Source organism: Alligator mississippiensis, chromosome 7, assembly GCF_030867095.1.
Source record: "Alligator mississippiensis isolate rAllMis1 chromosome 7, rAllMis1, whole genome shotgun sequence".
In the NCBI taxonomy this organism is placed as follows: domain Eukaryota; kingdom Metazoa; phylum Chordata; order Crocodylia; family Alligatoridae; genus Alligator; species Alligator mississippiensis.
In genome coordinates, this window is record NC_081830.1 from 18073269 (window position 1) to 18212214 (window position 138946).

At 54.9% G+C, this 138946-nt stretch overlaps 1 protein-coding gene across 10 annotated transcripts; it reads left to right on the plus strand.

Annotated features, from left to right (window-relative positions):
* The first annotated feature begins 63174 nt into the window (after positions 1-63174).
* FGFR1 (fibroblast growth factor receptor 1) lies at positions 63175-118469 on the plus strand. Of its 10 annotated transcripts, none has more exons than XM_059730663.1 (18): positions 63175-63354; positions 73629-73843; positions 90180-90443; positions 92654-92737; positions 93126-93301; positions 98561-98684; positions 103836-104026; positions 105032-105182; positions 108667-108869; positions 110182-110327; positions 110426-110547; positions 110817-110942; positions 111072-111262; positions 111743-111865; positions 112316-112386; positions 113899-114036; positions 115290-115395; positions 115771-118469. In XM_059730663.1, the coding sequence occupies exons 2-18, from the start codon at positions 73753-73755 to the stop codon at positions 115945-115947; spliced, it is 2484 nt and encodes an 827-aa protein (XP_059586646.1). In that variant the 5' UTR covers positions 63175-63354; positions 73629-73752; the 3' UTR covers positions 115948-118469. The 10 variants fall into 10 exon arrangements, with proteins under 10 accessions (XP_059586646.1, XP_059586647.1, XP_019346983.1 ...); XM_059730664.1 differs by lacking the exon at positions 63175-63354 and adding an exon at positions 67697-67825; XM_019491438.2 differs by lacking the exon at positions 63175-63354 and having other exon boundaries at positions 110817-110927.
* The last annotated feature ends 20477 nt before the right edge of the window (positions 118470-138946 follow it).

Sequence of the window (138946 nt, forward strand, 5' to 3'; positions counted from 1 at the left end):
TGCTCTTCAGGTTCCCCTCATTTTGCATTTTTGGGGGACCAGAGTGCATTCACCTGAAGACTTTGCTGTTGCTTTGAACTGGCTCCTGCTTGACAGCCCCAGACCCTGGAAATCTGCATGTGTGTCTAGGGTGGGTAGGTCTAGGGTGGGCACAGGATAGGGACTGGCCGGGGCAGTTACACCACCAGCACTCAGCGATTCACATGCGAAGGGTTCGCTGTGATCCAGGCTGACCTCCTGCAGAGCACAAATCTGGGAATCCCACCCCCTACCTCCTCCTCGGAGCTGGCAGCAACCCCCATGCAGTGGCTGCTTCACACTTTGCAGTATAAAATACTGATGTAGTCTCTAATCAACAAGAATGATGAGAAGCCTGGGAAACAGCTTACGAGAAAAGGCTGGAAGAACGGGGATGATTAGCCAGGAGAAGAAAAGCCTGAGCGTGGGGTTTGGTGACAGCCTTCACATGCTTGAAGGGTGGTTATAAAGAGGATGGAGATGGGTTTTCCCCTGTGACTGCAGGGGATAGGACAAGGAGCAATGGCCTCACGCTTCAAGGAGGCAAATTTAGGTTGGATATGAGGAAGAAGTGTCGCACTAGGAGGGCGGTTAAGCGGAGGAACAGGCTGCCCAGAGAGGTCGGAGGAAGTTTCCTTGAAAGGTCCTGAGAGCAGGAGAGGGACACACTGGGAAAGGCTTGGTTTCATCGGTAATGGCCCTGCCTTATGCAGGGGGCTGCACTAGACATGGCTTCCCAAGGTCCCTTTCACAACGGCTGTGCTGTGATTCTTCTCTGCCGGAGTTGCAGGAAGATTACGTGCGTCGCCCACCGCCCCACTGTGATCCTAAAAGGAAGCCAGACTCCATCTCTAAGCCCCAGCCCATGCCTTAGCCAGCTGCAGCTGGTCTGTGCCCTGACAGCGAAGAGCTCCAATGCCACAAGCTCCCACCAGAGCTGTCTTGGCTCCTGAGAGCGCCCGTGCACCGTGGGAGCTTCTCTTCAAAACAGAGCAAAACAAAACAGAAAAAAAACCCAGCACTTACTCAGGCAAATCACTGCTGATGCGTCCCGATCCACCTCCACCCCCATCTTTGCAACAAGTAGGGAATTTCCTATGTTTTGCAGAAGCTGCTGGATCTGAATGGTAGGGGCTGGCACCAGACCCTAAACTACCCAGGTCCTCGGAGTTGTTTCCATCCCTCCTCCTGGCTCTGGCTTTCCAGTGCAGACTTTGAGCTTGCAAGAACTACTTTACATCTGCTTTTGGGGCTGGCTATAGGGAAAGGCATCCTAGAGACAGTAACTGTGCTGATCCTCAAGAGAGATTCAACACACCTCTCAACTGCCCCTAGCAACAGATGCAGGAGACTGTTCCAATCTCTGTTGTAGAAAAGGCCAAAATATTCCTTCTCTCTAATTGCTACAGCAAGAGTGCTAGCTACGGATGGTGCAGGAGACACTGCATGTTCAGAGAGTGTGAAATACACACCGGTCAATTAATCAATCCTGAACAAGCCATGAATCAGTCAATAAGCTGTGCAGACCGTATGGCATGAGCTGGAAACCCCCTCACTCTGCATAAAAGCATCCGGGAAGTGACTTGTCTTCTCCCGGATGGATCAAAATGATCAAGTTCTTTTCTCCACGGGTTTTAAGGATCGTGTTGAAACAAACAGGACTGAAAGGAATACATTTTCTCTTGGCTGAAACCTGAGCTCATTCTGTGCCCAAACCGTTGGCTTTTGGGAGGCGTTTTCCCATGAAAACCGCCCCAGAGTCACTAAACGCTGGCATGGGGCTGGGATGTCCCACGTGAACAGAAACACTGCTCTTCATTCGATACCAAACCATGGAATAAAACAGTCAAACCAGCTCCACACATGCACCTTGCACACCTGCACGCGGGAGCCAGACCATGCATCATGCAGATGAGAGGGCCAGGCCTGTGCCTTACATGGGAGCAGTTTTTCTTCCTCCTTGCACCTGTTGAGTTTTGATTCCTCTTCAGTCCCACTATGGTTTCAGTCCCTGTGTGTGGCCTGGGGGCACCAATCTCAGAAGACCATTTAGGCTAGGGACAGGCATTACACATAAACCGGTTTGAGTCTGTAACAGAACAGATGTTCAGTACACATAAACCAGGCTGAAAATGGCTGAAACCGGTTTGAGATAAACCTGGCTGAATGTAGTATCAGACTTAACTGATTTGGCTTAAACCAGTTTATGCAATGTTTGTCCCAGACCCCTTGCTGGTTTAAGATGAACCAGACTCCCCCAGCATCCCAGCATGCTCTCTGCTCCATGGCAGGGCTGGCCCCCCCCCCTCTGCTCCCTGGCTGCAGCTCTGGGAGAGACTTGTGGGCACAGCAGTCTGCCTGGGTTCCTCATGCCCTACCTGCCCCCCTCGCTGATCAAGCAGAAAATCCCACCCCCCCCTCCCTCCCATCTTCCAGAGCAGGGACCCCTAGGCATGTGGTATGCTTCCTAATGCAGGTGTGTGTGTGTCCAATTTCACTGGGACAGGCAGACAGAACAGTGACCGCTTAGGGCTGTTTGGAACTAATCAACTGGTCTGCTGGTAAGCTGTTTAAGAAGAATTTGAAGTAATGGAAAGAGGCTATTGTTTTGCTGATTGGGTGATAACCACTGTTATCAGTCCCCTGCTGGCTTGCTCCACTGTCAGTTTGCTGCAGACAGGATAAAGAAGCAGGGAGGGAGATTGACAAGCTCCATATCATCAACAGATGCATACACTGCACACCTCCACTTGCCTCAGAGTGCTAGCCTGGGGCTGGGGGCTGGCAACACTCCTGCCCCTTAAGCAGCGAGCAGGAAAAGCCTGGGATGGTGCAGGCAGGGTGGGGGTTTACACCCCACCCTAGTCAAAACATCCTGCCGGAGCCTGGCCAGACCCCTGCCCCCCCCAAGCTCAGCACCATACAAGGGAAGGGAGGGCTGCTCTAGTGCCCCCCGCCCTGCTTCTATCCTGAGCCACTGTAAGCATGTGCCTGAATTTCCGTAGCCCAGAGAGAATGTCTGTCCGGTTAGAAACCTGTTCAGACAAGTCAAGTTAGATTAACCTGCAAAGATTGAATCAATTCAGGCTCCAGCTTTTTGAATATGGACTGGGCTTCCAAGGGAGGTGGTGCTTTCCCCTACCCTGGAGGTGTTCAAGAAGAGATTAGACAGGCATCTGACTGGGGTTACTTAACCCCAGCGCTCTTTCCTGCCTGGAGCAGGGGGTCGGACCCAATGATCTACCAGGTCCCTTCCGACCCTAGAAATCCATGAAATCCATGAAATCTATGAATGTCTGTCCCTAGCCTTACATACTCAAAGAAACATGTCACTAAGTCAGCTGATCAGGCCACCATTGCACAGGGCAGCAGAGGGTTCAAGGCCATGCTGGAGCCTGAATTTGGCCACAAGGTAAGAGACTGGGGTTGTAGGGGGAAGCGCAGTTGCCCCTAAGAGGTAAGAAGCTGCAAGACAAGGCAGCACCACCCCCTGCTGCTCTCTGGGGACATTAGCCTGGGGAGCCCCTAGCACATGTAGCCAGGCTGCAAACAACATTGCAAACCATCGCAGGCACTATCGGTGGCATAAATTGGAAGCATCTCTTGGTTGCTTTATTGGCAGGGCTGGCACAGCCACAGCCCTAAGGTCAGGGAGCCCTCAGCAGCTCCTGCTCTGTATCTGGGCTGAGCTGGGCCCATGGCATCAGGGATGTATCGGCCTTGAATAGCCCCTGCTCACAGAGGGAAGGGGAGATGCCATCTTCTCATTCTTGAATGACTCAGCTTAGTTGAAGGTGAAGGCCTGTCCCTTGCATCGTGGGCAAGAAATTTACTAATGCCTCTAGATGCAAGGATCTCAACTACGCACTTTATGGGTAAGGGGGGATAGCTGTTGGGCTCTCCCTCTAGCTTGCTCCTTCAGCATTTTGGATCAGGGCAAGTGAGATTTGGGAGCATCTGAACCCCAAGGCCTCTGGGCTTGGGGCTTGTACATAGGATCCTGCCATGGATTTGGGAGTATCTGGCTGAAGAGCCTGGGAGGGAGGAGGAATGCTGGTGGCAGCGCCACACACGCTGAAATGATTGAGCTCTGCTCTGTCGAAATGTGGATCTTAATTAGGATCTGAGTTGGCCCCGGAAATGAAATTTGATTTAAAAAAAAAACCAAAACAACAAGCGGCTCCCTGCTGTCACGGCCAGCTGCCCCCACGCAGAGGAGTCATGCCATGCGGGGCCTCTCAGCTCTCCCACCGTGCGCGTGTAGCACAAAGTGCCTGTGCATCTCATCTTCTGCTTACCGTGCCCGAGAGCTCTTCTGCCTTGCTTAGGAGGAACGCGCGTCACCGGGCGCATGGTAACGCATCAGAGGAGGGAGCTGGGGGCTGTTAGGCACTGGGTAAATGAGCCTCATTAGACGCTGAGCGATTAGTTCCTTCTTCCCAGGAACACAGTGACTGCTGGAGGAGCTGGAACGACCTCCCAGGGGACACGTTCTCCACATGCCGTGAGGACAGGCAGCACACAGTGAGCTGCTGACATGCTGCCCTTGCCGGGGAGCCTCCACCCTGGCCTGGGAGCTGCTGAGCGAGCCCAGCCAGAGCAGCTTGTAGTTCGGTTCCTGGCTGCTTCGGCTCAGCACCCCATGCCCCCAGCAGCAAAGTGCAGTGGGAAGGAGAGGGAGTGTCTGCTCTGTGGCAGAAAGGGAAACTGAGGCACTGAGGGGCAATGCACCCTGTCTAACCTTTCCCAGGAGCTGAGCAGCCTCCTTACTCAGGGAGCTCTTGCCACAGCCTTCTGGTCACATCCATCATTGCAAAGACACCTGTGGGCGTGGACCCGGAAAGCCTCCCCCTCTGGCCACAGCAAGAAACCTGGGGTGAGTCGCCCCACGGGCTGCTGCAGGCTGGAGGCTGTTGGAGCGGCCTTGTGCAAAGGAAGAGCTTGGATCAATACCCCGGCAGGACCAGCCTGGTGGTGAGAGGGAGGCTCAGCTTCTCCCAGTCAGGACAGCTTGATGGTGCTGCTCGAAGGCTGCACAGAGCTGCGAGGCAACCTCGGGCCTGCTGCCCCGGCAGCTGCTGGGGTCTGGCACCAAATCGGTTGCTCGGTTGTGCCCTCCCAGAACTGGAGGGCTCTGCATTCGAATCTGAAGCTGGAACAGTCAGACGGCTCCTTTCCTGTGGGCGAGCCCTGCTCCCCCCGCCACCCACCCAAGCACCTGCGCAGCTGCTAACAAGCGCAACCCGCAAGGCGGAGGGTCGGGGCCGAGCTCCCAACAAGCAACACCGCAAAGTCAACGTTTAATTGGCATTCCTGCCCCAGATGAAAGCCTGCGGTGAGTGCCGAGAGGCCGCACTAGCCAGAGGGCCACCCACAGGACACAGCCACGGTAGGTCTGTCTGTGCTAGCGACCAGCCAGGAGCATGCCGGCGGGCTGGTCTGCACTGCGCAGCTCCCAGCGGCCTGATCAAAGGTCCCTTCCCTCCCCGCGTCGCATGTGCCGAGACACCTGACGCCCAGGCGCTGTTGTTTTAACAGTCTCTTTCCCCGGCTGTTCAGCAACACCGCGCCCTGCGCCCACCCGTCAGATGGTCGCCTGCCCTCTCGCAAACGTGCCCCCGCCTTCCGCAGCCTTTGATCACAGCATATGAAACAGTTCAAAGTGGCTCATGTTCCACAAGGCTGTCTGGAGAGCACAGGGCTAATCAAACCCGCCTTGCCTCTGGGGACTTCCTCAGAGAAGATTTATATCAAACAGCGTTTAAAAACTGTGAAATTTGCAATAAAGTCCCCTCGGAGACTGTTATGGATGAGCTTCGGACTCCAGCGTTTATTCTGGTTGGCAGCCAACGCCGCCTAATAACTATTGCCAATGATTCAAACCGTCGTGTTGTGGAAGGTGGACGGCAGGCTCCAGGGGGGAAGGGAGCACAAGCAAAGGCTATGGTTAGCAAATGTTTCCCCGGGGTTTGGGAGGAGACTGGCAGAGCCAGGACACGTGCGGTAGTTGCAGCTTCAAAGAGGAGCAAGATGAGCAGCCGGGGAGAAGATGGCACTGTCTGCTGCCTGGAGGAATGAACAAAGCCAAAAGCTAAACACAGCATGTTTCCCACATGCCCCTGCTTGCTCTGGGACGCGCTGCACTTATGTCACCTTGATGCTGCTGAAGGTTTTACCCCCAGGCCTGGTGCTGCCCCTTTGAATGGGCATGTGAGGCCCAGGGTGTGGGCCATCACCCCCACGTGGGCCCACTTCTTTCACCATACATGTGCAGTGGGGAGCCAGCCGCCCCCGGCATTTACCTGGTGTCCCCCCACCTCACTAGGCTGTGCATCCCCTCCCAAAACTGATTTCCAAAGGCTTCCAGCCTCTCCAGGGCTCTGCCATCTGCGTCCTAGCCCGGCTTTTGGAGCCCAGGCAGGTCCCTGCACGTCGCTGTGACAGCAGCATGCAGCGATGACAAGCCTCTGTGAGAGCCAAAGGCAAGCAGCTCCTGACGCACTGGCTCCACAGCTGCTCCTATTCCCTCCCAAGGAGAGCAAAACGCCAGTCTCATCAGGACCTGGGTGCCAATCTCCCCCACTTCCTGTCATCTGCAGTCAGGAACTCGTCCTTGAAAGCAGCATCCAGGAGGCTGTGTCCACGGCATGGCTTTCTCTCTGGCGCAGGTGCAGCTGCCAGCACAGTCAATGGGAGTCAGGACTGCTTCTCCCCGGGGTGACTGCAACTCCCAATGACTCTGCTGCCCACGGCTCAGTGATAGGAAAGGGCTACGGCTGACACTTGCCTGCACGCAAAGGGGTCACCCCAGGGCTGCCCACCCCCACCTGAGTGGGGTGTAAGGGTGCACAGGGCTCATGCCAGCTGTGGGAATAGAGCCTGCTACTAAGAAAAGGAGAATATTCCTGATTGGTTTTTAACCTGTAGCAACAGGAGAAATGGGAACAGTCCCTGCACCCATTGGTGTGCTGCGTGGGGTGACAGGGGGCGTTGATTTACTCTTGGCAAGGAAATGCAAAGTTAAGGGAGGCCAGTATGCATCACTGGCAGAGCGTGTTGCAGCCCCTGCCACTCCCGTCGTGGCTGGCACAAGGAGCGCTGGTCTTTCGGTCCATTAAGTGATGTAACCCTGCTCCTGAATCCAGACCCCAGCCGAGCACATCTCTTTGTTCCTGCCTAGGCCAGCACAGACTGGGATCCTGGCCAGTAATCCCCAGGCAGGTCTCTGCCGATTCGGGTGTGACGGTGCCTCTCCATGCCGGGGCAGGCGGTCTGGGAGGGCTCTCTCAGGCACGGCAGTCTGAGCTGCACAAGCGATCCAGGGCACTCAAGGAGGCTGCAGGGTGACTGCTGTACGGCTTACCCACTTCCCACCAGGAGCACAAGACAGGCGAGGATGGGGACCAGGGCAGGTATCAAGGACAGAGATGAGCACCTGCTGCTCCAGAGGAAGAGCAAGAAGCCCTGCGGCAGCAGTGCTGGGATCGCCCGCCTGCAGGAGGCACCATGGGCTCGCATGCGGTATCAGGCTGCACAACAGGCTTTGCAGAGATGTCCTGGCTGTGCTCCCGGCTTTGGATATCACGGGGCAGGTTCCAGACAGTGACTGTGCAGGTGACGTGTTAATGGCAGGACTGGTGGGGTCCTGGCTCAGGAGTGCCGAGTGATTGCTCCTCAGCTCCCGCGAGCCTATTTCCTCACCAGTGACAGTAATTGTGCATCCACCATGATTGCTGCCCCTAAATGACACAGCTGGTTAGTCTGGGCTTGGACGCCCTGCCCTTGGGTGACCCTGTCTGACCTCAGGCCTGCCTGCTCCTTTGAGGCTTGTCCTGCCACTGGTCAAGCCTCTGGACAAGGACTGACACTTGCTGCCAGTGCAATGAGCTGCAGACAGGCTGTGCCGCTGCTCCACTGCGCTGGAAATAGCCGGAGAGGAGAGAATTTTCCTGCAAAATCCCTATTCCCATCCCTGCCAAATGGGCACTTCCCCAGGAACCGTCCAAGCTGGGGCTGGCATATGAGAGTCTCTCACTTGCCGATAACCAGGATTTTTAGTGGGTGGGCGGAGGGGGAGTAGCAAACACCAAAAAAAACTTTTGAAGAAAAATGTCAACAAAAATTAACACTTTTTCTACCAGAAAATGCCCCCTGCTTTCCTGGTCCCCCACGCAGGAGTGGTATCACTGATCTCCTGCTTATTCCCTATCCAGTGTGCTGGGAGTGGGGGCTTCCCCGGGGATTTTGCCTTCTTGCAAGCACCTGGACCTTGAACCCTAGCCGCGTTTCCCTGCAGACCACGATGCCCGACTTCCCTCTCTGAATGGCCCGACACTCCTCCGGGAGCTGCGGGGCAGCTGGTGCCACTGGCCAGAACTGCTGCTGTTGGGTCCAGCACTGTGAGGGCAGCGCCGTCGCCTCTGGAAACCAGTAAGCCGAACAAAAAGCAACCAGTCCCGGTGCCCCAGTCCCAGCCTGTTGTAGGAAGGAGGTAATGGGCATGAATTAAAGCGAAGGGCCTATTTACTAGACTTTGCAGAGTGCCTGAAAACAATGATTAGGTTAAATGCAAGGTCTGGCACGCACAAAGCTGTCATTTCAGTGCTGAGGTAACGGGGTCTCGGGATTGTTGGCATTTCAGCTCAGACGAGCGGGTGCCAGCTACGTTTGAGGTACGTCTGCGCCCCTTTGTACCCTGCTCTTCTGCTTTGGGGGCTGAGCCCAGAGGAAGAGCCTCTGCAGCTTCAGACCAGATCCTGCTCCTGGCTCCGCCACTGGGTGACAGGAGAGGCTCCCTGCCTGCAATGGACTCAGAGGAGCATGCACTGGCGCCACCCGGACTCAGAGGAGCATGCGCCGGTGCCACTAGGACTCAGAGGAGCATGCGCCGGTGCCACCAGAACTCAGATGAGTGTGCGCTGGCACCACCAGGACTCAGACGAGCGTGCGCCAGCACCACCAGGACTCAGAGGAGCATGTGCTGGCACTACCGGGACTCAGAGGAGCATGTGCCAGCGCCACCGGGACTCAGAGGAGCGTGCACCAGCGCCACCAGGACTCAGAGGAACGTGCGCCGGTGCCACCGGGACTCAGAGGAGTGTGCACCGGTGCCACCGGGACTCAGAGGAGTGTGCGCCGGTGCCACCGGGACTCAGAGGAGCGTGCGCCGGTGCCACCGGGACTCAGAGGAGCGTGCGCCAGTGCCACCGGGACTCAGAGGAGCGTGCGCCGGCGCCACCGGGACTCAGAGGAGCATGCGCTGGCGCCACCGGGACCCAGAGGAGCATGTGCCGGCGCCACTAGGATTCAGAGGAGCATGCGCCGGTGCCACCAGAACTCAGACAAGTGTGCGCTGGCGCCACCAGGACTCAGACGAGCGTGTGCCGGCACCACCGGGACTCAGAGGAGCATGTGCCGGCGCCACCGGGACTCAGAAGAGTGTGTGCGCCGGCGCCACCGGGGCTCAGAAGAGCGTGCGCCAGTACCACCAGGACTCAGAGGAGCGTGCACCGGCGCCACCGGGACTCAGAGGAACGTGCGCCGGTGCCACCGGGACTCAGAGGATTGTGTGCCGGCACCACTGGGACTCAGAGGAGCGTGCACCAGTGCCACCGGGACTCAGAGGAGCATGCGCTGGTGCCACCGGGACTCAGAAGATTGTGCGCCGGCACCACCGGGACCCAGAGGAGCGTGCGCCGGTGCCACCGGGACTCAGAGGAGCGTGCGCTGGCACCACTGGGACTCAAAGGAGTGTGCACCAGCACCACCGGGACTCAGAGGAGCGTGCGCCAGCGCCACCGGGACTGAGAGGAGCGTGTGCTGGTGCCACCGGGACCCAGAGGAGCATGCACCAGCACCACTAGGACTCAGAGGAGCATGCGCCGGTGCCACCAGAACTCAGACGAGTGTGCTCTGGCGCCACCGGGACTCAGAGGAGCGTGCGCCAGCACCACTGGGACTCAAAGGAGCGTGCGCCGGCGCCACCGGGACTCAGAGGAGCGTGCACTGGTGCCACCAGAACTCAGACGAGTGTGTGCTGGCGCCACCAAGACTCAGACGAGCGTGCGCCGGCACCATCAGGACTCAGGAGCGTGCACCGGCACCGCTAGGACTCAGAGGAGCATGTGCCGGCACCACCGGGACTCAGAAGAGTGTATGTGCCGGTGCCACCGGGGCTCAGAAGAGCGTGTGCCGGCACCACCAGGACTCAGAGGAGCGTGCACCGGCACCACTGGGACTCAGAGGAACGTGCGCCGGTGCCACCGGGACTCAGAGGAGCGTGCGCCGGTGCTACTGGGACTCAAAGAAACGTGCGCTGGTGCCACCGGGACCCAGAGGAGCGTGCACCGGCGCCACTGGGACTCAGAGGAGCGTGCGCCGGCGCCACCGGGACTCAAAGGAGCGTGCGCCGGTGCCACCAGGACTCAGAGGAGCGTGCGCCGGCGCCACCGGTACTCAGAGAAGCGTGCGCTGGCACCACCGGGACCCAGAGGAGCATGTGCTGGCACCACTAGGACTCAGAGGAGCATGCGCCGGCGCCACCAGGACTCAGAGGAGCATGTGCCAGCGCCACTGGGACTCAGAGGAGCATGTACCGGCACCACCGGGACTCAGAAGAGTGTGTGCCGGCATCACCGGGACTCAGAAGAGCATGCGCTGGCACCACCAGGACCCAGAGGAGCGTGCACCGGTGCTACCGGGACTCAAAGGAGCATGTGCCGGTGCCACCGGGACTCAGAGGAGCGTGCGCCGGTGCCACTGGGACCCAGAGGAGTGTGCGCCGGCACCACCCACAGCAGACTGGTCCTTTATCTGCAGGGAGGAGCATGATCTTGGCCTCTGACTCACCGGTGCCGGAAAGACCCTTTTGAGTCCCTGAGTCAACATGCGCTGCACCCTGCCCGGTCCTTCCTCCCTTCTCCAAATGTGTTTTCTGACTCATTTTGGGAACATTTCTCCCGTCATTCTTTTTCAGATCTCAAGGTCCCCGGAGCCAACGCTGCCTCAGCTAAAACAATTCCTTTCCAATAGTGCGCAGCATTGAGAAGAAACAAGAGCCTTGGAGCTCTGTTGAATTTAATTAGGCCGTCTCTGAAATTGTCTCTTTGTGGCTTCTCCAAGCCTGCCTGGCACAATCGCGGGGAACGTTATTAATGTTCCTCATTAGTTCCAGAGCCCTTTGCTTTGCGGTGGAATCTTTCCCACTTTAAATGCTTCACTGAGAAAACAGAGTGAGTGTAAATTTAAATAAGGCTTCAGTCCCTTTTAACTCCTGCTCCGCAGGGGAACTCTGAGCCCCAAGGGAGCTGCTGCGACTTGTCTTGGGATTTCAAGACTCCTCCGAGAAAATCAAAGTAAATAAACCAACGTCCTTTCAATTACAACAATGCGCTTCTCAGGCGCTCCGTGGGGGCCGCCGCGCCGTGCTCAGCACTTACAACATGAGGGTGGAGGGGACCTCAGGAGGTCCCCTCTAGTCCAGCCCCCTGCTCCAAGCAGGACCAGCCCCAACTAGATCATCCCAGCCAAGGCTTTGATCAGCCGGGTCTTGAAAACCTCCAGATCCCACCACCCCTCTGGGTAACCTTGTTCCAGTGCTTCACCACCCTCCTAGTGAGAAAGTTTTTCCTAATATCCAACCTAAACCTCCCTTGCTGCAATGTGAGCCCCTTGCTCCTTGCTCTGTCACCTGCCACCACCGAGAACAGTCCAGCCCCATCCGCTTTGGAGCCCCGCTTCAGGGAGTTGAAGGCTGTTATTAAATCTCACCTCTGTCTTCTCTTCTACAGATTAAATAAACCCAGTTCCCTCAGACTTTCCTCACCAGTCATGTCCCACAGCCCCTGAACCATGTTTGTTGCCCTCCGCTGGACTCTCTCCAATTTATCCACATCCTTTCTGTGTGTGTGTTGGGGTGGGGGGGGCAGAATTGGACACAGTACTCCAGGTGTGGCCTCACCAGTACCAAATATGGGGGAATAATCACTTCCCTTGATCTGCTGGCAGTGCTCCTACCGATGCAGCCCAGTATGCTGTTAGCCTCCTTTGCAACAAGCTCATTTCCAGGTCCTTGTCCACTGTCAACCCCAGGTCCTTTTCCGCAGAGCTGCTGCCCAGCCAGTCAGCCCCCCCCGGCCTGAACTGGGGTGTGGGATGGCTCCGTCCTAGGTGCAGCACTTTGCACTTGTCCTTGTTGAACCTCATGAGATTTCTTTTGGCCCAATCCTCCAATTTGTCGAGGTCACTCTGAATCCTAGTGCTACCCTCCAGCGTATCTACTGCTGCCCCCAGCTTGGTATCGTCTGCAGACTTGCTGAGGGTGCAATCCATCCCATCTTCCCAGGTCGTTGATAAAGACATTGAACAAAACTGGCCCCAGGACTGACCCCTGGGGCACTCCATTGGATACCACCTGACAGCTAGATATGGAGCCATCGATTACTACCCACTGAGCCTGATAATCCAGCCAGCTTTCTATCCACCTTACAGTTCATTCATCCAACCTGTACTTCTTCAGTTTGCTTGCAAGAATGGTGTGGGAGGCAGTATCACTTGGGTCTGTTTGACTTAGATGGCATGGCTCACCTGACCTGCAAACCTCAAAGAAGTGGCAGAGCTCGGGACAGCAGGTCCTATTCCTGTTGCACCTTGCTGAGCTCATGAAAGACCTGCCTGCTTTACAACTGCCCCAGCTGCTGCAACAGTGCAGTTCCTGCCTTTCCCGGGTAAAACCCCAGTAGCCCGCAGTCCCGGAGGTCTTAACATGCAACTGTGCTGAGGAGAGGGAAATGGAGATGGACTTAACTCCCTGTTTCTCCCAGAGGCAATGGTGCTAGGGATTGTGTAAGTACCTAGATGACAGAGTGATAGATCAAGTGCCTGGCGCATTTTGAAAGCCCTCCATTTATTTGTAAAATAAAACACATCTCTGAATTGGACATGTCATGGTGCTGTGATGCAAAGTTGCAGGGCTCAGGTGGCAGGGAGGTCTCTGCCAGCATTTGTGTTAAGGAACAGCCATGTTCAGCCCTTGCTACAGACCCCCCTGCCTGCCAAATTCTTCCCTTGCACTATAAATCTCTTCCAGAGCTGTGACAGCCACAAATACAAGCTGGCTGCGGGGAGGTGCAGCAAGACTTGGGCTGCTCCTTCATACAGGCCTCTCCTCAAACAGTGGCTGGAACAGAAGCAAGTGTAAAGATGGGTTAGAAATCCCAGAGGAGCCAAAGCCATCAGAGAGTCATAGGAAGGAGGGTTTCGGAGGAGGTGAAGGTCGAACTGGGGGGGCTGTCATGCAGAGCTGGCCAGTGGCTGGCTCCCGTTCCCTCCCATCGGCTCTGCAGCAGGGGAGCAGCAATGGGGTTGAGCACCAGCGTCTTGACCCAGAAGCGCTCGATGCTCTCTTTGCACTGATGCCACTGACACAACCGAGAAGCCTGTCCCAGGTGCAAGGCAAGGAGTGGTGCTCTGCACATCTCAGCCCCCCGGGCAGCTGCTGGGCCTGCATGGCCAGGACAACTGCACGGCTCCCTGGGCCATTCTGCGCTCTTAGGGCACAGCTATGTCTACAGCATCCAGGTGCAGCCCTTAGATGCAGACAGCGCTCTGCTGTACAAGGCCTGGGTGACTGCTGCAGCCAGGGAGCCCAGCGAGACCCCCCGAATGCACCAGCTGGCCTATACCATGTCAGCATGCAAGAGGGCTGCAAGAAGGAAGTGGGGACTAGCATCAGGTTTCCCCCAGGTTGCTTGCTGCAATGGCTGCTGCCTCCTGCATTGCCTGCTCTGATTAATTGATTAACCCCCAGCTAATCAAGCCCAGCGCTCAGCACCAGGGCCCAGAAAGCCATAAGATGCAGCAGTCACAACATACAGGCTTCCAGCTCAGAGACTTGATAATAGAAGCCTCTGCTTCACACACACATCCATCCATCCCTCCTTCCCCCATGCAGCTCTCCTTTCCTCTCCTTCTCCCTCTGGCACCTGGGTCAGGGCAGTCCTTATAGCACTCACTAACAAATCTCACCTGTTGCATATTATTTCCTTCTCGGGCCTATCTCGAGGTAGAGATGGTGTTGGTCCAGGTGGTTTTACTGACCTGGCAGGGGAGATCCCCTTCTTCCCAGCCTCAAATGACTTAGTGTAGTTGAGGGTGGAGACCTGTCCATGGCACTGTGGGCAGGCTTTCCCCCTACTTTGCTCCTTTTTGTTCAGGGCAAGCAAGACTAGCGGGCATCTGAACCCCAAGGCCTCTGGACTGGGGGCTTGCACGTAGGATGCCTGCCATGGATCTGGGAGTATCTGAAGCCCCGAGCTGAAGAGCCTGGGAGGGAGGAGACTTGCCGGTGGTAGCACCGCATGGACTGGAATGACCAAGCTCTTCTCAGTTGCTAGAACTTGGGACTGATTCAGCCGATTTGGCCCCAGACACAAAATAAAAAAAAACAAAAAAACCCCTCAGGGTTTTGGAAAGCTGCCGTCTGTAAGGAAAGGCAGCTCTCAGCCCCCAAGGCAGCTCTCCCCACAGGCAGGGGGAGCAGAGCTGCCTGTGAGGGTCAGGGGGGACCATACTTTCCCCTCCAAAGCAAGCGCCCTGATTCTGCAATATGCAGCGCCTTAAAACTCATTGCCTGCTTTATTCAAGGTGCCGCTTTCCCAGGCAGTGCCTCCCAGCCAGCCGGTTAGCCCTCAGCAGCTCCCATTTCCTTTTCCACTAGAGCTAATTAGGCTGCTAAGCAGGTCTGGATTTGCTGGGGAGCGGGCACTTCCCTATGAGCTTCCTCGCGCGTGACATGCAGGGGCCATGGCAATGGCCCACAACGTCACAAGTACCTCAGCCAGTGATTTAATTTAAGGGTCAGGTGGACGAAGCAGATGGCTTGTGAAGGAGAAAGTTCCTGTTGGAGCAGAAATGTCTCTAATTACTTACAGTAATGATGGCAAAGGCTAAACAGATAAACGAGAGGGCAGGCATACTCTGTGGGGAAGGTTGCTGCGGGAGGGATCCGATTTGCAAGGATTAATCAAACCCGCTCTCAGCTCCACGAGTCCCAGGGAGGCCAGCACATAAACACCGTGTGCCAAAGGGAAGGCTCCCCTCCTGCATGCGGTACGGCAGCCTTGGGGCAGACATCAAGCCTCCTGGTCACAAGCTCTGGGTCCCTGCCATGCTGTGACTTACCTGGCAGGGGAAACACCATGTATCTGGGTCCAAGAAGGCAGTTTTCTTTAAGCCCTCTCCGGGATAACTGTTCTTCTGGCATGGTTTAGTACCCGCCGAGGTGTGGGAGCTGAGAGCCCACTTTATGGAAATGGGAGGCTCCTCCCTAGCTGGCTCCTGCAGCCATACTGCAGTAAAACTCGGGGGGCATCCGAACCCCAAGCCTCCGGGCTTGGGCCTGCACGTAGGATACCTGCCAAATGATTTGGAAACATCTGAAGCCCCAGGTGGGGGTGGGTTTGGAATTGATTTGGCTTGGAACGTGAAAAATTTTCATTAAAAAAAAAAATAATAATGCTGTGACAGCAGGCACAGGTGTGAGGCTAGCCCAGTGCGGGCCATAAACACCAGCCTGCCCACTCTAGTCCTGGTGATCCCGGCATTGTCCAGGGAGCTCCACGTGCCCTACAGAAACAGCAAATGGACCCATCTCCTCCAGAGCAAGCTGGGGGCACAGCTCCAAAACGCTCACGTTCATGAACATAACACCGCTGGAGGAGAACATCACCAAGTCACACGCGCTTCGCCAGAAAAGTGAAACGGGCCCTGTTTGGCTTGACGTCCAGCCCAGTTTTTCAACGGAAAACTGGAAAACAGGCCCAGATTTGCTACAGCGAAAGGGAAAATGCATGCCCCTTAGCAACATTTTCCATGAAAAAGGCCTGGCTTTGGAATCTGCAGCGGAAAGCGAAGCTCTTTGAAAGTGCATTTGTTCCTAACATCACCTGCACCTTGAGAGAGGATTGAACCCAAACCGCCACTATTCCCGTGACAGAGGCTGCGTGTGTGGCCTCTGTCCAGCAGTAACAGCGACAGGAGCGGCTGCCCCCGATCCCACGGCAAGAGGTGCCTAAGGAGCCTTGGCCAGATGAGCAGCCTTACATTCATTCTTATTCCTCACCTTTGCACGGCCTCAGTGGTCTGCTGAGCATTTTGCAAACAGACATGGAAAGAAACCCTGTGGCCCAGAGAGCTGATGGCTTAATTAGGCAATGGGTGAATCCGAGGGTGAAAGAAGTGGAGACGCTGGCTAGGGACAGATTTCATCAAGACCCAGCACCCACCAGTAACTCAAGGGATGGGCCCTTTTCAAATCTGCTCCCAGCTGACGGCACTGAGCTCTCTGCTGGACTCCAACGCTAGGGTCTTTGTCAGGACACGGCAGGGCTTGGAAGGAGCTGGTCTGCACTCCGCTGCACCCCTCCTAGAGACCAAGTTTGAAGCCAGTGCTCAGGGCATGGCCAGCAGTAAATCCTCCAGTAAAAGACAGCAGAGCAGCTGAATCAGGGAGAGTCCTGCAGCAGAGCAGAGGCTGTGGGGAAGGAGGCCAAAGAGTGGTAGGATGAAAGGCACGTGAGACAAATGGAAGGACCCTGCAAGCAAGAGCAGGAAGGAAAGGTCGGAATAGGAGAGCTGTGGTCTCAGGTCTTGGGCTGGGGCTTCCAGCGAGAGCGGGAGGACGAAGGTTGCCCCCTCTTCGTGTTTCTCAGCTCTGCAGCATGCGAAGGACAAAAGCAGGGCTCAGGACAGGCAGGAATACACCCTCATGGATGGGGATAGGCTTCAAAAGTGGTCCTCGGGCAGTAGCTGGGACTCTCGTGGAAGACCAGGTGCCAGTGAAGCAGCACAGGCTGGAGCGCCGACGAATGCTAGCACAGTCCCAGCAGAGGGTTGTCCTGACAGGGTACCCGCAAACCCTGAGTCCCAACAGAGCAATGCCCTTATCAGAGGAACTCCCCAGAAACCCTCCTCGCTCAGGGCAGTCTGTCCCTGACACACGCTGGGGAGAAGCGCGCGCATTATTCATTCTTGCAAATACACGTGAAGTCCAGCCATCATTTAGTGGCTCCCGACACAGTGAAAGGCTTCGCCGGGGAGTTACGGCCACATAAACTAGCTTGCATCTCTCTCATCTCTTCTGAATAAAGTACCCCATCATTCCACCCATCACGGGGTGGGGAGCTGTCAGCGGGCACGGCCTGCCAGCCCCAGCAGCCACGATATCGTTCTGATGTATGCGGCACTCACTGGGATTGAGCAGGGCACGTATTTCTCTTTTATTTATCAGCACGATACGCATCTCATGCAAATTGGAGGAGAACAAAAGTATAAGCAAGAAGAAAATGGCTTTGGTCATAAATTATCCAGCTCACAACAGCAGCTGTGAGCTCTCAGCCCCGTGCTGCCCCCCTCCCCTCAGCATGTCTCTGTATAGCAGCATGGGCACTAATCTGGGTGTCATATTCTGTTGCTTTTTGTGCACCGTTAAACCAGTGCAAGTCCCATGGATGACACCCCCATTTCAGTCCAGAGTGGCTTCACTTCACACACCCTCCCCTGTGCGGTGAGCTACCCATTGTGCAGGGGTCACAGGGAGGGTTGCACTGACACAATCAACCTGGTTTAACCTCCCGTTTAGCCAAGTGGCACCCTTGTCTTGAGGCCAGCCCGGAGCAAGGAGATGGACTCTCTAACTGCAGCATTCACATGGCTACAGCCTAATTCCCCAGAACTGGGATGCAATCCAAGGGAGCAAGAACAGGGGGCTGGGAACCCAAGTTGGACATGGGCAGACACAAGGGCACAGGATTGAGGAAGAGGAATGGAGCCCAGGTGGGGTAGGAGGTTCCTCCTTGGGTTTACCACGCACACCTCTGCTGCACTCCTGCTTAGCATCTTCTACATGTCTGGCAAGTAAACACCCCCTTGTTTGAGGCCCCTTGGCAGCAGAGGAGGCAGGGAGCACTCAGGGGCTTTTGCAGACTCATCTGCATAATAAGGATGGAGGATCCTTATCTGAAGTGATCTGTGTGTCAAAAACCGCAATCAAGCTGTAAATTACTGGCAGAAAGCACAGAGGGGAAGTGACACCTGCTGCCAGCAGTTCGGGAAGGGAAGGGTCTGACTGAAGACCTGCTTCATGCAGTGTTGTTTCTAACCAAATGCTTTCACGGGATTTGGGGCAAGGTGGGGGGGAGGAACTCAGGGAGCTGAGAAATTACCTTGCTTGTGGCATCTGGAGGGGGTGCAAAGCACAGGAACAGCATCCCTGGGTGCCCTGGGGCTCCCGTGGCCTAACCTGCCCTTCTAGATACACTTGACACATCCGAGGCCCCACCAAGTATGAAATGCTGCACCTGGGTGACAGCTCCTGCCTGGCCCCTTGGCTCCCAACCTGGAGCCTGCGGTTTGGTTAGCTTCAGTTTGCTGTGCTGTTACGGCGCTGCGATAGGTACAGCGCTGGCATTCAGGATGCTGCTAGCCAAAAACCCAGTCTGAAGCCCAGTGAAATCACTGCCAGCTGGGTGCTGACTTCTACAGACTTTGGATCCGGACTCCAACTCATACAAGGGGCCACCCCTGGCTTGTGTCCTCAGCTGTCAGATGCATCCAGAGGACTGCCTGCTGACGCAGGAGGAAATGGTGGCATTGCTCGGGGAAAGCTACCCCTGCCATCAGCCAGGGGAGGTGCATTGCCTAGACCCAGACTCTTTGCCCCAGAGATGAATTGGGCTGGCAGACATGCAGCACTAGCAGATGAAACAAGCCGGGAAGAAGTCCAGCCAGCTCCAGGTCCCGGAAGGAGGAGCTGCGAGAGCAAGAGTAGGGCCAGTTTCCCCACAGCGAGATGTGACCATGAATGAACAAGCCCACATTTGCTGAAAGATTTATGATGCGCTCACGGCTTCCTCCACAGGAAGCGCCGAGTTCAGCCCCCTGCACAACAGCCGTGTGTGGATGGAGCTGGCGTGGGACAAGGGTGGTTAACAGAATAAACAGCTCCAGGGAAGAGGGCTGCTCGGACCGGGCCCAGCCCAGCCGCGAGCACATTCCTGCGCTTGCAATTTGGCTGTGTCTAGGAGCCAAGCTACAGAGGAACGCTGGTAGCCTGGATCTGTGTCAGCTTTCCTCCGCACCCGGAACCATGAAGCAGCCACGTGTGCAGCGTGTGGGCAGCGTGAGGCCAAGCTGCATCTCGGCATTGAGCTCTTGCCTGGCAGAGTCAGTCCTTGAGCTCATTCGCTCATACCCTGTGGCTTGGCAGCAACCCTGGGCCTCAAGGAAGAGTACACCGAAAGCCTCAGAGGGGGCCAGAACGCCCCAGATGTGAACAGCTGTCCTCCCAGGACAAGCTGCCTGGGGTCAGGGATGTTTTCATCCCCGGAGGAAGGGAGGAGGGCATGTTCAAAGGGACCAGGAGGGACGGTCACAGAACACCTCAACTGGGGGGTAAGTCGTCACCTGGGCACGGCCCTGCCACGCCGTCAGCAGAGGGATAGGGAATGGGCCCAGGGCGAGGGTGGGTGAGGAGAGAACGCACAGGGAGGGCAGCTGCAGCCCGTGAGCCAGCGCCTGGTTCTGGGTGCTCTTTTTGGAGAGGATCCCAGAGACATGGGGTGCCTGGGAGGCCATCTGCATTACCCACGGACCAAGGAGGCAGAAAGGCTGGCTATAAACACTGGGGCTCCGGAGACACCCAGACCCACCTTCAGGACAGGGGTGGTCTGGACACACTCTGGAGAAACATGGCATGCTCCAAGCACACAGAGGGTTTGCTCTGGAGTGAAAAACCCAAGCCAAGTTTGCACCTGAAAACAGAGAGGTGAGGTGCCTGCACTGCCCCTGGAGCAGGGCACTCTGCTAACAACCCCAGCCTCACGGCTGTTGCTGCCAAATGCAAGTCACTCTCTCTTGCCCAGCAGCCCCAGTGCACCGAGCTTGGCACAGAGAGGCAGAACGATGGGCCCTGTGCCGAGGACCTTGCAGCCCAGGTAGAGAAGCAGAAACAGCCCTGACCCCTGGATCAAGAGGACCCGTCAGAGCTCCCTTGCCCTCTTGGCGCAGCTTGATCCCTCTGCCGTACGCGGTGGCCGTTCTGGTAATGCCTGATTTATGAACAGCCAAACCCACTAAGCCCACGGCTCCCCCGGGCCAGGGAGCTGTGCGTTTTCCTGGCGTGTTGGAAGAACAGGCTGTGCTTTGAGCTCCGACTCTTCCTGAGCCCGGGGCCCTCTGAGCGTGAGAGGCGGAGAGGCGATAACTTATGCAAACACGCATGCCATTACCGGCCCGCAGAAGTTGGCATCCATCAATCAAGGGTGCAAGTGCAAAGGACTCCGGCCCCCAAGAAAAACACAGAGGGGGAAGTGAGTCAGAGCAGAAGAAACAAGAGCCTTTTCCACTTTTAGATGCTAGTAAAGATATGGAGACATCCAAATGCAGCATCTCCTCCTGCCAAGCGACAGCGGCTTACAAACCCTCTGCCTGAGCTACAAGTGGGAAAGCTACTGGGCCTCTTCCCACACTGAAGGGGAGCAGCGCACCAGGGCGCTCGGGAGCCCTGGGTCGCCTGTCGGGATCTATATGCTGTGTTTCCCATGCATGAAGCCCCCGTGGTTTCCATCTCCTTAGGGAGAGTTCCCATATCAGGAGAAGGATGGGAAGCCCCCCGAGTTTGAACCCCCTGCCTGCACAACAGGGCTCATCAAGGAGCCTCTGCTCCTTCCTCAGAAAAAGAGCCTCCTTGCAACTTCAGGCTGGCAGCAAAAATGATCGTGCTGCTTTCTCTGCCATCCTGGTTTGCTAAAAATATTCCTCGCCCTTTCCAAGGACCCTCCCTGGAGTTTTTTGTGGAATTCTCTCTTCAGGATGATCCCATCGCGCTGAAAAGCCCAACAATGTTTGGATGGAAAATAACTGCATGGCTCCGGCTGGCAGGGTTCCTAAAGGGCTTTCTCTAAAGATGGGTCACAGTGAACTGCATTAGGATCAAACCCGAGCAGCCAGAGGCCTGAGTAAGCCTGGCTCCACAGGCACAGGTCCCAGCCACCGCGAGCACCAGCTGACTCCAGAGAGAGCTGAACTCTCCCGGTTTCTTGCCTCAGCTTTCCTTGCCCTGCAGGCACGTCGCCGGTGTCGGCACCGAGCATGCTCTTCCCTTCGGGGTTGCATTTTTATTCTGAGCATGCCATGCTCAGTGTTTGCTCCTGGATGGATTCCACTTTCTCCCATGGGATCTTGCTCTTGCAGGCTGCGGCCATGCCCTGCCCCTCTCTGCTTTGGCGTCAGATCTCCGTTGTTGTTTTTTAAGCTCCTCAAGCCCCCGTGAAGCCCATGTTCCCCCAGCCCTGCTGCCAGTGTGCTGGTTCCTCCGTTAAACCCCTCCGGCAGGGTCCATGCCACCAAGCAATCCTGGCGCAGGTGCCAGGAGGGCATGTCTCAGAAGCCGTGTCCGGGCACGTGCCAAACTTGGACTTGAAATGTGTGCACAAGGGTTTCTGGCGGGAGTACCCGCGCTCTTACTCAATCAGAAAACAACAATCGGCTCATGTGTTAGAGCTGACCAAATCACGACCAACAGACTCTGCGCCAACATTGAACCTGGCACGTGTGCAAGCAGTGTCGGGGCCTTTCCCTGCCACCCAGAGCTTGGCTGCTACTGCCCTGCCGGAGCCTGGAGAAGCAGACACCCCATCCTGCCCCATGGGGAGAGGATGGGCTCACCTGGGGCAGCTGAAGTGCTTGGAGCCCATGTCCTTGTGCATGTCCCATGCCTTGATCTGCGGGTATTTGCTGGCCTGTGGAGCTAAGGAGGGCTGGGGCAGAGCCGCTGCAGGCACACAATGCTACCACTCCACCCCACACCTGCCACATGTTGGGGGCAGAGACAGCCCATGCCAGGCACTGGCAAGAATGGCCTCAAAGGGTTAAGGTCCTCCCCTGCTAGCAGCAGGCCTGATGGCTTGTGCATTTCCAGCCTAATGTATTTAGTGATTAATATTTTAATATTGTTGAAAGCCAAGAAGAAAAGAACCTGTTACCAGTTCCCAGCAGGGCCCCCCCCTGCCGGGGGTCTATTCACTCACGGTTCCTCTAGGGGCCCAGGAGACCTGCCCGACCCCCGCCCTCCACTTGCTGCATCCCAGCAAATTCAATCAAAGCTTCAGCTAATTCCCCAAATGCAGCGCTCAGGCAGAGCAGTTAAATGCATTAACATTTGTCCCCTGGGGGTGGGGGGCAGGGCTCTCTGAGCCCTGTGGGAGAGGAGGGCGCTTAGTGCCACACAGGATGGGGCCCAAAGGAGCAGGCAGGGGGAAGGTGGGAGCAAACGGGACGGGTGAGGCTCTGCACTCCATCTTCCCAGAGGTTTGGAGCCCCGTCTTGGCACAACAAGGGCTGATCTCTTTTGCAGTGACAGAGCAGGCTGGAGGCTAACCAGCTCCATGTTCGCTCTGTTACCCAGTGGCCAGCCCTGTTCACATTAAACCCAGAATGGTAATGACCAATGCCTGGGTCCAGTTACCCAGTCCGCCGGCCCCCGTTGGGGTTGCAGTGCCAGGTTAACAAGTGATACCATGGCAAGTGGTGTAATAAAGTGCACTAGTAAAGCACTAGTGAAGAGCAGCTGTCCCTTGCTGAGCAGCCCGGGTTGCTAGTCTTCCCATCTCAGCCCATTTTGTCTTTGCACGCCAAACTCAGACACTGGATATTTTTTGCCCCCCTTAGCTAAATGCCTGGGGGCTTGGTACACCACAGTAGGCGAAGACTGGCCAGCACCCGGCACAGCGGGAGAAATGGGAACGTAGGACCAGACCGGCCCATCTCAAGCCAGATGCTCCAAGAGAAAGTGCAAGGATCCCATAGGAGGCATATGTGGGATATATAGCCCTCAGCCCAGCCCCACACAACCTGGGGACACAACCAGTCCCCAAGCAGGTTTCCCAGCCCTTCCAGCACTGGGGAGAGCTCTGGTTCTTGCTGCTATCCCCTTAACCGTCCAGTCTGTTATCAAATCCTGCTGCATTCTCGTCTCCTGGCAGCGCGCTCCACGGCTCAGCCGGCCTGGGGAGCACCGGCTCCCCCTGCAAGCTGAGCACAAGGAGCTGCTGGGGTTCAGAGGGAACAGGTGCAAGCCTGCCAGGGGAGGGTGGATGCATTGTGTGTAGGAGAGCAGGGGGTACCTCCTCTGGGGACCGTTTTGGAAGCAGTCATTGTGTGCCTGCCAAAGGCTGAGCTGTTCCTTCTGCGCAAGCCAGGAGCCAAGGGAAAGAGCTCCCCCAGAGGCTGGGAAAGCTGCCTTCACACTTACAGCCCCGACACCTGTTAGTCGCTGCTGGATTCATCAGGTCCTGGAAGGAAATGTATTTAGCTTCCAGGCTAGCAGCATAAATCTTACTTCAGCTCAATAGGTGCTGAGGGCTGGTGCCCACGGAGCCGAGCCCGGTAATGGATGGAGGTGCATCTGTCCATGCAAGTCACGTCATCTTCTGCGCCAGAAGGACCTAGTCCGGGAGTGGGACATGCCGCCTTCGGGGTGAACGATCGCTCCAAGCAGCAGAGCAGGCAGCAAAAGCCGGACAGAGAAGGGACTAAATGAAATTACATCAGGCTTCAGCCTTTAATGTGATGTGCTCCACGGAGTTCAGCTCTCACAATCCCAGAGCTCAGAAGTGGCCTACGTTTGGAGACATTTCTGCTTCAAATGCTGAAAGGCACAATGGCTCCAAGCACCCGGCTGGCTCTTGGCTCCTGTAACGCTCCGAGTGTTAACACGGTGACAGCCACCAGCAAAGCCAAGGGACTTAACACCTCGGAGAGGGAATGAGCACATCAAGGGCATGCCGACCCTCAGGGAAACAGGTGCTTTTCAAACCTGGCAGCTAGTATGTTTTAAAATCCTGACCTAGACAAGGCATGTTGTGAGCTTCCAGAAAAAGAGAGAAGAGCCTTGATCGGATAATACATCTTTAAATTGCAGCAAATCCTGTCTGTACTAGGCATTTAGAGCATGTTGGCTATCGGGGGTTAAACCCCACTCTTTTCTCCCCCAGTCCAGACAACGAAGCAGGTATATCCACCCCTTCATGCCCTTGACACGTCCATCTATTTGGGTAATATAGTGTGGAAAAGAGGGGCCAGCCACACCAAGCAGAGCTGGGTGTGCATTGTAACAGGAGCACATGCACTCTGGCAGTCCTAAGTGCTCTTACTCAAAGGAAGCAGGAGATGTGGTTGCAGTAAATCGTTACCTGAGCATATAGACAGCTTCATCTGAGATTTCCCAGATGTGGCAGGTCCCAGACGACCGCTCAGGTGCATTTCACAGTACACTTCTTTCTGCAAAATTCCTGCTGACCTCAATGGGAGGAGACCGAGTCCATTGCACCACCTGTGCACCCAGGCAAATGGTTACTGGGCACACTTGCTTAGCAGCTGGGCAGAAGGACATGTTAGCAGTCAGAGACAGGCTGGGAGTCGGGGCTCTGGGTTCTTCTTCCTGACTTTGGGAGCATTACAAGCATAAACTGTTATTGGTCCAACCCACAACACTGGAAAAACCCCTCCTGCATCCCACTATACACTTTAGGTATGAAGACTAACTGGATATTAAGGATAACAGCAGCAACCATGAACTGCAGCAGGCAATGCTTGCAAAGGAAATACCCCAGCTGTCTGTCAGGGAAAGTATCTCATCACCCAGCAGTTCATCCCTGCCTATTTCATGCCCCATTAATGAACCGCCACCATCAAGATGATGAACTGTACATCCACAGAGAAGAGCCTGAACTGCGCACGTCTGTGTCATGCAGAAGCCTTGGATTTGCCTTTCTTTCAGTAGAGGGTGACACGAGTCGTCTGTGCAATGGATCGTTGCTGGCTGTAAGATCCACAAGTGCTGCAGGACCCTCTGGGGCCTCTTAGAAATGCAAGATATTTTTGTGCCTCATGCCTTTCTGTCTAAAGGAAGGTACTCACTGCAGCCTGACTGTCCACAGAGCCCTGCTCGTCTGACCGGGTATGCATCAGGTGCCTGTGGCTACACTGAAACCCTTGGCAATGGCAATGCGTGGCTGCCTGGGGCTCTCCATGCCTGGCACCCTGGCTGGGCTGGAGGGAGTGGGGAAGGGAGGCAGCCATGCTCTTCTTAGTCTGCTTCTGCTGCTGGACCGGCGCTTGGCAGTTCCCCTTCCTTGGATGCCCATGATGGAGATTTTTGCATGCAAGACAGAGAAACTCATGGATGAAAGGTGAAGTCGCAGGGGCAAAGAGGAGCAGAGGTCCTGATGCCCAGCCCTTGCAGGCACCGCTGCTAGCTGGGCCCCTCACTTAACCGAATTATGTCCACGTGAAGCCTGGGGCAGAGGGACTGCAGGAGCTCCCACCGCCTCTTTCTGCGGTTGCATGCCACAGGGCCAGGCGGCGGTACCATGACTCAGGCTGAATCACACCTTACCCAGCAGCTGTCCTGCTGGACTCAGCAGGGGACTCTTTTTGCAATGAGGCTTACTCAGAGCAGGACTAACCAGTCCACCCTGTGCAGGTGTTCAACTGGACCCACAAGCTTCTAGCAGCGCAGGCACACCAGACGCGCCTGAACACCCAGGGACGATGCCTCCTTTGAGCTGCGGATAAGCATCCCTCTCTTTGGAGTCGGCCTCGCTGCCTGGCTGAGACAACAGCTGCACGCCAGCACCAGCCCCCGTGGGGAAGGCGTATGCTGGTGCTGAGCTCATCGCCTTTACAGATGGAACGGAGACACCTTTTGTTAAGTTCTCCCTGCTAAATATTTATCAGCCCCATTTGCATGGCTCCTTTGCATAAGCCATTGTGCCTGCCTCTGCAAAGTGTCTGTCTCTCGAGGACAATCTAAGGCAATCGTCTAAACAATTCTGCAGGCATTTTCCTTCCCAGGACATGACCTGTGTTTTATACTATTGCAGACAAATACCTAGCCACGTGGGGCCAGACTTCTAGCAAGAGAGCCGTCCACACGCAGCAGCTCCCATGAAAAACAGTGCAGACTTTCCCATTTCATCTCCCTGGGAACAAAGCTACGAGATTGGGTGCTGCTTACTGAAGGGGAGCTTGGCTCTGGCTACTGATTTATTAACAGGGTAGGCCCCCCATGGTCTGTGCCATGGAGCACTTTGCAGCCACGTTTCTGCTGAGAGTTTTGCACCATGTCCTTGCTGAGACGGTTTAACTAGAAGGCATCCTAAGTCCAGGCCCCTCCTCGCTTCTCAGCTCCATTGACTGAGAGGAAATAGGGTTGTTATGCTTTTGATTTCAACCCTAATTAGGCCTTGGGAGAGGAAATTGTGCTACTTAGGTTATGCACTCACTGCTCGCTGAAGGGTCCCAGCCATTGCTCAGAGTTTTGACAGTTTTCAGCCATGTAAACAGTCCCTACTCAGCTCTATTAAGCTGTGTGGTTAGGAAAGGAGAGGAAAAATTGGCCCTACAGACAATAGAGCTATTGAGAACTTTCAGCAGGAACACAGGAAAAGAACATTTCATTACAACCTGGTGCATGGATAGAATATAAATTGTAATAATGACTTTTAAATTAAAAACACTTAAGCTCGGCGGTCTGGCTTTACATTTCAGTCCAGGCTGAGTGGAGGCGAACTCCTTGCAGCCTGAAAGCTACAGATAAATCTAGGGTGGCCAAGCTAGTTTACTGAGGGTAGCGATGAATCAACGTGATTGATAATAGGAGCGTGGGTTCCATCCTGATAGCGGTGGACGGGAAAGGATGCACAAGCTGCTAACAAGCAGGCTTCCTTCCCACTACAGGCTGGTTAAGCCAAGGCCATCCAGTCTGACCACAATGATTCAAGGTCCATTTTTCATACGAGCAAGAAGAGAGCCAAGGATCTTCACCTTATGTGAGCCTGCTGGTAAAAACATTAGCCTGCCATAGTCTATTTTGGAAGAGGGTGAGCATCAGAGAGAGCTAAGGGAGGGCTTGGGGAATGGGATGGATTGGAAGGAACAGCCTGCCATGAGGGAAGGAGGATGGCCCTGAAGGTGAGAGAGCAGAGCAGAAGCCAAGCGCTGGGATCCAAGAGTCAAGCCTGTGAATCGGCTCCTGCACCCAGAGGGTACCTGCCTCCCCAAGCCCAAAATGGGAGCATGGGAAGTCTTGCTTGATCTTCCAGCAAGGAACAAAAATCACTCATATCCCCAGCCAATAGTTTACACCAGGGGCAGGCAATTATTTTGGTCGGAGGGCCGCTTACCAAGTTTTAGCAAACTGTTGAGGGCCGCATTTTGCTTTCCAGTGCAGAGAAAAAGGAACAGCCCCATGGTCCCAGGCCAGAAGCCTCTGCTAGGCAGGGGTTTCTGGTTGGGGGGCAAGGGCTGGGCAAACCTTGCTGCTGGGTCCTGCCACTAGCTTCCTTTGGGTCCTACTGGCCCTGACTCCTGTCATCTTTGACAGGCAGCTAGGAGCAAATAAATATTAATTTTCTAATTTTTTAGGGGCCCGCGGGCCAGATAGAATGGCCTGGCTGGCCGGATCTGGACCCCGGGCCGTATTTTGCCCACGCCAGTCTACACTAACTTGACTATCCTCATTCCCCGCACGATGCAACATAACTAGGTCAAGATAAGATGGCATGGTGCTGTGTGGTCACGTTGAGGCTAAAATATCCCTTCCTTTCTTGGCTGTGAAGGCCCAAGTTAGCCCCGGGAGTATGTGCAATTCATGTTGTATGCGTGCCCTATGGGAAAGGCTTTGCTGTCATTTGGCAGGGATCTGATCAAAGAAGGCTGCTGTGTAACACTCAGTCCTGCTATTTGCAATAACCACAGAGCAGCAGGGGAGCAGCAGGGTGTCTCCAGGAGAAGCTATTCTTGCTGATTGTGGTTTCCCTTTTTCCCACCCATGCAGAGGGACTGTCCTCCAGCAGGTGCACCATGCCCCCGGGACACTTGCAGACCCCCTCAAAATGAATGCCCAGCAAAAACAGTGGGAACCCCCCCAAGTAACCAAGCAAGAACACAGCACAGCCCGCACTACGAAAGAACAGCCTCTTCCTCTGCATCTCCCAAACACCAGGTGCTGTGAAACGCCAAACTATTCATTTTCCAGAAGGATGTTCTTCCATACGCTCAAATTTGAGCAAAGTTTAACAAGCCAATGAAAGCAAACCCTGCTGTCCCACAGCTGCCATTTGTCGTGCAGACTCGACTGCCTTTACAACCCCGTGCCCCCCAGGGCATTGGCTGATGTTAGAGACCAAAACCGAAATCCGGTGCGGGGCCCTGTCCAAACTGTGCTGGGGCAGACTCAGCAGCACATGAAGCACTTGTGTGCGACAGGCAATGTGTGCCAAGAGGAGCAGAGAGCAGGGGCTGAACAGAGTTGTGTACAGCCACAGCCTCGCCACAGTCTCTCAAGGCTTCGCTGGGGCCGAACAACAAAAGAGCTGGAATGCAAGCTTCCCAAATACCCCGGAGGGGCTGCAGGACATGCAGATGCTGGGAGCCCTAACTGGCTAGAGTATCGATGACCGCATGCTCCGAACAACAACAGCGCCCTGGCTTTCCACGTGTGTGCGTGCACTAGAGCGTGTGTTCCTAAGCACTGAAGTGCATCATGGAAATACTTTGTGCATCTCAGGCTGCAAGTGTCGAAAGGGCACGACACTTTTTTCAGAATGGATCATGTTTCAGGTCTGAATAGCTGCCCGAAAATGAGCCATCTGTCCCCTTGTTGTTACTTAAAACTCTCCATCAAGCAGGAAAAGCTCTTTACCGAGTGGCAGAAAGAGAGCCCAAATCTGACACAGCTCTCGTTGAGCGAGATTGGCATCATCCCTGCTCCCCCATCACTGGAAGAGCACAGGGCAGGGAGCAGGGGGGTGGTACGCTAGCTGTACAAGGCAAGCGTGTGAGTTAGAGAGCATCTGCCAACAGCGGCCCTACTAAGGGTTGCTTGAGAAAGCAAGGGCAGAAATCCACTCTCATCATCTGGCAATTCAGCTGTGCAATATTTGGGAAGACAACATCAGGGCAGCAGCCAGCACCAAAGAGCAGGGTGCAGGCCCCTTCTCCCCACCCGTGCACTGTGAAGTAGGGCTCATGGCATGGACTGGGCCAGGGGCCCATGGGACAAGGCCCCAGGAGTTGGCTCCAAGCAGCAGTAAGCCTAAACAAATTGACTTAATGACCCTGGCGTAGAATCAGTCTAATCAGATACTTCTGCGTATCCGTTAGAGCCCACTGGGACAGCTTGACCCCTCTCCGGCTTGTCAATAGGCGAGCAGCACAGTGCCACGTCTCTGCTCCCTGGGCCAGATCAATGTGGTCCCTGCTTTATTAACATACTAATTGCTGCTATGTATAGACAGCAGGTCCCTGCCGCACCTGGGGGCTTCCTACTTGAGACGTCACGACTTGACTGAGCTTAATAGCTGTGCTGTGAAGCAACATGGGGCCTGAGGCTGCTGCCAGCCCCTTGGGTACAGTTGGCTAGATTGGCAGCAGGCTAGTTGGGTTTCTGGGATGCCGGAGAGCTGAGTACTGCAGGGTTTGCCCCGAGTCCCTGGCTGCAGCCTGCTGCCCCAGGTCTGGAGAGCTGTATCACAACCACTGGCATAACAGCATCGCTGCCTGCTCCACAGCCCCCTGGGACAGCTAGCACACCACCCAAAACACATGCTTCTGCTGCCTGCTGCATCAGGGTCTCAGCACTGTGACAGCCCAGGGGTTTCAGTTGAAACCAGCCCTTTTTACCATCTGATTTCCATACTGTGGTTCCTGCCGTATCACACACACCAGCAGGAAAGGTCCAGCAGAGGCATCTGAGCACAGCCATTGGGGATGTGGGCTCAGGATTTCCCTAATCAGATGCCTGTGGGTAAGTGGGAGGTCTGTTGGGACAGATCTCTCTACATGCACCCTGTTTCTTGGACTTTATCTTTCAGCCCTTTGCAGAGAAAGATACCGGTGAGCTTGTGGTCTGACTCAGATAGGCAATTCAGCTGTTCCCTTCTGGGCCTGCTGATCAGATGCCAGTGGAGAGCGGAGCAAGGTTGTATCCAATGTGATATAGACGAGTGCCAGCCCCCACTGAACCTACCCCAGGGTCTTGCTGCGAGGCCATACCACTTCCTGAGCCCCCAAGCAGATATGGATGACCATTCCCAGCCCAGCCCCTCTTGGGATCCTGGCTGGATCTGAAGTCCAGGCTGCCGTGGCAGTCTCAAAGTCTATCCAAGGTTTCTACTTCTAATTAGCTTGCCTCTGCTTGGCAGCTGATTGCTCTTATGCCACTGCTGACACCCATAGCTGTGGATCAAAGGCTTAAGCCCAGCTATGCCAGGAGGCAGTAAAATCCTCTCCCAACCTGCACAAGTGTTTGCTTGTAACACAAGTACCCACACAGGGAATTTACAGTCCGAGAGAAGAGCCTGCCCGGTCTACCAAAGTTTGTTTGCAAAGAGAAGGATTTCTTCTTCCATGTAATTCATGAACTAACACATTCGGATATAATTTACAACCCTCTCTCTCCTATTCTGCCGCGCCAGCTGTTGAAGAGGGTGCTACTTTTAAAGGGCTGTATTTATTATCTTGTAACTCTACCTGCAAGAAATGCAGCTTTGATGACCCACCAGATCCAGGAGAAAACATCATGTTTCTCGTATCTGCTTTCACGGTGAAAATGGCATCGTATATCTCCCGGGCCATAAAACTGAAATATTGCTCTTTGAAAGAGTTTCACTGAGTTTCGCTTTGTCTTGGGATTCCAGGCGCTGACCTTGTAAGGCACAGGAGGGAAGATGAAGGCCAGCTCTGCATGTCATTACAGAAAAATGGAGCCATAAATCATCCCCTTGGAGCAGCGCTCGGGTGGCAGGGGCAGTATCCCAGCTGGCTCCCAGGCTCCCCGGCGTGCCCCTCCTCAGAGACGTGTGGGGCCCAGCTTTGAGGCAGTAAAAGAATCCCTGATCCCAGTTTATGACCAGGCTTGTTCTGGGAAGAGACAGCAAGGGCCTGTTCTGTACAGAGAGCTACAAAAGGGGTTCGATTCCTCCCGCATAGCAGGCTGGGGGTGGGAATGAGTGTGCACGAACTAAGGGGAAGGAGTGCAGAGGGGAGGTCTGTGAGCCCAGCTATGGGGCTATGCTTGGAAAATAATGAGGCCTCTGGTGCATTCATGGAGTCTGATGCTCTTTCTTCTCAAGCTATGGCTTTTTGATAGGGGCTGCAAAGGCTAGGCGTTGCAGTGGATGCTTGTCTGTTTTTGGGTGGAAGCGTGCTAGCAAAGAGAAAGGCTCTACATCCTGTCCTGAAGCGGCTGGGACGCTGGCCTCCTCTCCTCCTCTGCAAGTTCCCTGCGTGGCCACATTGCCCTGACCAGGGAAGCTTTGTCTCCAGACCTTGGGCAATTCATCCAGGGCTCTGTGATGCCTGCTCCATGCTTCAGTCTCTCTCCATGCTACTGTCTATAAGGCTAATAGCAGCACCAGCACTTTCCCAGCTGAGTCGGGAAAGGGGGGTGGGATTTTTTAACCATTTTGAAACCTTGTTTTACTTGGGATTTGATTCAGGCAAACTGAATTTTCATAAGGCAAAATGCTGAGTGATAAGGCAGCCGTGATTCCCACTCCCTTGCACTTGGCCACTCAGCAGCGTGATATATGTGTGCAGTTTGCACAGGAGAGACTGGATGCTGCAGACTGGGACAGCGGGAGGGAAGGCATTCACACAGTTAGTGGCTCAGTCTTTTTCTTGCATGTGGATGCCAAGCCTGTCAGTAGTGTTCTCCATCTTTCCCAGAGCAGCTCCGGGGAGTCGTTTAACTTCAGTTGGAAGTACAAAGGAGCAGCCAAGCGGTGGCCAGGATCCCTGGCCACATTTGCTCAGCCCCAGCCGTGTGCTCAGAGCTGTACAATACACAAAAACACACTCCCCAACTCTCAGACCCACCAAATAATTTACCTGTCCAGGGGGAGCTGCCACAACTCAGCTGCTCGGCCAATACAGCCTTCCCATTTAACGACTGCTACAAAGAAATGGGGGCTCACTGGGAAAGGCAGCAGAGAAGAGGCTTTCCGGGGTCACTTTAGCATGAGCAGATGCATTGGTCTTAAGTTTTCATCCATTTAAATAGTAAGATCTTGGAAGGGAGGGGGAGAGGGGGGTTGGATGAAGGAAGTGTCTTGGCAAGATGGAATAGGATGGCACATGGGCTGAATGGAAAGACCCCAGAGGCAAGCATGGGCATCCAGACTGGCAGAGCAGAGGCAATGCAGGAGCCATACTGGCCTTTCATCAGCCTGGAGAAATCTAGGAAATGATGTGGAAAAAGGGAGCAGGAACATGGGCACAGGGCTGAGCAGCATCCCTGCCCAGCACTGCCTGGGGGCTGGTATCAGAGGGGAAGGAGCCTGTGCTGAAGACACCAGGCACTGCATCCTGCCAGGCTGGCATGTGCTGCCTCTGATTAGCAGAGCACTGAGGCATGACCTTAACTCAGAAAGGCTTGAAGAGCTCAATCTGTTTAGCTTATCAGAAAGGTGAGGACTAAGTGGTGACTTGATTACAGTGCATAAATACCTTCCTGGGGAGAAAACACCAGGTCCTGAAGAGCTCTCCAATCTCTTCAGAAAAGGGTAAGGAAAACTAATGGCTGGGAGGTGAAGCCAGATGAATATAAATGGGAAACGAGGCTCTCATTTTTAACTGATTAACCGCTGGAACAAGCTACATAAGAGCACGGCGGAGTGGGGCCACAGGGCCCAGAACCCAGCAGGATGAAGTTTCAAGGAAATGGGGTCTGCTTTGCTCCTGAGAGGGACAGGCCAGGTGTCCTGCCAGCTGCATGAGCAGGTTTTCACTTGCAGAAAATGCTTTTCACCGAAGAAACAGCTGGGGCAGGAACAGCACTGCCACAAGTCACCTCTGGCTTGGCTGCAGTGGGTTACCAGCCTATATCTGCCCTCACCCATGCCCTCAGAAGCAGCTCCTCCGGGCAGGAAGCTTGGCTTGTTTGATTTGTGTGGCTTTTATCTTATCAGGGAGAAGCCTGGAGTCCTTAGCTGGTATCTATTTGCAATGCTATTAACAGTTAAGAAGGCATGCAGAGCGCTGCCTCTCAGTTGCCTGTCATCTAGTGCTTAGAGCAGTGTGCCAGCAAAGCTTGACTTCTCCTCTTTGCTCTCCCGCTTGTCTCTATGACTTCGGGCAAACCCCGGGGCTGCAGAGCACCCCCACTTTCTGCCCCGTGTCTGTCACATGGGGTTTAGGAAGTTTAAGTCTTGAAAGGCTCTCACGTGCGTTGAGGTTTGTGGATGAGAGGTGGCACAAAGAGGTGGCTCAGAGGGTCAGGATGCCTCTGACTGGCTGGCATCCATCTCAGCACTGACATCTGCGAGCCTGACAGCTGTATGTTCTCCAGTATAAAAGGGTCATGACTTATCCCACCCCCTCCCCGCTTTTGCCTGCAGTCAGCTCCAGCTTGCTGACAGACACGAGGTGAGCTGATGCCTGGCGCTATGTGGAGACCGATGTGGCTTTACAAAAAACAGCCTTGGATGATGCCTGGGTACAGGGGCACCTTGATCTGGGGAAGAGTCTGCCGCATGGATGGGATTGAGTGTGCTCTCATCATGGCCCTGCAGGGATACTGCAAGGTAAGGCAGGCCTCCTTGCTATGACAGCACCTGCTGGACCAGTATTCACCTTATCCAGAGCAGGGTTTGACCCCAAGGGTCTCCACCTCCCTGACCCACCCCTTCAAGTTCATGCCTTCCCTCCTCACCCACTCCAGGCAGGAATGCCAAGGTCTTCTCAGCAACGGAGAGCTGCCAAACTCTACCACCGTGGCAGCGATTGGCCTGTTTTTGCCCAGGAACATGGTGATTCATTCCAGCAACCAGTACAGTGGGCCCAAAATAGGCAGTTTAGCCACTCAGATGACCAGCTGCACTGTTAGCACTTGTCAAAAGTGGGTGCCGAGGGTCCCAGAGAGGCCTCCACGCCCGTTCTGACCGGGGGGCACACAGGAAGGGTCCCCTGCCCATTCAGTGCAAGCACACGTGATGAACGGGAAAGGCTGAGCTGCTGCATGAGGGATCGCTATGCTTAGTCGTGTCTCTGACGCAGGACACGGCCGAGTACTGGCATTAATGAGTCACCACAGTGCATCCGGAGGATCCTCCTTTGAACCTTCCTGGCCATTTCCTTGGAGAGGGAGCACCACCTGAGCTGCTATATCCCCTCTTGCAGCAGGGAAAGCAAAGCTTCACGGTGACTATACTGAGAATAGCACAGGGCCCGATTCTCCTTTTCCTGACTCGTGCCCAGGACGCTGTGCAGACTGGTGTAACGGCACTGGCTCCTAACCTGCCGTGGCGCAGGGAAGCAGGCACGTGGTCTAAATCCTTCCCAGTATTTCATTTCCCTGAGATCCCAATGCTGCTTTTCCGCAGAAGCAATCTCAGGTCCTTTTACCAGGCAGTAACATGATCCCCCTGCTCAGGCTATAATAGACCATGGAAACAAGGCTTGTGCCTCACCGGGTCCTCCCGGAGCACCACAGAAAAAAAACAAAATATGTAACATAATATGCCGTGGGATGGGCAGCCTGTACTTTTAAGACAGCAAAATCCAGGCCTGTGTTTTTGGGATCATTCAGCTTTGCCCTGCCTTGTCCCTGCCTGGGCCCCTGGGGGCAGGGGATGGATTCTATCTCTTTTTGCTAATCTTTGGTGATTTGCAGTCCTCTGCATTGATCCCCGCTGGCTTCCTGGGGAAAGTCGACTCCCCTTGGACATTTGCTTCCAAAATGCCTCCCCGATCCCAGCTCTTCCTTTGGGAGTTTGACCGGCTGCAAACACCCCGCTAACCACACCACCTTCTCCCTTGCTTCCCATGACACGGCGGGAACAACAACATCAAAGCCATTCCTCGGGGAACCGAGGGGTGGGGTGACGTGGAGGAGGAGAGGTTTGCTTATGCCTTGGAAATAATGCATGCGCTTGTGCTCAGATGTCTGAAAATGCCGCAAACTCGTTCATGTGAGGAGCAGGCTTGCCAAACCTGCTGCTGCTCTATTAACACCTCTTCCCAGAAGGCAGGCATGCCGCAGCCTCCCCTTCCCTGGGAATTGTCATTTTTCCTGTGGTTTAGGCTTCATTTCCTCTGCTCCCTGAGGACTTTTGCTCAACGCCTTGCTAAGCTTTGGGGACAGATCCAGCCAGGGAGACCCAACCTGGATCCTAGCAGCACAGGGGACCTCACAGGAGCCTGCGGGGGCATCTTCAGGGCCAACGCAGAAGCAGGGGCTCTGCCTGGGTCTCCCGTGTGGCCCAGCTCCAGCATTAGGTGTAAACAGGGGCAGCAGCATGGGCAGCCTGGCTGGCACGGCCTGTGAGAACAGGACCCGACGCCTGCCCAGGGGCCTGCTGGGCTGGCAGCGCAGCCTGGGAGCTGGGGCAGACCCAGCGGGAGAGCTGAGTGTTTAGAGAGAGAAGAGCAGCATGTGCTTCCCACTGGGAGAGCTGTCCAGACCAAATGGGTCACAGACATCTGTCCTGTCATGGTGCCACTTGCCCACGGGGAAGGGGAGCACATGGCCAGTCCCTGCAAACGGGAACACAGCCAGCATGCCCTACTGGGCAAAGGGAAGCTCTGGGCACAGTGATCCTGCAGAGGATGTGGCCCTGGGGGGGCCGGTGCCCCTTCTCAGGGGAGGGGAGGGATTGGGCTGGGGGGAAAGAGGGGCTTGCAGAGGCAAAACAGGGAGAGGAACAGCACCTACCATGCTGAGCAGGACATGCCAATGATTTATGGAGCATAGCCTCAGCCCCATTCCCTGTCCTCTCTCCCCACCCTTCTGCGCGCTCCTAAGCAGCTAACCTGCCTGCACAACCTGCCACAAAGCAGCCAGGCAAACAGCTGCACACTTGTGACAGACACCTGAGCTGCGAGAGAGAGATCCCTTCCCTCCATTCATTCGGCCTGTGATTTCCCCACAGCAGCCTGCGTGCGGCAGAGGTCTGGCACAGAGCTCCCTGGGATGGGAGGTTGCAGGGACATTGCCAAGCTGGGCAGCAGGAGGCAGCGCTGCCTGGGTTTTTCACTGCCCAGGTACCTGGGGCAACTAACAGTCCGTTCTCTGCCAGCTGCTTGCTCACCACCAATTTATTCCACGCTGGGAAAAAAGCAGAAGCAAGCAGCTGAGCTCCTGCTCTGAGCCCAGAATGGATTTCTGCTGCGTGGCTTGTTCTCTGTTGCCAGGGCTTGCAGATTAGCCTCTGCCAGTCCTCGCTGGATGCCAGTGTGGTTTCACCAAGGCCTGGCCCCTCTCTCAGACTGTGCCCATTCGTGGCTGTGGGTTTAATCTAGCTCCCTCTCCCACTGCCTGCTCATGCCAGCCGCTATCGCACTGCAACCAACTCATCCCTGCACCCAGACGCTGGAGACGACACGGGGGGCTTGGCTGGCAGGCTCCCAGCGCTCTCGACTTAAGTTAAATCCGTCTCACACCGCAAATTAAATGTGTCTGTTGAGTTCATCTTAAATTATAGTGCAGAACACTCCATATAATTAGGTGCCTTGCTCCAAATGTGTATCCTCCGGGGTGTGTGGGGGGTGGGGAACAATGCATTTCCTGCCCTTTGGCATAAATCACCTATACATGTCCTCCTCCCTTGGCATGCCCTGCCCCAGGAACCTGCTGGGGGAGGTCTCACCAGGCCAAGGGCACCTGCAAAAAGCACCTCCCCCTACCCCTCTGAGCAGCAGGTGGCTGCAGATCCATGCAGCCTAGCAGAGGGACACCCATATGCAGTAGCTCCTTTACCAACATGCCGGGGCCAGACTCTAGGCTCCTCTGTGGCTTGTTTCCTCGTGGTCAGCCATGCAGCAGGCACGTGCAGGGAATGCTACCACCAGCATCTAGCCATCCTTTCCCAAGCACCATCCATGCACAGTGCACACTAGATTGGGCAGGCGTGAGACAGCCCCTCCACTCCCCTGCATGCACTGAGGGCAGGGAAGCAGCAAATGCGGATGTGGCATTGCGTCCAGTGTATTTGTTAATACAGAAAATTAGCGTAAGCCTTTCTTCTAATGTGTATTAAAAACCTCATTTCTGTTTGCCAAAGATGGTTCCCTTTCACTGGACTTTTTTATTTTGAGGTAAGCTTTTCATTCTTAGGTGGGGGTAGGTTTTGCTCTGCCTGTTCCCCTTTTGTCCAGGCTATATTGATTTAATTTAGTTAGCCAACTTCCCCATTGAAGTCAGGGACAGTATTTTTCCATCTGCTCCTTTTCACCAGATGCAAGTCTCGACTACAATTCATGCTAAGCATGCAGCTTGAGCTAAGACAAAGATTAAACCCAAGCCTGAAGGCCTCTGTGCTCACTGCCCACAGAGGTGCCCATCCCTGGGGCAGCTCGCCTCTGAGCTCTTAGTCTAAGCCTGGTGCAGAGGCAGGGAGACGTCTCTGCCCTGGCGATTCTTAATCCTGATTTTCCGAGTTCTCTCCACAGCTGTAAGTGCGAAAGGCTCATTGTTATTCTCAGTGAAATCGGAGGTGCTGGGGGATATGATGTCAGTGCTCCCACTTCCCCCCGCCCAAAACCCAGCCTAGCAGGCTGCTGCCCTGATGTGATGCATGATGAGACCTGGTGCAAGCCTCTGCCTGGCCTCTGCTGTCAGCTCTGACAAGATCACCAAGCAAGGTGATGCCGCAGCAAAAGCTTTTTGGCCTTCTGCTGACACTGCCAGCTGATGTGCCGCCTCTCTGCCCTCCCAGGACACCAGTCACTCTCCTGCATTCGCTGTGTTTTGCAGAAATGATGACAAAGCCCTGGCAAAGGGCTGACAGGGGCTGACCAGGTAAGCAAGGCAGGTCCCTGCAGACTTCACCAGGAATCTGCTGCTCCACTTCAAAGAGCGCCGGTAGCTGGAGCAGGTTTTGGCTGGGTCTGGCCTGTTTCGTCATCCCAAACTGACTGCGTGAGCATGCCAGGAGTGGAGGGGCCATTTCTCATGGAAACCACAGGAATTGTTGTGTGAAACAGCTGGAGCGCTGGATTCTCTTGCTGGAAAAGAGCAAGGGTTGCAGCAGGAGGCATGGGGCACGTGGAGCTCGGCCCCTGGGGGATCATCAAGCCTGGGCATGCCCAGCTCCATTCCTAACATACCTGGTGCCAGAGAAGATGCCAGGCAGTGGGGCAGACCAAGATCTTAGACTTACGCAGAGATCAGGTAGAGAGGAGATGGCACCACCATGCCCGGCCAGCCAGCTGGGCCACACAGCATCCTTGCTTGGGATGGACAATCGGGAAGAGAGCGCCGCTGTCCCGGTTGAGACCCTGGCCTGCTCAGATGAAGGCATGGCAGTGCTGTTACTGCTCGTCCTATGCTACACTGCAGTCTTCCAGCCTTTTCTTCATGGTTCAGCTCTGCCTTGGGCACAGCAGGCTCCCAGCCTCTGTGCCAGGTCTGGCACAGGTCACAGTCACACCTGAGGCAACCGTGGCCCTGTAATTGTGCATGTCAAAATCCCGGTGGAAGCAAAGACGCCTGCAGCACCAGAGCAACGCTTGCTGCAGAGCCAAGGGCACTCGCTTTGGAGGCCCCAGGGCATCCCACCTCCTTCCAGTTGCCCGAGTGCAAAGGAGGGGCATTAAATTCAGTGGCCCTGCCTGGCTGCATGGGGCGAGGCCGTGGGGCAGCAGGCTCCTCCAAGGGAGCTGTATTGGGGAAAGCAGAACACAGCAGCTGGAAGTGGAGTCTAACAAAACATAAGATCCTGCACAGTGACTGTCCCCCATCAATCACCCCTCCTGCCTGCAGCCCCGGAGCGGAGCCGCATCTCCACGGCTGTGGGCAGAAGCCCCCGCCTGAGCGCGCGGGGTCCACCGAGACCCTTGCTGGAATGCCAGTGGCTTGCGCGTGACCTTCCATAAATCCCATTAATGGACGGCCTGTGAAATCCATTTCCAGCCGGGAGCACAGCAGAGCGGCCCTCAGGAAAAGTAGCAGGCTTCCTCCCAGCCTGCTGTCCGGCCACGGCCAACGCTCATGGCAGGGAGCGGAGACTCCAGTGCTGCAGCCCAGGGGGTAGGGGATACGAAGGTGCTAGGCTAGGGGCTTCTCCTCATGCCTGTCCTATTCAGGCCTCAAGGCGCTGGCACATGGGGGTCTGCCCGAAGGAGATGCCGTCCCTGCCCCATGTCAGATGGTCTGCAACCTGAAGGGAGGGTCCCTTTATGCCCTGTGGGAGCCATGAATGCTGCAGGGGACCTATGGCTGCTCTACCAGGGCCTCGGTCAACAGGGGCATAGGGGTGCTGGAGGAGATGGAAGTGCAACAGGGTCTCTGAAGGATTATTAGGCGAGGGGCACGCACAGATCCTGCCCTCCTCCCTTCACACAGCTCCCACACCCACGTGGCCTTGAGCCTCAGCTGGCCCCAGTCCCCTGGGGAGGGCAGCTGGCTCAGAGCAGTAAGCATCAGCTGGTGAATGAGTTCATTAGCTTGGCTGGAAGGATAATCATGTCCTGCCTGGTGGGGAGGGAGAGGCAGGTTCATGGGCAGGGCAGCCACATAAGGGAACGGGTCCCTGGGGTCACTGCTGGTGTCTGGAGCTGCCTTGCCCTTTGCTTAGTGGGGGGATGCCCCCCTGGCCCAGCACAGGACCCCAGAACCATGCCCTCTTGCCCTGCAGGGAACACATGGTGCTGGGCTCTGGCCAGGACCCTCTCCTCCGGCCAGGAGCGAACAGCGGCAATTGTTCCCAAATTCCCCTCGCACACTGGGCTCCTTTCTTCCCAACTCCAGACACGGTGGAAAGCTGCCAGCTTCCCCTCCATGAATCACAGACCCACTTCACTTGCTGCAGCCTGACACAGCCTCCCCAGGCTCCCGCTGCTGGGCTGGGGGCTATTTTTGCCGGCAGAGCTGCCTGTGGCCACTCCAGCATTATTATTCCTTTCAGGGCAAATGTTTGCTCAGAGCCACAGCAGCCAAAAGATAATTGTTTGCTGTGCAGAGGGAAATAATGACCCGTGCGGAGGGGCTCTGCCGGCGCTGTCCACACTCAGAAGGAAGGAGAGCTGCAGCCAAGCGAGCAGGACCCCCACCCCACTCCCCACGCACGCCGAGTGGGGCCGGAGCGCAGGCAGAGCGGCCAAATCCACGGGGCTCTGGACACACCAAGACACCGCTTGGCAGCAGCTTCTCAAGATGGGAGGAGAGGGAGGTCTTTTCTACGGTAGAGAGTGTCAATGAAAGCAAAAACATAAACCCTTTTCACCAAAGATTCCCTGCACCCCCAATCATTTTGATAGAAATACCACACTTCACTGTTTTGTAAGTGCTTTTTATCAAAACCCAGATTTTTGCATCAAAAATAACTGAAAAAAAATCCTTTCCCTCCAAACTGTGAGAAAAAATAAAACAACCACTCTGGGTTGGCAAAGAAAAGTTGGCACAATCTTTTTTTCAGGCATGCTGCTCCAGCCCATCATGTATTCTCAGCCTGCACTTTTTCCCCACACTCCCCCATCTCTCCCCTGGACAGAAGCTGAAGGCCAGTTGCTTGCCTTTGTCTTCATGCCAAGGCTGCACTTATTTTTTGTAGGGGTTTCAGCCCTGGTGTCTGGCCAAATGCCAGGTCAGGTAATTACCTCCTGCTACCCAACTTCCCTGGGCATTTCTTCCACTTCACTGTGCCCAGCATTGCTGGGCATTTCAGCACGAGTTGTGTGCATGCGCAGCAGCAGGCAGAAAGATCTCTGTGGACCCGGCATCCATTACCTGCACCAGAGGGGTGTGAAGCACAATCTGTTCATGCTTGTCAAGCTCTGACATTCCTGGATGGACGGGGAAGAAAAGGAGCCATGCTACTATTGGCGTCTGCTCGGATGCGTGCAACTTGCACAAGGCCAAAGACTGGGAGTCAGGCCACAGCAATAATAATTCAGTAGCAAACAGAGCAGGTCCCAGGGCCTTTCAGAGAACAGACTTTATATTGCATCCCAGCACTGATCCCCAAGGGAACCAGTTCCCACCCTGTCCCCTCTGCTGTGTTTCAGCTGCGGGACGTGGAAGGCTCCCACCCCTGCAATTTCACATGGGTGCTTCTCTAAGCCCGGGGAGCTGCCACGGGAGGCTCTGGTAGGCAGGGAGCTGCAGCTCCCAGACTGCATGGAGACAGGGACCTCTGTCCCACTCACTGTGGATGCATAGTGCCGTCTCCCCAGCTAGCCCTGTTGCAGCCTCAGTCCCTGCGCCAGATGCCCCTGCTTCTCACAGCTCTGATGACCTGCCCTTGTTGGCCCAGATCAAGTGTTTTCCCTGTGGCAGGGGAGATACCGTGATCGCCAGGCCTAGATCACTTTAAATGGCATTGTGTAGTCAAGGGTGGAGACTTGTCCAGGGCGCTGCAGGCAGGCCGCCCTATGAGAGTCTACTATAGCATCCCAATGGGAGGATCTCGGCTACACACTTTATGGAGATGGGGGATTTCTCCCTAGCTTGCTCCTTTGGCCTTTTGGCTAGGGTCAACTGAGACTGAGAGGGATTTGAGCTCCAAGACCTCTCGGACAAAATTTACAACAAAAAAACTGGGACCTGATCTTAGGGGCCAGACTGCCAAGGCACTCAGCAACCAGCATGCACCAAATGCTGAGACCTTGGCCTCATGCCTTGCAGGACCCTCTGGCGATTAGCACTGTCTAGTGCCATTGGATGCTGCTGTAACCCAAACAGCAGCACTCACTGCCCGGATAACTTAGACACAAGAGCTGCCTGCTGCCATCCTGTATGGGTTCAGCAGCACACTGGACGCAATGCCTGGTGCAGCACCAGCTGCTTCTGCGTGGTTATGTCAGGCATAAAAACTGTCCTGTTACCTTTTTGGTCTTTCAGTCACCTAAAAATACCCCCTGTGTTTTCCTGCCTGCTGCCGTGGCTTGTAATTGAGGTGCTGGGGCTTAGGGAAGAAAAGCAGCACTATATCCAGCCAACCCAGCTGGGGGTCCTGGCACTGGTCTGTGGCACAAAGTATAGTGTAGGGAAAGGTGCAGCCTGAGGACATATGGCCCCTGTCTGTTCTGGGTCATGACGCCACCGGGCCAGTAAAAATAGGAGCATAAATAGGGGCTGGAGGCGGCTTAAATAAACAGTGGAGGTGGCGCAGAGCGTGGCGGTCCCACTCGCTAGGCACTGCCCTGGGCCTGGCCCATGGAGGAAAGAGCCGTGGGGCCAGGGCCCAGGCTGAGCTTGGGAGAGCAGGAGGCGCCTTCCCCAGCTAGCATGGGAGCAGCTTCAACCCCACTTTCCATCTGCCCCTGTGGGGCTGGTCCCAAAGGTGGCAAGAGGTTTTCCCTGGACTCTCAGAGTCACTGATGACTGCACTTGGGGAGCAGCACACACCCTGGAGATGCAGAGCACAGCCCCTGCGGCAGCCTGCACAGGCTCAGACCCAAGCTGCCTCCTGCCAGCTGGGCTGCCACAGCTTTGCTGCCTCCCCTCTCCAACCTGCTGAGCCCACCCTTTCCCACACGGCACAGGAGCACAGCCTCTGAGTGTCTGCAACCCTGGCCTCGCCCCTGGGCTCCCCTAACCCCAGGCAGCTCTGGGGTTGCACCCATGTCTGACGCTGGCTGACTTGGTCCTGGCCTGACCTGTCGTCTCTCAAGACCTGTGCTCCTTGGCTATCAGCCTGGTCACAGAACAGTGCAGAAAATCAGCTGCCAGCACCAGCCCTCGGGGCACAGGGTCGTGCCCTACCGCCCCCTTGTCCATGGTCTTGCCCCCTGGCAGGAGGCAGAAGGAACAGATCTGAGCCCTTCCCCATGAGCTGAGCGCCGCATCAGCAGGGTCTCCTGGCTCAGAGGTGCCCTGCGCTGCCTGTGCACAGAGGAGGCTGCTGATGGTGGCCCGGAGCCAGACCCACAGGGTGATGTGCGGTCAGGAGACAAACAAGCTCTCTTATCTCCCCTTGCGGCAGCACGCTCCGTTAAACACAATTTTCCTGGATCCCAGCCAATGAAACATCTGGCCAAATTGGGACCAGTCCTAATGAGCAGCTCAACCCGGATCTGGACAACTGGCTGGCACATTGCAGGGTCCGGAGGTGGCTGCTTCTGGCTGTCCGGTTAGAGGTGCTGTGTGCCCCTGGCCGGGCAAGGAGCCATGGGCACACAGCGCAGATCAGACGGGCATGCTGCTCTGTATAACGAAGGCCTGCTGGAGGGGACCTGCAGCCACAGCCAAGCACTTTGCTTTGCCCTAGGCTTCAGCTCCCAGGCACCCGCAGGTAAAGCCAGCTGCAGTGAGACCGCGAGCACCTGCCGCCGGCTGAGACTGACGCAGAACTGGCAAGCTACACTGTCTGCAAAAAGCGGGGTACGCATGGAGGCTGCTGGCACGTCCACTGCTGCTCCGAGGAAGTGCATCCTCCTCCCACCGCTGTCTGCTCACCTCACTGCTAGCTCTGGCTCTCGCCTGGCCCAGGCTCCACCTGGCAGGCGATGACGGGAGGTTTTGTCCCTGCCTGTGATGTTGCCTGTGATTTACAGGTTCTTTTACAACAGCTGTAAAAGGGCTGTAAATTATAGGAGGAGCATAAATTAGCCATGGACTCCTTTACTGGCCATAAAGATCTAAGCCCCCACTCGGGGGCTTTCATAGCCTGCAGGCTGGGGCATTGTCCGGGAAGGCAAGGGGGGTCTTTACTGAGGCCACTGGGGCTACTCAGACTTATTTAGCAGGCTTTAAATAAATGGGCCCTTTTGTTTCAATGGGACTAGAGCATCAATGGATGACAGGTGCGGGAGGGGGTGGACAAGCCATGGGGAGTGTGGCTAGGGCCAGCCCCCGTGGGGAGGGGTGGTTGTGCTCCCAGATGCACCGTGCAGCTTTGGGCAAGTTGCTTCCTCCCTCCGAGAAGTGGGTGACCGCCCCGTCCCACGTTCTGCCATCACGATTCGCTGTGAGCTCCATGACCCCAGCTTTTGAAGACAATTTGAGCTCCCACCATCGCACTGCCTGTTAGCACAGCAAGGCCCCAGCAAGCAGCTTTCCTTCCCCACCACCCGCAGGCTGGTCTCCGAGTGGGTTCCTAGCTATCAGGTATTCCAGCCAGGCAGAAGCATCAGACCCAGGCATCGTGGTAGGTTTCCTATGTTCGGCTTACACAGGCCATGTGCCTATCTCGCCCATCCCTTCTGGGAGTTTACAGCCCTTCCCCTACAGGGACCTCAGGAAGCATCTTGCTGCTTCTCCCTCTGCAGCACATGGAAATCAGGAATTTGCTAGCAATTATCCCGAACCGGCCTCTTTCCCCTTTCCATGATGTGCATCTGAATGGGCTGTCAGGTGAGCCGTGTGGGTGCATGGGCTCTCACGTGTGCACGGCCCTGTCCGAGGCCCAAGGCCTGGGCAGCACCTAGTCCCCTCCTGGAGGGGGTTCAAGCAGCAATTGCTTGCTTGGGCAGTGTTGGATGCCAGCTGCGACTCCCAGGCCCATCTATTCCAAAACAGGAGGGTAAAGCAGGGTGGTGAGACCAACTTCCCTTGGGAAAGAGACAGGACTGAAAAGGCCTGGAGGTCTCAAACAATAAGTACATGGAGTGAGGACAAAATGCCCTGGCTCTGCCCAACACCACAAACCCTGTCCTTTAGGCAAAGCCGTTGGAGTAGATTGCTCGAAGCACAGCAGTGCATCGGTGGATCCTTTCGAGCCATAAAGCTGGACACGCTGTTCCACTGAGCGGGGAGATCAGTCACAGGGTTTCTGGCTGCAGCCTGAAGGAGCAGCAGCCACGCAGCCCTGTGAGCTCTTGCAGATCAGAAGACAAGACCTGCCCGCAGTTAGGAATTCACTGCAAACCCCGTGCCTAAGACACTCTTGGGTTTCCAGCTGCAGGAGCGGGGTCCTCAATGAGGAATGGGACTGGATTCAAACCTGTGCTCAGCCCAGCCCCCGCCAGGCCAAGCATTGACTCCTAGACACATGCTGCAGGCTGTGCCATGTGCATGGCACCACCTGGGCATGCTGGAGTCCTCCACTGGCCGCACAACCTGCCCAGCAGCCTCTGCAGTGCCAGAGACTTCCCACCTCCTTGCTGCTGCTTTCCCCTAAGATGGATGCTGGAAGCCTCCTCTTTCCCTCTCCCACTTGGACCTCACATCCTCTCTGCACTACAGCGGGGCAGGGCTTTGTTCCCTACTCTGGCCCCTGGCACTAGCTACTGCTGCTGTGCCCTCAGGACACATCCTTGCATACACGTACTCTTCTAGGTCAAATCCTGCCCGGACCCCTGTGCTGTCCTGCCTGCCTCAGCACTGGCTGGTGTCCTGGTGATCTCTGTGTGATGCTGGAGTGCACACAGCCTTTCCATTTCATCCCACTAATGACATTATGCCTAACGAGAAGGATCAGGCGGAAGGGATTAACCTGAGAAGCTGCTTCTGTGGCCCCGGCACACGGCAGGGAAAAGCCGCTTCATGTGTTCAACACAGGAGCTAGTTTGCACCTGCCCTGCAGGACCCGTGCTAAGCTCCGGTGCTTACACAGCTCGTTGCTGGTTGTGCAAGGCCCAGCTGGGCAGAACATGTGCCGTGCTGCATTGGGCCCACCAGAGCCATCAGCAGGGAAAGGAGAGCCCCTTCGGCTGCAGGCAGGAGCTGCCCCAAGCGCAGCCATAAACCCCAGCTACTAGCTTGCTCTGCACCCTGTTTGTCTGCTAGCGTGCTAGGCTTGGTGGTACCTGCGCCGCATCAGGGAGGCAGGACTGCTAAAAACACAGGCAGCGCCTTTCAGCCCCGAAGCCCTTGCTCCCATCAGGGCCACACGTGACCGCTGTGGTTCTGGGACGGGATGCGACTGCTGCCGCTGTAGCTCCCAGCATCTGTTCCACATTTTGGCTCCTTTGTAGCCCTGCCAGGACAACTTGGTGTATCAGCAGCTGCGAGAGCTGGGCAACAGTGCCGGCAGTGGTGGCTAAGTCCTCAGGGTGGAAATGAACTCCGGGCAGGGCAGCTCCCTGCAAATAGCTGTGGCAGGCAGGGGAGGAGGCTTCATGGAACAACTGTGGGTCTGGATTTAGGCCTTGCAGCTGTTGCCCTGGAGTGCCCTTCACTTTGGGATGAACACATGCTCTTGCAGACTGATGGCTCTCTGGCCCTGGAGGGTGAGCAGACCAGAAGGGCATCTGCTGTTGTTGCCCTGCGCATTGGCAGGTTATTACTTGATGGTCATAAAGACAGAGCAGCCAAGCTGGGCATTTCAAATCCGTCTAATATCTTGTCCCAGTGGGGAATACTGCCTGGTCTGGAATAGCCATGCCCATATTGGCTAGTCTGGGATAACACCCCTGTGTGCACACTGTTCTGAATGGAAAGCCATTTTACCCCAAAGGAAAGTTAATTTTACCCCAGAACAACCAGGTCTCTCGCCACCTGGACATGAGAGACAAGGAAGACGTTATATGCCTAGACTTCCAAAAGGCTTTTGATCTAGTATCCCATGATATCCTTGCCGGAAAACTGGAAGATAGTAGGCGCAGCTGCTCGACGGTTCAGTGGGTGGGGAACTGGATACGGGGTAGGACTCAGAGACTTCTCATGAACAGATCCGTGTTGTCTTGGCGCGAAGCGGCCAATAGCGTCCCTCAGGGGTCCGTGCTTGGACCAGTGCTTTTCAACATCTTTATCAGGGATTTGGATGGGGGAGTGAAAAGCTCACTGGCTAAGTTTGTGGATGACACCAAGTTATGGGGCAGTGTAGTCTTGTCAGAAGATCAGTTGCCAATACAGGTGGACCTGGACAGGCTGAAGAGTTGGGCAGACTGGAACCAGATGAAGTTTAACACTTCCAAGTGTACGGTGCTCCACCTGGGGGCAAATAACCCTCAACACACATACAGGCTCGGAGATGACAGCTTGACTTGCACTGCGGCTGAAAGGGACCTAGGGGTAGCAATCAACCATCACATGAACATAAGCCACCAATGTGATGCGGTGGCCAGCAGGGCAAACAACATGCTGGCATACATCAACCGATGCATCTCATGTAAAAGTAAGGAAGTGATACTCCCGCTGTACTCGGCACTGGTGAGACCACAGTTGGGAGTACTGCATCCAGTTCTGGGCACCGCATTTCAATAAGGACGTGGAAAAACTTGAGAGGGTCCAGAAAAGTGCCACCCGTATGATCAGGGACTTGCAAGGCAAGCCATACGAGGAAAGGCCAAGGGACCTGGGCCTCTTTAGCCTAAAGAAGAGGAGGTTGAGGGGGGACGTGGTAGCGGATTACTGCTATATCAGAGGAGTGCATCAGGAGCTCGGTGACCAGCTGTTCACTAGGGCACCCCCAGGGAAGACCAGCAGCAATGGGGCTGCTTCAGGATCAATACCAAGAAAAACTCCTTTCCAGTCAGGATGTCCAGACTGTGGAATAAACTCCCTCCAGAGGTGGTGCAGTCATGGACCCTGGAGGTTTTCAAGAGGAGACTGGACAGTCACCTTGCGGGGGTCACTTGACCCCAGTTGTCTATCTGCCTAGAGTGGGGGAGCTGGACCCGATGATCTGTGAGATCCCTTCCAGCCCCTAACAACCTATGAATCTGTGAAACTGCTGTGGCCAGGAAAAGAGGGTGTTACTGTTGGATGGTGGGGAACACAGTATTACAAGCCACGACCCCAGGGAGAGGAGAGCCACGGAAATTAGGTGTCAGCCCCCACTGCATAAGAAATACATCTCCTTCAGTCCAGTCTGGGACTCCCATTTATTTCTAATCCCATCAGGAGCAAAGCAGCACCAGTGTGGGTCCTGAGATCCAGCCCCTTTACTGTGGAAAGAGCAGAAAGCCTTTCTCCAGGCTACAGGCAGGCCTTAACATGCATGTTGCAGCACGTAGCCTGAACGTTTCAACTCTGCCTGGTCCAAACCCCTCGCCCACAGGCCACTGAGGACAAACAGGAAAGCCCTCTGGCCTGGGACGTGGGCAAAGGGCTGTCCGGTGCACAAAGAGGGCACTGTGCTGTCTCGTGGTGCCAAGAGGAAGTGGGAGGTTTGGAACCATGGCCTGGCAACAACTTCACAGCATTGCAGCGCCCCAGCATCACTAGGTAGCTCCCAAGCAGAACAGGCTGCTCCTCCCCACAGGCTCCCAACAAGTCCTGTCCTGCTGCAGCGCAGAGGGGTGCAGCAGAAGCGCTAGGGGAGAATTCGAACGCAGAACCCGCTCCCAGGTCGAGTAGCTCCACACTCGCCGGGAAACGCATGCAGAGGCCTCCGCCTCCTGGCCTTCGTGTGCAGCTGCCAGGCAGGGCTCCTTACGGCTGTGCGAGACAGCGGCAGTAAATCTGGGTCGGTTGCTGTCGACCCCAAGGAGAGAATCTGCAGATCATTTCACTGTGAACTCCTGTAAAAAGGACATTGGCTCCTATAAATCTGCCAGGGGAGGACTTCCTGGAAGCCACATTTGGCTTCTGTCCCACCCGCCGCTCCTGCACAGACCCCCTTCCCTAGCAGAAGCTACAAGGGGAGAAAAGTAATGGCTCCTCCTGCTAAGTAGTCTCTGCAGTTCCCCCATTCCAGGTCATTAGGCCAAATGGTTTCCTCCTAACGACTGCTTCTCCTAAGGACCCATGCTTCTTGTGCTCAGTTCATAAGCAGAGGCAGTAGCTTTTATCCTCTAGGCCTGTGGCTCCCAAGCACGGACGCTTGGCTGCTGATGTTGGGGAGACCTGGCAGATTCCACCTCCCTCTTCCCATCTGCTTCAGGGGCCTCCAGGTGCCCTAGAGTCCAGGAGATCCTAGAGGCCTGGAAAAGCAGCTGGGGACAAGGATCCTGGACCAGTTTAGGAGCTCCTCCAACTTGCTTATGCTCCAGAGCAGGAGATGCAGGTTGGCTATGCAGAGAGGCAGGGGTCACTCTGGACCCCCAAGTTGAGGGCTGTGCAGAGCAAGTGGACCCATTACAGTGAACTCCTGCTAGGAGCTTCCCCAGCTCCTGCAAGATTGCCCAGCAGTAAATACCCTGGTCAGGGCTTCCTGCCTGCTCCATTACTCCCCACACATGCCTGTGGATCAGCCCCCAGTCCCGAGTGTGCGAGTCCCATCAGAGGCAGCTGCTATCCTGGAACTGGGGGCTCTCATGTCTCTTTGGCTGTTCCCGAGAAGTGTCTGTGTGGCTCTAAGTGGAGCATTTAATTGCCAGGACGGCTACACGAGTGATCTCTACCAAACAACTCTGCCTCGGAGACCTTCCACTCAAGGCCCAGAACTAATCAAGTCAGAAACCTCCTGGGGGGCCCATTTTCTAAGCCCATGCTGGGAGGAAGCTGAGACACGTGGACAAGTATGTGCTGTGTTTCACCCACCCCGTTCAACTGCACCGAAGGATTAAGCGAGGTTCTTGGAAACAATTTGCCAGCCACAAATGGCATCATGAATATTTTAAAGACAGTCGGATATTGGAGGGTGCATGGAGCAGAGGTGTCTCGGGGCTGCGCAGAGTAAGCACAAAGGAATGAATCAATAGAGGCCAATGGAAGTAACTCTGATCTATCTCTCTGATTCATACCGTACCAAGCACATTACGAGTGCAACAGGAAATAAACTATTAATAGCATCAGTGCTAGCGCCACAGAGCTCACTCCTGACATATCCACAGATCCAGCCTGGCTGACACTCCAGCATCTGTACTGCTAAGAACCCCAGCTGTGCAGCCCCTCTGCTCCCTTCCCGCGTTCTGCCTCTTCTCGACTGGCCCGGAGAGCCCCCTTCATCCCAGGATGTGGTGTTATCCCTGCTGCTCTCAGGGCTGGCAAGTCCTGCGGGTGGGTGCTACTGGCAGGGCTTCTCCTAAAACCCCAGGGGCATTGCTCAGGGTCCTGACCTGGAGTGCAGGGGACTGTGGGGCAGCTTGCCAGCAGCCTGGGAACCAGCCCATCCACTCATCCCCCTGGAGCCAGGTGCAGTGGGCCAGTGGCATGCTCTTTGGTGCAGCATCTCCATGCTAAAGAGGGGGGCAGCCGCTGGCTACGCTGCCAAATTTGAGACAAGCCAGCCTTGCAGCCCCCCTCCACATTTGCACACAAGCTAAGAGCACTAGCTCTAAGCGATGCTTGGGGAGGCATCACATGGAGCAGCACAGCACAGGATACACCCCGAGTGACTGTCTCCCTGCTTCCCTGATGCACAGGACCCTTTTCTCACGCACACACTTACGGCAGCCACAAATTTTAAAGACAGTTGGATATTGGAGGGTGCGTGGGACAGGTGTCTTGGGGCTGCGCAGGGTAAGCACAAAGGAATGAATCAACAGAGGCCAATGGAAGTAACTCTGATCCATCTCTCTGATTTCTACCATACCAGGCACATTATGAGTGTGACAGGACCAGCTCCCCTGTTTCTGTTCCCTGCCAGGGGGTCGCAGCACGCAGGAGGCTCTGTCACTGCTTTCAGCCTCACCCCATGAGGGTAAGTCACTGCTTCTCCCAACAGGAAGGAGATGGGACACCTGGAGCAGGTCCCTTTTGTGCTGTGCAAGGGGACTGGCCTGCGGGATGCGCTGTCAGGCCGCTGTGGCCAGCTGTGCTACAATGCATGGGTTGTGAAAGCCAGTGGCAGGTCCACCCAGAGCCTGGCCAGCCCCTCTGATCAACAGCCCCAGGGAGCAAGGCAGCCTCCCTGCACCATCCACCAATTTACAGCTGAGAATCTGGGCTAGGGCCTATGGTGAACAGCAGCATTTCCAGTGCACGGGGCTGGCAGGGACAGGAGGCTCTTCCAATGGAGAGCAGGGCAAGATGTGGCAAGGCTTCCTCTGCTCTGTCTTTATAGGCTCCTCCAACAAGCATCCTTCTCAACCCTGCTCCCATCCCTTCCCCTCTCCAGGGGCCAGAGGCAGCAAGAAAAGCCCCTCTCCCTGCCAGAGCTGCTCAAAGCAGGCCCTCACAGTCCAGGAGCTGGTGTCCCCTTGTGACACTGCTCCCTACCCCACCAAGGGGTTAAATCCTGCTCCCCTGCAGCCACATTCCTGTGTCTGAGGGGGGAAATAGGATCTGGGTAGTGCTGGCCTGGCTCGTTACCCTCTGCCCGCTGGTCTTGCAGGGCTCGATGACAAGTGAGGGCTGCAGCCACCAAAGGGAATGCTTGGCATTCCTGCGCTGTCCGCCCTGGCTATCAGGTGACAGGCAGCAGCTCCTCAGTCATTCCTGGCACAGGCAGCCCCAGGGCCATTCCCAAGCTGCAGGACTTGGGGTAGAGCCCATGGGGGAACATAGAGCCTGGGAGGTGGGGGTCTTGGCTCTGAAATGCTCTGGCTCTGCTGGAGGGAGGAGGGGATGGACCCGGGGCAGAGGGTCCAGTTGCAGCAGGGAGCCCCGGAGCTGGCTGGGCATGCTTGGGCTGGTGGAAGGAGCAGGAGTCCATGGGGCAAACATCCCTCCCCATCTTGTTAGGAACAAAGCGGGGACATGCTAGAGTCGAGCCCCTCAGCTGTCACCATCAGGGTGGCTGGTCTGAGTGACCCCTTGTCTCCAGACCTGGAGGCGGGGGGGGGCCACGGCCATGCACTGTCCCCATGGCCCCGCTGCACCTCCTCAGTATGCCCCTGTGCCCCAGAACCAGGCCCTGGCACTTGCCTCTTCCTCAGGGCCAGCTGTGAAATGTACACCATGGGGTGCTCAGCACCCAGAAGCACGGACAGTTGCAAGCCAGGGGTGCTGGGCAAACTCATCTTTGCTACACCCTCGTGCAAGGCTCAGCTCCCTGCTCAGCCTCTGTTCAGTAGAGGCTCAGCACCATTCAGGATCCAGCCCTCAGGTTGGGCGGGGGAGGCCGTGGGGGCCGGGAAGCAGGGATCCAGGGCTAGGGGGGCGGAGTGGTTAGTCACTGGCTGCGGTTTGCATGCGTTTCCAGCACGTGGGAGGCAGCTCTGTTCCGGCCTCACCAGCAGCACCAGGACCGCGGGCATTTGGCAAAGCCAACGGGCAGAGCTGCGCACTCCAGTCTATAAATACAGCGGGCTCCCAGCTCTGTCTAGACAGGAAGCAAGGCTGCGAGCAGGAGAGCGCTCCCCGCTCGAGAGGGGACCGCGGCCGGCCGGAGGAAATCAGCTACCAACATCTGTGCAGATGTGCTCAAGGAGGAGCTCCCTCTTAAAGGGGAAGATGGGTAGCAGGAGCTTGCCCTTCTTCTGCACCCCTGCATTTCCAGAGCTCAGTTCCTGTCAGAGGCCTTGCCCTGCACTAGGGTGCTGGGTGCCGGGCAGATGCTCCTTTAGCACGGCTGCCCCAGTCCACTTCTGCCCCTTAGTGAAGTGCATAGAGATCTGCATTTCCTCCCAGTGGGGGAGAAGTGGGATGAATTGGCCCTTCTAGAGCAGGTCAAAGCTCTGGTGGATACAGCTGCCAAACTGAGCAGAAGTAGCCACAGGCTCAGAGAGAGGGATGAGCTGTAGGGAAGCCCCACAGATTCAGGTCCCTATGGTGCAACCTTCTTGCCTCGAATGCAAGGGCCTAGCTTGGCTTTGCAGCTCTGTTCCCTCGCCCAGGGGGTTTACCAGACTCCTGCCAAGGCCTCAGATGTGTTTCACAACTGCTGATAGGGAGGAAAGCCCCCTGACCCAGCTCTTCCTCCCAGCCCTGCCAAGTCCCCTAGCAGCTGAGCAAGGGTCTACCCTGAGGCCCGTTGGGGCAGCCAGAAACTTGGACACTGCACAGTGCAACGCCCTACCCAGGCCAGGACTGGATCCCCTGGGTTCCCATCTAACCAGGGCCTGAAAACCAATGCAAAGACCCAGCCCCAGGGAATCCAGTCCCTAGGTGGAAAAGATCCCCTTCCCTTCATGCCCGATGGCAGAGCTGATTGCTGTTTGCTTTGTATTGCTTTCATTTTATATCCTTGAAGGGGAAAGACCTCTTCCCAAGGGGGATGTTTCTTGGCTGTGGGTTTTTTTTACTATAAATATCTAAAGTGTTGCTTGAAAGAAAGAAAAAAACAAACCTGCTCTAGGTAGTGGGAGAGAAATCATAGCCCCTGGGTAATGACACATAATTATAGCCTTTCTCCTGATGAAAGGAGCAGCCTCCGAATGCCCAAATGACAGTGTGCAGAAAATGCTATTATCAGATTATCCAAGTGGCGGGATCCTTTCAGCGACAAGGAACCCAAATGCTTAGAGCATCTGGATCCCAGCGAGAAACAGCAGGTCTACACCCCTGCCCAGACCAGGCCAGCAGGCATCGGCCCAGCCCAGAGCTGCATTTCTGGCTCCAGAGAGGAAGCTGATGCCAGAGAGGGCAAAACTCTCGGTATTAAGTTCCTCAGGTGGAACAGGTCACTCTGATCAACCCACACTACTCTCTTCTCTTGGCAAGGCACAGGCACGAGAGAGTCCAAGGAGTTTGATTCAAATGTGAGCCCAATGAACGCAGCTCGGCAGATGTGCCGCCCCTGAGAAAAATGGTCAAACAGGGGCAGCTGCTCAAGGGCTCTGGGAAGATGCTTCCCCGAACTAGCTGAGAAAGCAGCAGGTACAACCAGCCTCTGGATGTCTCAGGAGGAGAAGCAGGTGTTTGGCTGAAACAAGGAGCCCTGCTGTTACTCTGTTGTGTTCTGGTCCCACCAAATGCAGGAGAGGCTGGGCTGGGCTGTGCAGAGCTTTGCATAGGGGAGAACTTTGCTCTGACCTTCCTGGGATGCCCAGCACTGTGCCAGAGAGGACAGCGGCAGGCTTGCTGCAGGATGTGGCCAGAGTCCTGCTGGGGTCACTGCATCCACTGCTGTTTGGGAAGTGCTCACAAGAGGCCCAAAGGGATTGCATGACCTCCGTCCCTCCCCTCACCCTGCAGTCCAAGGTCATGGTCAGACCTGCTCTTCTGCCCCACCCATGGGACCCAATGTGCTCTGGCTCCCTTAGCAAAGGCTCAGAGAGCCCCTGGTTCTCACTGCTTCTGGATGCAGGGGTGCTGGAACATTTCACACTTCATTAACCTTAATCTGGACCACCGGCTACAGGGCCCTGCCTTGTCTTAGCACTGTTGGCCACTTCCTGCAAACTTTGCTCCCGGCAAAGCCTCGAAGGCCTTCTATGCCAAGCTCCCACATCGCATGACCTGCAGGGTAGCTCATTAACAGAGGGTGACCTTCCCAGGCTGGATCTTCCACGGTGAAGCAGCCAAGGCAGTTCCCAGGGACCCAGAGCACATGCACTGCTTGTAGTGCCAGTTAAAGCCCAAACCACCAAGTGTCCTCCGCTGGGTGCAGCCAGCACACACGTCACTCCCACCTTCTTTGGCTGGACAGATCTACCATAAGATGGCCTCCATGAACACAGGGCTTGGCAGGCTGGGTGAGACCAGAGACCCCCAGGCCTGTACCCCATCTCTGGCTAGGGCTAACAACAGCTCCTCCAGGAAAGATGTGCAAACCCTGCAACAAGTCCGGGGGGAAGCTGCACGAACATGACTGTGAAGTTTGTTTCCCTGCTACCCAGCAGGCCCCAGCTGTTTTTTCTACCTGTAACATGGTCTGGGAGGAGGGTTTGCTTGGTCCAAAGGACACAGCATGGCATGACCCTTTCCATAAGAGTGCATTTCCCCAGAGCTCGAACAAGTGATCACCAGGCCCATGCACCAAGCTCTCCAGATCGTGCTCCAAAGCCCCACTGCTGCCCCAGCCCTTGCACTCCCCTCTGTGAGCAGGACCCCTGGGCAGCCTCCCAGGACTTGCTGCAGGAAGAGCATCTGTAAGGTTCTTCATGTGTTGGAAAGAGTTTCATCAGGTACCCTTTGGGGGAGGGCAGGGGAGAGGGAGGAGCTGCCCCAGTGATCCATCTTTCCCTAGCTGCCTATAGGCATTTGTTATCTGGGGTTTCCTCCTCCCTCTAGGCAAATAGCAGGCAGCTGCTGCTACTCCAATTAACTTGAGTGCCTTTATCTGTCCCAGAGATTTCCTTATGCCCTTGGAAGACCTGATCCCGAGCTGCTGGAGTTGACAGGAATCTTTCCAAATGGCCCATCATGTGAGGCCATGGATAGGAAATCAGCACAGATTTTTCTGCTCTCTCTTTCTCGGCTGCTAATACCTGCATCCATGCTAGTGAAGCTGCAAATGTGACCCAATACAGTGCTAATGCGCCTGTAGTAGTGATCGACCTTGGGGAAGCCACCGAGCCTACCCCATGCCCAGCTGCCCCATCTAGCAGGGGGCAAGGAACCTGCATCCTGGCCTCCAGTGCTGAGACAATAAACTTCATCCCTAACCAGACGTGCCCACCCTGTGCAACCTGCCCTGCACAAGGTGACTACCATAGGCACTAGCTCAGCTGACACCAGAATCTCCTTCTTGTTGAGGAAGCTGTAACTTGTGTGAGTGAGCTATTTCCAGGGGCCTGAAAAGGGCCAGAAGGATCAGGGAGCTGGTGCGGGGATGGGAAGGGCCGGGCATCTCCCCTGACCACTCAGCAGCCCCCGTATGAGAGGGGAAGCCTAACACGCATGCGCCCGGCTCAGCGTCAGTGTGAAGGGGGCTGTCAAACAACATCATTTATCTCCTCTGGCAGATCAATCAGAGGCCAGAAGTCAAATCTGCCTTATGCGGAAAATATACTGTGGTGCATAATTATACCCAAGAATGCGTTTCACAGAGCACAGCTCCTAGGGCGTGCACTTAACCTCGGAGCAAATTAAAGAGGCTGTCTCTGCAGCCTCAGGGACTAAGGGCCAGGGCGTGGAAACGAGCCTGGCCGCATGGGCCTGTAAAGTGCGTACAACTGCACCCCAGAGCTGCCTGGCCCGCAGCACCCTCCCCAGACATGCGCACAGGCTGCAGGACCCCAGCAGGTCTGAGGCTCCTGTCCATCCAAGACCCTGTGGTGCAAGGTCCCCTCAGGCTCAGGGGACAGGCATCTGATTTTAGGTCAATCTGCAACATGTGGTGTAACTCTGGGGAAAGACTGGGGAGTGGTGAGCCACGTCCAAACAGGGCCCTGCAGCCCACGACCCAAAGGGGAAGGATTTATAGAAGTGCATGGCAATGGGCAGCCCATAAAGAGCCAGGGTGCAATACCAGGGACCTGAGCGCTGCTCTGCACTGGGGGAAAACCTGGCTGTCAGACAGGTGCAGGGTACTGGGAAACTGGCCCTCCCCTCAGGGTGCACAAGGGGCTTCAAACTTGGCTCCCCAGAGAGCTGTAGCTGGTCTTCTGCATCACGCCAAGGGTGACTATTCCAGAGGCTGAAGCCCTCTGGGCATTAACCATCCCTTTCTCCCATGCAGCCTGACTCCTGCTGTGTCAGGCCTAGTCTACCGCAAACTTCGTGGCAGTGCTGAGCTGTGGGGAGAGTGCTGGTAGCAGAGCAAGCTGCACTCAGGGTGTGCTGGGAGAGCCCTGCAGGACAGACAAGGGCTGAGTCTTGCAAGGAAGTGGAGGGAGGACCATATCCAGTCCCCTCCAGGGCAGACTGAGATGCGTGGGCAAGGTCTGTGCATAGACGCACACACATGTACACGCACATTTACTCCATTACTGCTCTGGGGAGCCCACGCTTTGCCTGGCTGCTAGTTCCCCACACTGCTTTTCTGTGGACATTCACTTGAGCGGCAAAAGGAGGTAGCAGGCAGCGACTAGAGCCTGAGAGGAGCCGTATGTCAGGGTGACTTATGCTGACGCCTGTCCTCAAGGAGCTCCTGTGTTCAGGTAAGGGTTGCAACGTGAGCCATTTCCTTCTCCCTTCAACACAAGCCTCCCCCCGGGGGACTGAGCCCCTGACATGTCACACGGGTAACAGAACAGAGTTGTCATTGGAAAGCCTGGAGGGTGCTGCAGCTCTGCCCCTGTTACCTGAGCCCCCTTGCCATCGCACATGAGAGGGCCACTGTTGCTGCAGCCTGGCTCTTCCCTGCTAGCCAGCACTAAAGGCAGCAGCTGCAGCGTAACACTTCAAGTAGCAGGGAATAAAGCCTAAAGCTTCCTGTAGAGCTGCTGTATGGCTCCGAAATACTCAGGGGCATGTTTCTTCCTCTGGTTTCCCCCAATGCCAAAACCGCAATGAGAAGAGTAGCTTAGATAGGAGGGATTTGTATGAGCTTGTTGTCTGGCTGGGATAGCGAGGAACCCCCACCCCGAGTTAAGGGGCATGTTGACTCCGGCTGATCCCAGCCACCTCCCCCCTGGTCCTGTCAGCCCTGGCACCGGCTCTGAGCACTGCATTCCTGGGGGAGAGGGGTGGTTCTGCCCTGAAGGAGGTTTCACGGGGAAGGATCTCCGTGGAGAACAGTTCAGCGGGCCAGGCAGCCTCCGCACACCTCCACGCCAGACTCTCCACGCAGATCTGAGCATGGCGTTGCCTTGCCAGAATAGATCACGTACACCCAGGCCTAAGCCACATACAAAGTCTCTACAGGCCCGGCTAATACAGCGACATCTGTCTGCCACATACGTTAGGGTACATGGAGATTTAGGCAGCTCTTCTTGCCCTCCTTCCTCTCCCAAACAAGAGCCTCGGCCCCTGGCCACCGCCTGTGTGGATAACGGACAAGCCTTGCTACTGCTGGAGGTGAAAACAGTGCCATAATACGTGTCTCCCCTCTAGGGCCCGCAAGTCTGGGAGAAGGGCATTAACTGTTGCTCCGGCTGCAGACGCCCCACGTAACTGTCTGGTCCAATTGTTGTCTGCAGACAATAAAATCTCATGTGATGTCTTAATGAGCTCCTTGGTATTTGACAATTGCAGGGTACAAACCGCTCCCCTCCCGGCTGCAGGGTTTTGCGCCTGCTCTGCTCTTGGCACTTCTTTCATAGCCTCCTTAACAAGTTGCTTTGAAGAGGCTTTGGTGCACAGGAGGGGCTTCCTGCACCTACAGGACAGGGGGAACGCATCACCTGGCCACTATGGCCAAGCTGGGTGCCTTTCCTGCTCCTGTCCTACCTCCTGCCCTTTCAAACCTTGTCCAACCTGGTGTGACAGGCCGGGGCGCACAAACCGTGCCCTTCCTGCTCCTCAGAGAGTAGGAGCAGAGGGACAGAGTAGCTTACAATTATAGGCAACTACAGTGCAGAGAGGTTATTATAGCAAATGAGGGTTGGAAGGGACCTCAGGAGGTCACATCTAGTCCAACCCCCTGCTCCAAGCAGGACCAGCCCCAACTATAACATCCCAGCCAAGGCTTTGTTGAGCTGGGCCTTAAAAACCCCTGAGGATGCAGATTCCACCACCTCTTGGGTAACCTTTTCCAGTGCTTTACTACCCCGCTAGTAAGCAAGTTTATCCTAATATCTGACCTAAACTTCCCTTGCTGCAGTTTGAAGGGGCCTCATATCACAGTATCAGACCTGCAGAGCAACAAAAGACCCAGCTTTGAGAACAAGCATGGAGCGCTGAAGGCTTTTGCCCTCGGCACCTGGAAGGATAAGCAATGCCCCAGTGCTGGCTGAAGCTCTCCCTCCTGGCTGTTGAGATGCATGCTATGAGTCTTGCCAGCCTGCGGCATCTAATGGTGTCTCGTGGCACCACATCCCGATTCCCCACCCTGCTGGGGGTCCCCCCTTGGAGCACTCATTAACCTTTGATCTGCACTTCTCAGTCCCTCTTTTCCCATTTGCTGCACCTTTCTTCAATCGGCATGTATCCAAAGTTGTCATGTATCCAATGGCAACTTGTATCCAATGGCCTCCCTAATTGAGGGAGGCTAATATTTTTCTAAGGGGAAAAATCACAGCCCCCTTCTCAACCAGCCCAAGTTGGCGCCTTGCTTATGTACGTGACACGAGACAGGGACCCTGCTCTGGATTAGATGGGTGCTGGTCCAGAGCTTTGTGCCTGAGTGGAGTCACGGCAGCGTGGATGGGAGCAGGGTCCTACCCAGGGGTCCAAAGGCATTGCATGTTTGCACCCTCTAGCTGGTTTGTGGTGGGTGAGATGTTGACTCCTCTCTCCGGGAGGCATAACCCTTGCTCCCAGGCCTCGACTCTCCATGTTTTCCCACCCTTCTGATGCTTTGCCCCCACCCCTCTGCCTTGGCTTCCAGATTCCAGTTTTACTGATGGGATGCAGTACACCCGTTTGCTGCCTGCCCAATTGATCAAATGCCAAGTGCTCTCTGAATGCTGCATCTGGGGGTAAAACCCACAGGGAGTCAGTTGGGCTCTGGGTCTCTCCTCTCCTATGGGCAGCTGAAGGATGCCCTGCCTGCTCCCTGGAGACATCAGATGGATCACTTTCACTTAATTACCATCAGATAAACAGCCAAGTGGCAGCAGCTGGGGGATGTTGCTGTGCTTTTGAAATGCAGCCAAGGGAAAAAACAGGTTTGGGGCACTGCTAGCTGCAAAGGGAATGGTACTGCGAGGCTGCTGGGGATGGGCTCGGGAGCAGCAGAGGTGGGGGACTCCGGAGCCTGGGCTTTGCTGGCTCAAAGGGTTTGCACTGGCCCGCCTGCACAGGAGGCTAACGCTCCAGGGCAGCCAGGCTCCAAGCCACTGCGCCCCTGCTGCAGCACACACTGGGGCCTGGGGGTAAAGCGCAGGCAGGCTGTCACATCGGAGCCTGCAGTCTTCTCCTGGAGGCCCCACAGAGCACCCAACTAGCCAGCAGGCTCCCAGCAGCAACAGAAGTCTGGCTGAAGCTACGTGGCACACGTATGTACATATACACACACCTCGGACCCCCTGGGTATGAGATGTGCACTGGCACCCATACAGATGCCTGCAGTCCCTTTCATGGGTGCACACTAAACAATGCCTGTGCAACCATGCAGGGATGATCCCTCACGTGTTTGCACATGGATACTGTTGCACATACCTAGGGCGGTGGGGCTGCAGAGCACCTTGCCTGTCTCTGACTGCAGGGGTTTATTAGCCTGCAAGCTGGCCAGCTGCCTCGGGATGGCTCTGCACCCTCGTGTGCTCCAGCCTTTCAGGGAGAGATGAGGCTGACACAGTCTTTGTCAAGAACCTTTCAGGGGAAGCTCTTTGTCCTCCTGCCTCCCCCTCTCTGAACCTAAACACCATGCGCCTGCTTTTGTTTTCTAAACTCTGCCTTGGGACTGAAAAGGCACCCTTTGGGGGGCTGCAGATCTTTAACCAGGCAACTTTGGCCAGACAAAAACAGCCCTATTGTTTCATTCTTCCCAGTCTTTTATGGTGCTCCATTTTGGGAGCCAGCTTCTCCCAGCCAGGGTGCTGGGGACTTCGAAGAGCAGCACAGGGCTGGTCAACAGAGGCTGAGGGTGTAAATCTTTACAGGCTGCACAATCTCCCTTGGCGTCTTGCCGAGCACAGAGCCCACTGTCAGTGTAAGAATAATGATTGTTCAGTAATTAATTGACTGCTCACCATTAGTTAGTTAAATTTATAATGAGTGCTAGGCACTGTACATGCACGTCATAAAAGGATGCCCCCCTTCTTATGGTGTATGCAATCCATGCAATGGATTTCTGCACTTGCTTACCTGGCAGCCAGCTGGAAGAAGTGAAGAGAAGCCCTGGGCAACCTGCTGTGGGGAACAAGGATGGAGTCCCTGTCTACAGCCCATCCCCAGCAGCAAGCCAGTGTGGCTGGAGGGTTCCTGCCCAGCTTTATTGGTTCCTGAGCCATACACCAGTGCACCATAGGCATAGTACAGACAGCTTGCAATGCCCCATCAGGACTTGCCCCTGGGGCAGGGGTGGTTAGGTCTCCTTGGCATGTTTGCTCCACATCCCAGCAAGGGGCCTGGCACTGACTAGTACTGACTGGGTACCCAGGGCACCAGATGGTAACAACACCCAGCAGCTATGGGTCTGAAGCACTGGTGTATGGCACGGGGTTGCCAGCACGGGAGCAGGATGATGGGCAAAACCCATCCGCCTCCCAGGAGCTAGGATTCTTTCCCTCACTTCTGCAGGCTACAAATGCTTTAATCAGAGCCCCCAAATACCAGACCACTTCCATCAGGCTTCTGCCTTGTTAATCCAGCCAGGCAGGAAGCCATCTCTCAAGTAACAATAGGGGCAAAGGGGTGAGCCCTGCTCTCCTTATCACAGGGAGGTGCTGAGGTCCAAATTCTAGCAAAGCCATTTCAGGGCCCACATTATGCCTGGGACAAAAGCTCAGCAGGGTCCTGGGGACCTGCTGCAGAGACAGCAGTGAAAAGCAAGCAAGAAGCCCTTGTCCCCGAGTATCACGCTCCCTTGGCGTCCTTGCCCCCCTGCTGTGCTCCATGGGCAGCTCATGTCCCATGCTGCTGTCCAGGTCTTCACACTAGGGATGGGTCACCCTGCCTCCAGAGGCTGAGCTCTTTGACTGTGGGCATGGAGCCCTTCAGAAAACCCCAGCCTCTGTGACCCATCTGGCTAGGAGGGCACTTTGACACCGGTGCCATGCTGCAATGTGTGGGGCATTTTGCTCCCGGTGATCTGGGGAGCGAGGAAGGATGCTCGCTCTAATTTCATTCTGAAACTGGCAGTTGTGTTGTGCAAACTGACTTGTGAGAGGCTCTGGGTGTCCATCTTCTCCCTCACCCCACTGTCACGGCACGGGGGTCTGTGTTTTGGAAACCCTTCCCCTGTGACGGTGGTGACCTGCTCTGCATGGAGACAGTCCTGGGTGGTGCAGTTCCCTCCCTTCACTCCCTGCATCCACGGGTATTTATCAATCAAGCCCAGCAATAAAAAAAAGCCCATGCAATAACAGGCTTGGGCATCCATAGTTGAGCAGCTGCCCAAGCCGGGGACGGACTGCTCTGGTTCTAGAGATGGATGCCCAGTACTTGCTTCAAATCTGGTCACGGTGATTGACAGGGCTAATTCTGTCTGTCCTGGTCCATATTATCATGTAATCATTTGCACATTGCCTGGTACACATCTTCCTCTGCCTGCCAGGAGTTATCTTCAGTCTCACTCAGGCCTGCCTGGCTGCCCATTTTCCTGAGTCAGAACTGAACCTCCCTGTGCAGTCAGCACTAGCCCGGGCACCCCCGGCCTGGGGGAAGCTCCCTCCCTCTCAACCCTGCCCTGCCTGGGGGACGGCAGCCTGAGGATGCTGAAGCTGAGCAGAGTTGGGGGAGGGCCGTGGCATAGCAGCATGTGCAGCATGTTTCCCCCGCACGCAGCGTGTGGAAGGCAGGGTGCTGCCCACAAGCAGAGGGTTTCTTTGCACTGTGTTTCTCCAGAAGCCCCTGATGGAGCGGTGCATACCTCCAGGATCTAGTCAGCTCTGCACCAAGCCCTCAGGATGCAGCGGCCCCGCTCCAAAGCCAGGAGTAGGAGACCTGTGAGAGCTGCAGTCCATCCAGGGACAGCGGTGCTGACCAGGCCTGCTCTTCCGGCACGCTGCACATCTGCTGAGCAGTGATTTTTATCAGTGTGTGTGTGCCCGCATGTTCACAAGCAGGTGTGCCTGCATGTTCACAAGCAGGGTGTGTGTGTGTGTGTCCACAAGCAGGGGATATATGTGTGTCCCCACAAGCAGGTGTGCCCGCATGTGCACAAGCAGGGGGTGCGTGTCCGTGTCCCCACAAGCAGGTGTGCCCACATGTCCACACCGGGGTGGGGGGGGAGGGTTGCCACAAGCAGGTGTGCCTGCATGTCCACAAGCAGGGTGTGTGTATGTGTGTCCACAAGCAGGGTGTGTGTGTGCCCACAAGCAGGGGTGCCCACATGTCCACAAGCAGGGTATGTGTGTATGTGTGTGTCCAAAAGCAGGGGTGCCCACATGTCCACAAGCGGGGGGGATGTGCGTGTGTCCACAAGCAGGGGGTGCGTGTCCCCACAAGTAGGTGTGCCTGCATGTCCACAAGCAGGGTGTGTGTGTCCACAAGCAGGGGTGCCCGCATGCCCACAAGCAGGGTGTGTGTGTGTATCCCCAAAAGCAGGGGTGCCCACAAGTCCACAAGCAGGAGGTGCATGTCTGTGTCCCCACAAGCAGGTGTGCCCGCAGGGTGTGTGTGTGTGTGTGTGTGTGTGTGTCCACGAGCAGGGGTGCGTGTGTGTCCCCCCGCAGGTGTGCGAGCGGGTCGGTGCGGGGACTACAAGGCCCACGAGGCCGAGCCGGGCGGGCTGGCGGCGCGGGGGCGGCGGTGGGAGCGGGGCCGGGCGGGCCGGGCCGGGCCGGGCCGGGAGGGGCGCGGAGCCGGGAAGGCGGAGCCGGGAGGAGCGAGCGGGAGGCGGCGGAGGCAGCGCCGGGACTCGGGCACCGGCAGCGGCCGCGCATCGCCCAGCTCCCGCAGCACCTCCCGGCCCGGCCCGGCCCGGCCGCACCGCCCCCCGCATGGAGCCGGGGCTGTGACCGCGCGGCCGGGGGGCTGCGCCTCTGCCCTGCCTGCCGGGGCCGGATCGCGCCGGGACAGGGCCGGCCCGCACGGTGAGTAGCGGCGGCGCCGCGGGAAACTTTGCGCCAACTCGGAGCCCGCGGCGCCTTTGTGCGAGTGCGAGCGGGCGGCCACGTGCGCCGAGCCGCCGGATCGGGGCCGCGGGCTCCGGGCCGGCCCCGTCCGAGGTGCTGCTCCCCGGCCGCGCGGAGGCGGCTTGGCCCGGGTCGGGCTGGCAGAGGGAGCCGCGCTCCCGGCCCCGCTTTGTTCCCCACACCCGGCCTCGCTCGCTCCTGCTCTTGGGTGAGCAGATCCCTGCCTTGGGGCCCGTGCGGAGGTGCTCCCCCGCGGGCTGGTGAAGGGGCCTGCGGGTACCCGGCTGGGCGCGAGGTGCTTGGGGGGATCTGTCTGCTGTCAGAGGCACTTGGTTCCTTTCCGGGAACACGGGTGTCAGGCGGCGGGGAGGGGACGCGCCTGGGTTTGGGGGCCGTTCTCCTGCCCTCTCCACCTGGGCCACATCTGCATGGCATCCTCAAAAGAGCAAAACTGCTGGGAGCCCTTCCTGCCGGCACTTGGACCCAGCAAGAGACGTAGTGCGTGCCAGCAGCAGGATTTTTGCGCTGGTGAAGATGAACCGGTGCAAAGTGAGCTTTGGACTCTGAGCGCGGCGTGCGACCGCGGAGTAGCTGTGATGGTACCGGATTCCCGGCCTGGCCTGCGGAGACCGAGCCCAGCCGCCTCTGCGGCAAGGGCCTGGTGTGTTGGGCAGTTCTGAAAATCACTGTTGGGTGCCAAGTGGCCTTCTCAGGATTTTGTCACAGGTGTTAAGAGAACCAGGGTGTTTTTCTTCAAGTCCCAGGGCTCGGAGTCCTGGGATTATACTGGCTCCTCATTTTGTTTGTTTAAAGTACACTTCTGGCCCTTACATGGCAGAGGGAGGTAGCAAACACAAGCCCTACAGGCTCAAAAATCAGCAGCAAATAGGAACCTGATGTTTACCTCTCTTTAAAACAGTGTGATTTGGAGAGGGAGCTGACTTGCGCTTCTTGACTTCTCTCTTTACAACCAACTGGGACTGTTCCCTTCCCAAATGGCCCACCGCCAGATGGTGAGGGTCTGTCATTCCCTATTCAGAGCCGTTTGCAGTTTTCGTTGGAGAATCCCTCTTGTTCGGGAGTGGTGAATGCTCGCTCCGGGCTGGCAAGCCGTTCCCTTGGCTGGACGTGGTATAGGGATCTAACCCACCCAGTGCATCAGTCAGCTGCTATTTTCAGAGGCGAGATTTGCAATTCTCCTGTGCTGGTTCGTTGTGTGAACCACCCCAGTGGGGATGAGGAACCACTGTACCTCTTCCAACCAAACCTTGAGTCACGTAGTTGCTTTTAACCTATTCAGTTCCTGCTGTTAGCGATTGAGGGTGCCTGTTATTGCTCCTGTGCCGTGTTTGGAGGCGGTGAATAACTAACTGATGTGCTGTGAATGGACAGGGGGCAGGGGCAGCTGTTCTGGTTGAACATACCATTTCCTTTTGGTGAACGTTTGAACTTTAAGACGTGCTTTACCCCCGCCTTGGCTGATACAGTGTGTATGCTGCGAAGGGTTTCATTTCCCAGCGTCCCCAACATGGGGGAAGCCAAATTCGCTCTCAGACTTGAACAAACCTCGCTGCTCCAGCTCCCCTCAGCTCCCACCAAGGCAGTGTGCAAACAGAGGTGTGTGTGTGTGTGTGCTTGTGTGCAGGAGACGGGGTCCTGCCAAGTCTTGAGAGATCAGTGGAGAGGGCCCTTGCTTTTTGCTGGGGCTGACAGCCATTTTTCCCCACACAGAAGCACTTCCCCTCTTAATCTCCGGGGTGGCTGGCACGCACCGGTGCCTTTCCATTGTCTTGCTCGGAGAGGATTAAAATAAATCAAGACAGTCCCTGCCCTGGAACGGTCAAGGAAGCAGCAAGGCTCTCCTCCGGCTCCAGGCTAGCAGCCGTTTTCCTCGGGACCCACAAATCTGTCAGCATTGAACGCTGGCTGCCTGGTGACTTCCATTCCACTTTACCGGGAGGCGCGCGGGCTGGAAGGGAAGCCCGAGCTGCTTCCAGGATCTCAGGCAGGCAACTTTATTGTTCCCCCTAGCTGTGTGCTGAGTTGAAAAACGGGAACTCCAACTCGCTTTGCCTGCCGTGCTGGCCTGTTGCATTCGCAACGCACGTGCTGGCTGCTCTGGCGCCTCCAGCCCCCCTGGAAATGGCCGTTTGGTTTTGATCAGCTCACAGATGCACTAGTCCTTGGCAGCTGAGCTTCCTCCACCACAGCCAGGCCTCAGAGGTCTTTGCCCTCTCTTTGGTGCATGTTTGTCCCCGTCGCCGGTCAGCCACGCTTGCTGAAATGACGCGTGCCTGTCCTCTCCCCTTCTCTCGCACCTCTCAGCTCAGTGCAGGAAAAGCCAGCGAGTTCTTATCCAGCCGCCAAATAGGATTATGCCCATTTTGGGGACGTTACAGCCCATAGCTTCATCTCATCTCAGCTGGCGGTAGAACTGGGATCCGGGGCCCTCTGGGCACGATGAGGGGGCAGGACTGATCCTGTCCTCCCCCCTGTTCAGTAGGCTGCCCTCTGTTTGGAATAAATGCACACCTCGGGGGGACTTGTTAAGTGTTAGTGGCCTCCAGGACTGTGACCCTTTCCACACTTTCACATCCCTCCCCAGGCAGGGAAGGCTGTCAGCTATCAGATGTGGTGCACAGAGCAAGCTCCGGACGTCGAGAGGCCACTTAAGTGAGAGCTTTTAATTTCCTTCTCCAGAATACACAGCTTTCAATCTTCTCCAGGTCACTGAAGCTGCCGAGTCCTTGGGCCGCTCCTCCAGGCACAACACATCATGTTGCCTGGAAGGGTTAAATGGCTGCGCGTTGTGCGCTTGGATATTTATTTTTCCAAGTGTGGGTCTGCTTTGCACATTACTGTGTTTTTCCCTGCGATGCAATTAGAGGCGTGTTTGCTTTTTGTTTCAGCAAATACGCCGCTCCTGACCCGAGCTGGGGCTGGGGCACACAGGGCTTCACTCTTACAGAACCAGCTTGATTGTGCTTGGGGAGGATGTCCCGCAGGGACATTTGGATTGAGAGAGCGGTGCAAAACATGTCGTCTCCCCTCCAGCTGCGTGTGGATTTGGGGGCTGGGATGCTTAGCCACCTCCTTGCCCCCCGGGGATGTGGGAGCCCCTCCTACCCATTCCTCTAAAATCCAGTGCTCTATGCTCAGGTTGCCCTGCAGTGCTGTGCTCCCTTCTGGCAGGTAGCTCTCCTCCCCGTCACAGCCCAGGGGTGCTCCCGTGAACCCCTGCCACAATTTCTACCACTATGCTGCCGTCCTCCTCCCCAGTGCAAAGGGCCGGGAGGATTCCCTTTGAAGCGGGGTCCTCAGTGAAATGTAGGCACTCGTTATGAGAATGAAGCCAGTGCCTGGGCAGCATTGCCAGCCCCTTCCCAGGTGGCGGGTGAGGGAGGAGGTGTCTCCATTGTTCTCTGGAGGAGCTTCAGATCTCACCCTGGGGCTTTTCTTTTATATCCGCAAGACAGGCTGGGACCTGACTGGGGGCTGATTCCATTTCTGTATATCTGTGCAGGTATGTCCACCCTCCCTGCGGGATGAATGCACCATGGAGAGACACTCCTTGTCCTCCCTGGGAACCAGCCCGTGTTTTCTTAGCCTTGCCTCTTCCCGTGTCTTTTTTTAGGTGTCCTGTGGGCAGGTTCCACATTTATTCAGGCCAGACACCACCCTTCGGTGCTGCTATTTGAGGACTCGAGGATACAGAGACCGGAGCATAGAGCAAACATTTCCAAACTTGTTGAGCCCTGGAGCAGCTTCGTTGGCTTTTATCTTCTGCGTTAAATTGTGGTCACTGGATTCTTTGACCTGAGAGGCCCTGAGACCAGCGTGGCTCTTAGCACAGTGGCACACGGGGACTGTGGGCATTACGTAGGTACAAAACTTCTCGGCTAGCTGAGCATGAATGGTGTGGAGGGCATCTGTAAGCAGAGCGAGGGCTGGCTATTGTGGCACTCTGCTGGAGAAACTGGCTCCAGTACTGGGAGCTATCAGCACATTCACTGGGGATGAGCAAGCAGGACTGGGCAGAGGAAGACTCCCTTCAAACCTTCACCCCTCCCAGCTCTGAATCATTCTGAGCAAGCATGGGGTCACTGTGAGCTTCCAGCACAGAGTTGAAGTGTCCTACATGGGCTCAGCTTCTCGCAGGATTTTCATCTCAGCTCTGATAGCTCTTGGAGGTTGGAGAAGGCAGAAGGACAGACCTGGATGTTTGGCTGCTCGGTTGGGTACCAGGATGAGGGGCAGCTTTGGAGACCACAGGACACAGAGGTCTGCACCGAGCACCCTTTGATGCTTGCCTGTCCCTTGCATCTACATGAGGAAGTGGGGCTGGGATACAAGCGTGCCTAGAGAGGGCTGCTTGAAGAAGGGAAAAGGTGCCCGAGATCAGCGTGGGATCCTCAGTGGGCGTGTGACTGTGAGTGTGCACAGTGTGTGCGCCCTAGCGGGTGTGCAAGCCTGTCCAGCAGGTGGTTCTATCACAGCGGCCCCATGCGGGTGCAGGGAGTATGCGATTGTGTCTGCGGATGTGGGAGGGCACATGGAGACGCGCATGCATGATCCGGTCAGTTTTTAAATAGGTATCTGGGTGTAATTGGGCCAGTTATCATTGTGGCCGGGTCTCTCGGGGGTACTTACGAAGATTTCTCTCCTAGCATTGCCATTTCTAGTTGTTTAAAATCTTGCCCTAGAAAGTAAGCTCTGGGGTGAGCGAGGCCAGGAGCATTACATGAGGCTGACGGCTCCCAGCACTGAAGGAGGTGAAGGGCAGCCTTGTTCATGCTCCCTTTGGAGTGAATGATTTCCTGTTCAGATTCATATAAAAGCTGTATAAACAGTGGGAAGAGCCACATCTTTGTTTGTGCAGGTACTAGCGCTCGCTCTCCTGGCTTCCTCACACCTTGTGTTCCCAAGCCCCGGAGGCAAGGGAAAGCCATAGGATCTGGGACGTGCGGTGGGTGGAGGCAGAGCTTCCCTTGGGAGGACAATCAGGGTGACTGCCCCAGGCCCTGCACTTTGGGGGGCCCCGCGGACAGTGCTGTACAGTCCCCGTGGACAGCAGCATTGGCACGCATCAAGGGCGCCACCACGTACCGCCAGCTTCGCGCTCCGGCTGCTCACCACCCCTCCCTCCTCCCCCCCGCACAGGATGATATGCCCCGGGCCCCGCACACCCCTAGGGTCGGCTCTGGGTGGAGGTGGTGGGATGCATCCATGCAACAGAGACCTCTTCCCATCCAGGTCTCTTCTTATGGGTGATGGGAAGGGGGCAGACCCTTTCCATGGGCTGAGATCTGGCTTTCAGCAAGCAAAGGACTTGCGAGTCCCAGGCTTGCCTCCCTTCCTCTGCTTCCCTTGAATGTAAACTGCAGGGGCCTGGCTACATAGTCGCTGTCTTTGTGGATCTTAATTTGTCCCTGCAGGTCCTGTGTGGGGGCCTGACTGGCCTCCTGCGGACAGGGCGCCTTTCTTTGTACCGCCTTATCTCTCTGCCCCTGCTTCCCTCTGGGCTTTTCTGCCCAGTGGAAACTGAGCATCAGCCAGGCCATTCCATTTCCCTTCCAATTCTCTGCTTAGTGCGTCTCGTTTTTTCTCGGTGACTTTCTCTGGCATCAGTCAAGGGGACAGATCATCGCTGGTGACTGGCTTGGGTGAGTCTCCCTGGAAATATGCTGCCATTTAGCTTGGCAGGATGCTGTCCCCCTTGATTCAGCTGGAATGAGCCATCTCTGAGGTGTACAAGGAGGATCGTGTGGGGCTTTGTGCCAGCACTGACTCACGGTGCAGGAACTGCTGCTCCTCGCTGTGCTCCCCTCACCCTGGGAGGACCCTGGCAAAGCAGAGGCCTCAGCAGACATTCCTCACAGTGCCATGCTCTGGGGAGCGCGTGTGCTCAATAAACGAAACCACTTGGAGACGGAAAACAATTTCCAGAAATACCAGGGACTTTTCCACCAAGTATTCTGCCCCCACCCAACCCAGCATTCAGCCACCTCTGTGCAGCCTGGTGTCTGAGCACACTGCTGAGCAGAGATAAACCTGGCATCAGCCCATCGAGTGCCGGTATGTGCTCTTGGTCTGTGCCAATGGACTGTGTCCTGCACGCCAACTGCCCAGGAGAGCAAGGCTGCCTTTGAGAGAGATCCTCAGGGTTTGGGTGGCACAAAAACTGAGTGCCAGCTGAATTCTCCATTCCCTTCAGGCTCTTCAGAAAAGCACTGCTGTTGCTCTCATAATAATAGCAATGCTTAATGGTCAGTTGTGCGTCTACAGCACCTTCCATTCACAGGATGTTCATGGAGTCCCACGTTCCCGTCTGCCGTGGATCTTAAATGCCATTGCCCGTGATTCGGTGGCAACCGCCTCTGAGGATGGACTGCGGCAGCTCTGTAACCCAACCCAGTAAAGCAAGCCGGGAAGTGAAGGATCCCTCCCCGCCCCATCTCACTAAGACGTAGGGGGCATTCAGGGAGGCAACGTGCAATGAGCTGGGAAGAAATCTAACAGGCTGGTTGCTGTGCAAAGCCATCTGGGGTCATTCAGGACCGGGAGAGGTTGGGACGTTAATTTGTTGCTATGGCAGAGTCCACATTGCATCTCAGAAGAAGGACCGAGCAGTTTCCTCTGAAGCCCACTGCTCAAGCGGTTGGCTGGGGTCATGCGTTGGCTCCAGCCTCTCTCCCTTAAACAGGTGTTGGGAGTGCTAAGCGAGTCCATATGGCTCTGAGGAGCAGGCCAGGGCTCTGACCTGCCTGCGGGAAGGACTGGCACTAAAAGCAGGGCACCTGTGATGTGCTGCCTGGAGGGGCTGGCCCCAAGGGTGCTGTGACTAAGAGTCCCCATGCATTTGGGCGAGTGCTGCTAGGAACATGAAACAGGAAGGGGTCTCCAGGCCCAGCAACTCCAGAAAGCTGCGGAGAAGCCCCTGGCCCGCCTGCCTTTGGCTGCTGTCACTTGCCTAGAAAGCCCTTGAGAGGGTGACAGGACCAGAGGCAGGTTAGCAGGATCTGTATCCCTCTTAGCATCTGCTGAGAACAAATGGACCCAGTTATTCCCAGCACAGCCTGGCTCGCAGAGGAGCAGGGAGGCTGGAGCAGCGCAGGCTTGTGGGCCAGGCCTCCGCGGCAGCCGCACTCACGGCGGGACTGACTCTGTCCTTGGAGTGCAGCGCTGAGCCACACAGGTTTGCAGCTGCCCATGTGCAGCTGGGATGCTTTCGGCTTTTACTAAGTAAATCTCCACTTCCGATGGCGTCTCTGTTCTTGGCCCAGTCTGTTTGTTTTCAATTTGGTTGGTTTGCGTGCTTCACTTTTGGAATCAAATCTGCTTAAGAGGAAAAAAGCCCAACAACCAGGCGAGTCTTTTAACCCTTCTGTCTCCAGACCTCCCCATCTGTATACGTGCGTGCCGGTTGTGGCAGCTCGGGCCCGAGGGGCTGGGACTTGGGGCTGCAGGCACCTGAGTTAGGACTTTGTTCCATGTGCAGTCGAAGAGTCTCCGATGCACCATGACCTGAAGTCCCTGTCCCTGGTCTGCCCGAGCCATCTCCACTTAGACCAGTATCACTTTACGAATGGGGTGGCTTCTCTGGGCTTCTTTGCTAACTGCCCAGCTTGGGAACCAGGCACCTGCCTTTGGACACTGCTCAGCTCCAGGGATTGGCATTGGTGAGCAGAGTGCCGGGGTGCACTGGACTGGCACCGCTACTCCTTCCTGCATGGGGGTGCCTGCTGGATGGCCCTGCGCTGGGGGGCGGAGAAGGGTGGAGAGGCTACAAGGGGAGCAGAGCAGAATGCCAGAGCTGGCCCGGACAGGAGAAAATAGTTTCCCTTGCAATATGGGCTGTGGGGGCTGAGGGAATTCTCCTTGCACAGCCACTCAGAAAACAGCTGTTGGTTGAAAGAGATCTCCTGCACATGTTAACCTTGGGTTAGGAGCAAAAATGCTAATGTATGCAACTTAACCCATTGATGCCAGGAGTCTGGGCTTTCCAGCCCCAGCAAGATGGAAACTAAAGCACAGAAGCCAAGTCCCGAGGCTGCAGCTTTTTCATGTCGCTTCAGAGTGATAAATGTGCTGGAGAGGGACAAAGCACGTCTATCCCGGATGGGTTGGAGGGGTCCCAAAGGGTTGAGTCGGAAGTACCGCACGCCCTCCGGACTGAGGAGGCCTTGCTGTGTGTGCAACAGCATTTCGTCCCCCCTTGCAGAAGCAGAGATGAGGACTGTACCTACGGAAGGGTAGATGGGATTTGGCGAAGGCAAACAGACTTCAGAGGAGTGCAGATAATGTCTGTGTTTGCACGTGTGTTTACCTTGCTGTTATAAGACTGTTCAAGGACATTTAGGAGCAGATCCTTTTCCAGTTAACCCACAAGGGGGGTAGAGCTGCTGCCTTCTTGGTGCATGTGTGTGATTTGGTTAACGCAAAGATGACGGTGTTCACTTAGGCGCCTTCGCGGTGGAGCAGCACCTGGCCTTTACTGTCCTGTTGGGATACAGGGCCTCTCCTTGCATTTCTGTGGGGTAGCATTGTTGGTGTGATGCTGGTGTCGCTTGTGTTCCTTGCTATTCGTGGGTGAATATAGTTGTGCGCATGTTTCCTGAGGAGCAGAAGGTGCTTTGGGAGAGGCGGGATAGGAGCAAAGGGTCTTGTGAGAACAAGAAGGCAGAAAACAGTATTTTCAAACATGGGTGCCATGTTTAAGCACCAGGGAAGGACTGATCACGCTCTCAGGCGTGGCGATTTAGGCTGGGCAGGAAACAGCTTCCCAATCCCACGAACGTTTTCAGGATTTCACAACATTTCCTCATCCTAACAAAAAGCCCAAATCTCAGATATCTTTGTGACGTACCTAATCCTAAAGCAGTACTGGTTGGGGGCCAGCGAAATGCTTCGGTTTGATCCCTCTGAATCATTTTGCTTTTAACCGTTGCTGAGTATAACGGGCTGGAATGGGCTCCCAAGAGAGGTGGTGCTCTCTCCTACCTTGGGCGTCTTCAAGAGGAGACTGGACAGAGATTTGGTTGGGGTGATATGATCCCGGCACCCGTTCCTGCCTGGGGCAGGGGGTCGGACCTGGTGATCTGTTTAGGTCCTTTCCGACCCTGAGTACTATGATAAATGAAGTTGCGTGTCTGAGTGAAGAGTTGGGACAGTCACTTGAAACCTCGCGCCTCGATTTTTTTTTCCCCAAATTCTAAAACGTGTTTTTGACATTGATGGAGCCAGGTAATTTGTTCAGCCAGACCATTTCCTGCAAACTGTGGCAGTTTCACCGAATTGGCTATTTTTGTCCCCAAATTCCTATGCAACTTGTGTTGAGCACCTGCCAGCTTCAGGGCAGTCCAGGAGAGACACACCTGTGACTCCAGGGGCTGCTTTAAGGTGCCAAACCTTGCCTTTGATGCCTGGCTTTATGGCCAACAGTTGCCAACTTGGTTGCCTAGAACTTGAGTGAGCACAGCCTGAAATGTCACCGTTTATGGATTCACTGTGAAGGTCACACAGTCACTTTATTACTAAGCACTGGAGATGTTTTCTTGTACAGCATATGGCGTGCGTCACCCACTCACAAAAACGGCCGCAAATACTCGTATTTTAAATCAGGGGGAGGGGGCTTGTTGGGACCCAGAGGCCTTCAGACCTGGGTTTTGACCTTTGTGTTTAGCTTAAGCTGCATGCTTAGCTTGAATTGTGGTTGTGACTTGCATCCGGTGAAAGGAGCAGATGGAAAAATACAGTCCCTGACTTAAAACCAATTGGGAAGTTGGCTAACTAAATTGAATAAATATAGCCTGGGCAAAAGAACAACTGTCAGAGCAAAACGGATGACCAGTCTGTAAGGTCAGGAACCCCGGACAAGACCTCGTGGACTGGCCATCCAGTGATGGCGCATTCATTAAATCTTGGGGTGGCAAGCACGTTGTATGGCTTTTGACTGACTACAGTAATAGAATTGTAACTGCTATGGTCATTTTGGCTTTTTGATTTTGAATTGTAACTGTTAGGGTTTAATACATTTGCTTCCAGATGAGAACAACTGTGTCTTAATCTCCATACCTGGTACAAAACCCATAATAGTGTCACGGGACGTTGGCTAGAAATTGCAGCAACTTATTCCTAAAGGTGCGAGCAGTAGGTGAGCAAACAAGCTTGCTCTGCTTGCCTTAGTGCTCGTGCCTGGGCTGGCTGTGTTTTACCTCTGGTTTCTCTCACAGCTTGGAGGCCCTGGGAGTTTGGAAGAGAAGAGCGAGTGAGCCCCAGCTTGCGAGCGGGCCATCCCCAGCGGAGTCCCCATGGAGTTGTGGAGCCCAGTTGCCAACCAATAGCAGGAAAACTGGGATGTTTACCTGGAGGTCCCTCATCTTTTGGGCTGTGCTGGTCACAGCCACGCTGTCCACCGCACGGCCAGCACCGACTCTGCCAGACCAAGGTAAGAGGAACGGCACGATTCTCCTCCACTCTTCTCATGCCTGGGGCCTCTTGGGCCTTTATGAGCATCACGTGTGCCTGGGGCTAGGGAAGAGAAGCCTGGCAGACAAAGCCCTTTTAAGGGAGGATGCCTATGAAAGGAGGCAGGTCTGTGTCCCCCCCCGCCACCCCCCTTTCTCTGCAGTTCTCTCTGGAGTGGTGATAAGATACCGGGTGTCCTTACTTTCTGACAAAACAAGCACAGCCTGTTTTGAAGTCCTCCAGTGGGAACAAGATAGGCAAGCCTGTTGGCTATCACAGTGAACCGGCGGGGTATAAGAGCGTGAGAGTGCGCACATGCTCTTGTGTGATGCAAATGCACGTTCACCTGCAGAAGCGTCTTGGCTGGAGCTGGCCAGACAGGTTGGTATTCTCTGCAGAATGGGGCAAAGGGCTTGAAGAATTGAAACCAGCTTTCAAAGTGTTTGGGGGGTGGGAATCCAAGAGCAGGGAACATTTCATTCGTTCTGGATGAAAAGAATGAGCCCAATAAGAAATTTCAGCCAAACTCCTACCAGGCAAGGCCCTCCGGGGTGTCTCCAGACTGGTAAGGGAAAGACTCCCTGTTTTCTGGAGATGGATGATTCCAGCTGGATGAGCTGCAGGCAGAGACCAGCATGTGGCTCCTCTCCCCTGCAAAAGAGAGGCACCTTCCCTGCCTCCCGGGGCTGGTTGGGTTGGAGGCTCTGGGTGAGTGTGGTAGCCCTTCCCTGCCTGAGGGCTGGGTTAGAGGCTTGGTCTGGGCTCTAAGTGTGTGGACATGTGGGTCTGTAGCCTGGCCTGAGGGTGCACGTGGTGGTCCAGAAGGTGGCACAAGTCAGAGATATCCCGAGATGAGTGGATGAATTGACTCGCGTGTCCCATGGCTCGATTGTTTTGGCGCTGGATAGCCCCGTCACCTTCCTGATTTCTGCAGCAGCCCCCCACTCCATCCAGCGCTTTGGCCATGCCTGTTATCCACTGGCTCCGAATGGCTGCTCTGTAATCTCCAAGAATGAGCGCTGACTCGGCCAGTTCCTGCAGCAGTGGTTTCTCAGCCCCTGAATGGCGTTGGCCTGGGGCTGGAGACCACATCCTCCTACCCAGAGCTTGCCACTTGGTTTTAATCACCAGTGCACAGAGCTGGCTTGACTCTTAGGCTGTGCTGCATTTGCCACAACCCCTTCCAAGGGCCTGCCAGGAGCAGGGAACAAGGTCCCTGGGAGCCTGCTTCTCCCTGGCAAGGCCAGGAGGTGGTTGTTTCACCTCCATCCCAGTCATTTTCTGGATCCCAAGGGGATGCTGAGTTGTAATGGACATGTATGAATGGCCCACACAAAACCATGCCAGCCTGGGCCCTGCAGACAGACAGCCCCCAAACATCCAGTAATGTTATAGCATTTCAAAGCATCGGTCTTCCTCCCGGTGAGGCAGAGAATAAACAGACCAGTCACCACTGCACAGGATTTCTGACATTGTGCATTTTGGTTTTAATTACACAAGAATGTCTGTTTTGTGGGGTGTTTTTTCTAGTTAAGGCTTACTCTCCCCCCTCCTCTGCCTCCCACCCAAACCCCAGGGTACTGTGGGATTGGCATCTGCTGGACGCCAGACAAAACGGGCTCTGATTGTCCAGCGCAGGCCCCAGCGCTGACATGTCTCTGCGGTATGGACTGTGGATTAGTGATTGGCTTGTTTGTGGCTGATGGCTGGAGGTGGGGTACGGGGTGCAATGGGCAGTGGGGCTGGTGGCAACAGTGTTGTGCTGGAAAGGCGGTGCTCAGCTGTGCTGGAGCTTTCAGGCTGGTCTCCTTGCAAGCAAGCTGCATGCCAGTCCCAAGTGTGGGGATCATGAACGACTAGTGCCTCCTGAGACTGGGGGGGCACCTTGGTGGCGAGCGGGGGCTGCCCGCAGCCGCTGGCAGCAGTGTCAGCAGCAGGGGAAGGTGGCCAGTGGCGAGTGGGGACCGCCCACAGACACTGCCGGCTGTGTCAGTGGCAAGTGGGGGTGAGTGGCGACCGCCCATGGGCAATCTCAGGGGGGGCATGTGCCCCCCCCCCCGGTGCCCTCCCTATGCGTTGCCTATGGTGGGGATCCTCACACTGAGCTCCAGTGCCCCCTCCCCTTTGTCTCCTTCAAGGATCCCAGATGCGAGTGGGTTTTTGGCACTGGCACACAGACTGGTTTGGCTCTCGTCTGTCCCGGGGCAGGAGCTCTGGAGCACGGCAGAGTGAGACACTATTCCCGGGCTGCCTGCTGCATGCAGGAAGCTGGACCTGCAGCTGGAGGCCACCTTTGCCATCACACAGCAAGGCCCAGCAGTGTCGTGAACGGGGCTGTATGAGAAGCTGCTGTTCACACTTCTTAGAGCCTGTCCACTGGGCATTCTCAGACCCAGCCACGGGCCGGATGAGGCACGGGCACAGCGCATGTGCTGGGCTCAGGGTGACTGTCCTGTCTTTGCCCTTGGACCAGCCATTGCATATGGATGACCATGTTAATGTTCAGACCTGGCGGTTTATTTGTCACCCTCCTGGGCCCAGGCTAGTTGCAGTTTCCCTCCATGTGTCTGCAGTGAAGGGATGCCACACTAACAGCCTGCAGTGGGGGCAGGGCAAGGCGGGAGGCCACGGGGCTCTTGAGCCTTTGAAAGTTTAATGAGGATTCCAGGAAAGCTCCCTCCTCCTCCCCAGGCCCCCCTGCTCCCTGCACGGCTTTGGAAGAAACTGTTGAGCTGTGGGTTTGCTGTAGCCAGTGGCCCAGGGAGAGGAGCTGGGCTTACTCAAGGGCTGATAGCACTTTCAAAAGCCTTCTCAGCCCCAGGCTGCACCACGGTCGCCCTCTCACTGACACAGCCACGTACAAAGCCCTGGAGCCTGGCTTCTGCTAGGAGGCTGCGGAGATTGTCTCCATCCAACCTGGGTACAGCCAGCACCCTGGGAAGTAGAAGCAGCTGTGTCTAGCCAGGCCCAGCCGCTGCAACGGAAAGACCCTAAAATGCCCAGCTGGATGGGGGACAACAAAATCTGCATCTCGACATGTTTCACTTCCCGCTTGCAGATAAAATGTTGGTTCCTGTCTCTGCCAGGGTGAGCACAGGGAAAGCCAGCCCTTTTCAGGGTCACCTGCAGGGTCTTTGCTTTCATTGCTGGGGTCTGATCAGTGAAGCACATTCAGACAAAGGGACGCTGCGGGGTAGGATGTATGTCTGAGTGATGGGGATGAAGCACAGAGGTCGATGAGGCTATAGCAGGAGCTGCTTAGTCCCCTGGATAACCTGGCCATGCATTCAGATGCCAACAGAGGGACTTAGGCACCTGTTTAAAAGCCAAGCCCCAGGGACCCTGGGTTCTGCTCTCCGTTTGGGCCCTGGCTTGCTACACGGGGTGGAGCTGGGTTGAATCCTGCCTGCATCCCCGAGGAGCTGGGCTTACTCAAAAGCATTTGCCAAGTGCCTTCGGTTGGGCGTGTTCTCACCATCGCTGCTGCTCCACCCCAGCAGCGGTGGGACTGGAAAGGCTCCCAGCACCCCGGCAGGAAGAACTGCGGACCACACCATCCTCCCTTTTTGTGTGTTTTCCCTGAAATTGCTGCCCAAGCTACAGGAGGAGCCATGTGGGGCCAGGAGCTGCTTTTCCCATTTCCTTCCTGTGCCCACAGGTGCTTTGCAGGGCTGCCAACTCCCTAGCCTCTAGCCTGGGCAGCCGCAAGTGCAGCCCGCCCGGAGCCTGGGAGAGGCTGCAATTTGGCAAGTCTGCCGCAGCAGCTGGCGTGTGCTGGTTGCTAATGGAGATTGGGCAGTCGGCAGGCACCGTGGTGTTGCCCGTGTTTCAGCATGGCGGTGCAGTGTTTTACGGCCTCAGCCGCTGCAGTCTGGAGAGCGTGAGCAACCGCGCGTGGACCAGCAGTGGCTTCCCTGCACTGGGTTTTTGGCATGCTCCTGTTGTGGAGGCATCTCAGTTGCTTGTCCCCAGACTGAGCAGCCCTCAGTGCTCGCCTGGGAGTATATCCATCTCCTCTCCCTGCACAGGGCCAGGTGGGCAGAAATCGTGCCTTTGTCCTGGCTCTCTCCTCTCACTGGCAAATCTGCAGCAAATACAGCATTGATGGGCATTTACTGCACTTTAGAGCTGCCTGAGTTTGGAGGTGGTAAAGTGTCTTGTACACAGGGAGAGCCAAGACGGCTTGTCTCCCTCACAAAGCCATCCTTTGTTTGCAGTTCAATGGGAACCTGCACAACTCACAGAGGGGAGGGTTTCTCCTACGTGCCATTGTCCTCCCTGGTGTGTGCTCCCGCCTCAGCCATTTCCCTGGCCCCGTGGCCTGGCTGGTCTGTGTGTTTAAAGTCCATCTAAGACACCTACCGAAGTGCCCAGATTTCCGTGGCATTGGGCACCGCGTGATTCGGAAGCACCGGGCGTGAACATTCATTGTTCAGCCTAGTATGGACCTGTCCTTGCTCTGGAAAGCGGCGCAGGCAGAGAAAGGATTCCTGTCCCAGCTTTACAGGATGGAGGGGTGAGCGCCGAGACCTGAACCCCAGCCCCAAGTCCCAGCACAGGGCTGTAGCCATGAGCCACCCACTGCCTCTGGGGAGCTCCAGCACCCTGGCCTTGCCTTTGCCTGATGGTCTGGGGCTTCACTCCTCCGCCTCTCTCTCAGCCAGCTAGGGGTGGCAGGGTGCACAGGGAAGGCTGTAGGCAGGGGCTGAGCATGGCCAGGGGCCCTGTTTGCTTGCAACCCTGCATCACCCTGCATGCCTGCCCAGGGTGAGAGAGAGGTGAAGTCCTGGGCCTCAGCACCTCCCTCTGATGCTTGCCCAGAGGTGCTGGGGGCTTGTTCTCCCTCTGGGTCACCAATCTGACCATGCAGGGCTCCCGAGGCCATTGGCACCAGCTTCTGCAGCAGCTGGGTGCATTGCTGCCCCTCAGGGTGCCTTCAGGGACCAGCACCTTGCATGGAGATGCCCCAGACAAGAGCCAGGATGGAGACCAGCTGTCCCTCATGCAGTATCTTGGCTGGAGGAGCAGCACAGATTCCCCCAGGCCTGATGGTGCGGCCAGCAGAGCATGGCCTGAGGAGCTCCCGAGGCCATGCAGGCAGGATGCAGCGAGCTGCGGTTTGTGTCTGGGCCTGTGATTAATGGCTGAGCTCCAGGGGAAGGAGAGTGTGGGGGAGCCATTATCACACAGTCATGCCCAGGGGTCAGAGGTCAGACTTAGCAGCTGGGGCACTGTTTTTACAACTTGCAATTCCCCAGGTGGGGTCAGGGGGAGAGGGGCCGAGGGATCATGTTTAGAGCAACAGCAGTGAGGCTTCAGCAAGACCCCCGCACTGGGACTCGAGGCAGCGCAAACCAGGCTCTGCGAATGGGGCACTGTGCCCATCTCCCTTGGATGGGCACAAGGGAATTGCTGTCATGCAGGAGAGGGCTTGCAGGGAAGGGAGCAAGCAAGGGGCCTCTCAAGGAGCTGGGAACATGGAGCACAAGCTGTTTGGGTCTGGACCCCTTCCAGGGAGCTTGCCGGGCCCCAGCCCTCCCTTTCCAACTACAGCAGGGCGTCTGCGGCTGTGAGTCAGTACTCCAGCTCCTGGCTGCCCCAGAGCCAGTGAGCCATGAGTCAGAGGCAAGGGAGATCCCTGCTGTGTGGCATGGACCAAGCAGCACCTGCTCTCTGCAAGTCCGCTTTAAATCATTGCAATTGCAACAGCAAATGGCAGTGCGTCCCTCTGCTCCCAGGAGGGCGTCCTAACTCCCGGTTCTCCATGGTGCTGTCCTGTGGACCGAGCCACCTGTGTTAGGAAGGGAAGCAGAATGGCATGGAGGGCATCTGCTACTCCCTTCGCCCTGCAGCTCCCTCTTGGTCTGCTTCTCCTGGCTTCTGTCCTTGTTCAGCCAGGAGCGGGCCTCTGGTTTGCAGAGGCTTCACCTGGTTTTGAGGTTGCTTGGCATCTGCATAACCCCATGTCCCTGGCTCTCCTCCTCCTGCCACGGGCCTGAGTGACTGATTAGCTAGGGGCTGTGGAGGAAGGTGGGCAGCAGCTGCCTTCCCCCAGTGGAGCATGGATGGGCAGGATCTCCCCGGTGGTCTCTGGTGCAGCAGTGCCAGGAGCCTGGCTTTCTGTCCATGCAAGCGCACAGCCTCCTGGCAAGACTGGAGTGAAGCCATTGTTGCCAGTGGCCTGCAGGACACAAGACCCCTTTGGAGAGCAGCTGGGATGTCCCCTGAGCTGGGAGTGCAAAGGATGTCTGGATCCAGCTGGGTGAGGAGGCAGGGAGCAGCACCCTTGCCCCCTTGCGCCCTTGTGAAGGGTGTACACAGCAAACTTGCCCTGGGATACAACATGCCCACGGCACAGCCCTTTCATGCAGGAGGCAGCCTCCACCCGACAGAGCCAGGGGTTGGCAACCCCCGACACTTGTGCCAGAGTGTGGCACGTGAAGGCTTTTTGCTTCTCACCCGCATGGCAGGGAAGGGGCCCAGGCTGCACAGCCACAACAAGGCTCAACCAAGGTTGCGGGTGTTTTCGGCACTGCTGACCCCTGCTCCGGAGCATCCCCAAGCCTCTCCAGGTGTGCCGTGAGCCTCCTCGGGGCTGTTTGCTATGTAAAGTGCCCCTATTTGCAAGTGCCACATCCGTTTCCCTTGGGGCTGTGGCTTTTGCCTTTGTGGTCCTGAGCAGGACGGGTTTGTAAGGTCTCAGCAGGGCCTGGGCATCCCTCCCCGAGCTTCTTAGCCACGGGGGGCTCTGGATTTCTGAGGTGAACCTGAGCCTCCATGATCTCCCCCAGCTGTCTGGCCTGCTTGGGCACACAATAGCCCCCTGAAGCTGGGCTGGGACAGGGGGCAATGCCCACCAGGCTGAGCAACGCCCAGAGAGCGTGGAGGGGGGGATGATCGGGACCCCCTTCCCCTGCTGCAGCAGTGCAGCCAGTTCGCCATGTGCATCTATAGCGGGGAGGCGGGCAGGGGGGTGTTGTGAGCGGGGAGGGCCCCCCAGCCCAGCACGCAGAGGCAGGCTGAAGGGAAGAAAGGCCGGGAAGGGGGGGAAAGAAGGAGAGAGAGAAACTTTTTAAATAAGAAAGAAGCCAATCCCCACATGCCCGGTAAGCGCTTCCTGTTGGGATTAGCAGAGCTGTTGGGCATGTGTGCGCGCTTTTTCTTCAGGAAATACCTTTAGTTAAGCCCTGGTGGGGTTGCCACAGCAACGGGCGAGAGGACCTGCTGATCTAAGCCATTCAGCTCTTTATTGTTCCCTGCATCTCTTTGTTGGCTGCTTTATTGCAATCAGTCTGGCAAACACAGCAGTTTGCGGCGTTTTGTGGCCGGCTGAATGCAGGATTTCTCCATTCCGATGGCCGGGTCTGGCACCGGGCCCATTTGCATGCAAAACCCTTCCAAAAAAAAAGAGAGAGAGAGAGAAACCCCGAGGGCGCATGGAGAGCCGGGCTGAATGCTGGAGGGCCAAAGGTTAATCTGCGCTGCGCCTTTCCCTGCGCTCTCCTGCCATGTGTCTCCCACGGCTCCAGGTGCCGGGAGCTCACTCCTCTGTCTTTGAGGCTGGCTGGGCAGGGGTGGGAGAGCAGCTCTTCCCCTTGCCCATGGGCAGTGCTCGGCAAGCTGGTGGCAGTTATATGAACCGAGTGACGTTCACCATCTGGCTCCAACTCGCCGGGCGAAACTCCGGGGTTCGCTTCCATTTCAAAGCTGGGACTCGGGCCATAAACCGGCTGCGCAGGGCAGGGCCGCAACATCCCGCTTGGACTCTTGGGCTTGTTTCAAAGCACGTGCCCTTCCTCCGCCCGGGCCACAACTGCCCCTGCTCCAGCCTGGCTTGCAGGTTTCCCCCCTAGGCTGCAAACGCTCCCTAGCCCCAGCCTGGGCCCTGAGCTGGAGCTCTCCCCCACAGCCAACAGGCCGGGAAGCTCAAGTTACACCCTCAGACTTGGAGTTGTTTTTAAAATGAATTTTGCATTAAGGAGAGAGCACTGGAGCCCAGCACCCAGCTGCTTTGGGCCTTCTCTAGCTACAGTCCACTTGAGAGTATGCAGCCTTCCCTGAAAACTAGCTTTCAAGCCCTGGAATTAGGCTAACGGTGCCCCTGACCCTGGCGCGCATGGCACATGGAGGCTCGCTCACTCCTGAGCCTGTTGTCTGGGGTTTGCCTTGGGCACAACGCAGAGCTTTCTGCAGACAGCGGTTCAGGCGGTGCCGCCTGGGCGGACTTGCACAGCCAGGGCCCACGCGTGGGTTGGGGGGTAATGCTCTCAGACTCGGAGAGCCTCCCATCACTGTAGAAATCGCTCAAGCCCCGGAGCTGGGAGGATGACCCAAACCATCGCAGGACATAATACAGCAGCCACCTCTTGGGGCACGGTAACACTGCAGCACCCAAAGCGGGCACTGCCTCTGGTGCTTGGTAGGGGATTTAGGGAGGACGAATTTACTTACCTAGGGAGGTGGCCAGAAGAGACTCCCTGCTGTGGCAGAAAGCTCCCTCAGCCTTCAGGCGCCTGGCTTTGCGCCTCCTCTGAACACGGGTGCTACCAGGCACTTAGGAGCAGCATGGATTTTTCTGACCCACCTAGCGAGCTGCCCGTGCCTCCAGCTCCATAGCTGCTTCCCATCTGACCCTGAAGACCCAGACTATCCTTGCTGGGCGTGGGAGACTAGAAAGGGATGTGGTAACCCAAGCTGATGTTCTCGAGACTGTGTGTTTGGCTTCAAGGACATGTTTCTTTCCCCAAGGGGCATTAGCGCTCTGCAAGTGCCCCAGGGGAGGTCCCTAGACTCCAAGGACTCGGGGCTTGCTTGTAAATGAGTTGCTTCCAACAAATAAGCCCGGGCAGATAGGAGCACCTCTGAACATATGTGCTGGGCTGCCCAGCTGAGAGTGCCCTAGTGAATGGAAAGGGGCAGGGTGGGGGATCCTCCGACTGGCATTTCACAGCGGCACTGTTAATTCAGCTGCTCTGCCATGGCTCCAGGCCTCCCAGTATCTCATTTGGTCCCCACCCCTGGCCCTTTCCCCGAAAACAGCTGGGTCTGCACCCTGCAGCACCCTGTGCGTCTCCCTGCTCCTACGTCTCCCTAAAACCTGCAGGTTGCTTTTAGTGGCCTTCTCCCTGGGGCATTAGCATGTGAGTGCACAATTCCTCGAGAACCTTTCAGCCTTGCTGGGAAGGGCCCACATCACATTTTCAGCACCTCCTGCACAATAGGAGGAAAGACTAAGGTCTGGGGAGAGCAGCTGGGAGTTTATGAGGCTTGTTGCACCCTTGACAGAGGGGGCTGCTGGAAAACAACCTGAGCAGGCCGTGGCACTGGCTCGCAGCCCTCTGGCTCTACCCCCAGTGCCACGGGCCACACCTGTGGGCTTGTTAGGTTACAGAGCAGGAGTATTTCTGAAAGCCATTTCAGGAGCTCACCTTAATTAACATGCACCCAGGGCAAGCCAGCAGCACAGCTCATGTCACTGGCTGGTCCCCAGGGAAGGGACAGGGGGCTCGGATGGCTCTGGGGGAGGAACCAGCAAAGTACCTGGTCTGGGGAGCTGAGGGCACACGCAGTGTCTTTACAGGGTGGCTCCTAGTCAGAGCTCCAGGCATGTTGATGCTCACATAACCAGAGCTGATCTGGCAGCTGGCTGCAGGGGAGCCCCAGGAAATCTGCTTCCCCCTTTTTGCCCATCTGCCCCACGGAGTCCTGTCCAGGTCCTCTGACCTGCACTCCTTGAATCACGCTGGAGCGCGGCACAAGGGTTCTTGCATGTGACCTCCTCGCACAGCATGCCGGGTTCGAGGGGCTGCCCTCTGTGAGCCAGGGGCCTCCTTTCAGCTGGGACGTGCAGGCAGCTCAGCCTGGTGCTTTGCAAACCAGTCATTCCCCCCCACCCCTAGTTTAAAGGCAGATCTGCCCCTGCAGAGATCGGCGTGTGCAGTTGGCTGCGTGCCCAGGGCACATCCAAATGCCCTGCGCCCCTCTATTGGGGCTGTAATACTGTGTTTCCGGGGAGGAGGCTACCAGTGGGTGAGGGATGAGAATATGAAGCCGCTTTGGTGACAGAGTTCTCCTTCCTCCTATGCCTTCAATGGAGTGGCCTGACCTCAGGGGATTATATTGGTCCTGAGGCTCTGTCCCAGCTCCTCTGCTTCCCATGGGGTGAGTTAACCTGGACATGCTCATTAGCCTGTGAATTCATTTTCTGCGGGTTCCCACCATGCCTTGTTGTCAGCCTCCCTCCTAAGTGCTGGAGATGTGCTCTGGGTTAGCAAAGGGCAGCATCCTGCCCTGGCCTCTGACTCCCCTCCCTCATCATCCCTGGCTCAGAGAGAAGCCCTGTCCATCACGTCCTGCCTCTGCACCCACGCCTCTTCAGTAGTTAATGTAAAACAGCCTTTGACTTTAAGGTGATGGAGGAGGGGCTTTATTGACTTTGAAATAAGATCTGGCCAGGCTCCTCATGCAGCCCCCCTTCCCAGTTGCAGAGCTGCTCCGAGCAAGGGAAGACAAGAATGTATAAATCGAAAAGCAGCCTGTGAAATGCAAAGCCTCCATAGGAGCCCAGCCTAGCGAGAGGTGCTCTCACCAGCACCCTACTCACGTGTGTTCATACCGTGCCTGTGCTTGTGGGATGCTGCCCGCACAGCTCTGGAGTCAGGCGCAGCAGACCCACTGTCTCCAAGTTCTGCTCTCTCCAGAGACTTGTTTCTCCCCGCACAAAGCGTCTCGGTGCCGGTCCTGCAGGGCCAGCTGAGCAGTACCGAGGCACTGTGCTTGGAGACACGGTGCCTCGTGGAATTGCCGGCAGCTTTCCCCAGGCTAATGCCATGGCTGGTGAACTCTCTCCCTTCCCCGAGCCAGCAAAACCATGCAGTGACTTGGACCACTTATGTTCTCTTGGCCCGGAACACCTTCTTCCTAGCTAGAGGTCGACTCGTGCTGGCCCACTGCTTTCTTGAAGAGGACATCTCCGAAAGGAGCTGGGAACGTGAAGTGTCCAGCGATACCTGCTTTGAACCTCCCAGCAGACACACAACTAGATGACCGCACATAACTGCAGTTGGCAACGTTGGAAAAGTCTATGAGCTTCAAGAACTAACCCCAACTCCCTCTCATCTCTATGCAAATGGCAGGCACAGGGCTCAGTTGAATGGACATGCATAAAGCGACCCAAAACCTGACTCTATAAGGAGCAGCAGCAGCAAGGGGGTTACAAAAGCACAGCCGTCAGGGTTGGCTCCAGGAGGGCTGAGTACTCACAGCTCTTCCTTGGCACCGGAGAAGGAGGTGTGCTCTTGGCAGCTCTGAAAATCAGACCACAGGCCACTGCCAATTATTCTCCTGTCTAAGAGACAGTCTGCATGAGATGGGCAGGAGTGAAACTGCCCTGCTCAGTTCACCCTCGGGGAACAGATTATAACAATTTAGGAGTGAAGGAGATAACTAGACAGATGGGGGTCCTGTGGTAGCTTGGCATAGAGTATTGTTCCTTCAGTTTGCTCTGTTTCTTATATCAATCTTGCTCCATTTTGGAAAGGAGATCGGGGCAGAAATAAAAGAGCACAATGTTGCTGAGTCCTCTGGGGCCGGAGTATGGAGAGGTGTGGGAAATCCCAACTGTATTGTCTCTGTCCTGCAAGGTGCCTGTGACTAATCATTTGAAATACAAAGCTACGGAGAATGCATATTTTATGAGGCTGTAAGAGACCAAAGGAAGCAAAACTTGGAAAAACAAGACTGGTTTCCCTAATCACTTAGAGGGTTGCTGTCAGGCTAGAACTCCCATGTTAAAAAACCTTGTGTTAGGGATAAACGGATAAAGCACCAACACACCCTGTCCTTGAGTTTGGCATTTACAGCACTGCAGTAGAACGGGGAAATGTGCCCCAAATGCCACTTTTTGCTTAAGGATTTAAAAAAAAATAAAAATCGTGGAATCATTTGGGCTGTTCTTCAGTTGTTTTCCAAAACAGCCCGTGCAGGCCAGAAATAAAGGAATGCCTCAACAAAATCCCCCACGCAAACATTTTCTTAATAGCAAAATATTATTAGCATCTAGGGTTGCCAACTGCGTTTGCATCTATTCTGGGAGGTTTCTGGAACGCCACCGTGCCCGCGACACAACACGAACATGCCCGCGTGGTTGCGTATATCAGTTATGGATTACGTTGCATAGACTTTACATCAGGAAGGCAAACACATGTGACTATTTAAAAAAAACCACCGGACTGCTGTATAAATCAGATTCAACATTTAATATTTATTTTAATGACTGCCCTATCATTTCATCTCCCCGGTGACTCTCATCAGTCTCCTGCAGAGTTATATCCAATTCCTGGAGACTCCAGGGTGATCCTGGAGGGTTGGTAACCCTACAGAGCAGGGACGGGCAATTATTTTGGGCAGAGGGCCGCTTACTGAGTTTTGGCAAACCCATTGAGGGCCATGTGACAGGCAGCCAGGGGCAGATAAGTATTAATTTTCTAAATTTTTTAGGGGCCTCGTGGGCTGTGTAGAAAGGCCTGGCAGGCTATATTTGGCCCACGGGCCACATTTTGCCCACCCCTGCTATAAAGCATCACAGTGGAGCCAAAATGGCCCCAGCTGAGAAGATCGGGGCCTTACTGTTCAAAGTGCTGTACATGAATGTGGTGACAGGCTCTGCCCTAAAACAGACCAGATGAATTAGGGTCTGTACACACCAAATTGCTCTAGTTTAATTAAAGGTATCATTGTAAACCCATTCATCCAGACCAGCGCACATGTTCCTTGTCAATGTTCTTATCTAGGCCTAACCGAAGTTTACTAGGAGCCAGTTAAAGCTAAATCAAAATCATTGTCCAGAGAAAGAGTTGCACCAGTAAAGCTATATAGCACCAGAGGCTTAAGTTTGGTTAAACATGTGCAACTTCCTCATGCATATCATCTAGTTAATTAATTAGGCCTGGGTTCAGCTAGTGCAGCTTTCTGTATGGACCCTTAAACCAGCATAGCCAGTTCTGAGCAAATCTGCATGTATTGCTCTGGGGCGTGCATTGATTTAGCTAAGCTGGTTCGGGAGTGTGTGCAGGCAGGTTCAAACTGTGGCGGGAGAGCTGGGAGCAGGACAGAAGGCTTTGAGGTTGTAGCCATGTGGGCTGGTGTCAGGGCAGTGTAAGTGGGGCAGTTCAGGGCCCCGACTATAATGCAACGAGGTGAAACAGTCTGGAGCAGTCTCAAGGCTGCTGGGGCATGGATGTCCCCAAACGTTGACACAGGGCCCCCAAAAGGCAATTGTGCTCCAGGGGCCCTGCCAGAGCCACTAGGCCATGCTGCCTCTCCTATGATGAATCCTCCACCTATCAGAACATGGGAGTGGCCAGTGGGTGGCAAGCTCCACGCACCCCCGGGTGCAATCCGAGTCCTGGAAGCGGGTGTGGACGCCTGCAAGACCCCTCCCTGCCCTGTAACACTGGGCAGTTGTGGTATTTGAGTGGGCGTCTTCCTTTCCAATTCAGCTTCCACAGGACAGCAGTGGAGACGCACACATAGTGGAGATGCACATGTGTGCATGCGCATGCGTGTGCATGTACCGGCTCAGCTGATGCTTAAACGTTTCCAGATCCTCTCTGCTGGAGTCCTTGGCTTGAGTGGATTGTGATTTTCCATCCACCTCCCTTTTTGAACTCCTCTAGCACAGAGCACATGGTCAGTAGGAGTTAGGCTAGCGGCTGCTTTTTTACCTTGCACTCACATTGGGTTTGATCCTCTCCTCCTCAGGGTCTCTGTCCCTGGAAGGAAGCCTGCTTGTCCCCCAGGTGAAGCCTGTAGGTATGTGCTGTGACTGCTGTCACTCACCCTCTACCCAAAAGACTCTCCTGCCTCCGCCTGGACTACCGTCTCCTGGGGAGAGCAGGCAGACGGCCCTTTGTGCTGATCTGAGAAACCTGGAAGAGAGTGAAGCGGTCGCAACTGCTTGGATAGGAGTTGGCCAGGCTGGGCCACAGTGCTCGAACAAGGTAGCGGCAGGGTTGCAAGCTGGTGGCTGGTGGTAGTGGCAGGGTTGCAAGAGCCCCTGAGTAGTGATGTGGTGGGAACAAGGGTTGTGGGTTTCTCTGAGCTCTCTGTGGCAAGTGAACATTTTTCTTTGCTGTCCTGTGATTGCTGCACTGCCAGATTCAGATTTCCCAGGCTTTGGGTCTGATATCTGCAGCATTTGGCTTCCTTCCTGGGGGCTCCAGGGGCTTGGAGCTGATAAGTCACCTGTAGCATGCCGCTTGCCTACAGCATGGGCCAAGCCTGCCAGCTCTATGCATAGCTGGCTGTCGGGGAGCGCAGGGGAAGGCGGCTTGCTAAGTGTGGGACTGAGATGAGAGATGGGGCCCGCACCGATGCCCCTGCTGAACTGGTGCCGGGGGGAGTGAGGGCACGACTGTGCATTGCTAATAGTACAGCCAAACAGCTATTGCGTGTGTGATGGGTGCACACGCTGTTACAATATCTTCTTGGAAACTTGCGGGGGCTGCAGGGAGCCTGATACAGCCAGGTGGAGGTCTTGCTCGTAGGTTCAGTATTGCCCAGTGAAGGGACCTGAAGGCCCAGCAGGCAGGTGGCAGCAGGACCAATGCTGGGGTGTTGGCAGGGTCATCCTCAGCCATTCAGAGGCTGACTACAGGACTGCAACCAGCTTACTGGAGTCCCAGGCCGAGCTCCCCAGTGACAAAGGGTGCAGCTCTTCCTGACACGGCCAGGTTCTGCCCCTGCCTGCGTGGTCTCCCCTTGCAGCCTTTCCACTCCCATGTCCTGGAGCTACACCGCCTTAAACAAATATGCACGGAGTCTCGCCAGAGAGAAAGCTCTGCCTTTTGGGAGTCCAACGCAGAGCTGCAGCACCTGGGAGGAACGAGGCTCTAAAAGCGAAGTCTCCCCTGTCTGGTCTGCTCCTGGCTTCTGGTGCTCGGGGCCAGGGAGCAGGAGCTAGCAGGTCTCCACGCTGCCTCTGGTGCTTGGTAGCACTGCTCTCAAATGACGTTCAGGCAGCCTCAGGTGCTGCTTCTACACTGGATCCATCTTGAGCAGCATCGAAGCTTCCCTGGAGCTAGGAGGTGGCTGCTCCGAAGCTGGAGGTCCCCGTGGGCTCTCATGCCCGGGAATGCTGCACACGGACCTGGAGAGAGATCTCTGAGCCACGGCCTCGCTGGAAAGAGGGTGTGGGACACCGTCCTCAAGGCCCATCCTTTCGCCCCACGAGTGCTCAGATGGGAGCTCCTGTAGTGGGGAGCGGATAGATCAAATAGAGGAGGAGAGTCTGGGAACGAAGAGAAAGAACCTTTGTGCTGCTCCAGCAGATGCTGCGCTGGACGGCAGCTGCAGCCCTCCCGTCCTAATAGAGCTGGGCACGTGGAGTACCCTGACCGGCACCTGTTGCACTGGAGGCTCCCCTGAGCTGACCTTTCCCAGCCGTTCTACTGCAAAAGCATTCACCCCTCCAGCTTCTGTCTGTACGCAGCCCCCTTAACTGACACCCCCCTCCCCACGTGCTCTAACCAAAGTGATGATCAGGCGGCATGAGCCCTGGCCTGCTTCGCTGCCTGCCTGCTCCCAGCTTTGCAGGAATGCAAGCGAGGGGAGACCAGTCCCAGCGTAGCCTCTGCATGTGGCCTGTGAGGTGGGTGGGGGATTCTCAGCTGCTGGATAGCGGGACGGAGACATGCACAAGGCAAGGCTTTCAGGTGGCCTGTAATTCAGGGCACCCAGCTAGAGTCCCCTCAAGGAGGGCTGCTGTTCAGGACAGCTCCAGCCCCAACCATCTGACATGAGGTGCCTAAGCTTGGGCCTCCAAATGTCCTGCCTGCCTTTGAAAACACTGGCTGTCACCAATCTCCCCCGCAGCAGCAGCAGCAGCGCTGCGTGTGCTTGGGGACAGGTCAAAGGGCGCATGCCGAGCCTGGACTATTTGCAAATGTCTGGGTTATGAAATGGAAGTGAAATGCTCTAATCTTGGTGCCATTGCTTTTAACCTCTGCCTCTTCTTCCCTTCTGCGGCCCCCATCACCTTGCTCTGCGGGCTGCCTGCCCAGCCTGCCAGCTGTTGCGCTTGTCAAGCTAACAGGTAGGTGAGATTAGCAAAGAGGCTGAATGCTCCTCAGCACCCTGTCCTCTCCAGCTCAGGCCTGCCACAGCCCTCATGCAATGCCTGGCACCGCAGCTGGATTGACTGGCCGCAGCCCATTGCTGGCTGGGCACGGACCCTCGCTACCAACCCCCATAAAGGCCCCTGCGCAGCATGGTTCCCTTCTGTCTCTATTTCTCTCTCTCTCTCCTAACTCTTCCAGTTCTGCCCAAAGCGAAAATTGACGTGGAGTCGTATTCGGCTCACCCAGGCGACCTCCTCCAGTTGCGTTGCCGGCTGCGGGATGACGTCCAGAGCATCAACTGGGTGCGCAACGGAGTCCAGCTGTTGGAGAGCAACCGCACACGCATCACCGGGGAGGAGGTAGAGGTCAGGGACGCTGTGCCCGAGGACTCTGGGCTCTATGCCTGCATGACCAACAGCCCCTCGGGGAGTGAGACCACCTACTTCTCCGTTAATGTCTCAGGTTCGTAGCAGCCCTGGGGCTGGGCACCAAGGGAAGATGCAGCCCAGCTGTCTGGCTGTAGAGCAGGAAGCAGATAGCCTGTGTGTGGATGCGTTTGTGCAATGGACGTGCAGATCACCTTTGGGTGTGTGCACAAATGCATACGGAGCAGGTGTCTCCGCTCTGGTGGAGCGGAGCGAGTCTGGAAGCACAGGTCAAAGGGCCCTAAGGTTTTCAAAGTGAAGTACAGCCAACACCAGCCCCTGCTCACGACCAGCCCACGGCCCCAGCTGCCACGTGGCGTGCCAGCAAAAGCTAATGCGTTCTCTTTGCCGTGAGACTGCACAGCTGTCCATTAGCAGTGGGCTGGATCCCTTGCCGTGGTCACTCTAGGAGTTGGGCAGCCCCCTTCCCCCAGCAACCCATGGGCAGATCTGTTGCTTCAGCCTCTTCTCCCATGGGGCCAGCCCTCCTGTGGTGTGACGGGAGGAGCACAAGGGTAATGAAATCAGCTACCCGTGCGGATGCCTTTTCCTCCACTGTCCTCAGCACTGGCTGGGTTGTTTCTCAGGGCCAAAGGATGCTGGAAGGTGCATGTGAAAGAATTCAGAGCCATTGCTGGGCTGGCTGGATCCCGGAGGAAAGAGGGGTAGGTCAGCAGCACAGACACCTCCGCCTGCCTTGGGGTCTCTTCTGACTGGGCTCAGAACCTCTGGAGACCTGAGAACATGTTGCATGCCCATGCGCCTGTCTTAACTCTTGCCATCGCAGCCACGCAGGAGAAGGCAGCCCGGGGGCTGTCCTCCATGCAGGGAAAGCCAGCTGGGTCTCTCTGGGCCTGCAGTGCATTGCGTGGGCTGCTCTGCTCTATCTTCTGTGGTGCCTCAGGGGCCTGGGGTGCAGACCTCGTATGGCACAAGCCGTGCGGGAGGCGATCACAGGAGACCCAGCCTCCGCAGGAGAGCTGACCCTGAAACAATGGGGCGGTGTTGTGAGGAGGGGCGGCTGGCGCCTAAGCAGCTGTTGCCAAAGCAGAGTCAGCAAGTGGCGGGAGCAGGGGGAGCGAGCGGTCATTTTGGAAGCAAATGGTGGACATCTCAGATGTGCTGCCAGCTCAGCTCCCCGCCCCGCGCAGCAGCTGGGGGACTCGGCCTTCAGCTCGGCCCCTGTTCCTTTGTGACCCACCCTGCTCTCCCCTTCTGGCAGGCTTGGCCAGTACCACCGTGTGCGGGAGGACACAGGCAGTCACTTGTTTACCTAGCCAGGAAAGGGACAAGGTCATGACCTCCCAGTGGCCAGAGGTCTGGCTGACCCAGCCCAGGCCACCCTGTGATTAAAGCTCCCTGGGCTGGGACTGCATCCAGGCTAGCAATAGCCGTGGTTTGGCATGGCGTTTTGCTAACTGAAGTGATCTACGCCAGTAGTTCTCATACCCTGCAGGGTCACCGTGCCAGGGTGGAGGCACTGTCACGGCCCTTGTTGGAAAACAGGGCCTCAGACATGCCCAAGCGCAGGGAAGCTGGACCCGATGATCTGTAGGGTCCCTTCTAGCCCCTAACAGCTGTGAAGCATGCTGAGAAAGCCTAGCAGAGGCTGGGGGTGCCCAGAAACCCATGGCTGGTGAGCTGGGCGCTGTCAGCGTGGTGCATGACATGGAGGGGTGGGGTGGGGATGGGCTATGCAGTCCACGTGACCCCTTCCCCTGGGCCCAGAGGAGGCATGGCCCTGCTGATCAGTGGGGTTGCTGCGTGCCTGAAGGATCTCAGCTCTCGCTCCAGGAGTCTCCGCATCAGGTCTCACCCTTACCCAGCACTGCCCAGAGGGGAGGGGATGAGAAGCTGTATTATTCGGAGCTCTTAGCTGTCTGCCTTCCCGAGTTTGGCTCCTCTGGACCACTCTGGGCCCTGGAGGGGCTTGTCTTAGCAGGTACCTGCCTGCTTTGCTGTGCATGTGACGGGGAGGAATGGCTTCCCCAGACCGGCTGCCCCCTGGGCATCTCTTTGGTGGGTGGAACAGGCCCTGCAAAGACTCCCGGGATGGGCTTGTCCCAGCCTGTCCCTGCCTCATCTCAGTAAGGTGTCCTAGGGGAGCTGGCACAGGAGGCTCGCAGCTGAGCTCACCCCTGGGGCAGGCCAGGGCAGGAGGGTGAAGGGACACAGGCCGTCCCTGCTGTAGGAGATACACAGGGACAGGGGCTGGTCAAATTCAGGAGCCTGTGTCTTCCGTTCCAGATGCCCTTCCATCGGCGGAGGATGATGATGACGACGATGACTCCTCCTCCGAGGAGAAGGAGGCCGACAACACCAAGGAGAACCGTACGTGCCAGGCCCGGGGCAGCCCCTCTGCCTTGTAGGGGCAGGAGGGTGTTGGGAGACTCTCCAGCTAAGGGGTCCTGTGGGGAGAGATTATAGAGGAGCAGCCACAGCTCTTGCATGTCTGAGCTCCCACTTGGGCTGTCTTGGTCCCTCTTTCCCCCTTTCCTGGACATTTCAGTGTTCACCCTTTGGCAGCCACTGAGCTCCATTCTGCAGCTCGGCCCAGACCATGGGGTGGGGGTAGGGAGGCACCCCGCTCTCAATGTGCCCCTGCTGCCAAAGCCCTGCGCACGGCCTCTGCAGCTGAGTACCGAGTGCCCGTAGCCTACTGCGGTGTCCACGGGGTTCCCCCTTCCAGCCCCCACACTGAGTTCCCATCTCTATCTAGACGCTGTGGCTCCATACTGGACATACCCTGAGAAGATGGAGAAGAAACTTCATGCAGTCCCAGCTGCCAAGACGGTGAAGTTCAGGTGCCCGTCAGGTGGGACACCCAACCCCACGCTGCGCTGGCTGAAGAACGGCAAGGAGTTCAAGCCTGACCACCGCATCGGCGGATATAAGGTACTCATCTCTGTAGCTAGGCCCAGGGGCCGTGGCACAGCCAAGTGCTTTGGAGGGTACACGATGTGGGATGGGATCCCAGTGCTTGGAGCTAAATGGATTTGTAAAGCCGTCCTATCCATGCAACCCTTGGAGTTTGATGGTCGTAGGGTCAGGATGGCCAGGGAGCATTAGGGCATTGCATCCATTGGCTGACCTCTTACATTGGGCTTTAAATTAAGTACGACGGGGGACGGGGAGGCAGGAGATGGAGAGAGTCTAGAACCTACAAACTGCGAGACATACAGCAGTACACCCCAGGTAAATACCAAGGGGCCCTTTGGGTATCAGAAGGGGGAGCACAAAAGGCACCATTCGAAGGGCTCAAGTGCCTCTATACTAATGCTAGGAGCATGGGGAACAAGCAGGAAGAGCACACTTTGCTGCTTGCAGATAATAACTTGGTTTAGTGGGGCTAATGGAAACCTGGTGGGACCCTGCCCATGACTGGGCGGTACACATTGAGGGCTACAGGTTGTACAGAGGGGACAAAGTAGAGGGGAAAGGCGGCGGGTTTGCTCTCTATGTAAAGGAACATTATACATCTACCCCAATCAAAATGGGATCAGAGGAGGAGAAGGTTGAGGCATTGTGGATTAGGATACATGGAGGTCAAGGAGAAAGGGACTTGGTAGCATGGGTCTACTACAGACCACCACACCAAGAGGAAGAGCTAGACTTGGAATTGTTGAGGCAGCTCTCAGAGGCCGTATGGTCTAGAGACATGGTTGTCATGGGGGACCTAAACTACCCTGACAACTGCTGGGAGGAGCAGTCAGCCAAATCCAGCCATCCACATTGGTTCTTAACCTGCGTACAGGACCTTCACCTAATGCAGGAGGTATACGATCCCACTAGGGGCAATGCCTTACTGGATTTCGTGTTGGCTACAAGGGATGACCTGGTAGGGGAGCTGCAGATTCGTAGTCACCTTGGGGATAGTGGCCACCAATCATTCGACTTCACCATACGGCATAGGGTGGGTAAGATAACTAGTAGGGTGAAAGTGCTTGACTTTAGGAAGGCTAACTTCAGTGGGCTCAGGAGCTTAGTCAATGGTGCACTGCAGCATAGGAGTATTGGCGAGATGGGAGTCCAGGAAGGGTGGTCATTCCTAAAGGAAACAAACCTTCAGGCACAGAGGGAGACTATCCCTGTACGAGGGAAAAGAGGGAAAGGAGCCAAAAAACTTCCATGGCTAAACAGGGAAATCCAGGAGAGCCTAAGGACAAAAAAGAGGCATATAGGCAGTGGGAGCAGGGGGAAGCTACCAAGGAGGAGTATAGCTACTTGGCCCGCACTTGCAGGGAGGCAGTTAGAAAAGCCAAAGCAAGTACAGAGCTGAGGCTGGCAACACAAATTAAAAAGTCTTAATGGTATGTAGGGAGTAAAAGGAAGGCGCAGGGCAGCATAGAACCCCTACTGAACAAGCAGGAGCAATTAGTGACAGGCAGGGGGGGACATGGCTGAGCTATTCAATGAGTTTTTAGCCTCGGTGTTCCTGAACAGGGCTCAAGACAAGTCTCCTAATGGGTGCTTAGATTGGCATCAGAGGGACACCAGCCCACCAACCATCGACGCTGACTTGGTGCGGCGTCACTTGGACGGACTGGATGCGTTCGAGTCAGCAGGCCTGGATGAGCTGCATCCGAGGGTACTCAAGGAATTGGCCGGTGTCGTAGCAGAACCACTGGCACGGCTGTTCGAGCGCTTGTAACACTCAGGCCAGGTCCCGAAGGACTGGAAAAGGGCCAATGTGGTGCCTATTTTCAAGAAGGGGGGGAAGGAGGAGCCGAGTAATTATAGCCCAGTCAGTCTCACCTCCAACCTTGGAAAGGTCTTGAAAAAGATTATGAAGGATCATATTTGTGGGAGTCCAGCGGGACAAATAATGCAGCAGGAAAACCAGCCTGGAGTTGTAGCAGGTAGATCATGCCTGACCGATCTAGTTTCGTTTTATGACAGGGTCACAAAACGCTTAGACGCAGGAGTAGCAGTGGATGTTGTTTTCTTGGACTTTAGCAAGGCCTTCGATACGGTATCTCATCCTATTCTCATAAATAAATTTAAGAGGCTGTGACAGATGATTACACGGTCTGGCGGGTGGTAAATTGGCTTAGCAGTCGCACCCAGAGAGTGGTGGTGGACGTGTTGGTGTCAACCTGGAAGGATGTGGGCAGCGGGGTCCCTCAGGGTTTGATCCTTGGACTTGTACTTTTCAATATCTTCATTGGTGACTTGGATGTGGGTGCAAAGTGTACTCTGTCCAAGTTTGTGGATGATACTAAATTGTGGGGGGAAGTGCACACTCCGGAGGGTAGGGAACAATTGCAGGCAGACCTGGACAGATTAGAAAAGTGGGAAGTACACAACAGGATGCTGTACAAGGATGAGTGCAGAGTGCTGCACCTAGGGCACAAAAATATCCAGCCCACCTACTGGCTGGGAAGTGACCCTCTCAGCAGCACAGAAGTGGACTGCAGTATAGTGAACTCCAAGATGAACATGAGTCGTCAGCATGACAAAATCATCAGCAAAGCTAACCGCATGTTATCGTGCATCAGCAGATGCATGATAAATAGATCCAGGGAGGTGATACTTCCCCTCTATGCGGCATTGATCGGACCGCTGTTGGAGTACCGTGTCCAGTTTTGGGCACCATACTTCAAGAAGGATGTGGATAACCTCGAGAGGGTCCAGAGGAGGCCACTCGTGTGGTTAGGGGCTTACAGGCCGAGCCCTATGTGGAGAGACTGAGGGACCTGGACCTCTTCAGCCTCTGCAAGAGAAGGCCAAGAGGTGATCTTGTGGCCACCTACAAATTCATTAGAGGGACACAGCAAGGGATTGGAGATGCTCTGTTCACCGGGGCGCCTCTTGGGGTAACAAAGAACAATGGTCACAAACTGACAGAGAGCAGATTTAGGCTGGATATCAGGAAAAACTTCATGGTAAGGGTGGCCAAAATCTGGAACGGGCTTCCAAGGGAGGTGGTGCTCTCCCCTACCTGGGGGTCTTCAAGACAAGGCTGAACAGGCATCTGGCTGGGGGCAGTCTGACCCTAGCGCTCTTTCCTGCCCAGGGCAGGGGGTCAGACTCGATGATCCATTGAGTTCCCTTCCGACCTGAGCATCTATGAATCCATGAATCCAAAAGCAGAGAAAAATAGGCACGTGGAGCAAGTGCATAGGGAGCTGCGTGGGGGCAGATCTTGTTTGGGGGCTCTGATTCCTATGTGCCATTGCTGTGTGGCAAGAAGGGGAGCTGGGGTCAGCAGAGCAGCCTCCCAGGGCGGCCAGTCGCCAAAAGAGACTGTACCAGGCAGTCGCCCACCTAGCATGGAGCTGCCCTGACTGGCAGAGTCACCCTGTGCTTTCTGGGGCACCCTTTCTCCCTTGTTTTTGAGCTCTGAACAGGCAGGAAAATCACCTGGCTGCACCCATGACAGTGCCCAAGGCAACAGCAGTTGCTGCTGCTGCAGTGCTGTCCTTGGGTTTTGAACCACCTCTCCTGAGCTGCCAGGAGAACAAGAGGTGCTGAGAGATTCAGCAGGGCAGCACGGCCTTCTCTGCTCCGTGGCCCAGACCCCTGCATCAGCAGGACGCCTTTCAGAGCGCCTTCAGGGAAACTCTGTCCTTCTTCCTCCTCCTTCTCCGAAAGCTGAGCATCTGGCCAGAGTCTCTCAGGAGGAATCAATAGTGGTTTAATGAGGCTCAGTTCACGCATCAGATAATTACCCGAGTTTCAAACCAATCTGGAGGGGTTTCTGCACCATTTCCAGATAATTACCCCTTCCCGTTTACGTGTGACAGAGCTCCATGGAGACGCTGCGTCTCTCCGACAGCCTTTTGCAGCCACTAATTTTGACTTCCCCCTGCCTGAAGTGACCTGAATATTGGGCCTTGAGGGACTTTTGGAGCAGCTGGAGGGCTTAGCATGCCTGCTTTGTGATACAGCTGCCTGCTGATGCACCGCAAGTTCAGTGCAGACCAGCCCAACCACATGGGTGCTGCCATGGGTGGGGACGAGGAGTTCTTAACCGTAACTGGGTTTAACCTCCTGCATCTGAGTGACTGTGGGACCCCCTCCTATGTCAGCTTCTGGTAGCAGGAGGTCCCACTTGGTGACTCCACCAGTCAAACAGGAATCAGGGTCAGGTGCAGGGAGCACCATGTGGCTGGATCAGACCCAGGCCACAGCCACCACTGCCCTAGGTAGCGAGATTCCTCTGTCCGTGATTAAGAGCCACAGATCTCCAGGGAGACCCTGTCCCCATCCTGCTGGAGAGGCGGTCTGAGTCAGCTCTCTGCTCCACGCTCCGTCAGCGAGCAGGGCTGGATTATTCACCAGCATCTGACTCATGCATTTTATTGCACAAATGAGATCCAGCCATTGGCCTGTGTCCCGTCAAGGTCTAGTGAGTTGCCAGGGACAGACAGCAGGAGTTCAGCCACGTCACGACTCTCTGCTCCATTTATTACATCCTCGCATTCATTACAGCTCGGGGGGAACTCGCTGCTCGGAGTCACCTGTCTCAGGTGCGAGGGAGCAGCGGGCTTTTCGGAGTTGGAATGGCCAGGGCTAAAGGCCCAGGACAGCGTGGGAGCTGTTTGGTTTAGCCTCCTGTGGGTGGATGGTTCAGATTTCATCCCACAAGCCCTCTGGAATTGCACGGCATCCAATTCTGCTCCCTGGATATCCTGACTTCTGCCCTGGGACCGCTGGACTCCAATGTATGCAGTGCAGGAGCTGGGGGGCAGAGGCCTCCTGGCTAGTAGTGCTGGCTGGAACAGCCTGTTTGGGGGGTGCTGGATGCCTTAGAGCAGGGTAGCTCTGCTCCTGCCATGTTAGAAGAGAAAAGGGCCATGCTGGGCTGGTTGGGGGCAGGCTGCGCCCACCATACTCAACGGACGACATCTGTTTCCAGATGCAGCTGTCTCTGTGGCCAGCCCAGCCTGGGACAGCTGGGAACAATTACTGGCCTTTTGCAAGCAAAGGGAAAAGGTGACCTCAGAGTGATATTCATGCCCTGCCCATGACACAGGGCAAGGGGTCAGGGATGGGTTTGACATGCTGTAGAGGGAGAAGGCATGGGTTCTGTCCAGTGCAGCCCTGACCTGGCCAGTGCCCTGCCCTGCTCGACTGAGCTCTCAGGAGAAGCAGACGTGAGAACTGTTGGATAATAACCGCACCGCACTGGCTTTGTCTTGGCCTCCCTAGGTTCGGTATGCCACCTGGAGCATCATCATGGACTCAGTGGTGCCGTCCGATAAAGGCAACTACACCTGCATCGTGGAGAACAGATATGGCAGCATCAACCACACCTACCAGCTCGACGTAGTGGGTAAGGACAGTGGAGGCGGATTGGGCTAGGAAGGGGGAAAAGTGTATCCATGGGGGGTCAAAGAAAGGGGTCGGACACATGGCAGAAGCAGAGGCAGCCCCTGCCCAGTGCTCCTGTTCACACAGCAGAGGTACTGTGGCTTGCAGACTGTTGGCAGTATCAGAGGCTTCTTGGCCACAGGGATCCTGCTGTCACTGTGCACATATTTGGCAGTCACAGGGGCTCTCCCTGGGATGCTGGGGGCCAGGGGGAGGTGTTCATGTGGACTTGGAAGCTGAGGAAGCAGCAGCAACTGGGAACCCGAGCTCGTGCACCAATGATCCCATTTGGAAGGCAGGCTTTGCGCAATGAGGACCATTTCCCCCAAGGCACATCCCTCCAGCCAGCCCTGCGGGTGAGGATCTCTGAGCTTTGTGGCTCAAGCTGCAGTAGCCTGAGGGTGTTTAGTGACCCTTGTAGGAACTGGAAGCGGCTGCGTGGTGTAATCCTGGTCACTGAGCTCCATCTTCAAGGAGTTAGGTTTTCCCCTAGTGGAGGAGCTGTTTTGGAGCCTTGCCTTTTTGGGAGTTAGGAGCCATCTGATTTCCAGGCTGTGCTTTTTTTATTTATGCCAATTTGTTCTTGCACCAGCCTTGTCCTTCAGCTTCAAAACCTCTGCTCCCTCCTCCCTGTATTTATTGGGAGAAGTCCTGTTCCCTCCCAGCCTCTTTGTTCCTAGACTGAACAAGCCAGTCTCTTCCATCCTTCTCTCACAAGACAGGCTTGCCGTTCCCTGGATGATCATAGTTCCCCCTCCCTGCACCTGTTCCCACTGCGCTTCAGCTTTCTGGAGCACAGGTGACCCAGCTGTAGCCAGGATTGCAGATGAGATCGCATCCCTGCATTGTACCAAGGCACTAGCATTTTCCTCTCCCCCTGATAGTTCTAGCGAAGGCATTTTCCTTTTGCACAGCCACATCACACTGGTGCCTCATCATCCCAAGGGCAGGGGGGCTGGGCCTGATGATCTTGTGAGGTCCCTTCCAGCTCCTAACATCTATGCATCACCATGTGACCAGCCCGCCTGCTGAGGTCTTTTCCACCTCCATCATGTGCAGCTGGTGAGCTCCCAGCTTGCAATGGAAGTGCTGGTGGTTCAGCCCCTGCACATTCCCTGGTAGCGTGAGCTGCTGAACATCATCCTGTTTCTATTGCTGCAGCACCAGATGCCCACATTTTTCTGCATGATCTCCCAATCCATGTTCCCCGTCTGCGTGTCGTCAGCCATGTTCACCCACTCCCTCTTGTTTCTTGTGCCAAACTTCTACTGAGCAGGCTCGTTCCCACGGCTTATCCCTAGGAGCTCCTCCAGTGACCTCTTCTTACAGCTTGACACATCCTGTTTCGATGCTCTGCTGCCATCTCCCCTGTAGTCATTCTTCACCCACCTGGCAGTTCTTCCACTAATCCCATTTCCTCCAGTTTAACTAATAATTAACCATGTGGCAACATAGCAGGTACTTTTCAGGCCTCTGATAGATTAGATCTACTGCATTTCCTGTGTCTAGGAAATCATTTATCTTATCAAAGACAGGCATCACTTAGCCTGGCACGATCTGCTGTTGGCAATCCCCATTGCACGTTATTCCGTTTTCGGTTTACTTTTGTGTCTTTTACTGCTTTTTCGCCATCAGAATTCCCGCTGAAGCCTTGCAAGCTCATGAGGTCAGGCTATGGGCTCGTGGTTGCCTGGATTTCTTTTCTTCCCCCTTTCTGAACTGCAGATACTACATTTGCTCTTCTCCGTTCATTCGTGACCACCCCGGCTTGAGGTGGGGAAGAACCAGTCCCTCCAGGTGGTGTAAATTTCCAGGCCTTTCCAGTTTTGCTTGCAGTGGTTTCCATTTTCTTTGCCCTCACTCCCCTTAGCCCTCCAGCATCGCTGTCTTCGGGGAGAACTGGAGCAGAGGGCCTCTTTGGTTCCTGCGAGTAGGTCACAGTCCACTGCTCCGCTCAGGTGAGGCCTCAGCTGGTTACAAGGCCATGTCCGACCCTGGCGCTATTCTGCACCATTCTTCTTGTCTGATGCTGGTCTCTTCTGGCTGTCTCCGGCCCTGAGAAGCTGGATCTCATGGGAGCGTTGTAAAAAAGCACGGCAAGGAGCTATCTCTGAGCTCAGCACCAGCGCTGTGCATGGAGCCAGCCCCCAATGCCTCACTCAGCACCTGCTGTATTTCGGTTTCCTTCCCAGGCATATCGGGAACACTGCCTTGTCCTATTCAGGCCAGTGAACAATGGCCAGGAGCCTCCCTGTGCTCGAGCCCAATGCAAAGCCCTTTCCTTCACCCCGGCTTCCCTCCTCAAAGCTCCTTGTGTGCATGTGTGCAAATACACGCCCAGGGACACGGGGCAAAATGCAATCTCGTGCCTCCTCCATTTTCCCCGCCTGCAGGTGGGCAAGAGAGCTTGTTTGTGGAGCTGCGGTTAGCAGGGGGCACTCAGATACCACCGTGCTGTGAACAGCACGGGCACCTCAGCAGACGGTGGATGTTGTTTTCCCTCTTGCTCAGGCTCTAATTAGACCCGTCTTTTTTTTGGTCTCATCTCAGCTCAGTTTCCCCCCCAGAGAAGACAAACCTGAAAGGTTTGCATCAAAGCTGGCATTTGCTTTTTTCCTTCTTTTTTTTTTTCAATTTTATTTAGTCATTTTAGTTGGAATAATTTTGCGGGCCAGACAGAAACATTTATTTTTTTTTAATCACCTTATTAGCTGCCGTTCCCAGCTGGGAAGGCTGGCCTGAGCAGTTCCACATGTGGAGTTGTTCTAAATGCCAGTAAATGAACCATTAAAAATGTGATTTAATTTGATTACACTGAGCAAACTGAAGGGAATAGTCAGCCAGGGGAACAAAGGGGTTTGTTAATGCTCACTCACCACAGTGGCAGGCTCTTTGTTAACGGGCTAGGCCCTCATTAGGTTTGTTTGACCTTTGACCTCAGATGAATAGGTAGCCATGTTTAGCCCCCTCCCCTTAGTTTCGGGAGAAGAATTTCACCTGTCCGTGCCCCCTCCCCTGCTCCAGACACTCAGTTTGTTTGTGCCGAGGGGGCTGAGCTGGCCCCATCCGCCGGGGAGCGAACTGATGGCTATTCCAGCCGGAAACAGCCTTACTTGGCAGCAGCCGCGCTCCTCCCTCCCCGCTCCTGCTCCTGATGGGCCACGGGGCAAATGGGGAGGGGGGCTCCTGTTTTGGTCTGTCACTTAATCACTTGCTTGGCTTCAGGCCCAGGAATGCTTGGAGGGGGAAGGCTCTCCTGCAATGGAGGGGAGGTCTCTGCTGCAGGACTGTGAGCTGGCACACGGTCCCCTGGGGCAGGCTACCAAGGCAAGAAGGGGTCCCGGACGCCAGCGTGCTCGCTGCTCATCAGGGTCCACCTTGGTGCCACCACCCTGCAAGAGGGAGGGGAAGGATTGCCTTCTCCGAGGCCGCCTCGCAGATGTCCACGCGGGGCCGAGGTCTGCAGCGGGGAGAGCACAATTCGCACGTGAGAAGGTGTGCGGGTGCAAGGAGCAGGCCTCCGATGCAGCCACGCTTCTCGTTCATGCTCGTGGCATGTAGGAGCCGGGCCAGCAGCTTGCAGGGGCCGGAGGAAGAGCCCTGCGCCATCCCCTCTGTGAAGCTCCACTGCGCAGCACACTTTATGGCCCCTGTCTCCATCTGAGATGCTCCTCTGCGCCCGGGTAGCTTCACTCCACAGCACGGTGGGAAGCCCTGGCTCCATGGGACTGGGCAGAGCGGGTATCCTACCAGAGAGCGAGATGTCTGGGAAGGAGCGCCAGGCTTTTCTCCCTCTCTGGAAGGAACTCCAGGCTTTTTGCTGGCAGCCCCCTCTAGACCTGTCAGCTGCATGCTCCTTTTCTCTCCAGCCCAGTAAAAGCAGTTATTTGGGCTCTGGCTTCCCCCTCAGACCAGCCCTGGTTGTACCTCTCAGGGCAGGAAGCAGGAGCGGAGGGGCAGAAAGCCTGCTGTGTAATTCAAGGCGCAGGTGAGCATGAGGTGAGGGGAGCCCTTGGCAGGGGAAGCACCAGCCCTGTGACACCGGCTCCGGGAAATGAGTATGATGGGGGGAAGCAGGGGGTCGCTCAGCGAGAGGGATTAGCAGGGAAGGCAGCTGCGGAAGCCTTCCCCTTGGATTTTTAATAAGTGACTGGCTGGGATGAAAAAGATCTTGGCCCCGGCCTCTGGCAATGGAAAAGTAACTCCTTAATCCCGGCTTTGTCACATCCCAAGCAAAGATGTGAAGGTAGTGGCCGGCAATGGGACCTTTCCTCGCAGCAGCCGCCTGCCTCATTCTCTTTGTTTTTGGGGAGCTACGCTCACTTTTCATCCCTCTCTTGTGCAAGCCTGGCTGTTCGGAGCAGGGGCAGCTGGGCAAGGGCCCGGCCCGCATAGCTGTGCTTGCTTGAGGTCCAGGGCTGCTCACGGGGGCTGTGCCAACTCTGTTCCCCCAGATCAGGGAAGTGGCTGTGCTTTTAGGGTCTCGCTCAAAGAAGTTGTCCACAGCATGAGATCAGAGATCGTGCAGCTCCCAGGGCTCAGAGTGACCCTCTGGTCTTGCAACCCTGTGTGCATCTGCTCTGCTTGCCTGTTGTAGGGTTTTATACTGCCGCCCATCACCTCAGCCTCAGAACGCCTCCCATGCAAAACCAGTAGCTAGGGCCGTAGCGGATTTTGTGGCAGCTCTGGCACGTCTCCCAGCTTTAGATTTAAATGACCTGCTTCAACCAGTAGCCCAGATCCAAGGAAGTCCAAGCTAGCAGGGCTGGAGGAGCGATACCCAGTGCATCTGCCTGCACAGTGCTTGCCCAGAGGGTGCTTTCTGCTCCCTGAGCCCTGTAGCTGTCCTGGGAGAAGTGTTTTGCATGCTGTGGGAAGGACAAGTCTGGGGCAGGACAGGAGGTGGACACAGAAGCGCCCAAAGACGTGCTGAGACAAGGCTTCCATGGGGTCCTCAGGCAGGATTGCTCATGAAGCAGTGGCATGCACATAGTGCTTTCACGTAGAAAGTGTGGCCATGAGAACCCGAGGGCAGGGGCCGAGCTGCCCCTCACTCACTCGCTGGACTGGTTGGCTGCTCTGCCCTCATCCTCTGCCTTGCCATCTCTTCCAGAGAGGTCCCCTCACCGACCCATCCTCCAAGCCGGGCTCCCTGCAAACAAGACAGTGGCTCTGGGCAGCAATGTGGAGTTTGTGTGCAAGGTTTACAGTGACCCCCAGCCCCACATTCAGTGGCTGAAGCACATCGAGGTCAATGGCAGCAAGATTGGGCCTGATAACCTGCCCTATGTCCAGATCCTGAAGGTGAGGCTTCGTGTTGGGTGGGTTGGTTTGGCTTCTTGTCATGGCTGTGGTGGGGCGCCCGGGGATTGGGCCAGCAAGGTGGAAACCAGTCAGGGAAGGAGGCCGTTTAGGGTAGAAACCAGTGCTTCAGCAGCGGGCAGGGGATTGATGTCTGCTTCCACTGTACCTGGGCTAGCTGCCAGTTTCCTGAGCAGCTGAGCTGAGGCACGACAGGTGGTCCTGTTGGTCCTCTCCTCCATGCTATTAGGGTCATGACAGAGCTGGGCCAGGCAGGCACTGGTCTCCAGCAGAAAATGGCTTTGCATTGCCCTCTGAAGCACCCAACTGGAGGGTGGGGGTGAGGTCCGGGGTTGTCCTAAATGGCAGGGACTAGGCTGCTAGGGAGGACCTGCAGTCCTTGCTCTGCATGCTACGAGAGGCGCCCAGCTGGGAGAGGGTCACACCAGTTCACCCCAGGATTGTTTTAAAAATAACCCATGCAAAAAACACAGGCACACATGATGATGGTAAATCAACCCTGCCGACTGGCCTCTCTGCAGTGTCACCAGTCTGTGCCCCTTGAACAGACCCACTGCGTCCTTTTACCCAGGGGGTTTTATGGCCACCCAAGTGCCCTACTTGGAAATCTGTTCCCTATCAAGCAAGGCGTGTGCATTTATCCAAGGCAGAGGCGGGGCTCCTTGGTTCATTCAAACAGCGGGTAGGGGGTTGCAGGGTCTCAGACTAACTCCTCCGGTGACTGAATGCTCAGGGGCCCCGATTCACTGTAACCTGCAGACTCACCATCCACCTTCCCTCGTGTCGCAGGCCCCTTGGAGCTGCATGCGAGACACTCTTGCTCCTGCACACAGATGCCCTGACTAGGGGAGCAGAGCAGAGGGTCTGAACCAGTTGCCCACTTGCCCTCTGCCAAGGCCAAGGCACGGGTGATGCGATTGCTGTTGTTCAGGGGGCTACCATGTCCGACCATCTCAATGTGACTCCTGTGTTGTTGGTTTGTTCTAGCACTCGGGAATTAATAGCTCTGATGCGGAGGTGCTGACCCTGTATAATGTGACAGAGGCCGAGAGCGGGGAGTATGTTTGTAAGGTTTCCAATTATATTGGCGAGGCTAACCAGTCTGCGTGGCTCACTGTCACCAGACCCATGGCAAAAGGTAAACTGAAGAACACTGACTGGGATTTTACTTGGACAGTCAGTCCCTCCTGGTGGAAAACAAAACTCTGGGCTCTCTTGTTTCTGCTGTATTTCTGGTGCCAACAGCCATGGAAAAATCCTCAGAGCGACTGGCTTCGTTTTGTACTCTTGTTTGTCTTCCCCTCCTGGACATTTCCTCCCTCCTCTCTCCCACTGTATTAATGAAACACATGCGATAGGTGCATCTCAACCACTCCTGCATCCTGCTGCTCAGACCCCGGCTGTCCCCTTTCACTCCCACTGTGCTTTTCCTGGCACAGCTGAGTCTGGGCGGGGGGGCTTTACTAAGTTATCGCTCCTCCAAAATACATACATATGTATATAAATATGGAAATTTCGACCTGGTTTTCTCGTTTGCCCCGTTTCAAATCTAGACTTGTGCACCGTATCTGACTGTGCTTAGGAGACAATACAGTGTCCTTTCCTCCTGTGTCACCCCCCTGGCCATTCCTTCACTCCATGCCCCTTTCCATCCCCTCCAGCCCCTTCTCATCCCCAGCCTCATGAAACTAAGCCAGTCTCTGCTGTCTGAGGTCCATTTTTCCATGCAGCCCATCACCAGCATGTTCAGATGGGCAAGAAACTCCGTTTGGTGAAGGGTTTTAACCAACATCTCCTTAGGCCAGCCTGAAAAGAGGTCGTCCTAAGGGTTCTCTTTAACAGGTCTACGGTGGTTTCTCTCTGCTACCCAGGTGTCTGGCAAATGAGACACCAGGGCACCTCACTCCCCCTGCTCCACCTTGGTTCTTAGAAGATCTCATGTGGTTTGCTTGTCCGTTTTTTGCTTCCATTTTCCTTTCTAGACGGCTGGAGTTAACACAACAGACAAAGAAATGGAAGTCCTTCACTTAAGGAATGTCTCATTTGAGGATGCTGGGGAGTATACATGTTTGGCGGGTAACTCTATTGGGATCTCCCACCACTCTGCATGGTTGACAGTTCTCGAAGGTATATACGGCTTCTTCCACTGTCCCTTTCCCTCCTTGCTTCCGTACTGGATCCAATATGCATTGAGGCCTAGGAGAGAGCCCAGGAAACCTTCTCCGTGCTGGGGAGCAGCACACAGCTGCCTCCCCCTCTACCCCTACCTCCACGCCTGGCTTTTTCAGCGGGGGCAACACTCTGAGTCCCTCGCTGTAAAGAACCAACTGGGATTCAGCACTCCAGCATGAGTTGCCCAGGCATCATCTTCTGGGGGTCAGTGGGATCAAATGTAATGTTGTCCCTGGGCCTGGCTGTCCGAGTGGGGTTCACTTGCTCCACTTGCACCTGACCCCTTCCACCTCACCACCTTCAAGATGGTCTGCAGTGGGTGGCTGCACCTACTGGCTCTCTCCCTGGCCGGGCAATGCATATATCAAAGGTCCAGTTTAACCAGTGGCTCAGTCAGATTTGAAATGGGCACTTCCATTCACTTGGGCAAAGCCAGCATCCAACTTGCTACTCCCACCCCATACAGCCCCAAGCTGAACACAGAGCTGAGACCTCAGCCTGGTGAGCTTAATAAAAGATTGGCTCCCATCTCCATGATGCTCTGAGCAGCACTGGGAAGCAGCTATGCCTCTGGCTGCCCTGGAAGTGCTGTGGCAAGAGGTTAAATGGAGACCAAAACCCAGCAGACAGCTGTCCACAGGTGACTGTCCCCCCCTGCCACAGGCCTGCCATTGGAAGGAGTCCCTGGCAGCTAGTCCAGAAGGGGCTGGGATTCTTGGAGAGGCAGCGAATGCAGCACCTGTGGGCAAAAATCACAAACTCAGCTTAGTGCGGGAGGTGCTGCTGCAGCTGCAGATTCAGGGCCCCCGCTGCATGCACCACCACACACAAGCATGCATTCATGCACTCCCAGGAGGCGCAGCCCTGGCCCTGCCCTGGAGGAATGGAGCCCAGCCCCGGGGTGCTTGCAGGCCTCAGGGGGACGGCTGCCGCACGGTTTCTCTGCATGTGCCTGCTGCGGGCGGGAGCTGCTGCTTCAGCATGGGTGCACTTGGGCACGCCACGTTGATGCCACTACCGATCGTGGGCCATCAATGCCCCTGACAAGGGTCTGATAACTGGCAGCAACAGAGAGTTTTTGGAGCCGGCATGGTGGTGCCTTTGTACAAAAACCTTCTGGGTTATCAGCTCCTCCTCCCTTGTCAGGCCTGGCCTCTTCAGTGCCTGCTTCTCGCCAGTGGGGCTGGCACAAGGGATGGGGGCTCCCTCTGATGCCTTTCTCCAAGGCTCTCCATTCTTTTGGGAGAGGGAGGCTTGGGGTGGGGGGTCTGTCTAGGCACTGTGCTCAGCTGCAGCACCAGCATTGTCTCTGACTGGTCTGTGGCTCTGTGTGAACAGCCAGGCCACGCGCCTGCAGGTGGGCTGCTGGTTTGCAAGTAAAGCGGAGAATCCCTAGGCTCTTTGGAAGGGAGGCAAGGCCCCCATGGCCCAGCTTTGGTCTCCTGACGTAAAGGATCTCTATGGAAGGTGCTGCACATAATTGCTTTTTAAATCCCCAAGTCCTGCGGGCAATTTATTTTTAATAGCTGTGATTCCTTCTTACGTTGCTCTCTGTCTCACAAGGACAGGGAGCTATTTTTGCCTCTCCTTGTCCCATGGCTCTTCCCAGTGACTGTCTCCAGCAGTCTGCAGCCCTCATTCAGAGCAGATCAGGGACAACTGGGGAAGGAAATGCTGCAGCCCCTCTGTGTCTGGCTCGTCCTCCAGGCATGGAGAAAGAAAGGGACCAGGCCCCCGTGCTCCAAGCAGAGAGCTCACACTGTACGTGCAGACCTTGCCCCTTGGCAGTGGTTGAAACAGAGCAGGTATCACCCCGACAGTGGGGAATTGGTGCCAGGCCCAGCCTGGCCTCCCCTGCTCCCTAGCCGGAGAGCCCCAGCAAGTCCCCCACCTGTCACCTGTCACTCTTGCCCAGCCCTGCGCCTGGCAGCAGGTGCCAGCCCCGTGCCCACGTTCTCCCAGGGTCCTGGCCCTGCATTCACATCCTCTCTGGCTGCAGCCCGGCTGTGTTGGCCCCAGACCCCTCCGTGCTGGCCTAGAGCCCTTGAGCAGCTGTCTCCCACCAACCTACATCCCTGTGGGGGGAGGTCTTGTGCGTGCTTCTCTGTAAGGCTGTGCTTGGCACCGAGGGAAGGGGAAGCTGCATCTGACCAAGAAACAGCATGCCTCACCAGCACGGCCACACATGGGCGTGGGAGGGTTGGAGGGAGCTGCCTGGCTGCTGCTGGTTCCTGGCGTATGCTGGGCTGCATTTATGACCCTCTGTAGGGAGGGCTCAGACTCCTGGATAGCTGACGCCCGGCACGGGCTCACCTGCAGAGCTAGCGAGGGTGGGCGCCTGGGAGGGTTGTGCCTCATCCCACCCTCCAGGAGCCAGTGTCGCACCCCTCCTTGCTTAACACTGCCCTGAGAGGCTGTGCCCTGCTAATGCCTTGTTCACGCTGACCCAGCCATGGAAGAAAAGCCAGCCTTGATGACCTCACCCGTGTACCTGGAGATCATCATTTACTGCACAGGGGCCTTCCTTATCTCCTGTATGGTGGTGACTGTCATCATCTACAAGATGAAGAGCACCACCAAGAAGACCGACTTCAACAGCCAGCTGGCCGTGCACAAGCTGGCCAAGAGCATCCCACTGCGCAGACAGGTAACAGAAAGTAGATAGGGGGTTTGCTTGCACCTACCACCTCCCCCTGCCCCACACAGCTGCCCTGGCCCTTGGCCCTATTTGCGTTTGCACAGGCCAGAGGGCCGATGCAGCTACAGCTGCTTTTCTGCAGGCATCGTCAAGAACATGTTATCTGTTTCCCTGTCAAACCCGACCAGAGCTTTTGGGTCTGGCTGATTTCAGCCCACAGGGGACGTCCATCCACACTGCAGTGTGACCAATGCAACTTTCCCCTCTCTGTGCCTCAGTTTCCTCCTAACAGCCTGAGGATTAGTGGTGCTGGCTGGCCTTCCAGTGCCAAGCCTGTGAGCCTCTGGATGGGAAGGCTGGGGAGAGGGAGGGAGAGGCGGTTTCTGTACGGAGCTGGGAGAGCCTTGGTCTGAGGCTCCCTGCGTTCCCTTGACTTTTATGGCAGGTTGCTAAAGGTAATGGGATCAGGATGGGCTTGAAGGATTTAACAGAGGAGCAAGGGAGCGTACCTCGCAGAAAGAGACGGTTGGGCTCCCTGGGCTGTGTATGTGACACCAACATAGAGGATATCAACTACAAACAATTCAGTCCCCTCCATCCCAGCGCAGCAGGAGCAGGGGCAGCTCCTCCCGCTGTCAGCCAGCCCAGGGGGTATCCCTGGACACCCTCATCCTTTCCTCAGCCCCACAGCACAGGCATGCTCCTTGCAGTCCAGGAGACAGCTCCCTCCTGCCCTGCCTCTTGGGCTGTTCCTGGATGGGGCCACCTTCATTGCAGGGAAAGCCCCTTTGCAGGGAGAGCCGTGCCCAGGCTCTGTGGCACTGGGGAAGGAGCCATTGTGAGCAGGAATCAAACACATGCTTGAGATGGCGTTGTGCGTGGCACAGACTGAGGGGTCAGGCCCGAGGCGCTAGGACTGGGTCCCACTGACAGCTGACACACCTGGAGGGGAAGGGAAGGGAGGGGAGTGTGTGCACATGGGTACATGTGCATGCATGTGTGTGCGTGCTCATCCATTCTGCAGTGGAAGGAGGCCGTGGTAAACATTTGGATGGAGTTGGGAAATGAGGTTCGTGACTCCTGGGTCCCCCTCCCTGACTGCTGCCTTTGACAGGTCACCTCCCTTCTCTGCGCATTGGCTCCCACGCCTGTAGCTGGGGGACAGCAGTGCTGAGGGCGGGCTGGACCAGGGCACTGCGTCACTGCACCTGCAGCAGCCTCCATACCCCAGGGAGGCCCCCAGAGCAGCTCCCTCTATCCCTGCACATGCCCCCACCCCAGGTGCTTCCTGAAGGTAACCCACTGTCCCGGGCTCTCTCCGCTGCAGGTGTCTGCAGACTCCAGCTCCTCCATGAACTCGGGCGTGATGCTTGTCCGGCCCTCGCGGCTCTCCTCCAGCGGGACCCCCATGCTGGCAGGCGTTTCTGAATACGAACTGCCCGAAGACCCTCGCTGGGAGCTGCCTAGGGACAGGTGGGTCTCTTTCTCTAGGGTCTGGCAACCCAAGTTTCACTGTCCCTAGCTGTACCTCCTTTGCCCTCTGTTATAACTGCCTCCCTCCTCCCTTCCAGGCTGATCCTGGGGAAGCCGCTGGGGGAAGGCTGCTTCGGGCAGGTGGTTCTGGCTGAAGCCATTGGCCTGGACAAGGACAAGCCAAACCGAGTGACTAAAGTGGCAGTGAAGATGCTCAAGTGTAAGTGGTGGCTGTCAGCCCCTTGAGGACCTGCCCAAATGTGTGTCTGCCTCAGCCTAGCGAGAGCCTGGCTCCCTCTTGTGCTTATGGAAGAGGCAGTATGTGTGCTTACTGGCTCCAGTGCCTGGGATGGGGCTCCCAGCACCACTGTGGGAAGGGTCCTGTGTAGCAAAGGAGTAGTCAGGCCACAGAGTCTGCAGGCTCAGAGGTGCCTGGCTTATCCTAGCTGCCCCAACCCCACGTGACCTGACCTCTCTCCGTTCTCTCAGCGGATGCCACGGAGAAGGATCTCTCGGACCTCATCTCAGAGATGGAGATGATGAAGATGATCGGCAAGCACAAGAACATCATCAACCTCCTGGGAGCCTGCACGCAGGATGGTGAGCGCTGCACGCGTGAGTGAAAGCCCAGGCACCTGCCTCTCCGCTTGGCCGGAGATGATGTGGTGGATGGGCGTGGGGCGGTAGGAGGGGGAAAACACCAATGGAAAGGAGAAAAGGATTTAATTCCTACCTTTGCCCCAGGTCCGCTGTACGTGATTGTGGAGTACGCGTCCAAAGGCAACCTGCGGGAGTACCTGCAGGCACGGCGGCCCCCCGGCATGGAGTACTGCTACAACCCCTCTCGCATCCCCGAGGAGCAGCTCTCCTTCAAGGACCTGGTATCCTGTGCCTACCAGGTCGCCAGGGGGATGGAGTACCTGGCTTCCAAAAAGGTGAGCGGCTCCCACATCCCCTCGCTGGAACAGCAGTCAAACCAGAGCCCCATCAGGCAGGGGAGGCCACAGGCTTCAGGGTCTGGCAGGCTCAGGGCTCTGTGATTGAGTACCCATCTGAACCACCCCCAGCGGTAGAGCCCTGCCCTGAATAACGGCCCGAGGGCAAGGATCTGGGGCTCCCAGTCTCGGGCCTGGCGGGGCAGGAGTGACTCTCCCAGAGCTCACACCTGCAGCCCCTTTGTGCTGGCCTGGAATAAATGCACAACCTCTCTTGCTTCGGCTGGGTACACATCAGGGCTTTGCAGCCAGCCCCCCTCACAACTTATGGGTTCCTCCTCTGGGATCCTAGCAGGAGCCCTTTGGAGGCCAGCTGGAGGCTGAACTTGGGGCCATTCGTTGCTAATCCGCCGGCTGTGGCGGCAGGGGCTGGACCTGGGCAGAGTACAGTCTCACTCACGAGCCCCGTGCTCTCCTCAGTGCATTCACAGGGACCTGGCTGCCAGGAATGTCCTGGTGACAGAAGACAATGTGATGAAGATTGCAGACTTCGGGCTGGCCCGGGACATCCACCACATTGATTACTACAAGAAAACAACTAACGTGAGTGGCGCAGCAGGACACGAGGACCGTGTTCATGCTCGGCATTGGGGGTGATGGGTTTTCCTATGGGCTTTGCCAGGACTTTGGCTGGAGACCTTCCAAGGCAGCGTTTGTAGCAAAATCGTGGTCTCTGAGCCCTGGCTGCCCTGTAAGTAGGAAGAAGTCCCCCCTTGCAAGGGGTTTCTTTGCTCTTCACAGCAAACAGCTGCCTGCTTCCTAAGCAGCATTTGCCGTGTCCTCCCCCCAGCTCAGGGCAGTTGTATTGGCCCCGGAAGGCATGGGGCATTGCCAAAGGTCCGTCTTAACCAGACATTTGGTACCTGACCAGGTCTTCTGACTCCCCGATACCTGTGCCCTGGGCTGGATCGAGTCCTGCGGGGTGGGACCCCCCATCAGTCATGCTCCCCTCCCGTGGGTTGTGCTGATGTGAGGCACTTTGTTTCACTCCAGGGTCGCCTGCCAGTAAAGTGGATGGCTCCAGAGGCCTTGTTCGACAGAATATACACCCATCAGAGCGACGTGTGAGTACACAGCCCTTCTGCCTGCCACGTGGAAGTCTGTATCGCAGCAAGACTTTTTGAGCCAGGAAGCATCTCAAATGATAGGCTAGACTGTGAAAGCTGCCAGCCCCTTGACTCTGTCCCTAAGATATTGCCTGCCTCTTGCTAGATTGACCTGGCCTCCTTTCTCTGCTGTAGCATGGTCCATCTGCATCACTAGCCACCTGTACTTGCCCGGCATGCTGGGTCAGTACAGTGGCCTGCACCCGTGCCTGTGTGTCTCCCCTTATTTCAGTGGCATCTCGCCATACTGTATTCATTTAGCAGTCCCTGAAGTCTCCTGGTACTGCTCATTCAATCTGGCACGTTGGGTGTATTCCAAAGGTGCCAGGCACCAGATGTGATTCAGCTTAATTTAATGAAGTGGCAATTATTGCCAGCAGACACAAATTGTTCGGCTGTGGAACTGGCTTGTTTTCCACAGTGAATGGCCGTGGCCAACCCCAGCTCTTCCCTGACCTTAAACAATCTCTCTAAAGAAACCTAATGCTCATGACCATGTCCTTGAAATCCTTCTGACCTCAACTGATGTGGATAAATGGGAGAGTCCGGCAGAGGGCAATGAAAATGGTTCAGGGGCTGGGGGACATGCCTTATGGGGAGAGGCTGAAGGAAATGGGCTTATTTAGTCTGGAGAAGAGAAGACTGAGGAGGGATTTAATAGCAGCTTTCAACTCCCTGCAGGGGGGCTGCAAAGAGGCTGGAGCCGGACTGTTCTCAGTGGTGGCAGATGACAGAACAAGCAGCAATGGGCCCAAGTTGCAGCGAGGGAAGTTTAGGTTGGATATTAGGAAAAACTCTGTCATGAGTAGGGTAGTAAAGCACTCGAACAGGTTACCCAGAGAGGTGGTGGAAGCTCCATCCTTGGAGATTTTTAAGACCCAGCTTGACAAAGCCTTGGCTGGGATGATCTAGTTGGGGCTGGTCCTGCTTGGAGCAGGGGGCTGGACTAGATGTGACCTCCTGAGGTCCCTTCAACCCTCATTGTCTATGACTCTGTGATCCTGCTGTTATGCTGCCCTGGGGTGAAGCTGTGCAAGTCCACAGGGATGTGCGGGCTAACTATATGTAGCATTTGGATTTGGTGCTTAGGCCAAGATGCGTACCTGTGGCTGCCTGGCCTGAGACAGCTTCAAGAGGCCTGGTTTCAAAGTACAGCCCCTTAAGATCTCTTAAGCTGGGCACCCGAAATCACTAGCCAGCTCTGCAGTCCTTGGCCTCAGTATCTTAACCAGCAGCAGAGGAGAGCCTCAGATCTCTGAGTGCCCAGGAGCAGCTGGCACTGCTGGACCAAGCTCTTGTTCTGCCCACGGGCACCCTCGCTGATGCTGTAGCTGGCTAATGAAAGGCAGTGGTGCCACTCCCCATGCTCCCAGCTACCCACAGGACCATGCATCAGGCAGATGGGTGGGACTGAGGTGCTGTGGCAAGAGCTATGCCAGTGCAACACTGAACCTTTGTGTTATGGGTCAGGTGGTCCTTTGGGGTGCTGCTGTGGGAGATCTTTACGCTCGGCGGCTCGCCATACCCTGGGGTGCCTGTCGAGGAGCTCTTCAAGCTGTTGAAAGAAGGCCATCGGATGGACAAGCCCAGCAACTGCACCAACGAATTGTGAGTACGGTTTTCGGCCAGGGGAAGGGAGAGTGGACAAACATTTATCTGCCTCTTTCTTCTGCCTGCACCAGGGCCATTGTGCTAGCGTACAGTCAAGCAGGAGCCTTGACTTTGAGCTCTGGCTTCTGGGTGTCAGTCCCCCTTGGCTCTGATCGGGAGGAGCTCTGGGCTGCTGCCTGGCGTTGTGCACTGATCTACATCCCTTTTTGTCTTCCTGAGTTCCCCAGCTGCCAGCCCTGCTCCCTTGTTTCTAACAGCATCAGTTGGCAGCTTGTTAGCTGGGCATGTTTTTAAATCAAACGGCCTTGGAAAACTGGGGCTTGAATAAGGGGAAGAAGGGGGCCCTTTCACAAAACCCAAGCCAGGGAGGAAATCCTCTAAGCAGCAGAGTGAGGGCCAAAAACCTACTCCTGGCCATTCCCTCTCAGCCTCCGCTGTCCCCAAGGAGAGCATTCCTGCACCTGGGCCATTGCCCTGCCTGCTCCCCAGCTGCTGTACAGCTTTCTCCTGCCGTAGAAACTGTACTTCTCCTGTGGCCCCATCATCCCCTCCCATTCTGCTTGCGAATCTGGAGAGTCATATAGGCTGGCATCTGTTCTGCATCTCAGGCCGGGTCTGGAAACAGGTCTCTCTCTGGCCTTGCCCTTCTGAGCTCATGCAAACCCCTGTCCTTCTAGCCTGTGTCCTTTTTGTCCCACTCCTTGCTGTCCTCCTGGCAGTACATTCCTGCTCCAACAGAAAGTCTCTGGGGCTGTCTTGAAACCAGAGTGGGGACTGCAGCTAGTCAAGCAGCAAAGGGTTTTATTGCAAGGAAGAACCAGCCTGCCTGACAGCACAGGCAACAAAGGCAAGAGCTGGAAGGCAGGTGCCTGCTTTGGGAGGCAGCAGATGTTCAGAGTGATGTTCCCAGCAGCTTCCAGCCCTGCAGAAACCTTAGCTGAACCTGTTTGCAATAACCAGCATCTTCCTTTGTTATTTCTCAGCAGGACAAATCCCAAACTGACCCCAGAGCAGGGCCTGGCTTGACCGTGGGCTACAACCTCCTCCTAGAACAGCCCTCTGTGTCCTTCCCTCACCAGCCCTGCCAACAGGGAGTGATTTCTTGTTAATGAAGAGGATTAGCTTTAATCCTGAGGACTAATGTCCTCACTGCTCGATTTGTTGCCCCAGCCCAGCCTGTGTGACAGCAGCATAACTCCTCAAGTCCCCTTTATTCATGGTTTCCTCCCCCTTGCCCGCTTGCTCCCCAGGTACATGATGATGCGAGATTGCTGGCACGCTGTCCCATCCCAGAGACCCACCTTTAAGCAGCTGGTAGAGGACTTGGATAGGATCGTGGCCATGACCTCCAACCAGGTAAAGGATGCCTGGTCTGAAGGCAAACTCCCCCGCATGGTCCTGCTGTTGGGAGAGACGCCCCAGCGTGGCATCTCTGCACCACTGTGGCTTGCCCGTAGTCACTTCTCATCCTTAGTCCCTGAGGGAGGGAGCTGGAGCCGCTGGCTCTTGCAGCAGAGCTCCTGTGCACTGGTGTCCAGGGAGGCTCCATGCCTGCATCTCCCACAAGAGCAAATGCTCCCTCCCCATTGAGAAATGAGTGCTGCCTGTTGCCTCTCTTTAGTGTTGTGTGCCCAGCATATGGCCTGCTCCCAGCTGGGCCCTGACCCTGGGATGATGTTGGGCTCTTGAGCCCTAATCTGAACTATGTCCTCGGGGTTTTGTCCCCTCCAGGAGTACTTGGATCTCTCCATGCCGCTGGATCAGTATTCTCCCAGTTTCCCAGACACCCGCAGCTCCACGTGCTCCTCGGGAGAGGACTCTGTTTTTTCTCATGATCCTCTTCCAGATGAACCTTGTCTTCCCAAGTACCCACCTCAGCACGCCAACGGGGGACTGAAACGACGCTGAGGCTGGGACTCGCCAACAACAGACTGCAAACTCTGTGTCTGTATGTGCAGGGTTTTTGGTTGTAGCCGTGTTGGTCTAAGGACCTAGGCAGGCAAAGAAGCTTGCCTGCCTGTGTGTGTATGTGTGCACGCGCGCATCTCCGCCACCCAGGCTGCTGGCGGGATTGCTGTCTGCACAGCCATCAGTCATGTTTAGCTATTGCATAAAAGGATTTCCAAGATCCAACCGTAGCATCTCATATAGCCAAAACCACCACCACCTCGTGCCAGCTTCTCCAGCCGCCTTAGTTGTGAACGCTCCTGACGGTTTGTCTTTAATTCCTTTCCACAAAATCTATGCTTGAATATTTCCAGTGGATTAAACGTGAATCCAGTTCTTTGGCCAGTGCCCGGTGAGAGAACCAGTTCAGGCTCCTGCACCTGGAGCCAGTTGATGATGTGCATTCCCTTCTCTGAAAAGGATCCTGCGGACATGAACTTCCCGAGGAGGCCAGGAAAAGCTGGGCTGTTCCTGTTTTATTCTTTCAACACAGTACGATTTTAACTGAAACAGCTTGATAAGCTACAGACATAACTAAGCAGTGGATTTCTGCGGCAGCTCGGCCTCCAGCGAGGAAGTGCTAACTAGGAAGTCTTAATGCTTTGGGACCATCGCTCTCTTGGGTGGTTCGGGAGCCCAGGCTGTGTGGATACTGCTATATGAGATGGTTTTAAGGCTGGTGCCAATGGCTTATTAATTCCAATTCTAATTTGCTTTGCTGACCAAACACATGGTACCTTGGAAGTGGCCAGATACAACATATACACCTGCTCAGCACTGATACTAGAAGAAGCAGCCAAACATACCAGTGCTAAAAACAACAAAAAAATCTTGTGTACATAGCTAAAAATATGTATAAATATGAATATATATTTACATGTCTTTTTAAAAGGGTTGTTGCCAGAGATATACCAGTTTGGTAGAAAGGTACTAGTGGCTGGTAGATATCTGTTGCTATAAAAAAAAAAAAGTTCATATATTTTGCTACTTTTGCTGTTTTTATTTTTTTAAATTATGTTCTAAACCTATTTCAGTTTAGGTCCCTCCATAAGAATTGCTGCTGCTGCTTCAGTTTTATATGGGGTTGTATTAAACAATAATATTAATAATAATAATAATAATGTGTTGATGCCTTTTGGGAATACGTTGTCATTATATCAATGGCCTTTCCCTCCTCTCGTTCACCTCCCCTTCTTGTCAGGTCTTCTGTTGGCCTCTGCCCTGGCGCTGGGTCCTGGAGCAGAGGGCCTCGTGCAGTCATTGAAGTTGGGCAGAGCTTGTGACGCACCCGCTTTGCCACAAATGTGTAATAGCAACAGGCTAGAGAGCGCCTGTCTTCTGTATTTTAAAAATAGGGGGTTTAGCATACGGTCCATGGTGGGGTCGGGACTTTTTGTCTGTGCGGGGGGGAGAAAAGCACCTTTCCCAGCCTTCACCATGGGCATTGGCTCCTCGCAGGGAAGAATGAATAATTTGCACCCCATCCTGCAGTGAGAAATGGCTTGTCCAGAGCTGTGGGGCCACTTTTGGGCTTCTGGAAATGGCCGGGAGCTCTGATCCAGCACACAGGTTACTGGAGCATTTCTGACCCTGCTGCCAACTGTGCATTCAGTCTGTACCCGTGCCTGCTTCCAGCGTGTCCCATCCCTGCCGCTGGGCCAGCTCTGCTTCCTGCCACGTGTTCCCAGTGCCACTCTCGTTCCAGGAGGCAGAGGGATGTGTGGATGAGCGACCCTCCACCTCTCCCCTGCCCCAGCCAGTGCAACGCTTTCCCCAAAACAATCCTCGAGTGCCTTACACGCACCTGGTCCTTCCAGCAGCAAGACCCCATACTGCGGGGGCATACATGTTTCCTTCCCAGTGGGAAGGTGAGATGAGAGCTCCCTTTGGAGGTACAGTCTGGGACACGCTTCTCCCAGGCTCTGCTGGAAATATCCCGTGACATTACCTTCCCACCCGTCCCCACCCCTCCTTGTCTTTGAACACTATTTGTCCAATGGCACTTTTGGTTCTATAGAAACCCCAGCCCTGCCTTTTATCGGAAACACCAGATGTGCGCAGGAATGTTCCCGGGATCTTTTTGTTAGCATAGAAACAACCCAGAGCCCTGTAGCTTGGGCTGTGGCAGGGAAGAGTGCATTCTTCTACATGAGGCCACAGCCCACTTTTTGGCCTCTCCTTGTGCCAGACCCTGCAGTGCTCTGAACGCCGTGTTACCAGCCTTCAGTAAACTCCCCCTCCGTGCTGTTGGCTTTGAAGGCTACGTCCAGATCCCCCAACGGAGCAGTTCCTCTGCAGGGAAGGGGCCTTCATGCCTGGTTTTCACCAAGCCCTTCCCTCCAAGTCACTGGCTGTTAAACTCCAGAGCCAGGACACTGTTACTTGAAAAGTTTATTTTGCCTTTGTATGGAGAAATATTATTGTTTTAAACTCTTCTGTAATGAATCTGGAATTCTTGTAATGATTAAAGACTTAAACCAAGACCGTCTGGTAGCACCTTGACATTTGTACCAGTTCCAGAGGGGACTTGTGCAAACCCCGAGTCCCTGTTAGCAGCACCGGGGGACAGAGCGGCTGGTGTAGACACTGTTACGTGCCAGCATTTAACCGCAAGGCTCCTCAAAATCAGCCTCGGGCCGAGTGCATGCTCGAGCCCTCTGCCCCCAGCTCCGTGCCATGCTCCCGAGTGCTCATAGATGGGCTGCATGGGCTCCAACTCACATACTGGGTCCTAGGGAAAACTCAAGAGCAGGTTGAGAAATGCCAATTAGTTTTGCCATGGGCTTTTTTTTCCCATTGCTTTCCAGCATTTCCCGTTACCTTTGTTCAGAACAATAGGTATTGTCATGAAAAAAAGCGAGCATGAGAAATGTTGCTCAGTGGCACGTAGGCAGCTCCCCAGTCAGACCCCACAAGGTCATAAATACAGGGGCTCATTTCTGCGTTTGCCCCCCCCGTACTCGATCCCAGCCTCCGACCCCAGCTCTGGTGCTGTGTCCCTGGGGAGCCTCCTCTCTGCCCCCGAGTCCCCACGGCACTCCGACTAGGCTGGGTGGGGACAGGCTTTACGCCGATGTATATGCATTTTGTAACTGCAAAGTCACTGTTTTCATCCTGCACCTCCCAACTCAATTCAATTCTCCAACTTCTTTGAAACAGGCCTTAAAAAGGTCATAAATCAGCATTCCCTGGCTTTCTCACCGGCACACGGCCCCCTTGCCCTTTCCGTTTCAGCTTGTCCTTTGCACAGTAGCATGAGGAATGGAAGGATTTCCTTATTGCTTGCACCCAGGCTCCCCAAAACTGCAGAAAGCGCTGCTTGCATTTCCTTTTTTGTTCCTCAGGCAGGGAGCTCGATCCAAGCATTGCTGAGGCAAATTCAGGAATTAGCCATGGGCTGCAACCAGATGTTCTGGCAGCTTCCAAGTGCACTGCCTTCCTCTCATGAAATCACTTCATTCGGAGGACAGCTGGGCTCCAGTTGAAATGTTCAAATGTGACCAATTGAATGGGGAACTTTAACTGCATCCCTGCCGGACGCTTGGGCGAGCCCAGGGCTCCCTGCCCCTCGTCGCGTTGTGGGCCCGGCTCCCACCACCTCAGCCAGATGCTCAGATCTGCTCTCCTTGTCCTTGGAGCTCTTCCTTTGCTGTGCGGACAGTCGAGGCAGAAAATGTATCGGAAGACCCTCTGCTGTGTGTCTGGCATCCTGCCCCAGCTTGGCCCCATTGCTGACCCTGCACACTAGATCCCCCAATTTTTACAGCCACATGAACCCTGCTTCTTTGCCATCCTCAGCTCCCTCTTTCTAAGCCTCCTGGTACTACCGTACTGCAGGATCTCGCTCCCTTTTCCAAGGAGAGGATGGACAATCTGCTCTGACCCTCTCTCCATGGGCTCCTCTACTTCAGATTATCACACCACGGTGGACAGGACACGGCCGCTGCTGACCTCAGTAACCTTCAGTAATACATTTTATCCTCACTGCAGACCTGGGGGGCCAGGAGCAGCAGTGGGGAGAAAACAGGAAGGGAGGGTTCCCCTTCCCATGGACACGTGACCAATGGAAAAATACTTTCGTCCAAATTTGCTACGGAAAAGTTTTGAGATGGGGGCGGACAACAACCCCAGAAATATTTTGATTCAGAAATGCCAGTTCTAGCTCTTCCTGGCAGGCAGCACAATGCTCTGATGTAATTGCCTGCCGCTGCGATAGCCAAGTTGATTACATTCCTGTGACCTTAGCAGGTTTTTTTGCTTTCCATCCTCCTGCGCGGCTGGATTCCCCACCAGCTCCAATACGCTCCCTGCTGCCTCGGCTTGTTTACGGTGTGAGCCGACCCCAGCGCCTCAAGAAACCATCCGGCTCCCGAGAAATGCTTTTCATCTTTGCAGAGATGAAAAAAGTGAGGAAACGACCTTCAAACGGGACCTCAGCTAGTGTGACGCAGAAAAGTGCCCGTCCCGTCACAGCCTGCACACATCTGGCTGGCCGTGCAATTCAAGTCATCAGGTTCGACACAGCACTGCTGGGTCAGGACTCAGGCCTCGCACCCAATGGAGCCGTGGGGGCAAGAGGGCAGAGATGGAAAATTCAGAGCACTTTTTTTTTCCAGATCAGAAGCTGAGCTCATCTTCCTCGAAGAGGCTCCGACTCAATCGAGAGCTTGAGCACAGCACCCTGGGCAGGGAGAGGGGAGGCTGCAGAGGTGGAGTGAGCTAGGTACAGGGAACGGGACTGTCCCTTGGGGCTGCTGCATGACTGATGTTTGCAGGGCGTGCGTGGGCTACTGCTGGTGAAATGTGTCGGCCAAACAGCGTCTGGGAGCAGCCTGGATTTTCCAGACGGGGACAAGGAAGGGCTTGGCACAGCTGCAAGTTCAAGCTGGTTCCTTTACTGTCAAGAGCCTGCCTAGGCTGCTACAGCACCACATCCCTGTGCTTTCCCAGGGCACTTTGCCATGAGCGCTACCCTAGGGGATAGATCGGGGTGGGCAAAATGCAGCCCACGGGCCAGATGCCATTCTATCCAGCCCCTAAAAAATTTAGAGAATTAATATTTATTTGCCCCTGCCTGCCTGTCATGTGGCCCTCGATGGCTTGCCACAACTCAGTAAGCAGTCGTCCGCCTGAAATAATTGCCCACCCCTGGGATAGATGGCCCCCCATCTGCTCACAGCTGAGAGACCAGACAGGGATGCAAAGTGTGTTCTTGGTAGGCAGCATCACCCACGTCCAGAAATCACCTGCTAAAGTGGAGAACCTCCCCAGCTCTGTCCACAAGGGAGCCTGCCTGGATAACCTGATTCCACTGCATTTCTGCAAGGGGTCCTTGCATTTGCAGCAATTGCTGGCCCTGTGGAAGGTGGGTGCTGTCAGCTAAACCAAACAGGGCAGCATTGATTGGGAAAACCAATCATGCTGCTGGTCCTGCGTCTCCTCCAGGATCTGCTCCAAGCTTGGAGTTTTCCCTCCTGCTCTTTTGACAATCTTTGTTTTCTCATTGCCTCGCTGGCCCATTTCAAAGCATCTGCTTTTTGCCGTTTCTGTGCATAAATTAAATGGATGGGCTCTACTCTCCCTCCTTCTCTTCTAAATTAGGTAGAGCTTTTAATCAAGTGATTTACCTCCTGCTTCCCATCCCAGATTAAACCGCTGGCTCTGTCAGCCGGGGAAGGGGGGCTCAAGGCGCTAGGGGTACATAAATCACCATTCTCCACTGGAGCTGCTTGCCGGATGATTTAGAGAGATGTAGCTCATGTTTACATCATCAGAACCTGCTGCTATCACAATCTTCTGATCATTTACCAGAGGTTACCAAGCGGGCAATTAAATATGATAATAGGGGACTGACTTCAGCAGCTCTGCTCACCGTGGCTAAAAGCCCACTGCCGTGGGAGAAAGGCATCTTATTTACAAGCACCTGCTGGCTTTCTTTGCTCCCTGGCCTATCAATCTGAAGGGACCTGATTATTTTTCAAGGCTGGAAAATGGTGTTTTCAATATTAACTCAGCTTTAACAAACACAAATGGAAAGGGGTTGGGGCTCAGGTCTTCCCTCTACCCAGCTGACCCTGGATACATGAGGCCTGGTCCCTCAAGAAGTAGCTCCACATGGCTGTAGATCTGCAGGCTGAAAGCGCCCACTGGGTTCATGCCAGTTTTTTCCCCTGCTGAATGGAGCTAAGAGGGTTTCTGCACACACACTTTCTGCCACAGCCATAGGGCTGGTGCATGCTTTGTACCCCTTGAGATGAGCTTACCCCCATCCCCTTGCAGGACCACTGGAGCACATGTCTATTTGCTGTGTTGCGAGTGTTGCACTGCCCACCAGGACCCCCTCACAGCTGGCCGGACACAAGGGTTAGTCAGAGCCCAGCGTGGTGCTCAGTGAGCCACCCTCTCTGGTGCAGCTGCTTGGGCTCAGCTGGTTGTGCTAAGAGATCATTGCATCACAGGTCAGCCATCCTGGTGGACACGCCGTCCTCTGAACCTGTAACAGCTGTAACAACAATGCAGAAAGCCCTGCGTGCCCTGGCCAGCCGCGGTACCTCCATCTCCACCACAGCTTCAGTTTTGAGGAATGGGCTCTGCTGAACATCTCTAGAGGAGCGACTGGGCTGTGTGCAAGGCTCAGGCTAGGGTGGAAACACTCAGCTGCATCCCACCCAAGCCATCTCTCCAGCCCCCAAAGTAAGGTCAACCCTGTAGTCTATTTTCCAGGACTTTGCTACCTACTTCCAAGTGTCCCTGATCCCCAGGCACAGCAGCACATGAGCTGGCAGCAGTATTTCTGTGCTTTTCCTTGGCACAGGCAGAGCCCTGATCTAAGGCTCAGGACTGTCTGGCCCCATGGGTGTCAGCTCCATTGGCATTAGGTCACCCTGCTGTTACTTTGGCAACGAGATGTTCAACCCACATCTCTTCATCTGTGTTGTGCCAGTTTCTGCCCCCTGTCCCTCTCCCCGCAGTCCTGCTAATGGAAATGAGGTTTGCCAAGATGTCTTCATCATTGCAATGGAGTTCAGAAGATCAGTCAGACACAAAAATAACCTGAAAAATGACTGCAGCAAAAAAATCACTGCAAATTCAAACAGGTGTCTGGGTGAAGCAGCCCGAGCAGGTAGCTGGAAGTGGAGTCTGGGGGGAGAGAGGGTTACTTGCCCAGGAATACATGAATAGCTCTACTAGCATCCCCAGTCCCTTTCCCCATTGAGGTTCCTCTCTCCCCTTTTTTAAGCCCCCTCTCTATGCTGCCCCCAGACAACTGCTCAGTCCCAAACCAAGCAGCACATGATCTATTTAGTTGTGGATCCTGCTAGGAAACCTTGCTTGTGATTTAACCTGGCTGCTCAGGTCCACAATCTAATTCCACCAGGACAATTCAACTGGTGAGACGGGAGTAATGGCCCCATGATTCAGCCTTGGGGACTTTCTGTTTCCCTGCACACCATAATGCAGCAAAGGGCTGGAAACTTCTGTGTGATGCCATCATCACTGGGAAACCTCATCCCAGCTGGCTGGCTGTGGTGACCTATTTGTATCCAAGGGTACCAGGGCTCGACCCAGCCAGCCTCCACCTCTAAAACCCACATTAGTGTTCGGCTAATGGAGGTTTACAGTAATCTAAACAAATATCAAGCTAATTCCTGGCAGCTATGCTGGTGGCAAAGCAGGGAGGGAGAAGGGGGAGCTCTTGATGAATGAGCGTGTCATTCCCTGGAAATGATCTGGTAACATTGACTGTCCAATGGCTTGAACCTGAGCTCCAGCTGCAGGCCAGGGCTGTGTGTGCAGGCAGCGAATAGAGACTGCTCTGTGCTTCTGCAACCAACAGAGGGCAATGCAGGTGCTCATAAGAGAGCCCCCCAAACACTTTTCTTTTTTTAAAGACATTTTTCCTTTTCCAACCCAAATCAAGTCCAAATCCATGAGACAATCCCAAACCGTAAGTGGTCCTACAACTGGCAAACATCCTCCACCCCCACCGGGGGCTTCAGATATTTCCAATGTCTTTTGGCAGGTATCCTATGTGCAAGCCCAAGCCCAGAGGCTTGCCTCTGAGTTTCACCCGCCCTCAGCCAAAGGGCCGCAGGAGCAAGCTAGGGAGGAGCCTCCCGTTTCCATAAAGCGGGCTTTAAGCCCCAACACCTCAACGGGTATTAACACCATGCCAGAAGAACAGTGTTCCCCGGGGCTGCTAAGGAAAACTGCCTTCCTGGCCCCAGATACATGGTGTTTCCACATGCAGAGATCAGTATGTTCACATGTGTAGAAAGGATCAAGCCAGCTCAGCTCATACAGCCAAAATCCTGTCCCCGGCGGTGGGCACACATGCTCATCTGGCCTATTTCTGACCCTTCCTTCAGCTTGTGACACATTGTCCAGCCCTGGGAAAAGGTCAAGCCATGCTCCTGAGTGCCACGTGTAGTTGCTGGGTGTCTTCTTCCAGGGTGGCCGTTCCAATACGGTGGCCCTCTCAGAAACAACCTCCCTGGCTGCTCAAAATGACAGAGCTTTTTCTAATACCTCCTCCTCTCCTGAGCCTGCTGATCTTGCCAGTGCCTGTAATCACACATGGTGATGTACAGCATAGGGACTTTGGTGCAGCTAAGAAGCGATTGGCATGAACAAGCGGCCAGGAAGGGTCCTACTAGAACCAGGCAGTGGATGTGGATGTGGATGTGGATGTGGATGTGGGTGCGGGCGGGTGGCACATAGCAGCAAACTGGGGCTCCGATTCCTAAGCGGGGCTATAACCCAGTACTGGAGCATCAGTATCAAATAGCAGCTAACATCACACACGTCGAGATAAACATCTGCAACATGGCAAATGGCCCAAGAATTCTTTTGTGGTAAAAAGGGAATTGCTACCACGTGGCTAGCCAGGGAGCTAGGACCGCAGCTTGGCTTAGCAGGGAGCCCTGCAGCTCACCGCCCTCCCCGCAGCCATAAGCTGGTGCAAGGTGCTCCGAGCGCAGTGCTCAGATGAGGCCTCCCGGTGTAGAGCCCGCTCCTGGCGCAACACCTTGGGCATTCCCTGGGGGAAGGCGGCAGGGTGCGTGGTGCTCCAGAGCGCAGAGACTGACTCAGGCAGCTTGCCAACCATAAATCACTTCTGCAGAGGGAATTGTCCTGCCGCTGGAGAGCCGGGTCTGCTCAGATGGATCACGCCGGAAGTTCTGCTTCAGGCCAGCGGGAACGGTCAGCCAGGAACAACCTCCTGCAAGCACCATCGGTGCGCCAAGTCCGCGCAGTGAAAACACGTGGGAGGTCGTTCTCAGCCATCAGCCCTCAGCTCTGCAACTCCCTCCCTCCCGAGGCCCACTAGAGCCTGAGCCTGGACATTTTTCAAGATCTTCCTATTTGGGCAGGCGGATAGCAAACAAAGTTAGCCTGAAATATTGTTTGGGGGGGGGGTTGTTTTACACTGAGACACAAGTTGCCTTTTAAGTTGTTTTGTTCTCTTGTTCATTCTCCTATTTTCTTACTGTAAGCTTCCTGTTGGGAAGGGCAGCATATAAATCCCATAGATAAAGTAAGTAAAAGACGGCTGTGAACCTGCAGGTGCTGGGAGCATGCTGCCTGACCTAGGCTGGGGGGGGCACTGGTGATAAACCTCCCAGAAGACAATGACCACTAACTCATTCATGGGCAGAGGTTGGATTCCTACACAGGGAAATTAAAACCCATAGCATTGCTTGGACCTTCCATTGCAACTGAAATGGCAAATTATTGTGATGGAAGAAAAGACATGTGTGTGTGTGTGTGTGTTTGTACACATGCAGTAGTGCCCATGTGTGAATGCCTGTATAAGCAAGCCCGTGTCTTTGTGAAAGCACAGTGAAAAACAAAGTGCCTCCTTGGAAAAGTCCTGCAGGGCATGTGACAGTGGAGCCTGTGGGAGAGGCCCCTCTCCTGATGGAGTCCTGGCACATGCGAACAGCCTGGTGCTCTCCTTCATTTTCCATCAAGTGCAGGGAACAATTCGGCCGAACAATTGAGCCCTGTTTAAACAGGGCCCTGGCCAGGCAGGCGCTGTGATTGCTTTTCACGAGGCTCTCCTGCTGCACATTGCTCAGGCTGACAGCTCCAGTGCTGGACTCCAACTGATGCAAAGCATCAGCTCCAAACAAAACACGGACTATGAAATAAATATGACAGCTGCTGGAGGTTATTCCAGCTCCTGGCAGAGTCTGGGCACTTTCCAAAATGAGCAGGCTGCTTGCCTCACCCCTACTGCCTGTGCTCAAGCTGCCCTGCCCTGAATGCTGGAATGGGGCTTGCAGAAGGGAAAGAAATGCGGTGACAGGAGTTTGGCCAAGGCCACAGGCAAGGGCAATATGGCCAGAGTGCTCTGACCCTGCCTGTTCTCCTGCATAGAAGCAGGGGGTTAGTCTGCAGCACCAAGCCATGCCACTATTAGCCTCTCTCCTCTGGTTGCTCCCTACTAGGGCCGTGTATTCATGGGACCCCAAACGCAGCCCTAGCAATCTTGTTTTAATGGCTCCTTCCTCCCCTTTGGGGAACCATCCTGCAGCAAGCCTGCCCAAACTGCCGCCTGACTCACACCATGGGTGAATCACAGCCCCAGGCTCCCTGGCACAGGCAGGGAAGAGAATAGACCACCCTATGGATCTAAACTTGCCCGAGGAAACTCTCAGAGCTCGTATCAGAAGCCAGTAAAGAAGACGCTCTCATGGACCCAGAGGAACAGACTTCCACCTTCAGCTTCCTCTGTGCAAAAATTGAGTTTATTTTCTACCTACGGGGACTTTTGACCCCCTTTCATTTTCCCAGAGCCTGAGGAAGGGCACGCGCGCGCCTGAAAGCTTACAAAAAGAGATTTTTTTGGTGATTTCTTAGTTGGTCTAATAAAAGGGATCATCTCTGAACCAAGAGTTCTGCATTTCTTTTTGGCTCAGACCAACACGGCTACCAATACATCCCTATCAGAAGCCAGAGCATGCCTGAAGCTGTAGGGTGCATGCAAGTGCTTGGCTGGACACTGACTGGGGGCAGATACCCTGTGAGCCCTGGGCCATCATTTCTTTTCTCCCTGAAATATGGACTGCTTAGTAAAGCATGCATATCTGCCCACAAACTGTCCCGGGACACTTCATTAACAATGGATTAAAAGTATGTGAATTATTTATCAGCACCCAATTAATATTGACATTTCTAATAATCTCTGTACTCCCCATGAAGCTGGCAGGGCATTTTAATCAGGTGCAGATAACTCATGTGGCCTTGCTTTGAAGCCTTGATGTCAATTTGCATCAGCTGAGGGTCCAGCCCTGTTCTTGTCCCATGGAGCTCTGCCACCGCCTGCCTTGAGGTTATCGTTTCCTCTGGCTGGCAACCAATGTGGCATTCCCATGCGCTGCTTAGCAAATGAGCCGGGGTGCCAGGGCAGGTGAAGGAAACAGCAAGGAAGCAATACCCGAATAACTGTAAGTTATTGTGGGCACGGAGTATTTGGGAACTACTGCAGACTGGGCGTACCAGAGCAGGGCAGGTAAGAGCCATACTTGTACTGGGAAACTGGGAGACCAGTTGACAGCAATTGCTGCACAGTTATAGTGGGAACTTCCCCATAGACCTGAGTGTGGCCTGGAAATCTAGAGGCTGCAGGGGGTGGTCCCTGTCCCAGCTTTGCTATGGACCTTGGGCAAGTCTCTGCCTGCTAGCAAGCCTGCCCTTTGACTTCTTTCTCCAAGTTTTTGCGGGCAAGCCTGGGTATACGTGGGCAGTGCCTCATACCAGGGCCCTGACAACTGCCATCAGACAGGCAGCAAGGCAGACACCAGTGCCGCTACCACGGCAGGATTCAAGGCAGGACTCCTTCGTGCAAGCACATTGGCAAAGGCAGCAGGGACACGCTGTGTGCCGTGACTCAGGGGTCTTGTTCTGTCCATCTACCTGTGTCCCAAGGCCCGGGGAAGCTGCCAAACCTCAGCAGCACTGCCAATATCCTTGTGCAGGCTGGCGACACGTGGTGGCTCTGGGTTTTTTCTTGATGACAGCCTGCTGGGGCTCAGGCAGCTTGGGAAGGACTTATCACTTTGTTCCAGCACAAAGCGTGAGAGGGTAGCATGTGGCAGATAACAGTACTTTCCCCAGGTCCCCGTGACAGCCACAGATTGTGGCTCGGTCACCTTGGAGAAAATCACCCCTTTGCACCGCAGCACATGCATGGAGCCTGCAAGCCTCGTCCTCCGTACTCTCCTGCCTCTGACGACAGTGACAGGACAATGTCCCCATGTCCCCAGGACACGGACAGGGCCCTATGGGCACCGGTCTGTGCTCGTAACCCACTGCAGCTAGGCCGTGGATGGGCAGCGGGCTATGCCTCCGCTGCTTGGACCAGCCCAGTGGGTCCCAGGGTCAGACCCGTAGCTGTGCACAGGGCAGGGGGGGATTTGCCCCAGGGCAGTAGGGACCGGGGGCTACCTCTGTGCCACAGGGCACAGGCTCTTCCCAGGTCTCCCAGTGCGTGTAACCGAGCAGGAGGTGGGAGTGGGGAGGACCCACTCCTCCGGCGGTGGGGAAGGGCAGGGGTGGTTTGGTCAGGAAATGCTGAGTGGCGTGGGGGGGAGGGCACAGTTTGGACAAGAAATGGGTGATGTGAGCGGCGCTGAGGCATTTGGGTGGGAAGAGAGATGCACCCTCCCCTCAGTCCTGTCAGCGCCACAGAATAAGCAGCAATGGGGAGGCCCCAGGGGCGTCCAGCCTTTCCCCCACTCCCTGCGTGTGCCTGGACCCCCATTGCCCCGTGACCAGTGCTAAACCTGCCCGTGCACGAGGACAGGGCGAGGAGGTGGCCGCGAGGTGTCCGTGCAGGTGTTTGGTCGGTGCAGGATGGCGGTGGTGACGCCACGTGTAGGTCGTGCTGCGCAGGGTGTGGAGCAGGTCACTGTTTCCGTGTCGGAGGTCGGGGGTTTGTGCAGGGCCAGGGGTGAGGGGCTGCAGGAGCAGCTTGTGCAAAACGTTGGTGGTTTTGTGCATGTGGATTAGTGGCTGTCAGTGAGAGGGCCCGTTTGAGGCTGCCTGCATGGTGCAATGGGGGCATGAAAGTTAACCTCACGGCAGGGTTTGAAATGTGTGAGGTTTTAATTTGAAGCTCCCAGGGTGGATGTTGTAGGGCAGGAGGGTGGAGACCCACAGGTCCCACCTGCCTCCTTCCATTTTCAGTACCCAGAGACAAAGATGAAAGAAGTGAAGCCACAAAAGAGAAGTGAAAGATTTTCAGCTCTCTGAGGCTTTGAAATAAGCAGCTATGCCCGGGGTCCTGGCCTATCAGGCTCCCTTTCACTGTCACCCAGACACGAGCGTCCAAGCCTCCAGGTTTCTGCCTCCTGCCCCTCTGCAGACACAGGACGGACATGGCAGCAGTTTTAGGTAAGGACCAAAATGAAGGCAGATTTGGTCTGCAGCCCCGTCCTCAACTTTTGTGACTTGCCTCTTGTCTCTGTCTGCTTTTCAGGACCTGGAAGGAGAAGTGCGGGACTGGAGATGAAGAAGACGTGAGGAGAGAGGAAAGGCCAGCAGCAAAGCAGAGGTGAAGGAAAAGGGCTCTGGGCACAGGCACCTCCCAGATTTTAGGGCTCAGACAGGCATTGTCCTGCTCCCCAAGCGGGCCTGGCTGGGCCATTTGCCACGTGCGCAGTGGGATGCCCTGCAAGCAGGCTCAGGTCGGAGCTGCTGATGCTGTTGCCCTTGTCTGCTGTCCCTTGGAAAGGGGACGGTGCTGGTGACAGCCCCTTGCAGCAGCAGCAGCATCACTGCTGCGGAGCAAACGAGCAGGGCCTGGACCTGTGTCGCAGGCAGGTGGCAATGCTTGGGGGTCCAACAGGCCCCGTGTCCTGCCCCCTCGTTTGTGAGAGGCGCTGAGCCTGGTGCAGCCCTTGTGCAGCTCGGCCCAGCTGTAAGCAGGGCCTGGGCCCAGCGCCAGAGCTGGTTGTCAGCAGAGCGGCCACCCTGTAACCAGGCTGCCACTGCCACCTCCTGTCACCTGATGCACTCTTTGCTTAATTCGCACTCTGCCTTGCAAGGATCCAGCCCCGGCTGTAGGTGATCAGGGTGCCTCTGGGCCTGGGGTGTGTAAGGGGATCTCCTTCCCAGCTTCTTTAGCTGACCGAGTCAAGCCCTGGCTTCAGGCAGCAAAGCAGTTTTGATTCCTCCCAGCAAAACTTCTTACCCGTGAAAAACAGAAAACCAAAGCAAACCAACAAATAAGTCAAACGTAAACCTGTCGTCTTCCTTCAGACCAGGGCAGGGGGTCTTTTTGGCTCCAGACTTTGTGGTGGGCTCCTGCACTGAGCCACCCACCTTCCAGTTTTGGAGTGCTTTCCTGGGGGTGCCTGATGTTTGGCTAACCCTCCCTGGAGCACACCCACAAGCCTGGGGGTAACGCTGCCACCACTTAAAGAGTTTTGGTCTGGTAGTGGCTCTGTGCCTCTTGATGTACATGTGAAGGGTACTTGACCCACTGCAAGAATTTGGGGTGCTTCCCTTAGTTTGACGCACATATAGTGGTTTCCCTTAGTCAGCTGGACCAAGGGGACCCCAAGGCATAATCTAGACCCTCTCCCAATAAGTCTCCCATGCTAGGCACAGAGAAGTTTATTGGTTACAAGGAGTAGGGTACAGGATGGAGCAATATCAGAGAAATACCTTAGAGCAAACAGTGCGGCTGGGCAGCCTTTGATCACACATCTGAGTTACTGCAAGCTATATATCTAGTTAGGTTTCAAGTAGCTTACTTGCACAAGTATCATTCAAAAGCTGGTAAAGCTTTCCTCTGGAGGCAGGCAGTTCGTCGTGCACTCGTGTTTCAAGAGAAAGAGAGCTGCAGATGTTCAGCTGCTCTCTGTGTCTTCATCATGGCTGCTCTCCCCCACCTCCTGGGCAGTCTTAGCTTATATAGACCTTTTGACTTCACCTTTGGGGGCCCAATGAAGGCCAGCGGTTGTTGGCTGCTAGCCAACGAATTTGAGACGCATCATTACTACCTGGTGGAGTGAAAGGAGGTACTGGCCTCCCCCCAGGCCATGAGGTCTCTGTTTAGAGCAATAGAGAGGAAGATCCACCCCCTTCTCACCTGGTCTAGGTCACCTAGGCCAAGCTGATTGCTTAGCAACTGGAGTGATAGACAGGTAAGAAGACAATGATAGAGGAAAAAAAGACTAGCGAGAGAGACAAGGAAGAGACTGGGGATGGAAATCCTTCACCCCCCCCCCCCCCCTTGCACTTAAAAACAGAATTTCTAACCTAGTGCTTTATGAATTGACACAGCACTAGGTTGATGAATAGCAGAAAGGCTTGCTTTAATAACTACCAACAGGTTACAAAACTAAATGACACAAATAACTTTTTTCCCCAATATCAAATAAGCTATTAGTCCTTAGTCTTATCTTAGCTGCACTGCAATCTTTACCCAATGCAGGCAGGAAGCAGTTCTTGTACAGCCTCAAACCGTGGGTCCTTCACTTGTTGGCTAGGTGGCAGGATGGCTTCTGGTCTGGACTGCGCACCCTCTATTGACAAATCTGCTTAGTTTTTATACTGTTTCTTCAAAGCATTTTCCTTCATGGTTGGCCAATTAAAGTCCGAACAAATCAGGGAGGAAAAGGTTGATTATCATATCATAACTGTTAATTGCCTGGCTCCTGTTTTTGATTATTGAGGTGTAAAAACTGTTTCTGCAGCCTCTGCAATTATAGGCAAATCACAGATGATGGGCCTTGAGTGTCAGCCAGGATACTTAGAGGTGTCACCAAACTTGTTTGGGGGTATTAGTTTATCGCTGGGGTACATATGCAGTAGCTCATAACTTTAGACATACACTCAGACATTTTTAACTCCTTAGAGTGACACTGGATGCCTGTTTGGAGAAATGTGAGGATGTCACATGCAGAACATCCTCCCTACATTCAGTGCTCCTTTTACAGGTTGCTTTTGAGATGGATATTTAGTCTTTTGTTTTCTTTAGTTGCTAGGTCAATTGAAATGCATATGCAGTTTCCTTGCCTTCACTGGCTCAGCCTTTCTTTAAAGGGCTTTCTTAGGTACACGTGTGTAATGATGAGCGCAGCAGGACTCTGCCAACAATTTTAACCACTTTTATTATTTTATGGCATGGATACTGCAAGCACTCCACTGTCTCAACACCTAATGGGTTGCAAGCCATTAGCGGAGTTTGCTTTTCTTGTGCCAGTCTTGTGAGCACAACCCAGTTTTGCCCCAGCCACTGTCCTACATTTTTATGCAAGAGACACTGTCCAAGCTTTCACAGTTTTCATATGCAGCGGTCCCCGCCTTGGTACTCAGAAAGCATTTATGTAGTATCACCAAAACATTTTTGTGCATAAGTTCATTATTAACACTCTGTTGCAAAAGTGATACATTTAATTTTAGCATCACTGAGGCTATATTATGATATAGCTATGGTTAAGACACAAAAGATATAAAATTACAACTATTCAAAAAAAGACAAAATCGTTTTTGATTATTATTAATAATAATAATAATAACAACAATAATAATAATAGATTTCCTTTTAACATATACCCAAACAGTTTGCTAAGAAAAAGAGTTAAATATTTAAGACTGTTGCATGCAAGTAAAGGTAAGAGGAAATTTGCCACTTGAAGCAAACATTTGGATTTTTGCTTGTTGCCTTTACTTATGAGACCCAGCTGAAAGCATGTACTAATGTTACTGAATCCCATGGTCCAGCTTTACAGAAAGGAGGCGAGTTACCTTCAGCTGCTTTTGAAGCTGAATAAAACTTTAAAAGTTATAAGAAATTAAGAGAGGTAAACCTTGGGGGGAAGGGGGAATAACAACATTAGATAACAAGGTTACTTTAAACAGTTACAGTGATATAGTATTTTTTCACTTATTAGAATAATGTATTAATTAAAAATACAACTTTGACATTTATTATATGACCTGCGTGCCTTCTAGATGGAGTATGTACCACCAAGGTGGTTCTTTTTTTTTTTTTATATGCTGGCCAATTTATGAGAAATAAGTTTCTAAATACAACAGGCAGACTGACCTTTCAATCTGCCATGAGTACTTAGATCCTATACCATTGCTGAGCTAAATTTAACTTTATTTTTTACCCTTTTTTTTTCTTTAGACACAGAGGTTTCAGGATTGGGGAAACATGAACTCTGCAGGTTCTTGCTTACAATGGGTTAATACAGTTTCTTACACACATCTTGCTATGTTGATGTTATAAATAACATTGAAGTACAAATGAGATTTTCTTTACAGCCTAAAAAAACCACCATTTTATCATATGGTTTACAGGAAAAAAACCCAAAATACACATTACCTTTTGCTAAATACTATTTTGCTAAACAAGTGGAGTTTACAACTTGAACCTTTTATCCCTTTGTTTTAGGTATTAAAACAACTTGCCAGTCCAAACTGGACGGAAAAGTTCTGGTCTGGGATCCACAGACAAATTGAATTTTTAGAGGGGGTAGTACCAATTATTTGGATCATATTTTTATGGTATTTATATGCATTTAAACCATTGACAATTTAAAATAAATCAAACAAACAAACAAAAAAGCACGCAACAAGACAACACAAAACAGACAGGACAATTTTTGCTGTAAATTTTGGCCGTGGCTTAGGTGATGAAGACGCCATTGATGGTAATGAGGCCTCGTGGTCTATCAGTCACCTTTGCTACTGGATTTATTACACAGTGGTTTCTGCAACAAAACACACACACACACACACAAACCTGCCAAGGAAGACTCCTTGCAGCGAAATACTATTCATATATACAAATTTACAATGCTGAACATGTGCAGTGGCAATGCACACATCATTACAATGCTTGGGGTGGGTTTTTTTAAATATACACATTAAATTACAAGGATCATCTACATTTATTTTATTGTTTTCAATGGTCCATTGCACCATTTTGGCAGTTGGAATTAGGGCCTTTACAATTTTCTTCCAGATGTGAGATTGAGGGATGCCAATACTCTTGTTACAATTAAACCACATTGCCGTATTAAAGATGAGTTTTTTTTCTTTAGAGGGCCAATTTTTCCCTCGGCGTTTTTACTTAGACAGTGTTTTCCACATTCTGATTGCTGCACATTGTGAACTTTTTTGGCTAAAGCAATACTGTTGCTTCCCTGAATATACATTCAAAATTATACCACCACTTTTATACCAAGAAAATAGAAAACAAAAGGCTGGATAGGCATCTGGCTGGGGTCATCTGACCCCAGCACACTTTCCTGCCCAGGGCAGGGGGTCAGACTCGATCTGTTGAGGTCCCTGCCAACCCAAGCATCTATGAAAATAAAATAAAACAAAAATTGCATTAGCTAAATTTAATACTGGAAATTATTTCACCCCTCCTGCTATAGCTGCTAGATTTCCAGGGTACTTTGCTTTAACAGGAGTAACAACAGTTGCTATTGAATTTAAAGCTCTGAAGTTTATTGCCAGTTTTTAGGTTCTCCCCTTTGCCTTCACAACAAACCAAATCCCAGCTCAGGGGGTCAGACACATTAAGTATCTATATTATCACTTCCTGATGTAACAAAAGATTGACTATGAGTTATACTCTTATTTCAGCTTTCAGTGAATATTTGCCTTTGTGGGCAGGGAAGGTTTGGTCCCTCAATTAAGACACAGGCATGTATCTTGTCACATTTTAACTCTTGAATAAATGCCTTTATTCAGTTGTCTTGGTTAACTGTACCAATTACTCAATCACAGTAATCACAGTTATTCTACCTGCTCTAACCTCCAAACTGTTCATCTCTTTCTCTTTTTCCTGTCCACTTTTGTATTCAAACTTTTCACTGCCTTTCTTTCTAAACACTTTCTACATCTCTCTCTCTCTATAACAGCTGCCTCACAGCCTGTTTTTCCACTTCCCTCTGTCTTTTTTTCCTTTTCCTCTCCCTGTCACAGCTCCTTGCTTTCTGATTCCCTCTATGTACGGAAACAAACCTTGAACGAGTGAACCATGCATCTTGGCTAGTGAATTTTACCTTTAACTCCCGCACATAGGGCTGTAACAATTCAGTTGGGGGGCAGTTTCAAACATAATACTTTTTGACCTGTCCAGACCCTGCACTTTTTAAGACCTGGGTCTCCCTACTGTCCCAGAAATTGGTACAAAGAGGGAAGTCAGAGAGCCAGGTTGCTACTCCTAAAGGTTACTTTAACCCTTTGGCATTATTACAGGTTTTTCTGTAATACATCCTGACAGGCGGCAGTGCAAGGATGTGGCAGAGGCGAGCGGGGCCACAGTATGTCCTCCAGTTAAATGGTCCAATGCCGCCATTTTTTTAATTCACACGTGGGGTGCCACACCGCTCACCCTCCAGAGAAGGGGGCAGGTAAGATATCATCTACAAGTTTGCTAAATGCGCACTCAAATCCCATCATTCAAATCAGGAGTGAAGACACTGAACAGTACCAGACCCAGGACAGACCCTTGGGGAACCCCACTTGACACCTCCTGCCAACTAGACATTGAACCATTGACGACTATTCCTTGAGTCTGATGCTTCAACCAGTTGTTTATCCACTTTAAAGTACTTTCATTTAGTCTGTATTTCCTTATTTTATTAATGAGATTTGTCATGAGAAACCGTGTCAAAATCCTCGCTATAAAATCGAGGTATCCACTGCTCTCCCCCATCCAGAGTGTGTCACCATATCATAGAAGAAAACTAAGTTTCTGTTCAGTGTTGGGCTGTTGAGACTGGTGCCCTGCAAAACTTTAGGCTCTTCCATGTCCGTTATTTTGCCCAGATGGTCTGTAATGGATGGAAAATGAGTGGCCTTTCTTCTTTTGCAAGCTTTTTGAAACATGTGAAACCACTATCTCTCGTTTTCCCAGGGTCTAAAATGTCAGCAGTCCACCAAGGGAAGGAAAGTTGCTTAAATATCTACCTTCCCAAAAAGGATTTGAAGCAGGGGAGTCCTGCACTTCCTGCATGTCTCTGGCAGAGGGCAGTGTTATTCCAAAATTATTTTTTTTTTTACTTGTTTTAGGACAATGACACTTAAAGGGAGGTGGTTCCTTTGCCTCTTGTTCACATACGCTTGCCTCCACTCAATCTCCCTCCCAGTCCCCATGTCTTCCTTCTGTCTCCTTGCACATGGAGGGGGAGCTGGGCTGTTTCCGCAGTCTGGATGTGATAGGGGCCGCAGCTGAGGTCTTAGGCCTCCTACTCTGAATATGCCACGTGAAACCGGGCCCACCAAAGGTCATACCACAAGTAGTTGTATGTTATCGCTGTAGTAGGACAGGCCATATGGCTTAAGACTATCCCCAAGGTCTCAGTACCGTAAGTAAGCTCATTAGTCCAGTCCCTTCACTCAGGGGAAGACACTGAGAAGAGGAGTGTGGTGAACCCATGGATCGTAGTTTTGCAGATAGGGTTCAAGTCAAGGGTTGGGAGCGCCCGATTGTCACGGCCTGGATTGGGGAACGGTCAGCAAAGTCCACGCTAGACACAGGCTGTTCACAGTTGCTCCTAAGAGCTGATTTGGCTTCAATGAGAGGGGTCCTTCAGGCTTTGCTGATCACAATGACACGTATCCTGGGAGGGGAAATGCATTTTGAAGGCTGTTATGTGCCCCTCCGGGTAATGGACTATCAGGAGGAGCTCAAGGTGGGGTTAGCCCCAACCTTCTCCTGCAAAATGATTATCAGAAGAGAGTGGGAGCCAATATATAATGTCCTAGAGAGACTGCCGAAGAGGGATAGAAGAAAGTACGTAGGCGCGAAGGATAGCTTGGAGAAGCATCGCCGTAGCTCCACCTGAGAAAGATCCGGACATAGACCTAGAGCGGGCGGCCAGTCCCACCCCGTTCCAGCAAGCACAACATGATGATCCTGAACTTCAACGCCTGACGGAGAAAGACCCTGGAGAGGGCTTGTCGAAAAGAGACACCTGGTATGAGGTAAGGAAAAATCTTCTCTACCGTATCCAGAGGAATAAGGGGATGGGAAAAGAGGTAGTCCAACTGGTGAAACCAGGAATATTTAGGGGGATGGTTTGGCAGTTGGCTCATGCCTCCCCACTGGAGGGCCACATGGGGAGGAGTAAGACCCAAGTGAGAATTGCCCAAAATTACATCTACATGAGGCTGTAGAGCAGTGGGGATCCTCGTGCCCCCGAGTGCCAGAAGACCCAGGATCGCAGACCCCAAGAGCCCCTTTGCAATCCATGCCCATAATAGAGCCCCCTTTTTCTCGGGTGGCCCTGGATATTGTGGGTCCATTACCAAAAACTAGCACAGGATATCAGTACCTATTGATGCTTATTGATTACGCGACTCACTTCCCCGATGTTATACCACTTAGAGCAATCAGAGCCCGACGGCTGCTTCAGATGCGCGGCACTTAGAGCCAAGTGAGAGCATGTGGCCCCCAATCTTTGCACGGGGCAAGGGCAGGCCAGATCCTGCGCCCGCCTGCTCACCGGGCTGGGCTCCATCTGTGCAGGACCAGGGCTGGGGCACGGGGCTGAGCAGTTGCAGGGCACAGATGGGCAGGGCCACCCTTCAGCAGCTCATCTCCATTTCATACATGTAGATGTAGATGTAGATGTAGATGTAGATGTAGATGTAGGGTTGGAGGCGACTTAAGTAAGTCTGACCCCCTGACTGGCTGGACTGCTGCTGTGCTCTTCCTTAGGCTGTTTGGGTCACCAGCCCGCCTTTGTGGCCCCTTCCCTTGCACTAAGGAGTGGCTGGCTCCAAGACTTGTGCTGCCCAGACTATGCCCTGCATTTGCACTAACACCTCCTTGTAATGTATATACACCTTGGGATATCCCCCAGAGCAACAGCTGAGGAGCGAGAGGCAGGTCCATGGAGGGAAGGGGTCATGGTAAAATAAGACGTCTCAGAGCAACTCCACACTGTCCTGGGGTAATGCTGCCCCACAGCAGTGTGTCATGGAGTCTGGTTTAGCTCTGCTGATGGAAGGCAGAGCTCCTGTAGAGATTTCAATGCAGACTTGCACTGGGTGGGCGTTCACGCTGACCTTCTCCTTGCATCCCCTGCAGAGCCGTCAGGAAACAGGATGACCCCTTTGGAGACCTGCAGCTGATCATCTGCGGGGACTTCCTGCAGCTGCCCCCAGTCTGGACCAGACCACGTTCTGCTTCCAGGTATGATGTCCTAACCCCTCCCTCCACCTTAGGCTGCAGTCCCGGTACACTTGTGGTGAGCAAGTAATTTCTTTGCAGGCCAAGAGCTGGAGGAAATGCATCCATGCGAACATGGAGCTGACAGGTGCGGAGGCAGACTGACAAGGCCTTCATCTCACTCCTGCGTGCAGCCCACCCAGGCAGCTGAGGCAGGCTTAGGGCCCGTCCCCATCAGTGCTCCAGATCTGGCTGCTCATCGCTGCTTCCCAGGAGCACCGTAGTGGAAAGTGAGGACAGCCGGGCTTGAATGTGCAGGCTCTCCTAACTTTCCTCCCACTGGTGCACCAGGATCTTTGCGGGAGATTGCTATTCTGGATCCATCATCTGAAGTGTCCAGCTGATGCCTTTGGGCTTTGCTCCCAGCTGGTTCCTATTACCCATGCCTCCCTGACTCTTCAGGTGCCCAGATGAGGTCACTTAGCAGCTGACACGGACAGCTGCCAACAGGATGGAGAGGGATGGGATCCTGGCCGCTCGGCTCTGCACACACAAGGATGATGTGGAGCTGACAAATGAGAGACAACTGCAGCAGCTGCCAGATGAGTGCCCCGCGAGCAGCTCTGTGCAGGGGTTGCTGTTGGGGTGAGGGTGGCTGTGGGATCAGTCCTGCCTAGGGAGTCCCCGAATGCCTCTGTGATGTGACCATCTGAGCTGAGCCTTTGGTCTTGTAGAATTTGGGCCTCATGGGTCATCTCGTCCAGCCCCTATACAGTGGCAAAGTTCCTCCTTCCCAAATCATCC

What these genes read in the sequence shown, in the direction of transcription:
- FGFR1 (XM_059730663.1), top strand. Translation starts at nt 73,753, where the DNA reads ATGTTTACCTGGAGGTCCCTCATCTTTTGGGCTGTGCTGGTCACAGCC. An exon ending in ACCGACTCTGCCAGACCAAG is followed by an intron (nt 73,844 to 90,179) that starts GTAAGAGGAACG and finishes TAACTCTTCCAG; the next exon opens with TTCTGCCCAAAGCGAAAATT. An exon ending in CTACCAGCTCGACGTAGTGG is followed by an intron (nt 98,685 to 103,835) that starts GTAAGGACAGTG and finishes CATCTCTTCCAG; the next exon opens with AGAGGTCCCCTCACCGACCC.